General features: G+C 46.8%; 1 protein-coding gene across 1 annotated transcript; it reads right to left on the minus strand.

Annotated features, from left to right (window-relative positions):
- Positions 1 to 24,646: 24,646 nt before the first annotated feature.
- Positions 24,647 to 119,103, minus strand: tspan33b (tetraspanin 33b). Its single transcript, XM_070888650.1, has 8 exons — positions 119,008 to 119,103; positions 90,073 to 90,130; positions 86,532 to 86,659; positions 64,915 to 64,989; positions 54,284 to 54,379; positions 38,163 to 38,291; positions 34,155 to 34,316; positions 24,647 to 24,883 (listed from the first exon to the last, which is right to left on the minus strand). The coding sequence occupies exons 1-8, from the start codon at positions 119,101 to 119,103 to the stop codon at positions 24,818 to 24,820; spliced, it is 810 nt and encodes a 269-aa protein (XP_070744751.1). The 3' UTR covers positions 24,647 to 24,817.
- Between the last annotated feature and the right edge of the window lie 2,793 nt (positions 119,104 to 121,896).

Consider the following 121,896-nt stretch of genomic DNA (forward strand, 5'->3'; position numbering starts at 1 on the left):
ATGGTGGTTTCTTGCTTATCGATTGACATGTTGTACACTGACTAACGATGTACTCTATGGGCAAGAACCTCCACTTTTGTGCTTATCACCCAAAAATGGGCATTATTTCCAGCGTGGGCATTAAAAAAGGGTTTTCAGATCACCAGCTTCTCACCCATTCTCAAAGCACCTAGTCTCCATTTTTGAAAATGGGCGTTACCGTGAGCGATATTAAATGGGCGGTAGCGTTAAATTTTTTTGACTTTCTGCCGTAAAGTGTGGCCGTCCTTAGCAACGACATGGCAATGCTCGATTCCCTTGATTCAGGAGGTCAAGGGTCATCATGACATGCACAGAAGAGGAGACAGAGAGAGGAAGCTGAGAGGGACTGAAGGCATGGCTGGGTGTGGTGTGGCTGCTTTGGGAGGAAGGAGGCAGACTTTAGAGCTTCACAGCAAGTAGGCAGACAAAAATTAGCTGTTACCAGCCATATATTTGCCCGAATTTGGCCTATAATGGGGAGAGAGGAGGAGGCATCACAGCACGCTGTGGAGACTGACGCTGGAGAGAGCAGTGAGGTGGGAGAGGAGCACATTGGAGGCTGCAAAAGAGCCAGGAGGTTCTCGGGCGAGGCAAATGCCTCGCTCCTGCAGGAGGTCGAGTTACGCTGGAGTGATTTGACACAGGGAGGGCGTGGGAAGCCCACCCCAAAGGCCTACCAGAGGATATGGACCGAGATAGCAGAGGTGGTCTCGTCGGTGACCAACGAGGTTCTTGAGGACAACCAATGCCGCAAACGATGGAACGACCTTGTGGGATTCGCAGGATTAAGTATTACATTGATTTACATGTATTTATATAATTTGATTTGTAACTGTCATGAGTGACTATCTTCAGAAATGAGGTCTTGTACTTTTACCGAGAATGTTTTACTCAAAGCCTGCGGTCACAGTGTACGTCTTTAAGTAAATAATGATCAGTTACATCATAATCATGATTACATCTGTCGGTTATGTGTTGTATCAGTCTCTGTGACAGTACCTAGCAATGATATCACGCAATGATCTCATGCCATGTCGTCCTGTCACCTTTTACCGAAGAAGCTATCGACGATGAGATCCGTACAGAGGCGAGCGGGTGGGGAGGCCATCACTCCCAGCGACATCACTGACATGGAGGAGTGGCTGCTCGCACTTGTGGGGAAGCACACCTGTACAGCCACAGATACATCTGCAGACCCTGAAGTATGCCACGTGAGTAAAGCTTACACCATTGCGTGATGTAAAGTCAATAGATGCCACACCCACTCATATCCGAACAATCATATCTGATAGATGATTTCTAAAATTGTCCTAGAAATAATAATGGCCTAATGAAAATCATTGGAATGCAAATGTGCTGATGGTCATGAAATGTGATGTCTGCAATTATTTTGAGAGCGGTGGTGCTTTTGTCGTGCAAATGTTGTGTGTCGTGTTGAACTCACCTTGTGACCCTAGCACCCCCTTCTTCTCTAATAACCTCATTTGTGTTTTGCAGCTCAGCCAGCAGCACGGCCCCAGGCAACACCATAGAGGTCAGAAAGTGGGGGTGCGGGGCCCGACTCTCCGGACGATCCTACATCTGCTGAGGAGCTCCGATTCTCGCCCGTCAATCCGCTGGGTCTGTTCTCCACGGATGAGAGCGCGGACTTTGAGCAACCTGCATCGCCACGCTCCAGAAGTCATTCCACCCCAAGGCCATCTAATGGTCCTCTGGTCATTCCCGCCTCCACTCTTGAGGTGCCGGCCCCAAGCACCTCACCACAGGGCACCCCATTTGTCCCCAGGACGGCGCGGAGGCCTCGTGGACGCGGCACGTCTGGTCCACGAGCGCCACATGACAGCGGGGAGATGGTACAGTTGTCCAGGAGGACTGTAGACATTGGTGACCAGCTCATCCAAGCATTGGGGGGCATATCCCGACAGCTGGCCACCATGACTGAGTATGTTCCGCGGATGGCGGAGGCCCTGGATGCGATAGCCAGGAACTCTGCTGGCACAGACCTCCCAGTGGTCCCAGAGCGCGGCACTCCACCCCTAGGTTCCGCACCACCACTGCGAACGACAGATGAGAGCAAGGACCAAGATCCTGCTTCTGCATCAGAGAATGTTTCCCCCTCGGCACCCCCTGCTCCCGTACCCGTGCAACCACCGCATCTGCCTTCATCCCCCCAATGAGGCACCACCTGAGGAGGTCCTGGGCCAGGCGCCGTGGACTGAGGAGGGGAAGGGATAGAGGTGGGGAGAATAAGGTGAGGGGGAGAAGGAAAGTGAGGTACATGTCCGCAGATGATGGCTGTGTTATATCTCCATCTGGATGTATGCAATTTGTTGTAATGTCTGGGGGGAGGGGACCACGCTCCTGCTTTGCCTTTGTATTCTGTGTTGCTGGACATGTCGAACATTTGATTGATGTCAATGGTGGAAAAAGTGGGGTGTGGGCGGGGGTTGGGTGTTATTGCCTGTGATACTTATGATTTCAGACCAATGTTGGTATAAAATTTTTGTTATTGAACATAACCTTGTTGCGCATTGTCTCAGATAGCTGCACCATTACACACTGGTGATTCCTTAACATGAAAGGGTTAAATACAATTTACCATCAATCAATGTAAACTTTAACTGGCACCAAGGTGATGGGCACCATTGATGTCTGAGCTGCACACACACAGCAGTGTGTCAGCGTTGTCACTCACATCAACGCTCTTTCAGGCAAATCATTCAGATATCCCTCCTCTCGTAAGAATCTTGCAACTATGTAGCCACCATGAGCCCTTGCCTGAGGTCTGGAGGGGGTCATGGGCATGGTTGTATAGCCAGCCTGATTGTCTGGCCCTAGGTCAGCATCCAGCCCCTCGTCATCCTCTTCCTCTCTCTCCTGAGGTGGAGCATCAGACCCTTCTGCCAATTGACCCCTCCTGATAGCCAGGTTGTGCAGCATCGAGCACATGACCACGAATTTACCTACTTGCTCAAGGTTGTATTGTAGCTCCCCTCCTGAGTGGTCAAGACATCTGAAGCGCTGCTTAAGCACAGTTATTGTTTGGTGGCCCCATTGCATTGAAAGTATAATAGCGATTGATCAGAAGCAATGATTTCCTCACTAAAATAGACTTAGAGTAAACCCCCAATAGTCCAGAGTCTGAAAATATGTCTGTTGAGATGTTCACTTCACCTGAGAAGAACTCCAGAGTCAAGGCAAACTCCCCCGAAGTTGAGGCAGTCTTTTGAATGAAGTGACCTGCGATTTAAAAAATGTCGGCCACACCGCTGGCGTTCGTTCAGAACAGTTCCACTTTTTCTGGGTGTTTTTTTGGGCGAGCGATATTCTGGGCGATACGTGTGCGAGGTGGTGAAAGTGACGCTGGGCGATCTGGCCATTAGTTTCGCCAAATGTGCTGTGTGCAACAAAAAAAAATGGGCAGGCGGCATTATTGAATCTCGGCGTTAATTCCGTGTGGAAAGTAACTCTGGGCAATATTATGGGCGTTGATTTTGCCCATTCTGATGATTTCGCCCCAAAAAAGTGGGCAGGCGGTAATATTTTTTCCCGGCGTTAAGCACATGGGGAAAGTAACGCTCGGCGATAAGTTTCCTAAAAATGCCCGTCAGTTTCAATTTTGTGCCAATATGGGTGATATATGGGCATTATACATCATTTCAGTGGTAAAATGGGCATTAAGTGGGTGTTAAGCATGCAAAAAAAGTGGAGGTTCTAGCCCCAAATCTTTATCTAGATCTGGCCACCATAAATAACTGCATGCAAAACTCTTGGTCAAGTACATTCCCAGGTGAAGGTCATGAAGATCTAATTATTTGGACCTGAATTTATTTGTAATAACTATTCTTGCACCCCACATGATACAATCTTTATCCACTGATAATTCATTCCTACGAATGAAGTATGGATGAATATCTTTCTCTGATACCTGGTTTGGCCAGCCATTTGCGATGTAATCATATACCTTTAACATAACTGGGTCATGTTTGGTTGCTCTACCAATCTCTTCAGCTGTGACTGGCAGCTCATCAATGTACGAAAAATAGAACACTTCTTCCCTATCGGGTGTAACTTGTGATGCGGATGGCAACCTAGACATAGCATCAGCATTACTGTGATCAGCTGATCGTCTGTTCTCAATATCATATGTAAATGCTGACAAAATCAAAGCTCGTCAGTGTATTCGGGCTGCAGCTAATGTTGGAACTGGGGACTTTGGATGGAGGATTGCTGTCAGGGGCCTATGGTCCGTAAAGATGGTAAACTTACGACCATACAAGTATTTGTGGAACTTCTTGACCCCAAAAATTAATGCCAAAGCTTCCCCTTCGATTTGCGCATAATTATGCTCACTAGCACTGAGTGTGCATGAAGCAAAAGCAATTGGTCTCTCCTCCCCAGTATGTAGTACATGAGAGATCACTGCCCCAACTCCATACAGAGAGGCATCACATGCTAGCTTGATTTCCTTAGATACGTCATGGTGAACTAACATGGTGCTCTCTACCAATTGGCTTTTACATTCCTTGAATGCTGCGTTGCATTCTTCTGACCACTTCCAATGGACCTGTTTTTTCAACAGCTCATTCAGTGGATGTAACACTGTCGCCAAATTTGGTAGGAACTTCCCATAATAGTTCAAAAGACCCAAAAATGATCGAAGTTCAGTAACATTCTTGGGAGTGGGTGCATTTCTGATTGCATCCAGCTTTCCCATGGTTGGATGTAAACCATCTTTGTTTACTCTGTGCCCTAAGTACTCCACTGAGTTTTGAAATAACTCACACTTGTGAACAGTCACTTGTACTCTGTGCTTCTCTAGCCGTTTGAGCACTTCATTCAATACCTTATTATGGATTTGCCTGTTTGGTGCTGAAATGAGTATGTAATCTAAATAACATACTACCCCTTCAATACCTTGCAAAATCTGGTTCACCACCCCGGGGGCGGAAGACACCCCCAATGGTAGCCTATTAAATTGATATAGATCTCGATGAATATTTATAGTCAAGCATGATTTGGACTCCTCATCTAGTTCAAGTTGTAAGTAAGCATTTGTCAGATCTAACTTTGAGAAGATCTGACCACCTATCAGCATTGTGAACAAATCTTCTACATTTGGCATTGTATTGGGGAGATTACACTCTAGAATCTGGTTTACAATTAATTTATAATCACAACACAATCTTACCTTACCATCTGACTTAGGTACAACAACAACGGGTGTAGCCCAATTACATAGATCTATCTTAGAGATAATGTTCTCGGACTCTAGTTTTTTGAGTTCTTCCTCAACTCTCTTTGTCATGTATCTTACATGGCCATTGTTGGTACTATATCAAGGTGTGCCACCAAAGGACTCGTAGGTTACCTGCACAGGTGTGCCTGGCCTAGTATAAAAGGCAGGCCACCAGCTGTGATCCTCACTCTGAAGTTAACTAATAAAGGACTAAGGTCACTACAGTTCAAGTGCAAAACACTGTCATTGTTAGAGTATCTAAGGACACAACAGCTGGCGACGAGAATACGAACATTCACACGAAAATGGCTACCCTTGGTACATTGCAGCAGTTCACCGATGGTGATGATTGGGACACCTTTGAGGAGAGGCTAGAATACTTTTTTACAGCAAACAGCCTGGCACGAGACGACCCTCTGGATTGTTGCTGGTGATGGACCAACGTTGCTCGGCAGAAGGTGGATGGAGAAGATCCAGTGGAAGTGGGAAGATTTCACCCCTCCAGCGATCGAAGCCCTCTGCGCTCAGAGGCAAAGCAAGCCCTAACCTGAGGATGGACACGGCACCGATGAGCTGACCAGCATTGCACCTGAGACACAGACCGCTCAGCACGACTGCATGGAGATGATCCAGCTGAGATGACCCGAACGCACCTTCCAGGCTCAAGTGACGGGACTCAGGAGGGAGAAAAACGGATCCAGCAGCGACTTCTCAACTGCGGAGGCAGAACTTGGGGAGAAGAGGATCACCGCGGCCGACATCGTGGACGAAGAAAAGATGGCGCCTGAACCACAAGGCGACGTGCTGCAGGGAAAGATGGCTGCAACCAGGCCACGAGGTGCAGCGCTGATGGAGCAACACGTGGCACCAAGCGGAGAAGCGGATTGGGGTAAAGAAAGCAAGGCCCTCTTAAAGGAGGCCTGCAACCCACTACAATTAAAGGGACAGTTGCACACAATTAAGCAATGTAACAAGAATTGTAAGTTAAGACTAGATTTGTAACAGGTTATGTAAAGTGTGTAACTGACCATGAAAAATGTTTAACTGATAATCGGAATTGTATACATGCAACCAGCGAGATAAGTCGTGCAATTATGTACAATGTGTAATTAATTATTTGAACTGTGCATATGCAACCAGCGAGGAAAAGTCACGTGATCGTGTTCGGACCCCTAGAGTGTCCATCATAAGCAAGGAAAAGCTGTGCGATGCAGGATTCCCACTGCACGCAGCCAATGCAGCGGGCAGACACCTGTCGGGTGCACACAGGTCCAACAGGCTACCCAATGCTGTAACCTGCGTCCCGGGGACCAGAGTCAGGCACCACAAAGTGTGGCCACAAGCAGCCAACACACACACGAGCTGCGAGGGAAGTGACTTTAGCAGGGCAAAGGCTCCGGTAGTGATACCATGCCCTGGGTCGGCTCCATCTCTCAGGCAACCGATGGCACCAACGGCCACAAGCCTGAAGGAGCAGACTGCACCAAGGCCAAACCCCTAGATGTAGGGTCACCCACCAATGTTTCCCCAGAGGAAACAAGCACCAGCCAGGATCACAAACCAAGCAACGCTCAGGCCAGCGAGTCAGCAGTTCGCTGTGCACTGCTAGATGACAGCTCCTCAGAGAGCAGCTGGGACCCAGGGCGTAAGGACATGGGAGGTCACAGACATCTGTGAACCTACCTGCCGTTAGGGACCATGGCAACAGCCCCGAGAGCAGGCTATGCGAGCCAACCGGCTTCCCACTGCCAGCACCGGGCACTGAACCGTCACCAGACTGCAGGGACACCACCCAGCAGCTCGGGAACTAGCCATCCTTACGCACTGGTCACCGCATCGACAAGGCACCTAAAGCTCTTGTCACACCACGCAACCACAAAAAAAAAGAAATGCAAAACCCATTTACATGAACTTGTAGGTACATGAATGCCAGGAACCCCTGCCACACCAACATGAGAAGAGGGGAGAATGGAGTGGTCAGGAACACACACACACACACAAACAGCAACCACCAGCAACTACTGCACCAATGACCCACCCAAGGTTGAGCCGGCCCACCAGAGGTCTATCAGACAGAACCCATATAGAGCTAAGCCCAGAGCATAGTTAATGCTGAGGCGATTTGCACTGAGGGTTCATGGGGGAGTGATGTCATGTATCTTCCATGGCTACTGTTGGCACTATATCAAGGTGTGCCACCAGAGGGCACAGCAGTGGGAGACTCATAGGTTACCTGTACAGGTGTGCCTGGCCTAGTATAAAAGGCAGGCCACCAGGTGTGATCCTCACTCTGGAGTTAACTAATAAAGGACTAAGGTCAGTACAGTTCAAGTACAAAACACTGCCTCGTGGAGTCATTGTTAGAGCATCTAAGGACACAACACTCTCCTTGAGTTTTTAAAAATTCATTCACGGGATGTGGGCGTCGCTGGCAAGGCCAGCATTTATTGCCCATTCCTAATTGCCCTTGAGAAGATTGTGGTGAGCCACCTTCTTGAACCGCTGCAGTCCGTGTGGGAATGGTACTCCCACAGTGCTATTAGGGAGGGAGTTCCAGGATTTTGACCCAGCGACGATGAAGAAACGGTGCTATGCTTCCAAATCAGGATAGTGTGTGACTTGGAGGGGAACTTGCAGGTGGTGATGTTCCCATGCTCCTGCTGCCTTTGTCCTTCTAGGTGGTAGAGGTGGTGCCATAGAAGCCTTGGCGAGTTGCTGCAGTGCATCTTGTAGATGATACACTCTGCAGCCACAGTGTGCCGGTGGTGGAAGGAGTGAATGTTTAAGATGGTGGATGTGGTGCCAATCAAGCGGGCTGCTTTGTCCTGGATGGTGTCGAGCTTCTTGAGTGTTGTTGGAGCTGCACTCATCCAGGCAAGTGGAGAGTATTCCATCACACTCCTGACTTGTGCCTTGTAGATGATGGAAGGCTTTGGGAAGTCAGGAGGTGAGACACTCTAACCTGACAAAAAAATAGAAAAATGCTTTGTTGTTTCTACCTTATGGGTAAACTGGTACAAGTAAATAGTAAAAGGATAGTGAGGTGGGATGGGGCCGATTAGGGAACAAAAAGGAAACCTATGCACGGAGGCTGAGGTACTAAATGAGCACTTTTCATCTGTCTTCACCTAGGAAGAGGATGCCATATACATAGTGAAGGAGGAGGTAATGGAGACACTTGATTGGATAAAAATTGATAAAGAGGTATTCGAAAGGCTGTCTGTACTTAAAGTAGATACGTCACCAGGACTGGATGGGCTGCATCCTAGGATACTGAGGGAAGTTAAGGAGGAAATTGTGGTGATATGGGGGAACTGGAGAATTGCAAATGTTACATCATTGTTCAAAAAAGGGTATGAAGGTAAATCCAACACCTACAGGCCAGTCAGTTTAACCTCGGTAGTGGGGAAGCTGTTAGAAACAGTAATCAGGGACAAAATTAACAGTCACTTGGAGAGGTGTGGATTAATTAAGGAAATCCTGTACGGGTTTGTTGAAAACAAATCATGTTTAACCAACCTGATCGAGGTTTTTGATGAGGTAACAAAGAGGGTTGATGAGGGTTAGCATTCGTCACAAAATAGATGAGCTGACGGCACAAATAGATAGAAATGGATGTGATCTGAAAACCATTACAGAGGTTGCAAGGTGACCAGGACTGGGAACTAAATATTCAGGGGTATTTGACAATTCGGAAAGTCAGACAGAAAGGGAAAGGAGGTGGGATAGTACTGTTAGTAAAGGATGAAATCAATGCATTAGTGAGAAACGATATTGGCTCAGATCAAGATGTTGAATCAGATTGGGTGGAGATAAGGAATAATAAGGGGGAAAAGTCGCTGGTGGGTGTAGTCTATAGGCCCCCTAACAGTAGCTACACCGTTGGACAGAGTATAAATGAAATAAATAATGGAGGCTTGTAAAAAAGGAACGGCAATAATCATGGCCGATTTTAACCTTCATATTGATTGGACAAAGCAAATTGGCCAGTGTAACCTTGAGGATGAGTTCATAGAGTGTATCTGGGATAGTTTCCTTGAATAGCACGTTGGGGAACCAACCAGGGAGAAGGCTATCTTAGATCTGGTACTATGTAATGAGCCAGGATTAATAAATGATCTCCTAGTAAAGGATCCTCTAGGAATGAGTGACCATAACATGGTTGAACTTCAAATTCAGTTGGAGGGTGAGAAAGTTGGATCTCAAATCAATGTCCTAAGTTTAAATAAAGGAGACTACAAAGGTATGCGTTATGTATGCAACACCTTGTAACCAGCATTCTACCGCCACCAGAGGGTGCATCTGTTGGAGTCCCAAGGGATCCCAGCATCCCTTGGGAGCACTGCATATAAGCAGGTCTCCCATACTGTGCCGGCACTCTGGAGTCAGAATAAAGAGACTAAGGTTACATTTACTCAAGTTTACAGTACTCAGTCACATTGTTTTATTTGAGACATAACAACTGGCGATGAGTAATAGATAACGAACCATCACGTGAAAATAATTGTTGGTATCCTGGAGAAATTCTCAGAAGGCGATGATTGGGAAGCCTTCATGGAGCGACTCAACCAATAGTTCGTGGCCAACTAGCTGGAAGGGAATGAGAACACTGCCAAACGAAGGGCGATCCTCCTCACTGTCTGCGGGGCAACAACCTATGGCCTCATGAAGAATCTTCTTGCTCAGGTGAAACCAACAACCAAATCATATGAAGAACTGTGTACGCTGGTCCGGGAGCACCTAAATCCGAAGAAGAGTGTTCTGATGGCAAGGTATCGATTTGATACATGTCAACGGTCTGAAGGCCAGGAAGTGGCGATCTATGTCGCCGAACTAAGGTGCCTTGCAGGACATTGCAATTCAGTGGATTCCTGGAGCAAATACTAAGAGACTTTTTTGTGTTTGACATTGGCCATGAGGTTATTCTTCGCAAACTATTGACTGTTGAAACACCGAACCTGAGCAAAGCCATAACGATAGCCCAGGCATTTATGTCCACCAGCGATAACACCAAACTAATTTCGCAGCATAAAGATGCCTCGGCAAGTACTGTACACAAAGTAACACCGTTTTCAGGCAGGAATGCATATGGCAGAACGTACACGCCTGCAGCTGCACGACCTCAGATGACTCAGTCCGCCATCAAGTGTGAATGCGAGGCAATTAACACCTTGTTGGCGCTGCGGAGGTGATCATTGAGCCCATCAATGCCGCTTCAAACACAATGCGTGCAAAGGCTGTGGAACAATGGGATACCTCCAGTGAATGTGCAGATGAGCTGCAAACCCTGCAAACTACCACGTTGCAGAGGAAGACCGATCCATGGCAGATCAAACTGAACTAGAGACTCGAACCGAGGAGGCAGAAGTGTACGGGGTACACACCTTCACCACAAAATGTCCACCGATCACGTTAAAAGTTGAACTGAACAGAATCCCAGTATCCATGGAATTGGACACGGGTGTGAGTCAGTCTATCATGAGCAAAAAGGCCTTCGAGAGGCTGTGGTGCAACAAGACACAAAGGCCCAAGCTGAGCCCTATTCATATCAAGCTGAGAACTTACACTAAAGAGCTGATCCCTGTAATTGGCAGTGCAGCAGTAAAAGTCTCCTATGATGGAGCGGTGCATGAACTACCACTATGGATTGTACCAGGAGATGGCCCCACACTGTTCGGCAGAAGCTGGCTGGGAAAAATCCGCTGGAACTGGGACGACATCCGAGCGCTTTCGTCTGTCGATGACGCCTCGTGTGCCCAGGTTTTGAGCAAGTTCCCGTCATTGTTTGAGCCAGGCATCGGAAATTTCTCTGGGGCAAAGGTGCAGATCCACTTGGTTCCCGGTACACGACCCATCCACCACAAGGCACGTGTGGTGCCATACATGATGCGAGAGAAGTGGAAATTGAGCTGGACAGGCTGCAACAAGAAGGCATCATCGCGCTGGTTGAGTTCAACGAGTGAGACAGTCCGATTATTCTGGACGATGGCACGGTCAGAATTTGTGGGGACTATAAAGTAACGATTAACCATTTTTCGCTGCAGGACCAGTACCTGCTACCCAAAGCAGACGACCTATTTGCGACGCTGGCAGGAAGGAAGACATTCACCAAGTTGGACCTGGTGGAATCTTTGAAAGGCCTCACCTGCATCAACACGCACAAAGGTCTGTTCATCTACAATAGATGCCCCCGCAGCTATTTTTCAAATGAACATGGAGAGTCTGCTAAAGTCGGTTCTGCACACCGTGGTTTTCCAGGACGACATATTGATCACAGGTCGCGACACCATCGAACACTTGCCGAACCTGGAAGAGGTTCTAAGTCGGCTAGATTATGTGGGACTCAGGTTGAATCGCTCGAAGTGTGTTTTCCTGGCGCCAGAGGTCGAGTTCTTAGGGAGAAGAATCGCGGCAGACGGCATCAGACCCACTGACGCCAAGACGGAGGCCATCAAGAACGCACCGAGACCACAGAACGTGACGGAGCTGCGGTCGTTCCTGGGACTCCTCAATTATTTTGGTGATTTCCTACCTGGGTTAAGCACCTTGCTAGAACCTCTACACATGTTGCTACACAAGGGAGATGACTGGGTATGGGGGAAATCACACGAGACTGCTTTTGAGAGAGCCAGAAATCTGCTATGTTCCAACAAGCTTATTCTGTATGACCCATGTAAACGTTTAGTGCTAGCTTTGTACGGGGTCGGGTGTGTGTTACAACAAGCAAACGAATCGGGAACATTGCAACCGGTCGCTTATGCGTCCGGGAGTTTGTCCAAGGCCGAAAGGGCCTACAGCATGATTGGAAAAGAAGCTCTGGCATGCATTTACGGGGTGAAAAAAATGCACCAGTATCTGTTTGGGCTTAAGTTTGAGTTAGAAACTGACCATAAGCCGCTCATATCGCTATTCTCAGAGAGCAAAGGTATTAATACCAATGCCTCTGCTCGCATCCAAAAATGGGCGCTCACGCTGTCTGCATATAACTATGTAATTCGCCACAGGCCAGGCACAGAGAACTGCGCTGATGCTCTGTCGCCTACCATTACCCACCACCGGATTGGAAATGGCACAGCCTGCAGACTTGCTCTTTGTGATGGATGCATTTGAAAACAAAAAGTCACCCGTTACGACCTGGCAGATCAGGACCTGGACCAGCCAGGATCCTTTACTGTCCCTTGTAAAAAACTGTGTCCTCCATGGGAGCTGGTCCAGCGTCCCAGCAGAGATGCATGAAGAGATCAAGCCATTCCAGCGGCGCAAAGACGGACTGTCTTTTGTGGGGTAATCATGTGGTTTTGCCTAACAAAGGCAGGGAAATGTTCATACACGACCTACACAGTACCCACCCAGGCATAGTATTGATGAAAGCTATAGCCAGGTCCCATGTGTGGGGCTCGGCAGCGACTCAGATTTGGAGTCTTGCGTGCGCCAATGCAACACTTGCTCTCAACTGAGCAATGCACCCAGAGAGGCACCACTAAGTTTGTGGTCATGGCCCTCCAAACTGTGGTCTAGGATCCACATTGACTTTGCTGGCCTGTTTCCAGGCAAAATGTTTTTGGTTGTTGTGGATGCTTATTCAAATTGGATTGTGTGTGTAATAATGTCTGTAAGCACGTCCACTGCCACCATCGGAAGCCTACGAGCCATGTTTGCCACGCACGGCCTGCCTGATGTCCTTGTCAGCGACAATGGGCCGTGCTTCACCAGCGCTGAATTCAAGGAATTCATGACCCGCAATGGGATCAAGCACATTACATCTGCCCCGTTCAAGCCCGCATCTAACGGCCAGGCAGAACGGGCAGTCCAAACCATCAGGCAAAGCTTGAAACATGTGTCTGAAGGCTCCGTGCAGACCTGCCTGTCCCGAGTCCTGCTCAGCAAACGCACAAGATCCCACTCGCTCACTGGGGTTCCCCCTGCCGAACTGCTCATGAAAAGGGCACTCAAAACAAGGCTCTCTCTAGTCCATCCTGATCTCCATGATCATGTTAAGGGCAGGCGGCATCAACAAAGCATGTACCATGATCGTGCAAACTTGTCACGCGATATTGAAGTCAATGACTCTGTATTTGTACTGAACTATGGACATGGTCCCAAATGGCTTGCTGGCACTGTCGTAGCCAAAGAAGGGAGTAGGGTGTTTGAGGTCAAACTTGCAAATGGACTAACTTGCAGAAAGCATTTGGACCAAACCAAACTGCGATTCACAGACAGCCACGAGCAATCTGAAGAGGTTAATGGATATGATGTAATTGGCACACGGAGACATGGCTCCAGGGTGACCAAGGCTGGGAACTCAACATCCAGGGGTATTCAACATTTAGGAAGGAAAGACAGAAAGGAAAAGGAGGTGGGGTGGTGTTGCTAGTTAAAGAGGAAATTAATGCACTAGTAAGGAAGGACATTAGCCTGGATGATGTGGAATCGGTACGGGTGGAGCTACGGAATACCAAAGGGCAGAAAACGCTAGTGGGAGTTGTGTACAGACCACCAAACAGTAGTAGTGAGGTTGGGGACAGCATCAAACAAGACATTAGGGATGCGTGTAATAAGGGTACAGCAGTTATCATGGGCGACTTTAATCTACATATTGATTGGGCTAACCAAACTGGTAGCAATGCGGTGGAGGAGGATTACCTGGAGTGTATTAGGGATAGTTTTCTAGACCAATATGTTGAGGAACCAATTAGAGGGCTGGCCATCCTAGACTGGGTGATGTGTAATAAGAAAGGACTAATTAACAATCTTGTTGTGCAAGGCCCCTTGGGGAAGAGTGACCATAATATGGTCGAATTCTTTATTAAGATGGAGAGTGACACAGTTAATTCAGAGACTCGGGTCCTAAACTTAAGGAAAGGTAACTTTGATGGTATGAGCCGTGAATTGGCTAGAATAGACCGGCGAGTGATACTTAAAGGATTGACTGTGGATAAGGCAATGACAAACATTTAAAAATCACATGGATGAACTTCAGCAATTGTACATCCCTGTCTGAAGTAAAAATAAAACGGTGAAGGTGGCTCAATCGTGGCTAACAAGGAAAATTAAGGGTAGTGTTAAATCCAACGAAGAGGCATATAAATTGGCCAGAAAAAGCAGCAAACCTGAGGACTGAGATAATTTTGTAATACAGCAGAGGAGGACAAAAGGTTTAATTAGGAGGGGGAAAATAGAGTATGAGAGGAAGCTTGCAGGGAACATAAAAACTGACTGCAAATCTTCTAATGATATGTGAAGAGAAAAAGATTAGTGAAGACAAACGTATGTCCCTTGCAGTCAGATTCAGGTGAATTTATAATGGGGAACAAAGAAATGGCGGACCAGTTAAACAAATACTTTGGTTCTGTCTTCACGAAGGAAGACACAAATGACCTTCCAGAAATACTAGAGGACCGAGGGTCTAGTGAGAAGGAGGAACTGAAGGATATCCTTATAAAGCGGGAAATTGTGTTAGGGAAATTGATGGGATTGAAGGCCGATAAATCCCCAGTGCCTGATAGTCTGCATCCCAGAGTAGTTAAGGAAGTAGCTCTAGAAATCGTGGCCGCATTGGTGATCATTTTCCAACAGACTATCAACTCTGAATCAATTCCTATGGACTGGAGGGTAGCAAATGTAACACCACTTTTTAAGAAAGGAGGGAGAGAGAAAATGGGTAATTATAGACCGCTTAGCCTGACATCAGTAGTGGGGAAAATGTTGGAATCAATTATTAAAGATGAAATAGCAGCACATTTGAAAAGCAGTGACGGGATCGGTCCAAGTCAGCATGGATTTATGAAAGGGAAATCCTGCTTGACAAATCTTCTAGAATTTTTTGAGGATGTAACTGGTAGAGTGGACAGGGAGAACCAGTGGATGTGGTGTATTTGGACTTTCAAAAGGCTTTTGGCAAGGTCCCACACAAGAGATTGGTGTGCAAAATCAAAGCACATGGTATTGGGGGTAATGTACTGATGTGGATAGAGAACTGGTTGGCAGACAGGAAGCAGAGAGTCGGGATAAACGGGTCCTTTTCAGAATGGCAGGCAGTGACTAGCGGGGTGCCGCAGGGCTCAGTGCTGGGACCCCAGCTCTTTACAATATACATTAATGATTTGGATGAAGGAATTGAGTGTAATATCTCCAAGTTTGCAGATAACACTAAGCTGGGTGGCGGTGTGAGCTGTGAGGAGGACGCTAAAAGGCTTCAGGGTGACTTGAACAGGTTAGGTGAGTGGACAAACACGTGGCAGCTGCAGTATAATGTGGGTAAATATGAGGTAATCCACTTTGGTGGCAAAAACACGAAGGCAGAATATTATCTGAATGGTGACAGATTAGGGAAAGGAGAGGTGCAACGAGACCTGGGTGTCATGGTACATCAGTCATTGAAAGTTGGCATGCAGGTACAGCAGGCGGTGAAGAAGGCAAATGGTATGTTGGCCTTCATAGTTAGGGGATTTGTGATAAGGAGCAGGGAGGTCTTACTGCAGTTGTACAGAGCCTTCGTGAGGCTTCACCTGGAATATTGGGTTCAGTTTTGGTTTCCTAATCTGAGGAAGGACGTTCTTGCTATTGAGAGAGTGCAGCGAAGGTTCACCAGACTGATTCCCGCCATGGCAGAACTGACATATGAGGAGAAACTGGATCGACTGGGCCTGTATTCATTGGAGTTTAGAAGGATGAGAGGGCATCTCATCGAAACATATAAAATTCTGACGGGACTGGACAGGTTAGATGCGGGAAGAATGTTCCCGATGTTGGGGAAGTCCAGAACCATGGGACATAGTCTAAGGATAAGGGGTAAGTCATTTAGGACTGAGATGAGGAGAAACTTCTTCACTCAGAGTTGTTAACTTGTGGAATTCCCTACCGCAGAGAGTTGTTGATGCCAATTCATTGGATATATTCAAGAGAGAGTTAGATATGGCCATTACGGCTAAATGGATCAAGGAGTATGGCGAGAAAGCAGGAAAGGGGTACTGAGGTGAATGATCAGCCATGATCTTATTGAATGGTGGTGCAGGCTCGAAGGGCCGAATGGCCTACTCCTGCACCTATTTTCTATGTTTCTATGTTTCTACCGCCAACTTCGACCCTCCGTTACACAGACAAGTGGCAACTGACATCACGGTTGACCACGAAGCTGAACTCATCATCCCCAGCAGCCCAGTAAGGCCAGCTGTGCAGCAGCCCAGCGAAGGCCCAACCAACTCACCTGCACCTGTGTTTGTACCGAGACGATCGACTAGGGAGCGGAAAGCCCCAGATCGTCTCACCCTGTAAATAAGTGTACTATGACTTTTGGGGGGGGGCGGGGGGGGGGAGTGATGTTATGTATGCAACACCTTGTAACCAGCATTCTACCGCCACTAGAGGGCGCATCTGTTGGAGTCCCAAGGGATCCCAGCATCCCTTGGGAGCACTGCATATAAGCAGATCTCCCATGCTGTGCCGGCACTCTGGAGTCAGAATAGAGACTAAGGTCACACTTACTCAAGTCTACAGTACTCAGTCACATCACTTTATTTGAGACATAACAGTATGAAGACAGAGTTGGCTAAAATGGACTGGGAAAATAGATTAAATTATGGGGTGGTTGATGAGCAGTGTCAGACATTTAAGGAGATATTTCATAACTCAAAACAAAAATATATCCCAATGAGAAGGAAAGAATGTAAGAGAAGGGATAACCATCTGTGGCTAACTAAGGAAATAAGGGAGGGTATCAAATTGAAAACAAGGGCATACAATGTGGCCAAGACTAGTGGGAGGCCAGAGGATTGGGAAACTTTTAAAAGCCAGCAAAGAACGACTAAAAAAATCATAGAGAGGGAAGATAGATTATGAAAGTAAACTAGCATGAAATATAAAAACAGATAGTAAGAGTTTCTACAGGTACATAAAAAGGAAAAGAGTGGCTAAAGTAAATGTTGGTCCCCTAGAGGATGAGACTGGGGAATTAATAATGGAGAACAGGGAAATGGCAGAGACATTGAACAAATATTTTGTATCAGTCTTCACGGTAGAACACATTAAAAACATCCCAATAGTGGATAATCAAGGGGAGGGAGGAACGTAATACAATCACTATCACTAAAGAACTAGTACACGGTAAAATAATGGGACTAAAGGTGGACCTGATGGCTTATATCCCAGGGTCTTAATGGAAGTGGCTACAGAGATAGTGGATGCATTGGTTGTAATCTAGCAAAATTCCCTGGATTCTGGGGCGGTCCCAGCAGATTGGAAAACTGCCAATATAACGCCCCTATTTAAAAAAGGAGGCAGACAAAAAGCAGGAAACTATAGACCAGTTAGCCTAACATCTGTCATTGGAAAAATGCTGCAGTCCATGATTAAGGAAACAGTAGCGGGACATTTAGAAAACCATAATTCGACCAAGCAGAGTCAGCATGGTTTTATGAAAGTGAAATCATATTTGACAAATTTGCTGGAGTTCTTTGAGGATGTAACGAGCAGGGTGGATAAAGGGGGAACCAGTGGATGTGGTGTATTTGGATATCCAGAAGGCATTCAATAAGGTGCCACATAAATGGTTACTGCATAAGATAAAAGTTCACAGGGTTGGGAGTAATATATTAGCATGGATAGAGGATTGGCTAACTAACAGAAAACACGAGCATCGGGATAAATGGGTCATTTTTTGGTTGGCAAACAGTAACTAGTGAGGTGCCGCCGAATCGGTGCTGGGGTCTCAACTATTTACAATCTATATTAATGACTTGGATGAAGGGACCTGTTGTGTATGTATAACTTAAGTATATACCCTGTACACTCAATGTACAGTTACATAAGACTACTGGATGTATCTTCACACTGTATACACTATGCCTGTCCCACCAGAGGGTGCAACTGGTGGAGACCTAGGGGTCACCTGTACTCTACAGGTAACCAGGTATAAAAGGGAGCTCACCATACAGTACCCTCATTCAGGAGCTGCAATAAATGGACTAAGGTCACCACTGTTCAAGTACAATACCTTACCTTGTGGAGTCATTACTAGAATGCTTGCAGATACAATAGGACCGAGTGTAATGTAGCCAAGTTTGCTGATGATACAAAAATGGGTGCGAAAGGCAATTGTGAGGAGGGTTGTACATCTGTGGAATTCTCTGCCCCAGAGAGCTATGGAGGCCGGGTCATTGAATATATTTAAGGTGAAGATAGACAGATTTTTGAGCGATAAGGGAATAAAGGGTTATGGTGAGTGGGCGGGGAAGTGGTGCTGAGTCCATAATCAGATCAGCCATGATCTTATTAAATGGCGGAGTAGGCTCGAGGGGCCAGGTGGCCTACTCCTACTCCTGTTCCTTATGTTCTTATATGAAATGGTGGTGGTGAACTATTGTTTTTTGGACTGGAGGAAGTTATCCAGTGGTGTTCCCCAGTGATCAGTTCTAGGACCACTGCTTTTCTTGATATATATTAATGACTTGGATGTGGGTGTACAGAGCACAATTTCAAAATTTGCGGATGACACAAAACTTAAAAGTGTAGTGAACAGTGAGGAGGGTAGTGATAGTCTTCAAGAGGACATAGACAGGCTGGTGAAATGGGCGGACATGTGGCAAATAAAATGCAACGTAGCAAAATGCTAAGTGGTACATTTTGGTAGAAAGAATGAGAGGAAATATAAACTAAAGGGTTCAATGCTAAAAGGGGTGCATGAACAGAGGGATGTATGTGTACTAATCATTGAAGGTGGAAGAACAGGTTGAGAAAGCAGTTGAAAAAGTTTACAGGATCCTGGGCTTCACGAATAGGGGTATAGAGTACAAAAGCAAGGAAGTTATGATGAACCTGTATAAAACACTGGTTCGGCCTCAACTGGGGTATTGTGTCCCATTCTGGGCACCGCACTTTAGGAAGGATGTGAAGGCCTTAGAGAGGGTGCAGAAAAGATTTACGAGAATGATTTCAGGAATGAGGGACTTCAGTTACGTTGATGAACTGGAGAAGCTGGGGTTGTTATCCTTGGAGCAGTGAAGATTGAGAGGAGATTTGATCGAGGTTTTCAAAATCATGAAGGGTCTGGAGTGGGTAGAAACTGTTCCCATTGACAGTAGGGTCGAGAAGCAGAAGACAAGGTGATTGGCAAAAGAACCAAGGGTAATGTAAGAAAACTCAATCTTAACTTTCAAAAGGGCGTTGGGCAAGTATCTGAAGGAAAAAAAGTTGCAGACCTACGGTGAAAGAGCAGAGGAATGGGACTAGCTGAGATTCAGCACGGGCTTATTGGGCCAAATAGCCGTCTTCTGTGCTGTAACCATTCTATGATTCTATGACGAATCCAGTGGTCTTACAGTAGCATGTTACTCTAGTGCAGAGGGGTGGAAACAATCATTGCAAATTTGCACCATGCAGTTAAAAAATATTGTTTACACGGAACTTCTCTTCTCCATGGAACAGTTTTTCTTTTGTCAGTGATACAGTCCCTGAGTGTTAAATCAATGTCCATGAATTTGGAGTCACCAAGGGTAAAGCTGATACTTCTTCAAAGCTCATGATCACCACCTACTGGTCACCCAACGTGCCTGCGACATCAGCTATGTGTCAGCATTGATCAGACGCACCAATTGATGAAAAGCTGCTGCTGTTTTTTTTTGTGTTCTGGGAAGACAACTGGAATCATTTTTCAAAACACTGGTAAAAATCCTGAGGATCCCATGTAATAGCAACGGAATTTGACTTATTCAGTAATTCAGTGAGAAGCTTTGAGTTCCTCAAGTTGCCTAAACTTGAACACACTAGCAATCAAATATTGCCAGGCAACCAGTGGAGGTGACTAAATGAACGACAATAAATGAATAAATGTTTATTAAATCATTTGGTGAAACATTATTGCAGTTTTGTTTTAATACTGAATATTTTTAATATCGTGCAACAGTAACATATAATATAAATAATAATAAACAACAATTGATATCACCACGTATAAAAAAAAAATTCCTAATAATTCCAGAACTCAAATTCTTGCTTTTAGCCCTTTGAGGGCTGCAGTTTTTGCATTAAATGAGCTAGTTTATTCCGTTTTGTCACTTAAGGAATGTTTCTGTCATAAAAATCTTCAGGAAATCATTTTGGCAAAGAAAACATACTAAATTATTTTCAAAATAGCAATGTAGTTTTGAAAACTCAAATGTAAAAAAAAAATCTGTGTTTAAATGTTTGAAGTTAAGGGATTTCTAAGGCGTCTGACCTGCTTTAAGTCCCAGTACCTCAGTAAGAGATTAACATGCTCTGATGGTGTGGCTTCTCACAAGAAGTTGGTAATTATATATTGCTAATGTTGACCTACTTTTCCTCTCTGTGTTCGCCCTCTGTAACGGACCACCGGTGGAGGTGGTAAGTATGGGTTGGCCATGGACATTTAAGAAGGGACCTGATCAGTTCTTGAGAGAGGAGGGAGTGGCGGTATTTTGGGGGTTGGGTGTGTGTTCGTTACTTGAGTTCGCTGAGTGATTCATCATTGGTAGCCATGGACTGTGTTTGATTACCATGTAGCGTTGGAAAGGAATTTCTCAGTTTTTCTTTGCTGCCTGTTGAACGCCCCAGGAATGATCACTGCTACCAGTTGTGGGGAATGCCCGAGGCTGTGGTCTTTCCCTGCCTTGCTTTTCATCTGGGATATTGCTGAATGTCATTTATGTCTCCACTCGACCTCCCTCTAATCTGTTGGCCCCCTCGGGTCAGGTATTGTGTGAGGTATCTGCTCCATGGTTAATCTTATGGGCCGAAATTTGCGGTTGGAGGCATACCTCCGGAGTACGCCTCCGACCCTAAAAAAAATACAAAAGTACCTGCTGGCTCCCGGGCTCCGGAGTCCCGGACCTGCGAGCGTATGTCTGCGAAAGGACCCACGTGATCCCAGGAATGCAGCTAGTTCGCAGGCACGGAGGGCAGGTCAACCAATTAGAAAGGGGGATTCCTCATAAGCTTATGAGAAATTGCCAAATAACTCTAATAAAAATAAATATTCCTATGTTAAAAATGAATTAAAAGTTCCTGTAATTAAACATTTAAAATAAAAAAATAATTTTTTGAAAAATAATTTGCAACATTTTAATCTGGGCCAAAATTTACATAAACCATGTTTTTGTATGTTGTAATCATTTTAAAAATTTTAATTTAGCATTGATTTTAACCCTTACCCTGGTAAAAGCAGGTTCTACACCTGCTTTACCAGGCGTAAGGTTTCCGTGGGCATTCGTAAGTCCCGGGTTTTCATACATGCACAGCACATGCGGAAACCCAGAACTTGCGGGGCCATTCTGAGGGCTTACAATGGCGTACGTGGTCATCGGGTCAGCAAAATACAGGCCTACAGCTTCTATCTCACTCTCCCATTCAGCTGCAGGAACCTCAGGGGCAGAAATCCATCTTTGGCGCAGAATGGGCACTATCACATTGGCCGCATGTTATATGCCCCACCTGATATACAGCCACGTGTAGAACTGCACCCTGGTACAAGTCAATATTCTCAGGAGAGGAAACTGGGGAAGGTGGGGAAGGAGTTAGAAGTAATGTGGGGGAGGTAACTAAGACACAAGCCTTTACTGCGGGACAAACGGGCTTATTGGAAAAGAAACTTATTTTTTCAGACAAAGCAACAAATTTAGTTACAAACAGCAAGAGATCTATTTGGAAAAAAACCACCATTTGTTTTCTATCGTTAATAAATGTCCCAATGATATCTGACTTGGCTCGCTCCACAGATAATACTAGGGAGAAATCATTCCTTCTTTAAAATGAAACTTCTCAGTAAGATAAAATAAAGAGATAGCTGTGGCAGAGATGGGGGTTAAAAAAAACACATGAAAGCTGGAAATCTGAAATTGCAGAAACTGCTGGAGATGCACAGCGGGTCGCTTGTTGAAGGGACATTCCCGAAACATTACCCTACCTCTCTCTTTCAGATTCTGATCAACCTTCGGTGCATTTCCAGCATTTTCTGTGGATAATTAGATGCTGGTTTCCTGTTTGAATTATCTAGAGCTAATGATCTGCTGGGTACCTGCACAAATCCACACCTTCCCAGTATTGATATGTGATTTGAGTTGAATTGAAGAAAGACTTTATATAGTACCTTTCGCAACCTCGGGACACCCCAAACCGCTTTACACCCAATGAAGTACTTTTTGAAGTGTAGTCACTGTTGTAATGTAGGAAAGACGGCAGCCAATTTGTGTACAGCAAGCTCCCACAGCAATGTGATAATGACCAGATAAACTGTTTTAGTGATATTGATTGAGAGATAAATATTGGCCAGGACAACGGGGAGAACTCCTCTGCTCTTCCTCAAAATAGTGCAGTGGGATCATTTACACCCAACTGCGAGAGCAGACGGGACCTCAATTTAACATCTCATCTGAAAGACGGCATCTCAGGCAGTCAGTGCTCCTTCAGCACTACACTGGAGTGTCAGCCTCTCCACTCACATATCTTCACGGACTGCAGTGCGAGTGCATAGATTGAGCACTATGTAATGTAGGAAATGCAGCGTCCAATTTGCATACGAGGTCTCACAAACAGCAATGTGATAATGATCAGGAAATCTGTTTTTAGTGGTGTTGGTTGAAGGAGAAATGTCATCCTGGAGAACTCCCCTGTTCTTCTTCAATAATAGTGCCATGGGTTCTTTTACGTCCACCTGAGAGAGGAGAAGGGGCCTCGGTTTAACATCTCATTTAAGAGATGGCACCCCTGACAGTGCAGTGCTCCCTCAGTACAGCACTGGGAGTGCCAGCCTGAAATGTGTGCTTAAGTCCCTGGTGGGGGTCTTGAACCTACCACCTCCTGACTTGGAGACGGGAGTGCTACCCACTGAGCAACAGCTGACGTTACCTGATCTCGGATAGGCAGCTAGAATTGTGCTCAGCATCTTTGAACTAGGGTGGAAAACAAAATCATCTCGAGCACCCGTTACCCCCAGGCCTCGCCCTTCCCCATCCACTGGAAAGTGCACAGGGCCGAAATGACGCTTCCATAAGGCCTGTTACTGCCGGAAATCAACGGCCACGCTGCGGAGTGGAATGGTCGCCATTTTGCAAATTGCCGTCCTGCGGTATCCGGGCGGTGACTCGCTCCCCCCGCTACTGCTCTGCTGCCGATCCATCCTAAGTGCATCATCAGAGCCCGCACCGCCGATGTGTCCCCCCCGAACGCAACATTTCACACAGAAAATCTTGTTCCCACTGCTCGGTGACACCGACAACTTTTTCTGTCAGTGCACTGTGCTTGGAGTGCTTGTAAAATGGCGGTGCGGCTGCCATTAAAGGAGAGGTCTTACTGCCGAGGCCGCCATCTTATTTTTTTTTGTTGGCCAACTGCCACGTCGGGCCGACAATTATGCCCCCCCCCCCCCCCCGGGTTTGGCCGAGCCACCAACAGGCATTCTGGCATCCCCTCTTGGTGGCCCAGTAGACCAAACTTAAAGAATCGCAGCGGCTCTCCCCTTTAAGTGAAGGGGAGAGATGCGGTGATGCGCCAGCATGATGACATCATCAGTGCTACACTAATGAGTGACAGCGACAGACACTCCGCCCACCCCCCCCACTTCCCGAACTTCCGTTCACCGCTGCACTTCCGCCCCCATTGTGACCGACTTCCGCTCCGCTTGGGGAAAAAGCCAAAGAGCAGAATTTCGAGCAAAAGAGGCCACCACATCTACCGCTGCGGTAAAAACAGTCGAAACACGTTGGGTGCGCCGCGTTTTCGTCAGGGGGCAGTTTCGGCCCCCCAGGTGAGGGCAGGGAGCAGAGGTCAGGGGTCAAACAGCCGGCTGCCATTCACTGTACAAGCAATGCAAGAACTGATGGCACTGTACAACAGCGCAGTCAATGCAAGAGAGGGGGATAGGAGAAAGGAGGAAAGGGTCAAAAATTGGAATAACACCAAAAAAGCTGAAATGAGAGAAGTGTGTACACGTTGCATGCCTCCCTGTGTTATAGAGGTGCAAACCTCTTTGCTATGTGGTGTTGCTATTGTAGTGCTTTGAAGGTAGCATTTTCCTATTCCGTATCTTTATGAAGAGGAACAGGTGAATTGCACTCTAGATCTAGACAGAAATATTCTGGTAAATATATTTGGCGTTTACGAATGCTTTTGTTGGAAATGCTGAAATTATTCTCGCATTTTCATGAGCTCACGGAGGCACACGAGATGAATTAATCCTTTGCCTGCAAGGTGACTGATTAAACAATGACTGAGGGGCAGGGAATGGGAGTGTTGACTGAGGACTGAGCTGAGAGCAGTGGTCCTTGTGACCCTTGGTATCTCTCACACAGTAGAGCTCTGCACTGATCAAATTTGAGCCCGGAAGGTGAAAGGTCAGGAGACTGGTGATCTGCCATTTTGGATTCCTTCACCTCAGTTAATTGCAATTTATATTTAAAAAAAAAGAACAGTGTTGGGAGTTGTTGTAGGTTTGTCTTTCACACAAAAAGTCTTGAATGTTTGTTCATCCCATTTTGCTTCTTTGTTTCTTGGCTTCTCGGTGAATCCCACTGCCTTTGGTTTGTTCCCTGTTGCCAAGGCTCCCTTCATTTATATTGACTTAATCTCCTCTTTGATCTGTCCAATCAGGATCCGAGAAAGTACAATTCCTCCAATCTGTAATGACAGATCAGAGAGAAATATTCAATTTCCTGAAGAAACAATATCAGCAACTGTGCTGCTTCATCCATTAAACTCCCGCCTTCTGTGTGCATGTGTTATTGTAATTCAGGGTGCTGGTCTTAGGCTTGTGAATGCACTTTTAGGGTAAATGTAGATGTCCTCACTGAAACGTACCAACCATTCATTAACTGCACTTGCAGCCATCACACTAACCTCTGCTGACCTTGTCAAGTCATTGAACCTTGCCCTGTATTGGGGAGGGAGTTTCCTGGGGGTTCGGGAATTTCCTGAGGATTCAAGAAATTCCAGGGGGTTTGGGAATGTCCTGGTTATTCAGCAAGTTTCCTGGGGGTTCGGGAGTTTACTGATGGTTCGGGAGTTTCCCGGGGGCTCAGGAGTTTCCCGGGAATTCAGGAGTTTCCTGGGGGTTCGATAGTTTACTGGGAGTTTTGGAGTTTATTGGGGATTTTAGAGTTTCCTTGGAGTTTGGGAATGGCCACTCACTGACCTTCTCCACTTCCTCCCAGATGGTTCTACCTGCTGTATTAACAGGTCTTTTGCTACCCACTCCCATTATTCCCAACTCTGTGTCCAGTCTCAGTAAGAATATTTATATCATTCTCTGAGACGAATGCCGCTTATGCCTGTACAACCCATATCTTCACTGTCATGTATCGGTTCTGCTTTAAGAGTTTTAAGTGCTGCAGCTGCGTCTTCAGAGTACATCTCTGCCACCTAGTTCTAACCACACCCTCCCTCCCCCAACCTCCCAGGTGCAGTACATGAATTTTTGGCGAGATTTGGACCTTTGTTCTGCCCAGAAATATTCTAATGAGATAACTCTGCAATTTCTGGCAGGGATCAGCATTGGGGGGTCATAGGGTGGCGGGGGTCAGCATTAGGATTCTAGGGGTGGTGGGGTCAGCACTGGGGTTGTAACGCAGGCTGTGTCAGCCTTGAGGTCATAGGGCTGCCAAGGTCAGCATTGGGGCTATAGGCAAGGCGGGAGTCACGTGTTTACAAGTGCACAGTCAGCCAAGAAGCAACATTATTGACGCCTCTACTATAATTTATAGCATTAGTTAGAGAAACATAGAAACATAGAAAATAGGAGCAGTAGTAGGCCATTTAGCCCTTCGAGTCTGCACCGCCATTCAATATGATCATGGCTGATCCTCATCTCAACATCATATTCCTGCTTTTTCTCCATATCCCTTGATGCCTTTTTTTTTCTAGAAATCTATCTATCTCCCTCTTATAAATATTTAGTGACTTGGCCTCTACAGTCTTCTGTGTTAGAGAATTCCACAAGTTCACCACCCTCTGAATGAAAAAATTTCTCCTCATCTCGGTCCTAAATTTCCTACCCCGTATCCTGAGACAGTGTCCCCTTGTTCTAGACTTCCCAGCCTAACCCTAACCCTACTCCTAACCCTAAACATCCTCATCGCATCCGGAGAGAAGTCCTCTTCATGCTGGGAGTATAAGCGTGAGACTTGTGCACAGTTCAGACAGAGAAATGAGTGAGCAAGGACCTCCTTCCAACAGAGATTATTAACACACTAAAACTCATTTCTTCAAGCAGGCAAACCCAAATGTTGTAGAATCATAGAACAGTACAGCGCAGAAGGAGGCCATTTGGCCCAGCAAGTCTGCGCCTGCTCTTTTGAAGAACAATCCAGTTAGTCCCACTCCCCGCTCTGTCCCCTTGTCCCTACAATTTTTTTCTCCTTCAAGTATTTATCCAATTCCCTTTTGAAGGCTACTATTGAATCTATTCATCACCCCATCAGACAGTGCATTCCAAATCCTAACCACTCGATGTATAATAACGTTTTTCCTCTGGTTCTTTTGCCAATCACCTTGAATCTGTGCCCTCTGGTTTTCGACCCTTCGGCCACTGGAAACAGTTTCTTTTCATTTACATTATCTAAATCCTTCATGATTTTGAACACCGCGGTCAAATCTCCTCTTAGTCTTCACTGCTCCAAGGAGAACAGCCCCAGTTTCTCCAGTCTACCCCCATAACTGTAATCCCCCATCCCTGGAACCATTCTAGTAGATCTCATCAGTACTCTCTCCAAAGCCTTCACGTCCTTCCTAAATTGTGGTGCCCAGAATTGAACACAATACTCCAGCTTTATATAGGTTTAGCATAATTTCCAGGCTTTTGTACTCTATGCCTCTATTTATAAAGCACAGGATCCCATCGGCTTTATTCACTACTTTGTTAATCTGTCCTGCCACCTTCAAAAATTTATGCAGAAGCAACTCCTATTGTCTCTGTTTTTGCATCCCTTTTAAAATTGTACCATTTAGCTTGTATTGTCTCTCATCATTCTTCCCACCAAAATGTATCACCTCACACTTCTATGCATTGAATTTCATCAGCAATGTGTTCGCCCATTCCACCAGCCCGTCTATATCTTCTTGAAATATATTACTATCTTGTAAATGGCTGCAGAGACTCTTCATGGAGTGCTTTCATTTTTACTCCTTAGTGAGCATAGGGTTTAACTGAAGATAGATGACATGAATTAACGTTAGAATGCATTTAGATACATTTAGTTGACAGAAAAATACACACAGGCACGTGCACAGACAGATATGTAGAGACAAGAATGATACAAAGATCCACAGATACACACAGACACAGGCAGACAGATACATATAGACACAAATAGAGATACACAGACACAGGCAGACAACTCACCAAGGCTTCATCAGCAGCACTTCCCAAACCCGCGCCCTCTACCACCGAGAAGGACAAGGGCAGCAAGCACATGGGAACACCACCACTTACAAGTTCCTCTCCAAGTGACACACCATCCTGATTTGGAAGCATATCGCCGTTCCTTCATCGTCGCTGGGTCAAAGTCCTGGAACTCCCTCCCTAACAGCACTGTGGGAGTACCATCACCACTTGGACTGTGGTCACTCAGACCAACAGATACACACAGACACATACAGACACAGACACAGGCAGACAGATACACACAGACACAAATGGAGAGATACACAGACACAAGCGGAGAGATACATACAGACACAGGCAGACAGATAAATACAGACACAGGCAGCCAGGTACACACATACACAGGCAGACATATAAATACAGACACAGGCAGGCAGATACATACAGACAGGCAGGCAGATACACACAGACACAGGCAGACAGATACACACAGACAAAGGGAGACAGATACACACAGACACAGGCAGGCAGATACAAACAGACACATACATACAGACACAGGCGGGCAGATACATACAGACACAGGCAGGCAGATATATACAGATACATACAGACCCAAATGAAGAGATACACAGACACAAGCGGAGAGATTCATACAGACACAGACTGACAGATACACACAGACTCGGAGAGAGATACACACAGACACAGGCAGGCAGATACACACAGACACAGGCAGGCAGATACATACAGTCACAGGCAGACAGATACACACAGACACAGGCGGACAGATCCACACACACACACACAAACAGACAGATAGACACATGCACAGGCAGGCAGATACATACAGACACAGGCAGGCATAGACACACAGATACACACAGACACAAATGGAGATACACACAGACACAGACTGACAGATACACACCACACACACACAAGCAGACAGATAGACACAGACACAGACAGGCAGATACATACAGACACAGGCAAACAGGTACACACAGACACAGGCAGACAGATCCACACACAGACACAGGCCGACAGATCCACACACAGACACAGGCAGACAGCTAGATACAGGCAGGCAGATACATACAGACACAGGCAGGCATAGACACACAGACACACAGATACATACAGACAGAAATGGAGATACACACAGACACAGACCGACAGATACACACAGACACAGGGAGAGAGATGCACACAGACACAGGCAGGTAGATACATACAGTCACAGGCAGACAGATACACAAAGACACAGGCAGACAGATCCACACACACACACAAGCAGACAGATAGACACAGACAGGCAGATACATACAGACACAGGCAAACAGGTACACACAGACACAGGCAGACAGATCCACACACAGACACAGGCAGACAGATCCACACACAGGCAGACAGATACATACAGACACAGGCAGACAGATACATACGGACACAGGCAGACAGATACATGCAGGCACAGGCAGACAGATACATACAGACACAGGCAGACAGATACATACAGACACAGGCAGACATATACATACAGCCACAGGCAGACAGGTAAATACAGCCACAGGCAGACAGGTACACACAGCCACAGGCAGACAGGTACACAGACACAAGCAGGCAGATAAATACAGACACAGGCAGGCAGATACATACAGACAGGCAGGCAGGCAGATACACACAGACACAGGCAGACAAATAGACACAGGCAGACATATACATACAGACACAGGCAGACAGATACATACAGACACGGGCAGACAGATACATATAGACACAGGCAGACAGATCCACACAGACACAGGCAGACAGATACATACAGGCACAGGCAGACAGATACATACAGACACAGGCAGACATATACATACAGCCACAGGCAGACAGGTAAATACAGCCACAGGCAGACAGGTACACACAGCCACAGGCAGACAGGTACACAGACACAAGCAGGCAGATAAATACAGACACAGGCAGGCAGATACATACAGACAGGCAGGCAGGCAGATACACACAGACACAGGCAGACAAATAGACACAGGCAGACATATACATACAGACACAGGCAGACAGATACATACAGACACAGGCAGACAGATACATATAGACACAGGCAGACAGATCCACACAGACACAGGCAGACAGATACATACAGGCACAGGCAGACAGATACATACAGACACAGGCAGACATATACATACAGCCACAGGCAGACAGGTACACATAGACGCAGGCAGACAGATACATACAGACACAGGCAGACAGAGCCACACACATACACAGGCAGACAGATACACACAGACACAGGCAGACAGGTAGATACAGACAAAGGGAGACATATAAATACAGACACAGCAGACAGGTACACACAGGCAGGCAGATACACACAGACACAGGCAAACAGGTACACAAAGACACAGGCAGACAGATCCACACACAGACACAGGCAGACAGATCCACACACAGACACAGGCAGACAGATACATACAGGCACAGGCAGACAGATACATACAGGCACAGGCAGACATATAAATACAGACACAGCAGACAGGTACACACAGACACAGGCAGGCAGATAGACACAGACACAGGCAGACAGAAACATACAGACACAGGGAAACATATAAATACAGACACAGGCAGAAAGGTACACACAGACACAAGCAGGCAGATAAATATAGACACAGGCAGTCAGATACGTACAGACAGGCAGGCAGATACACACAGACACAGGCAGACATATACATACAGACACAGGCAGAGAGATACATACGGACACAGGCAGACAGATGCATGCAGGCACAGGCAGACAGATACATACAGACACAGGCAGACATACACATACAGCCACAGGCAGACATGTACATACAGCCACAGGCAGATAAATACACACAGACACAGGCAGACAGGTACACACAGACACAAGCAGGCAGATAAATACAGACACAGGCAGGCAAATACAGACAGACAGGCAGGCAGATACACACAGACACAGGCAGACAGATAGACACAGGCAGACAGATACATACAGACACAGGCAGACAGATCCACACAGACACAGGCAGACATATACATACAGCCACAGGCATACAGGTACACATAGACACAGGCAGACAGGTACATACAGACACAGACAAACAGGTACACACAGACACAGGCAGACAGATACACACAGACACAGGCAGACAGATAGATACAGACAAAGGGAGACATATAAATACAGACACAGCAGACAGGTACACACAGACACAGGCAGGCAGATATACACAGACACAGGCAGACAGAAACATACAGACACAGGGAAACATATAAATACAGACACAGGCAGACAGGTACACACAGACACAAGCAGGCAGATAAATACAGACACAGGCAGTCAGATATGTACAGACAGACAGGCAGATACACACATACACAGGCAGACATATACATACAGACACAGGCAGAGAGATACATATGGACACAGGCAGACAGATGCATGCAGGCACAGGCAGACAGATACATACAGACACAGGCAGACATATACATACAGCCACAGGCAGACATGTACATACAGCCACAGGCAGATAGATACACACAGACACAGGCAGACAGGTACACACAGACACAAGCAGGCAGATAAATACAGACACAGGCAGGCAGATACATACAGACAGGCAGGCAGATACACACAGACACAGGCAGACAGATAGACACAGGCAGACATATACATACAGACACAGGCAGACAGATCCACACAGACACAGGCAGACAGATACATACAGGCACAGGCAGACAGATACATACAGACACAGGCAGACATATACATACAGCCACAGGCATACAGGTACACATAGACACAGGCAGACAGATACATACAGACACAGGCAAACAGGTACACACAGACACAGGCAGACAGACACAGGCAGACAGATAGATACAGACAAAGGGAGACATATAAATACAGACACAGCAGACAGGTACACACAGACACAGGCAGGCAGATACACACAGACACAGGCTAACAGGTACACACAGACACAGGCAGACAGATCCACACACAGGCACAGGCAGACAGATCCACACACAGACACAGGCAGAAAGATCCACACACAGACACAGGCAGACAGATACATACAGGCACAGGCAGACAGATACATACAGGCACAGGCAGACATATAAATACAGACACAGCAGACAGGTACACACAGACACAGGCAGGCAGATATACACAGACACAGGCAGACAGATACATACAGATACAGGCAGACAGAAACATACAGGCACAGGCAAACATATAAATACAGACACAGGCAGACAGGTACACACAGACACAAGCAGGCAGATAAATACAGACACAGGCAGGCAGATACGTACAGACAGGCAGGCAGATACACACAGACACAGGCAGACATATACATACAGACACAGGCAGACAGATACACAGACACAGGCAGACATATACATACAGGCACAGGCAGACATATACATACAGGCACAGGCAGACATATACATACAGACACAGCAGACAGGTACACACAGACACAGACAGGCAGATACACACAGACACAGGCAGACAGATACACACAGACGCAGGGAGACAGATACATACAGACACAGGCAGACAGATGCACACAGACACAGGCGGACAGATACACACAGACAAAGGGAGACAGATACACACAGACACAGGTGCGCAGATACATACAGACACAGGCAGGCAGATACATACAGACACAGGCGGGCAGATATATACAGACACAGGCGGGCAGATACATACAGATACATGCAGACACAAATGGAGAGATACACAGACACAAGCGGAGAGATACACACAGACACAGGCAGACAGATACACACAGGCACAGGCAGGCAGATACATACAGACACAGGCAGACAGATACTTACAGACACAGCCAGACAGATAAATACAGATAGATACTTACAGTCACAGGCAGACAGATACACACAGACACAGGCAGACATATACACACAGAGACAGGCAGACAGATACACACAGACACAGGCAGACAGATACTTACAGACACAGGCAGATAGATAAATACAGACAGATACATACAGTCACAGGCAGCCAGATACTCACAGACACAAGCAGACAGATACAGTCACAGGCAGACAGATACACACAGACACAAGTAGGCAGATACATACAGACACAGGCAGACAGATACACACAGACACAGGCAGACAGATACACACAGACACAGGCAGACAGATACACACAGATACAGGCAGGCAGATACACACAGACACAGGCAGACAGATACACACAGACAGACAGATACATATAGATCATCATCATAGGCAGTCCCTTGGAATCGAGGAAGACTGGCTTCCACTCTTAGCATGAGTTCTTAGGTGTCTGTACAGTCCAATACGAGAACCACAGTCTCTGTCACAAGTGAGACTGATAGTCGTTGAGGGAAGAGGTGGGTAGACTGGTTTGCCGCAGGCTCTTTCCGCTGCCTGCGCTTGATTTCTGCATGCTCTCAGCGACGAGACTCGAGGTGCTCAGTCCCCTCCTGGATGCACTTCCTCCACTTAGGGCGGTCTTTGGCCAGGGGCTCCCAGGTGTCAGTGGGGATGTTGCACTTTATCAGGGAGGCTTTGAGGGTGTCCTTGTAATGTTTCTGCTGCCCACCTTTGGCTCGTTTGCCGTGAAGGAGTTCTGAGTAGAGCGCTTGCTTTGGGAGTCTTATGTCTGGCATGCGAACTATGTGGTCTGCTCAGTAGAGCTGATCAAGTGTGGTCAGTGCTTCGATGCTGGGGAGGTTGGCCTCATCGAGGATGCTAATGTTTGTGCGTCTGTCCTCCCAGGGGATTTGTAGGATCTTGCGGAGACATCATTGGTGGTATTCCTCCAGCGACTTGAGGTGTCTACTGTACACGGTCCATGTTTCTGAGCCATATAGGAGGGCGGGTATTACTACAGCCCTGTAGACCATGAGCTTGGTGACAGTTTTGAGGGCTTGGTCTTCAAATACTCTTTTCCTCAGGCGGCCGAAGGCTGCACTGGCACACTGGAGGCAGTTTTGGATCTCGTCGTCAATACCTGCTCTTGTTGATAGGAGGCTCCTGTGATAAGGGAAGTGGTCCACGTTGTCCAGGGCCGCGTCGTGGATCTTGATGACTGGGGGGGGGCAGTGCTGTGCAGCGAGGACAGGCTGGTGGAGGACCTTTGTCTTACTGATGTTTAGCGTAAGGCACATGCTTTCGTACGCCTCAGTAAATACGTCGACTAGGTCCTGGAGTTCAACCTCTGTATGTGCGTAGACGCAGGCATTGTCCGCGTACTGTAGCTCGACGACAGAGTTTAGGGTGGTCTTGGACCTGGCCTGGAGACGGCGAAGGTTGAACAGGTTCCCACTGTTTCTGTAGTTTAGTTCCACTCCAGCGGGGAGCTTGTCGACTGTGAGGTGGAGCATGGCAGCGAAGAAGATTGAGAAGAGGGTTGGGGCGATGACATACAGATACAGTCAGACAGATAGACACAGACACAGGCAGACAGATACACACAGACGCATACACCTATATATGGGTGGATTGAACCATACCAAGGGTACCTACCTGTGGCAGCGCCATCCCAAGGACAACGCCCCCCACCAACAGCAGATGACTCTCTATCCAGATCGCTGCTTTGTCAGCACAGCCCACAGGGTGCAGGAATTGTGAGGCATCCAGTTGAGTTAGTGCTTGCTTCCCAAAACCGCACATTGTGTTGATCACCGACTGGTGGCAGAGGGGGAGGAGGAGGAATAAATAAAGCATCAAATGATGAATGAGACAGACATTTCCATAGTGGCGTGCTTGTGGGCCGTGACAGGTGGGCTGGAGGGCGGGTCTGAATTCCGGCAGTTGCTACTAACCAGCCTCCCTGAACAGGTAAAGGCTGGAGCTGGCTTTAGGGAAATGGTATTCACATTCATACTTCAGTTCATGAGTTATTTTTTGGGGTGAATTGTCATGGCAAAGACCATTAGAACAGGAGAATTAAACTCTTTTCTATTTCAGGTACCTAATACCCATATCAAGCACTCCCAAGTCAAGTACAGGGTGGTTATTGCAAAGTTAAGGCTTTTACTCTGCTCCTAAAATATACCTGAGTCCTAACCACAGATGAACAGCCCCACCTGCCAAAGTGTGACACGATTCTGCCCTTTCAAACGAAGAGCACTGTCGATGGTTTTGGTCTGTCGCTGGTGGTGACAATGGAAGTGGTAGGAGCAAACACCAGGTTATAAATTACAAGTCTCACAACAATAAATTCTTTGTTCAACATTAAAATGTACTGGCTTGTGTGTTTTTTATTTCCTTCATAGATTGGTATGGTATCATGTATTGCTTCAAGCAGGCTAAGTAATAGTTTGGGACACAGTATACAAGTAATTTGAGCCATGACATGTGGGAAGTTCCTTGGAAGGAACTGTTGACTTTGGATCTGTGGGGCTAAAAATTCGGGGGTTTAGCGCCACCCATTACTGCCAGATTCCAGGAAAGAAATGGTGGCCGCCTCACTATCGCCCGCTGCCAGCGGGTCCTGCGCGGCCGCCATTCTCAGGTCAGCAGTGCTGCCGTTGCCTGCGCTCGCCGAAAGCTTTGTAATGAGTGAGAGCGTGACACCGATCGGCATGCGATGCCGAGTTGCTACCCGCTCATCCAGTGTAAATTTTGCCGCTTCTATTGCCGCCCTCTCTAAAGCACGCCCCTGTGTGCAGCCGCTAAAAGCAATTTAGCAGCATTAACGGCCATGAGGAGACCGGCAGGACTTGGCAGATTGTTTGTGAAGATGGAGGCTGACAAGTGGAAAACACTTCAGATGGACGCCGGAACTTCAAACCCCCTCCTTTGCCAAGTTTCTTCTTTTATACTTTCATTTTCTGTCCAATGGTGGGGGGGGGTTGCATTTTCTGGTGACTTTCCGGGAGACCTACAGTGTTTGTGGGTCAGTAAATCAATGGGTGAAACTGAACAGCTGCACAAAACTGCAAATCCCTCGGCAGGTTCCCAGCAAATAAAACTATTACGTAAAGAGCATCAGATTGCCTGGAACTCCATTGCAACATTTGAAGATCATCTCTAATAAGATCCCTTTTATCTTTATGATCGCATCACTAGGCGTCACCCCCTAGCAAATCTGGACTCAATTGCTTAAGATTATAAGGAATTATAATTAATTTATTCAAAATTCCATAACCAATTATGTATCAAATAATAATTTTGTGTTGAGTATGCAAGACACACTCAAAGCTGGTATGATTAATATACATTTAAACACTTTCAAGAGTAACCATTGGAGAAAGATTAGTGTTGCAGAGAACGCTGATGCATTTATTTCATGAACTATTAAAAAATCAGCAATCATCGGGTGGCAGGTAATATTTTTGCAGCAAGCAGGGCAACTGTTCCATATATGGCCCATAGGTTCGCTCCTTTTTCCCCATTCCCCTTCAGTGCGAGCGGGAGACAGATGCTTAGCGCTGCAAAGAGCACGTTACACCACAAATTCTCCGCACTGCTGATGTTAATTAGTAGGCAGCACCAAAATATCGGTGTTGCCTGCGCGCTCGCTCGCTCGGCGAGTGACCATTAGCCTTGACCAGCGCTGTTACCATCAGGTTTCCGACCTACCGGAATTTCCAGCCCATGGATGAGAATTTTAAAATCGAGGCACTGCTTAACTGGGAGCCAATGTCGGTCAGCGAGCACAGGGATGACGGGTGAATGGGACTTGGTACAAGTTAGGATATAGGCAGCAGAGTTTTGGATGACCTCAAGTTTACGTAGGGTAGAATGTGGGAGGCCAGCCAGGAGTGCATTGGAAAAGTCATGTGTACATGTAACAAAGGCATGGATGAGGGTCTCAGCAGCAGATGAGCTGAGACAGGGTCGGAGTCGAACAACGTTCCAGAATAGGAAACAGGTGGTCTTAGTGATGGCACGGATATGTGGCTGGAAGCTCATTCCGGGGTCAAATATGACACCAAGTTGTGAACAGTCGGGTTCAGCCTCAGACAGTTGTCAGGAGTCGGTGGCTAGGGAATGGAATTTGTGGCAGGGACAGAAGACAATGGTTTTGGTTTTCCCAATATTGAATTGGAGGAAATCTCTGCTCATTCTGTACTGGATGACGGACAAGCAATCTGACAATTTAGAGACCGTGGAGGGGTCGAGAGAAGTGGTGATGAGGTAGAGCTGGGTGTCATCAGCGTACATGTAGAAACTGATGCCGTGTTTCCGGATGATATCGCCGAGGGGCAACATGTAGATGAGAAATAGGATGAGGGCCAAGGATAGATCCTTGGGGGACACCAGAGGTAACGATGTGGGGGCAGGAAGAGAAGCCATTGCAGGTGATTCTCTGGCTATGATTAGATAGATAAGAATGGAACCAGGCAAGTGCAGTCCCACCCAGCTGGACGATGGTGGAGAGGCATTGGAGAAGGATAGAGTCAACCGTGTCAAAGGCTGCAGGCAGGTCGAGAAGGACAAGGAGGGATAGTTTACCTTTGTCACAGTCACATAAGATGTCCTTTGTGCCTTTGATAAGAGCCATTTCGGTTCTGTGGCAGGGGCAGAAACCTGATTGGAGAGATTCAAACATGGAGTTCCAGGAAAGTTTTGGGAGGTGACAACACATTCCAGGACTTTGGAGAAGAAAGGGAGATTGGAGATTGGAGATTGGACAGTAGTTTGCAAGGACGGAGGGATTAAGTCTTGGTTTTTGAGGAGAGGGGTGATGACGGCAGATTTGAAGGAGGGGGATAGTACCTGAGGAGAGAGGGACAGTACCCGAGGAGAGAGAACCGTTAAAAGTCTCAGCTAACATGGGAGCCAGGAAAGGAAGTTGGGTGGTCAGCAGTTAAGTGGGAATAGGGTCGAGGAAGCAGGAAGTTGGTCTCATGGACAAGATGAACTCGGATAGAAACTGGAGAAAATGCGAGTTCAGAGCTAGGGCAGGGCAGGGGGGAACCTTTGGAGGAAATTTGGCCCATGAGCTAGGGAAAGGGAGGGAAGTGGTAGAGGCAACTGATCGGATGGTCTCAATCTTAGTGACAAGGAAGTCCATGAGTTCTTCACGCTTGTTGTTGGAGGTGAGGGTGGAGGAGATAGAGGAGAATGGTTTAAGAAGACGGTTTGCAGTAGAGAAAAGAAGCTAGAGGTTATCTTTGCTTTCCAGAATGATCCTGGAATAATTACCATTCAGAATGGAGAGTGCAGCCAGGGCTATATTAACATCAGTGTTAGGGTTGCACGGCTATTTACAGGCAGCATTCCAGGGAGCTACAATTGCCCAGCACGGCTGATTTAAGGAGAGCTAAAACAAATCAGGACTCCCTGTCCTGACCATTATTCAGTGACTCTGTGTATATGCGGACACTGGGCGATAACAGGATCTATCTCCCTGCTGACGCACACCCTCTAAGTTCCCATAATGAACGATGACTACTCAGCTGAGGCACTGGAGGGCTATCAGCACCAAAGGATTCGAACCCCCAGCAACACTCGTTGCCCCAAGAAGGGGTTAAAAGTTGGTAAAAGATCACAAACAAGCTATAGTTTTCTCAAACAGCTTACCTCGCCGGGTATCAGCGTACAGCAGGAGTAAGGCACACCACAACGCTCAGGGCTGGGATTGGTTGGGGTACAGTTGAAATACATGTTCTTCGACCAATCTTTGTAGTTAGTCCAACCACAGCACTGAAACTACATGAAGGGAAAGGAAAAAAGGTTTTACAGGGTATGCATTACATCAAGATCCTCATTATGACAATTAGAAAACTCTTTTATATATATATATATATATATGTGTATAATAACAGTGGTTTTGTGAGGTATACATTACATTAAGATCGTTACTAACACACTCACAAAAACCCTTGTTTATATAACAGACTACTATTCCCGCCCAGAATGGAGATGCTTGGGTAATTCCCCCGTCAATCGCTGCTGTGAGTGAATGGATTGATTTTACACACATAATTTGTATTGTGTGACCATCCGCCACTCACTGCATGTTGCTGGAGAAATCACCCTGCTTTTATCGGGAGACTTTGCTGTAGTTTTGGTCATGAGTTCTGTTTGCTGTGTCTTGTAGAGACTCTTTTTAAATAGGCTGCATAGACTGACACCATTATTCCTGGCCAGAATGGAGATGATTCGATCAATCATGCCTCGAGACCAGACTGTTGATTGATTTTACCACGTAATTTGTATTTTGTAGCTATCCTCCACTCGTTTGCTGTTTGCTCAGTAAATAGACTCTTTTCTGTAAGTCCCGCCCCACCTCCAACTCATTGGCTGATACAGTGGTGTCAAAACGGGGAAAGGAGCCTGCGAGATGGTAGAACCTTGTAGCACTGGCTAAAGAGCAATACAGTGGCCAGCCACTGAAAAGCCCTCTCGATGCAGATGCACGTGACTCAGAAGAGATACTGGTGAGAAAATGGGAGAGAAAACACTTCACTGGGGGAATTAATCTCCTTTTAAAGAAAAAAGTCACCTTATCTAGCTGGTCCCATCATGTGTAGTAGTATTTTTAAGTTGTGCAACTATGATGAAGATTTATAGTACTGGGCTTCACCAAGGTTGTAAAGAGTAGCACTGCCCTACCTCTGAACTCGCATCGTTCTCCAGTTTCTCTCTGATCTCTCCTTATGCCCTCTCCACGTTCATCTTGTCCATGAGACCCACTTCCTGCTCCCTTGACCATAGTCCCACTAAACTGCTGACCACACAACTTCCTTTTCTGGCTGCCATGTTCGCTAATATTGTTCACAGTTCTTTCTCCTCAGGTACTGTCCCTCTTTCCTTCAAAACTGCCGTCATCATTCCTCTCCTCAAAAAAACAACTCTTGACCCCCTCCGTCCTTGCAAACTACCACTCCATCTCCAACCTCCCTTTCCTCTCCAAAGTCCTAGAATGTGTTATTGCCTCACAAATTCAAACCCATCTTTCCCGGAATTCCATGTTTGAATCCCTTCAATCAGGGTCCACCCCGCCATAGTACTGAAACGGCTCTCATCAAAGTCAAAAGTTATATAATTTGTGACTTTGGCAAAGGTAAACTTATTCTTCTTGACTTGTCTGCAGCCTTTGACACAGTTGACCATTCTGTCCTTCTCTGGTGCCTCTCCACTGACGTCCAGCTGGGTGGGACTGCACTCGCCTGGTTCTATTCTTATCTATCTAATCGTAGCCAGAGAATCACCTGCAATGGCTTCTCTTCCCGCCCCCGCATCGTTACCTCTGGCCCCCTATCCTTGGCCCCCTCCTATTTCTCACCTACATGCTGCCCCTCGGCAACATGATCCAAAAACACAGCGTCAGTTTCCACATGACAACACCCAGCTCTATCTCATCACCACTTCTCGCGACCCCTCCATTGTCTCTAAATTGTCAGACTGCTTGTCCAACATCCAGTGCTGGATGAGCAGAAATTTCCTCCAAATAAATATTAGGAAGATCGAAGCTATCGTCTTCGGTCCTCGTCACAAACTTCCTTCCCTAGCCACCGACTCCATCCCTTTCCCTAACATCTGTCTGAGGCTGAACCAGACTATTCACAACCTTGGTGTCATATTTGATGCTGAAGAAATGAGCTTCTGACTTCATATCCGAGCCATAACTACGTCCTCCTATTTCCACCTCCATAACATCGCTCGTCTCCACCCTTGCCTCCACTCATCTGCTGCTGAAACCCTCATCCATGCCTTTGTTACCTCTAGACTTAACTATTCCAAGGCACACCTGGCTGGCCTCCCACGTTCTACCCTCCGTGAACTTGAGGTCATTCAAAATTCGGCTGCCGGTGTTCTAACCCGCACCAAGTCCCATTCACCCTTCCGCCCTGTGCTTGCTGGTCTGCATTGGCCCCAGGTTAAGCAACACCTCGATTTTAAAATTCTCATCCTTGTTTTCAAATCTCTTCATGGCCTTGCCCCTCCCTATCTCTGTAATCTCCTCCAGCCCCACAACCCCCCGAGATAGCTGCTCTCCTCTAATTCTGGCCTCTTGAGCATCTAGTTTTAATCACTCAACCATTAGTGGCCATGCCTACAGTTATCAGGCCCCTAAGCTGTGGAATTCTCTCCGTAAATTAAGGACCAAAAAGGAGAGCTACACATAGAGACAGAGGGTATGGCTGAGGTGCTAAATGATTATTTTGCATCTGTCTTCACCAAGGAAGAAGATGCTGACCTAGAGATAGTGAAGAAGGAGGTAGAGGAGATACTGGATCGGATAAAAATTTATAAAATCGAGGTACTAGAAAGGCTGGCTATACTTAAAGTAGCCAAGTCACCAGGACCGGATGAATGCATCCTGAGATGCTGAGGGAAGTAAAGGAAGAAATCACGGAGGTACTGGCCTTAATCTTCCAATTCTCCATAGAAACGGGGATGGTGCCAGAGGACTGGAGAATTGCAAATGTTACACCCTTGTTCAAAAAAGGGTGTAAAGATAAACCCAGCAACTATAGGCCAGTCAGTTTAACCTCAGTAGTGGCAAAACGGGCTGGATTTTTGGCTTTGAAATTTTGAGGCGGTAATGGCGGTGGGGCGGTACTGATACCGCCTGGAAAAAGTTTGCGCCCTCATCTGCAAAATTCGGCAAAAAATGAGGTTCCATGATCGGGGCGCAAAATCAGGCATTACACAATGTTGAAAATCATGACGTTAAAAAAGTTTCATTGATTTAAGGAAGTTCATTGCTGCTCAGTGCCCTGCAACATAACATTGTATATTGTATGGTTAATTTGGTGGGGGGCGTTTTTGTTACTTTTTTGCAGTAAAACTTATAATTCATCCTTTGATATTAGTGTCTTATGTATCATTCCAACGGTCACCAGAGATGTGCCTTTATGGGGGCACATAGCGTGTCCAGTATTAACTCCATCCCTCAGTTTCCTCCATTTAGGAGAACTGGTCCATTATGAGCTGGCAACATGGGCTCTTGGCCCAGCTGCATCTCCACGCTGTCTCTCTCATTGGATGGTGTATCTATCCAATGGGGGCCTCGCCAGGCTCCTCTTCGTCGTCCTCCTCCTCCTGAGGTGGGCCTGCAATCCTCACTGGCAATGCCTGGCCCCTCATGATGGCCAAGTTGTGCAACATGCAGCACACAGCAATGAATTCGGATACCTATTGAGGGGAGTACTGAAGGCTGCCTCCAGAGCGGTCCAGGCATCAGTCTGCCTATAGGCGATGGCATATCTTTTTAGAAGCGCAGCTTTCTCACACACTGCTCCTCAGAGAGCTGGAGGTATGAGCGTTGGTGCCTGTAAGTCCTCGTCCCCAGACTTCTTCGACCTCTCCTCATCCGTGGGCTGACATGGCCAAGAGCTCTTCTTCCAGCTTGACGCCACCTGGCAATAGCATGGAGCATGATACGTTGTTGAACTAGCAATGCCCCCATTAAATTCTCTCACTGAATTTGTAAGGGCACTGTAATGGCAGATAAAAGTGCCGTTTGCAAGTCGGAGCTTCAGGCAGCGTGATGTGTGCAACCGTTGCAGTTAATGTGACCTGCGATATAGGAGCCTCATTCCTCCATTTAAATACGCTGCCAATACTGCCTGCTGCACCCTGGGATGACTGGTTTTTCAGACCTTTCCTGGGGCGGGTATTAAATGAAGCACTGGGGACGAATTTTGCATCCAGGGCGGTAGCGGAGCTTTGCAGGACGATTGACATCATGATCTCAGTGAAACTAGAAGACGGGGCGGTAAGTTTTTGTGCCACCGCAAACCATGAGCCAAATTTGTCAGCCAGGCGGTAAAAGCTGGACGCCTGACATTACGCCGAGAAATACCATTTACCGCCCCTCCGGGGCGCAAACTGGGATGCAACCGAGCCGAAAATCCAGCCCTTAGAAACAATAATCAGAGACAAAATTAACAGTCACTTGGACAAGTATGGATTAATTAAGGAAAGCCAGCATGGATTTGTTACAGGCAAATCTTATTTAACCAACTTGATTGAGTTTTTTGATGAGGTATCAGAGAGGGCTGATGAGGGCAATGCGGTTGACGTGATGTACATGGACTTCCAAACAGCATTTGATAAACATAGAAACATAGAAACATAGAAAATAGGTGCAGGAGTAGGCCATTCGGCCCTTCTAGCCTGCACCGCCATTCAATGAGTTCATGGCTGAACATTCAACTTCAGTACCCCATTCCTGCTTTCTCGCCATACCCCTTGATTCCCCTAATAGTAAGGACCTCATCTAACTCCTTTTTGAATATATTTAGTGAATTGGCCTCAACAACTTTCTGTGGTAGAGAATTCCACAGGTTCACCACTCTCTGGGTGAAGAAGTTCCTCCGCATCTCGGTCCTAAATGGCTTACCCCTTATCCTTAGACTGTGACCTCTGGTTCTGGACTTCCCCAACATTGGGAACATTCTTCCTGCATCTAACCTGTCTAACCCCGTCAGAATTTTAAATGTTTCTATGAGGTCCCCTCTCATTCTTCTGAACTCCAGTGAATACAAGCCCAGTTGATCCAGTCTTTCTTGATAGGTCAGTCCCGCCATCCCGGGAATCAGTCTGGTGAACCTTCGCTGCACTCCCTCAATAGCAAGAATGTCCTTCCTCAGGTTAGGAGACCAAAACTGTACACAATACTCCAGGTGTGGCCTCACCAATGCCCTGTACAACTGTAGCAACACCTCCCTGCCCCTGTACTCAAATCCCCTTGCTATGAAGGCCAACATGCCATTTGCTTTCTTAACCGCCTGCTGCACCTGCATGCCAACCTTCAATGACTGATGTACCACGACACCCAGGTCTCTTTGCACCTCCCCTTTTCCTAATCTGTCACCATTCAGATAATAGTCTGTCTCTCTGTTTTTACCACCAAAGTGGATAACCTCACATTTATCCACATTATACTTCATCTGCCATGCATTTGCCCACTCACCTAACCTATCCAAGTCACTCTGCAGCCTCACAGCATCCTCCTCGCAGCTCACACTGCCACCCAACTTAGTGTCATCCGCAAATTTGGAGATACTACATTTAATCCCCTCATCTAAATCATTAATGTACAGTGTAAACAGCTGGGGCCCCAGCACAGAACCTTGCGGTACCCCACTAGTCACTGCCTGCCATTCTGAAAAGTACCCATTTACTCCTACTCTTTGCTTCCTGTCTGACAACCAGTTCTCAATCCATGTCAGCACACTACCCCCAATCCCATGTGCTCTAACTTTGCACATCAATCTCTTGTGTGGGACCTTGTCGAACGCCTTCTGAAAGTCCAAATATACCACATCAACTGGTTCTCCCTTGTCCACTCTACTGGAAACATCCTCAAAAAATTCCAGAAGATTTGTCAAGCATGATTTCTCTTTCACAAATCCATGCTGACTTGGACCTATCATGTCACCTCTTTCCAAATGCACTGCTATGACATCCTTAATAATTGGTTCCATCATTTTACCCACTACCGATGTCAGGCTGACCGGTCTATAATTCCCTGTTTTCTCTCTCCCTCCTTTTTTAAAAAGTGGGGTTACATTGGCTACCCTCCACTCTATAGGAACTGATCCAGAGTCAATGGAATGTTGGAAAATGACTGTCAATGCATCCACTATTTCCAAGGCCACCTCCTTAAGTACTCTGGGATGCAGTCCATCAGGCCCTGGGGATTTATCGGCCTTCAATCCCATCAATTTCCCCAACACAATTTCCCGGCTAATAAGGATTTCCCTTAGTTCCTCCTTCTTACTAGACCCCCCGACCCCTTTTATAACCGGAAGGTTGTTTGTGTCCTCCTTCGTGAATACCGAACCAAAGTACTTGTTCAATTGGTCCGCCATTTCTTTGTTCCCCGTTATGACTTCCCCTGATTCTGACTGCAGGGGCCCTACGTTTGTCTTTACTAACCTTTTTCTCTTTACATATCTATAGAAAGTACCTCCCTTCCCATTGGCCCTTCCCTTCTTCCTGATCGACCCACTCCCTCCCGATCAGTCGCCTCCTAATTGGGCCCCTCCCTCAAAATTGAATGTCTCCCTCTCTCCCAATCATCCCTGTGCTTCTCGATCGCTCTCCCAAGGCCTACCTGAGGGCCTGTTCAGCGACGCAGCAGTCTGCCAGCAAAGTTGAAGCCCATGGAATAAAAGGGACAGCGGCAGCATGGATAAGAAATTGGCGAAATGACAGGAAACAGAGAGTAGTGGTGAACGGTTGTTTTTTGGACTGGAGGAAGGTCTACAGTGGTGTCCCCCAGGGGTCGGTTCTAGGACCACCGCTTTCCTTGATATATATTAATGACTTGGATGTGGGTGTACTGAGCACTATTTCAAAATTTGCAGATGGTACAAAACTTGGAAGTAAAGTGACCAGTGATGAGGACTTCAAGAGGGCATAGACAGGCTGGTGGAATGGGCGGACATGTAGCAAATAAAATTTAACACAGAAAAATGTGAAGTGATACATTTTGGTTGAAAGAATGAGAGGAAATATAAACTAAAGGGTACAATCCTAAAGGGTGTGCATGAACAGAAAGACCTAGAGTTATATGTGCACAAATCGTTGAAGGTGGCAGGGCAGGTTCAGAAAGCAGCTAAAAATGTTTACGGGATCCTGGGCTTCATGAATAGAAGTATAGAGTACAAAAGCAAGGAAGTTATGATGAACTTTTATAAAACACTGGTTTGGCCTCAACTGGAGTATTGTGTCCATTTCTGGGCACCACACTTTAGGAAGGATGTGAAGGCCTTCGAGAGGGTGCAGAAAAGATTTATAAGAATGGTTCCAGGGATGAGGGACTTCGGTTATGTGGATAGACTGGAGAAACTGGGGCTGTTCTCTTGAGCAGAGAAGATTGAGAGGAGATTTGATCGAGGTGTTCAAAATCATGAGGGGTCTGGACAGAATAGATAAAGAGAAAATGTTCCCATTGGCAGAGGCATCGAGAACCAGAGGACACAGATTTAAGGTGATTGGCAAAAGAACCAAAGGCAACATAAGAAAAAAAGTTTTTACCTGAATGGTTAAAGTCTGGAATGTACTGCGTGAAAGGGTGGTGGAGGCAGACTGAATCACGGCTTTCAAAAGAAAAAAATTGGCAGGGCTACGGGGAAAGGGCGGGGGAGTGGGACTAGCTGAGGTGCTCTTGCAGAGAGCCGGCATAGGCTCGACGGGCCGAATGGCTGGAGTCATTTGGGAATTTTTTTTTTTTAAACTCTCCGCCCCGCTTTCATCCTTTAAGATGCTCCTTAAAACCTACCTCTTTGGTCAGCTGCCCTAATTTCTCCTTTGAAGCGCATTGGGACGGTTTAATACGTTAAAGGCGCTATATAAATACGAGTTGTTGTTGTTGGTGTAAGGGAAAACAAGACAAAAACAGAAGTACTGATCTAGTGGTACCAAGTTGGACTTTGAAAGCCTGACGATTGTAGCAGGAAGGGAAGGTGAAATGTTCCACAGTTTTAAGGCTATTTCCTCTATATATTCATACAAGGTGGAACAGTTTTAGAATTAATGGAGATGAATTTGGACTATTTTCAACTACAGGCTCATTCAAGTGGCTAGCAACTGGAAATCATCACCAATAAATCAATCAGGGGAACGGTCTGGAAAAGATGTAACAAAAACCAAAATGTACAAAACATCAGTGGCACTATCTCTCTCTGAATATAGTTAGTGCTTCTCTATCTCTCACTCACTGAATATAGTTAGTGCCACACTCTCTCTCTCCCTCTTTGAATATAGTTAGTGCCTGTCCATCTCTCTCTCTCTCAATATAGTTGGTGCCTCTCTGTCTCTCTCTCTCTGAATATAGTTAGTGCCACTCTCTCTCTCTCTCGCTCTGAATATGTTTCAGCTATAGGAGTACTGTGAGCAGTTCTGGGCACCACAACTTAGGAAGGATATATTGGCCTTGGAGGGAGTGCAGCTTAGGTTTACCAGAATGATACCTGGATTTCAAGGGTTAAGTTACAAGGCGATTTTACACAGATTAGGGTTGTATTCCCTAGAATTTAGAAGGTTGAGGGATGATCTCATCGAAGTTTTCAAGATATTAGGGGGAACAGATGGGGTAGAAAGAGAGAAACTATTTCCGCTGGTTGGGGATTCTAGGACTAGGGGGCATACTGACTCGTTTGCTGATGATACAAAGATGGGAGGAAACGCAATATGTGAGGAGGACACAAAAAATCTGCAAAAGGACATAGAATTATAAAAACATAGAAATTAGGTGCAGGAGCAGGCCATTCGGCCCTTCGAGCCTGCACCACCATTCAATAAGATCATGGCTGATCATTCACCTCAGTACCCCTTTCCTGCTTTCTCTCCATACCCCTTGATCCCTTTGGCCATAAGGGCCATATCTAACTCCCTTTTGAATATATCTAACAAACTGGCCTCAACAACTTTCTGCGGTAGAGAATTCCACAGGTTAACCACTCTGAGTGAAGACGTTTCTCCTCATCACAGTCCCAAATGGCTTATCACTTATTCTTAGACTGTGACCCCTGGTTCTGGAACTCCCCAGCAACGGGAACATTCTTCCTGCATCTAACCTGTCCAATCCTGTCAGAATTTTATATGTTTCTATGAGATCCCCTCTCATTCTTCTAAACTCCAGTGGATACAAGCCCAGTTGATCCAGTCTCTCCACGTATGTCAGTCCTGCCACCCCGGGAATCAGTCTGGTGAACCTTCGCTGTACTCCCTCCATAGCAAGAACATCCTTCCTCAGATTAGGAGACCAAAACTGAACACAATATTCCAGGTGTGGCCTCACCAAGGCTCTGTACAACTATAGTAAGACCTCCCTGCTCCTACACTCAAATCCTCTCGCTATGAAGGCCAACGTGCCATTTGCCTTCTTCACCGCCTGCTGTACCTGAACGCCAACTTTCAATGACTGATGTACCATGACACCCAGGTCTCGTTGCACCTCCCCTTTTCCTAATCTGTCACCATTCAGATAATATTCTGTCTTCCTGTTTTTGCCACCAAAGTGGATAACCTCACATTTATCCACATTATACTGCATCTGCCATGTATTTTCCCACTCACCTAACCTGTCCAAGTCACCTTGTAGTCTCTTGGCATCCTCCTCACAGCTCACACCACCACCCAGCTTAGTGTCATCTGCAAACTTGGAGATATTACATTCAATTCCTTCATCTAAATCATTGATGTATATTGTAAATAGCTGGGTCCCAGCACTGAACCCAGTGGCACCCCATTGGTAGGCTAAGTGAGTGGGCAAAAATTTGGCAGATGGAGTATAATGTTAGAAAGTGTGAGGTCATGCACTTTCGCAGAAAATATCAAAGAGCAAGTTATTATTTAAATGGAGAAAGATTGCAAAGTGCCGCAGTACAGCGGGACCTGGGGGTACTTGTGCATGAAACACAAAAGGATAGTATGCAGGTACAGCAAGTGATCAGGAAGGCGAATGGAATCTTGGCCTTTATTGCAAAGGGGATGGAGTATAAAAGCAGGGAAGTCTTGCTACAGCTTTACAGGGTATTGGTGAGGCCACACCTGGAATACTGCGTGCAGTTTTGGTTTCCATATTTACGAAAGGATATACTTGCTTTGGAGGCAGTTCAGAGAAGGTTCACTAGGTTGATTCCGGAGGTGAGGGGGTTGACTTATGAGGAAAGGTTGAGTAGGTTGGGCCTCTACTCATTGGAATTCAAAAGAATGAGAGGTGATCTTATTGAAACGTATAAGAATGTGAGGGGGCTTGACAAGGTGGATGCAGAGAGGATGTTCCACTAATGGGGGAGACTAGAACTAGAGGGCATAATCTTAGAATAAGAGGCCCATTTAAAACTGAGATGAGGAGAAATTTCTTCTCTCAGAGGGTTGTAAATCTGTGAAATTCGCTGCATCAGAGAGCTGGGGAAGCTGGGACATTGAATAAATTTAAGACAGAAATAGACTGTTTATTATTCGATAAGGGGATAAGGGGTTATAGGGAGCGGGCAGGGAGGTGGAGCTGAGTCCATGATCAGATCAGCGATGATCATATTAAATGGCGAAGCAGGCTCGAGGGATCGTATGGCCTACTCCTGTTCCTATTTCTTATGTTCATAGTCTAAAAATTAGAGCCAGACCTTTCAGCAGTGAAATTAGGAAACACTTCTACACACAAAGGGGAAGAAATTTGGTATAGCCCCCTTTGGGGCGTTAAAACTTTAAAAGTTGAAGAATTAGCGCCAGGCGGTAATCATTGTCGACTCCCGCGAACTTCATTGTTAGCGCTCCAAGAGGGAAGTGCAGCACTAAATCAAGTGCTACACTCCTAACTAAGGGTACTAATCTCTGAGAGTGGGGCACTACCGGAAAAGCGATATAGAAAGTCATGCGCAGTCCAAACGGCACTCTTTAATCACACAGGCTGCTTCCATCTCTTAAAGGGAAGGGCCAATCACGCTGTATAACCTCATAGTCATCAGTGGTGTTTTTCAACACGACCTGGGTGACTGCCATTGCAGCTCCCATCATTTTCAGAAAGTGCAGCTGGTACACTCATAATAAAGGATGAAACTGAGTACTGTGTACAATGAGCAAGTGAGACCTTAGCTCCTTCAATAAGGCTCCAAAGTGTAGGTACCTCATGGGTGGCCTGCTTATATACCGTGCTCCAAAGAGATGCTGGGATCCCTTGGGACTCCAACAAGTAGGCCCTCTGGTGGTAGAGTAATACAGGTTACAAGGGGTTAGAATACATAACATCACTCCCCCGTGAAGTCAATAGCACACTTATTTACAAAGTAAGATGATCTGGGGCTTTTCGCTCCCTTGTCGATTGTCTCAGTACAAATGCGGGTGTGGGTGAGTTGGTTAGTTCTTCACTGGGCTGTTGGGGATGGTGAGTTCAGCTTTGTGGACAACCATGATGTCAGTTGTCACTTGTGTGTGTGTTGGAGGATCAAAGTTGGTGGTGTCTTCTTCGGGTTGTTCATAGCTGTTGGTGAACCGCAATTTGATTTGGTCCAAATGTTTTCTGTACGTTTGTCCATTGGCCAATTTGACCTGAAACACCCTATTCCCCTCTTTGGCTGTGACCGTGCCAGCGAGCCATTTGGGACCATGTCCATAATTGAGCACAAACACAGGATCATTGATCTCAATATTACGTGACAAATTTGCGCGGTCATGGTACATACTTTTTTGATGCCGCTTGCCCTCCATGTGATCATGGAGATCAGGGTGGACAAGAGAGAGCCTTGTTTTGAGCACCCTTTTCATGAGCAGCTCGGCTGGGGGAACCCTGGTGAGTGAGTGGGGTCTGGTGTGGTAGCTGAGCAGCACTCGGGACAACCGGTCTGCAGGGAGCCTTCCGACACACGTTTCAAGCTTTGCTTGATGGTCTGAACTGCCCGTTCCGCCTGGCCGTTGGGTGCAGGCTTGAACGGGGCAGATGTGATGTGTTTGATCCCATTGCGGGTCATGAATTCCTTGAATTCAGCACTGGTGAAGCAATGCCCATTGTCGCTGACTAGGACATTAGGCAGGCCGTGAGTGGCAAACATGGCTCGTAGGCTTTCAATTGTGGCTGTGGATGTGCTTAAAAACATTATCGCACATTCAATCCATTTTGAGTAAGCATCCACGGCAACCAAAAACATTTTGCCTAGAAATGGACTCACGTAGTCCGCGTGGATCCTCGACCATGGTTTGGAGGGCCACGAACACAAACTTAGTGGTGCCTCTCTGGGTGCAAAGCTCAGCTGAGAGCAAGTGTTGCATTGGCGCACGCATGACTCTAAATCTGAGTCGATGCTGGGCCACCGCACATGGGATCTGGCTATGGCTTTCATCATTACTATACCTGGGTGGGTGCTGTGCAGTTCACATATGAACGTATCTCTGCCTTTCTTGGGCAAGACCACGCGATTGCCCCACAATAGACAGTCCACCTGCAGGGACATTTCGTCTTTACACCTGTGGAACGCTTAATTACCTCCTCCATCTCCACTGGGACGCTGGACCAACTCCCATGGAGGACACAGTTTTTTTACCAAGGACAGTAAAGGATCCTGGCTGGTCCAGGTCCTGATCTGGCGGGCCGTAACGGGGGACTTTTCATTTTCGAATGCCTCCATGACCATGAGCAAATCCGCTGGCTGTACCATTTCCACCCCGGTGGTGGGCAATGGCAGCCGACAGCGAGCATCTGCGCAGTTCTCTATGCGCAGTCTGTGGCGGGTTACATAGTTGTACGCCGACAGCGTGAGCGCCCATCTTTGGATGCGGGCAGAGGCATTGGTGTTAATCCCTTTGCTCTCAGAGAACAGCGATATGAGCGGCTTGTGGTCTGTTTCAAGCTCAAACTTGAGGCCAAATGAGGACTGGTGCATTTTTTTTACCCCGTAAACGCACGCCAGAGCCTCTTTTTCAATCATGCTGTAGGCCCTTTCGACCTTGGACAAACTCCTGGATGCGTAGGCGACTGGTTGCAAAATCCCCGATTCGTTAGCCTGTTGTAACACACATCAGACCCTGTATGACGACGCATTGCAAGCTAGCACTAATCTTTTACAAGGGTTATACAGGACAAGCAGTTTGTTTGAACACAACAGATTTCTGACTTTCTTAAAAGCAGCATCTTGTGAATTTCCCCCAGACCCAGTCGTTTCCCTTGTGCAGTAGGGCATGTAGGGGTTCTAGCAGGGTGCTTAACCCAGGTAGGAAATTACCAAAATAGTTAAGGAGTCCCAGGAATGACCGCAGCTCCGTCACGTTGTGTGGTCTCGGCACGTTCTTGATGGCCTCCGTCTTGGCGTCGGTGGATCTGATGCCGTCTGCCGCGATTCTTCTTCCCAAGAACTCTGCGTCCTGCGCCAGGAAAACACACTTCGAGCGTTTCAACCTGAGTCCCACGCGATCCAATCGACTAAGAATCTCTTCCAGATTCTTCAAGTGCTCAATGGTGTCCCGACCTGTAACCAGTATGTCGTCCTGGAAAACCAGGGTGCGAGAAACCGACTTTAGCAGGGTCTCCATGTTCCATTGGAAGATTGCCGCGGCCGACTGAATCCCGAACGGGTACCTGTTATAGATGAATAGACCTTTGTGTGTGTTGATGCAGGTGAGGCCTTTCGAAGACACCTCCAGCGCCTGCGACATGTAGGCCGAGGTCAGGTCCAGCTTGGTGAACGTCTTCCCTCCAGCCAGGGTCGCAAATAGGTCATCTGCCTTGGGTAGCGGGTACTGGTCCTGTAGCGAAAAACAGTTAATGGTTACTTTATAGTCCCCACAAATTCTAACCGTACCGTCCTCTTTAAGTACCGGGACAATTGGACTCGCCCACTCGTTGAATTCCACCGGCGTGATGATGCCTTCTCGCTGCAGACTGTCCAGCTCAATTTCCACTTTCTCATGCATCATGTACGGTACCGCCCGTGCCTTGTGGTGGATGGGTCGCGTACCGGGAACCAAATGGATCTGCACTTTCGCCCCCGAGAAGCTTCCAATGCCTGGCTCGAACAACGATGGGAACTTGTTCAGAACCTGGGTACATGAAGCGTCGTCGACGGACGAAAGCGCTCGGATGTCGTCCCAGTTCCAGCAAATTTTTCCCAGCCAGCTTCTGCCAAACAACGTGGGGCCATCCCCTGGCACAATCCACAGCGGGAGTTCGTGTACTGCTGTATCATAGGAGACTTTGACTTCTGCACTGCCAATTACAGGGATTAGTTCCTTGGTGTAAGTCCTTAGTTTGGAATGAATGGGGCTGAGCTTGGGCCTGTGTACCTTTTTGCCCCACAGCCTGTCGAAGGACTTTTTACTCATTATGGACTGACTCGCGCCCGTGTCCAGTTCCATCGATACTGGAATTCCGTTCAGTTCAACTTTCAACATTATTGGTGGACATTTCGTAGTGAATGTGTGTACCCTATACACTTCTGCCTCCTTGGTACGAGTCTCCAATTCAATGTGACCAACAGTGGATCGATTTTCCTCTGCAACGTGGTGGTTTGCAGGGTTTGCAGGGTTTGCAGCTCGCCTGCACATTCGCTGGAGGTGTCCCATTGTTCTGCAACCGTTGCACGCAAAGTGCTTGAAGCGGCATTGATGGGGCCGATGATCACCTCCACAGCGCCAACAGGGTGTTAACTGCCTCGCATTAACGATTGATGGCGAACTCTGGGTCATCTGAGGTCGGGCAGCAACAGCCGGCGTGAATGTTCTGCCATGTATATTTCTGCTCGAAACCGACGTTACTTTATGCACAGTACTGGCCGAAATTTCTTTACTCTTCAAAATCTGTTTGGTGTTGTCGCTGGTGGACATAAATGCGTGGGCTATCGTTAAGGTTTTACTTAGATTCAGAGTTTCAACAGTCAACAGTTTGCGAAGGATTACCTCAAGGCCAATGCCCAGTACAAAAAAGTCTCTAAGCATTTGTTCTAGGAATCCCTCAAATTCACAATGTCCTGCAAGGTGCCTTAGTTCGGCAACATAGCTCGCCACTTCCTGGCCCTCCGACCATTGACATGTGGGGAACCGATATCTCGCCATCAAAACGCTTTCCTTAGGATTTAGGTGCTCCCGGACCAGCGTACACAATTCTTCACAGGATTTCTTTGTTGGTTTTGCTGGAGCTAGGAGATTCTTCATGAGTCCATTGGTTGTTGCCCCACAAACAGTTAGAAGGATCGCCCTTCATTTGGCAGCGTTCTCATCCCCTTCCAGCCACAAAGTATTGGTCGAGTCTCTCCACAAAGGCCTCCCAATCATCCCCCTCTGAGAACTTCTTTGCATTTTCGCGCGGTTGTTCGATACCTCGTCGCCAATTGGTACGCTCATAATAAAGGATGAAACTGAGTACTGTGTACGATGAGCAAGTGTGAGCTTAGCTCCTTTAATAAGACTCCAGAGTGCAGGTACCTCGTGGGTGGCCTGCTTATATACCGTGCTCCCAAGGGATGCTGGGATCCCTTGGGACTCCAACAGATAGGCCCTCTGGTGCAAGTGTAATACAGGTTACAAGGGGTTAAATACATAACAGCAGTATTTGACGATGTTTGAATAAAAGGCGTAATAAATGTTGCGCAGGCAGAAGACTGGTGTAAGTAATAAACGGTGCGATCACTGAAAGCGCCTTTTTTGCGATGTTCAAGCAACATGGAAGCATTCCCTTTAATTACCACTCTTGTACTGTACTTGCGAGTGCACAAAGCCTCCTCTTACTGGCGTTGTTGGCGCGATGCACTAAAGCAGAGGGCGAAAGGCAATTTGGCACCGGAGCCATTAATGGGGCATTGCACATGCAATGACGTCACCATGTGAGAGGCGCTAGAGGCCTAGGTGCTAACAGTTAACGCGAGCGCTAATTCGCCACTGAAGGTCGTGTGTGGCGTTGGATTTGCCACGGCCGGGCGCCCCGGCCAGGCACTAACAGGAGGTGCTAACCTACCGAATTTCCAGCCCAAAGAGTGGTAGAGGTTTGGAACTCTCTTCCGCAAATGGCAATTGATGCTAGATCAATTGTTAATTTTAAATCGGAGGTTGATAGCTATTTGTTAACCACAGGTATTAAAGGTATACGGAGTTAGGTCATAGATCAACCATGATCTCATTGAATGGCGGAACAGGCTCGAGGGGCTCAATGGCCTCCTCCTGTTCCTAGGTTCCTATGTATATAGTTAGTGCCACTCTCTCTTTCTGAATATCGTTAGTGCCATTGTCGCTCTCTGAATATAGTACATTACCTCTCCCTGAATATAGTCGATCAGGTTCTGCAGGTCAATATCATCTCTGTAATGGACAATAGCTTTCTTGATGAATTTGTTCACCGTGTCTTTAGCCTAAGAAGAGAAGACAAGAACAAAATGATTCGTGTCAGAGATTATAATAAAATAATATACTAACATTTTACATAAAAGTCTTTGGGCTCAATTTTCCCCAATGCCGTTTTTTGGCGTACTGCAAGAGTTACACCCATTTATTTGGGCCCCGACTACTCCAAAAAAAACAAGCAAGTTTCCCCGTTCTATTTTTTGAATTTGGCACCACGCAGCCTGTCCTTTAGCTTCGGGGGGTGGAGCCTCACAACTGCATCGATAAAACGATACCGCCACTTCTGCACATGCGTGGAAAAACAAAAACATTCAGCCATTTTTAAAGAGCCAGTTGTGTGTGAGAACTTTAATTCTCATTGGAAAAATTGGAGCTGCAATACAAGATGCAATGTGGCTCTAGGACCAAGAATTTCTCACAGAAGTGGAGGCACTGGTTACTGTAATTGAGGCCAGATGACACGAGCTGGACACCAGCAGAGGTCACATAAAAGTTTCACCAAAAGCAATGAAGAAACGCTGGAACCAACTTGCTGAAGATTACTGTGCAATGGTGACCACCCTGAGGTCCGGAGGCCAGTGCAAAAAGAAGTGGCAGGACCTTGGTCAAGTAGTTAGTGTCAGTAATATTTTCACTTATTCACTGGAATTGCAATTGTAAATGTGATGATCTCAGCAGAAAGACACACTCTCTAAAAAGTTACATTTTCATCTTTGCAGAGGAAGGTGGCACACATCAAAAGAGAAAGAATTCGAACAGGAGGAGGCCCGGCAAATCTGCACCCACTGACACCCGTGGAAGAGAGGGTCGCTGCTTTGATGGGTCCTGCCTGGAGAAAAGCGACCACCACTGCACAAGCTGGGCCTACACTCAAGGGAGAGGGTAAGTCCTGTAAATTCCAGTCTGGCTTTGCTAAATGTTAAGTACCACGCGGGCTAGCTATCCTTCGGTTCATGGGGATGTCTCCCATCAGCTACGCTTTGGTCGATGCAATGTGCTATCATTCATCGTGGTCCTTCAAATCAGCCTGCTGCCTGCGCTGTGTGAGCCTACTCATGCCATCCTGCCCCCTCCTCTGCTGCTAACCATTTGTCTGTTCTGTTATATTTTGCAGAACGTGAGGCCAATACTGACAAGGCTAAAGCCGATGCAGAAGATTCAGACGCAGACGAGCCTGAAGGGGAGAACATCTTCCAATCCCACCTTCCAGACCAAGAGCATGGGGGTGAGGGTGAGGATGAGGTGATGGATGAAGCCCCTACTGTTGTACTCACTCTGGTGGAGGTGTAGATACTGCCCATTGAGGTGCCAGCCTCTTTCCTGAGTGGTACAAGTGTTGGTGGGACATTCCAGTGGGGTGCAGCGAGGCACACCCAGGGCCCACCGTCTGAGGTTGCGGGTCCCAGTGGGGTGCAGCGAGGCACACCCAGGGCCCCACCGCCAACGCTGCGGGTCCCAGTGGGATGCAGCAAGCCACACCCAGGGTGAGGAGGGGAAGGAGAGCTCGACAGCGCTCTCCTGAGGTGCAGGATCTAACAGATGTGGTTCAGATGATGGCAATGAGTGGGGAGAGCATTGACCTTAAGCAATCACTCCTGAACACCATCGGTGGGGTGGGTGATGAGGTATCAGGACTGTCGGGAGAAGTAACAACACTCTCACAAGAAATAGGAACACTGTCCGGGAACATGAGGGAGGGAATGTGGGAATGTCGCAGGCAGCTGATGGGCTGTCAGTGAACATAAGGGAGGGAATGTTGCAGTTAGTTGAAACACTGTCAGTGGACATGAGAGAGGGAATGTCACAGGTAGCTAATACACTGTCGGCGAACACGAGGGAGGGAATGATGGAAGTAGTGGAGACACTGTCAGGACACATGAGGGAGGGAATGTCGGAGTTAGCTGCTGCAATAAGGAAACAAGGCCAGACCCCGCACCCATTGACAGAATCAATTGCCACTCCCACTCCAATCCTCAGACCAGCCTCTGAAGAGGCCCAAGCCGGGCCTTCCACATTACCGCCTGCCTCTCCACCCCATCAAGAAATGCGCATTACCCGAGATGTTTGAAAGAATAAGCTTGGTACCAACCCGAGAAACACTGCGCACCGTCTGCAGGCAGGGGTGGAGTCAACAAGGCCAAGCGCAGTGGGCAGTCTTAAAATAAGGTGGAGCCTTTCTTTGCTGCTGTTGTTGTTGTTATTATTATTGTTGTTACTGTTGTAACTGTTCTCAAATTAAAAGTTTTTTGTAAGTTATGTAAATTTACAAGATTAAAAGTTTTTAAGTGATCTTAGAGTTTGTAAGTGATCTTAACTGAAAACTTTAAAGTTTGATACAAGAATATTTTTATTAAAGTTAAGTACAAACAAGTGTTTGTTAAACTTTTGAATAAAATATATTTTAAATTATAACTGAATCATTTCCATTATTTGTTCCATTAACACAACACTGTTGTGTATCTGTAAAGCATGCACTCCCATGTTCCACCACCAGGGAGCGCATCCCCTGAAGTCCCAAGGGATCCCAACATCCCCTGGGAGCACTGTATATAAGCCAGCCCCTAAGGCCTGTTACTCACTCTGGGGTGTTTTAATAAAGACTGAGGTCACTGTTACTTTAACCTTCCTGTGTGCAGTCTCATCTGTGTTAGGAACACAATAACTGGCGACGAGAATACGAATCCAACGCAAAGATGCAGCAAACTGTGGGCATTCTGGAGAAGTTCTTGGAGTGTGAGGACTGGGAAGCCTATGTCGAACGGCTAGACCAGTACTTTGTAGCCAACGAGCTGGACGGAGAAGGAAGTGCTGCAAAAAGGAGAGCGGTCCTCCTCACAGTCTGCGGGGCACCATGAAGAATCTTCTGGCTCCGGTGAAACCCACAGATAAGTCGTATGAGGAGCTGTGTACATTGATTCGGGAGCATCTTAACCTGAGGGAGAGCGTGCTGATGGCGAGGTATCGGTTCTACACGTGCCAGCGATCTGAAGGTCAGGAAGTGGCGAGCTAAGGCGACTTGCAGGACAATGTGAGTTTGATGGCTACCTGGAGCAAATGCTCAGAGACTTTTTTGTACTGGGCATTGGACACGAAACCATCCTACGAAAACTTTTGACTGTAGAGACACCGACCCTCAATAAGGCCATTGCGATAGCACAGGCGTTTATGTCCACTAGTGATAACACCAAACAAATCTCTCAGCACACAAGTGCGAGCAATGTTCATAAATTAACTGGAACTGTGTTTGCGAACAGAAATGTACAGGGCAGAAACAACGAGTCTGCAACTGCCAGCAGGCCTCAGGTGACCCAGATGACTCAGAGTCCGCAACAAAGGATGAATGCAAGGCAATTTACACCTTGTTGGCGTTATGGAGGCTTTCATTCAGCCTATTCATGCCGCTTCAAAGGGTATGTTTGCAAGAGCTGTGGAACAATGGGGCACCTCCAACAAGCTTGCAGATGAGCTGCAAGCTCTGCAAAACCTGCTAACCACCATGTGGCAGAGGAAGATCGGTCCATGGTGGATCAAAGCAATTTCGAGCCTCAGAGAGAGGAGGCTGATGCTGAAGTACACGGGGTGCACACATTTTCGACGAAATGTCCATCTATAATGCTAAATGTAAAATTGAATGACTTACCCGTAGCCGTGGAACTGGACACTGGCGCTAGCCAATCCATCATGAGTAAAAAGATGTTTGAGAGACTATGGTGCAACAAGGCACTCAGACCAGCCCTGAGCCCCATCCACACGAGACTGAGAACATACACCATAGAGCTCATCACTGTCCTGGGCAGCGCCATGGTCAAGGTCACCTATGAGGGCACGGTGCACGAACTGCCACTCTGGATTGTCCCGGGCGATGGCCCCACACTGCTTAGAAGGAGATGGCTGGGCAAAATCTGTTGGAACTGGGATGACATCCGAGTGCTATCACATGTCGATGAGGCCTCATTCACCCAGGTTCTAAACAAATTTCCTTCCCTTTTTGAGCCAGGCATTGGAAACTTTTCCGGGGCGAAGGTGCGGATCCACTTGGTCCCAGAGGCACGACCCATTCACCACAAGGCGCAAGTGGAGGGAGAGAGTGGAAATCGAGCTGGACAGGCTGCAACACGAGGGCATCATCTCCCCAGTGGAATTCAGCGAGTGGGTCAGCCCGATTGTTCCAGTACTCAAAACTGTTGGCACGGTCAGGATTTGCGGCGATTATAAAGTAATTATTAATCGTTTCTCGCTACAGGACCAATACCCGCTACCTAAGGCAGACGACCTATTTGCGACGCTGGCAGGAGGCAAGAGGTTCACCAAGCTCGACCTGACTTCGGCCTACATGACGCAGGAGCTGGAAGAGTCTTCGAAGGGCCTCACCTGCATCAACACGCACAAGGGACTGTTCATCTACAACAGATGCCCGTTTGGAATTCGGTCAGCTGCAGCGATCTTCCAGAGAAACATGGAGAGCCTAATCAAGTCGGTACCACGCATGGTGGTTTTTCAGGACGACATACTGGTCACGGGTCGGGACACCGTCGAGCACTGACAAAACCTGGAGGAGATCCTCCACGACTGGATCGCGTAGGGCTGCGGCTGAAGAGGTTGAAATGCATCTTCATGGCAACAGAAGTGGAGTTTTTGGGGAGAAAGATCGCGGTGGACGGCATTCGGCCCACAGACGCCAAGACAGAGGCTATCAGGAACGCGCCCAGGCCACAGAACGTCACAGAGCTGCGGTCGTTCCTGGGACTCCTCAACTATTTTGGTAACTTCCTACCGGGGTTAAGCACCCTCTTAGAGCCCCTACATGTGTTATTGCGTAAAATGAGAACTGGGTATGGGGGAAAAAACAAGTAATTGCTTTTGAGAAAGTCAGAAACATTTTATGCTCTAACAAGCTGCTTGTATTGTATAACCCATGTAAAAGACTTGTGCTAGCACGTGATGCGTCGTCGTACGGAGTCGGGTGTGTATTACAACAAGCTAACGTTGCGGGGAAGTTGCAACCTGTCGCCTATGCCTCCAGGAGCTTGTCTAAGGCCGAGAGGGCCTACAGCATGATTGAGAAAGAGGCATTAGCGTGTGTGTTCGGGGTAAAGAAAAAGCATCAGTACCTGTTTGGCCTCAAATTTGAGCTGGAAACCGATCACAAGCCCCTCATATCCCTGTTCACTGAAAACAAGAGGATAAATACTAATGCCTCAGCCCGCATACAAAGGTGGGCACTCGCGCTATCAGTGTATAACTATACCATCCGCCACAGGCCAGGCACCGAGAACTGTGCGGATGCTCTCAGTCGGCTACCATTGCCCACCACGGGGGTGGAAATGGCGCAGCCTGCAAACTTGTTGATGGTGGCGCAGCCCGCAGACTTGTTGATGGTCATGAAAATGTTTGAAAATGATAAATCACCTGTCACGGCTCGCCTGATTAGGACTTGGACCAGCCAAGAACCTCTGCTGTCCCTAGTAAAAAAACTATGTACTGTATGGGAGCTGGGCCAGCATCCCCGTTGAAATGTAAGAACTAATCAAGCTGTTCCAGCAGGCGAAAGGACGAGCTGTCCATTCAGGCAGACTGCCTGTTGTGGGGTAACCGCGTAGTGCTACCCAAAAAGGGCAGGGAGCACACACCCGGGTATAGTAATGATGAAAGCGATAGCCAGATCCCACGTGTGGTGGCCCGGTATCAACACTGACTTAGAGTCCTGTGTACGGCAATGCAGTGTGTGTGCTCAATTGAGCAACGCGCCCAGAGAGGCACCACTAAGTTTGTGGTCCTGGCCCTCCAGACCATGGTCGAGGATCCATGTCGACTATGCGGGCCCGTTTCTCGGTAAAATGTTTCTGGTGGTGGTGGATGCTTTTTCAAAATGGATTGAATGTGAAATAATATCGGGAAGCACCGCCACCACCACCATTGAAAGCCTGAGGGCCATGTTTGCCACCCACGGCCTGCCTGACATACTGGTCAGTGACAACGGGCCATGTTTCACCAATGCCAAATTTAACGAATTCATAACCCGCAATGGGATCAAACAGGTCACCTCGGCCCAATTTAAACCAGCCTCCAATGGGCAGGCAGAGCGGGCACTACAAACAATCAAACAGAGCCTGAAACGAGTCACAGAAGACTCACTCCAAACCCGCCTGTCCCGAGTACTGCTCAGATACCGCACAAGACTCCACTCGCTCATAGGGGTGCCCCCAGCTGAGCTACTCATGAAAAGGACACTTAAAACCAGACTCTCGCTGGTTCACTCCAACCTGCATGATCAGGTAGAGCAGGCAGCAGCAACAAAATGTAAACGATGGTCGCGCCACTGTGTCACGGGAAATTGATCTGAATGACCCTGTGCATGTGCTAAACTATGGACATGGTCGCAAGTGGATCGTGGGCATGGTGATAGCTAAAGAAGGGAGTAGGGTGTTTGTAGTCAAACTAGACAATGGACAAATTTGCAGAAAGCACCTGGACCAAACGAGGCTGCGGTTCACAGACTGCCCTGAACAACCCACAGCAGACACCACCTTTTTCGAGCTCACAACACACACCCAAAGGATCAACGACACCAACCCGGACCAGGAAATCGAACCCATCATGCCCAACAGCCCAGCAAGGCCAGGCTCACCCAGCTGCCCTGCAGGGCCAACAACACGCCAGCCCAGCGAGGGCACAGCCAACACACCAGAACAGACATTTGTACCGAGGCGGTCCACCAGGGAAAGAAAGGGTCCTGACCACCTCACCTTGTAAATAGTTTTCACTTTGACTTTGGTGGGCGAGTGATGTTGTGTATCTGTAAAGCATGCACTCCCATGTTCTGCCACCAGGGAGCGCATCCCCTGAAGTCCCAAGGGATTCCAGCACTGTATATAAGCCGGCCCCTAAGGCCTGTTACTCACTCTGGAGTGTTTTAATAAAGACTGAGGTCACTGTTACTCTAACCTCCCTGTGTGCAGTCTCATCTGTGTTAGGAACACAATAAACACAACATTACGGAACAGGTCCAAACAATAAACATGGTCCATTTGGAATAGTTGCCGCTGAGCCTTCAGGCAGCAAAGCGTTCACGGATGAGCTGCTGGCACAAGGCTCGAGCAATCGTTAAAGGGACACGACGGCCCGCCCTCCTCCGCCGTCGTGCTCCGGGTTCAGGTAGTTGCATGGCTTCCTCGTCCTCCTCCTCATCATCTGAATCTTCCTCCTCATCATCAGCCACTCTCACCTCAGGTGGGTCTTCTACTACCAGCTGCTGCTGCCTCATGATGGCTAAGTTGTACAGCTTGCAACAGACAACAGTGAACTAACTGACAATCTCAGGGGAATATTGCAAGTAGTCTCTGGAATGGTCTAGGCATCGGAAATGCTGGTTCAAGATGCCAATAGTCCTCTCTATTATGCTGTGCGACATGTTGTATTCCCAGTCAGCTTCCGTCTGGGTTACGTGTAGGGGCATCATGAGCCAGGTGGCGAGGCCGTACTCTTTGTCCCCCAGCAGTCAGCTCTGCCCTTCTGGCTGCTACTGAAACATGGCAGATATAGCGCTCTCGCATAGGATGAACGCATCATGGGTGCTCCCAGGGTATCTTGCATCAAGTGACATGATGCGATGCATGTCGTCACACGAGCTGCACGTTCACGGAGTGGAAGCCTTTTCTGTTCCTGTACATCTCGGAATCCTCCAAAGCTGTTCGCATGGCGATGTGGGTACAATCAATGCAGCCCTGTACCTTTGGGGAAGCCAGCAATCCTGGAGAAGCCCACAGCCCTTTCCCGCATTGCCTGGGCGGTCATGGGGAACTTTAAGTAGTCATTCCTCCGGATATATAGTACAGCAGTCACTTGCCGAATGCAGATATATGTTGCATGTTGAGAAATGGTGCACACATCCCCAGTTGTGGCCTGGAATGATCCAGATGCATAGAATGAAAGTGCAACTGTAACCTGCACATCAACTGACAAAGCAGTCCTCCTGACGCTACTGGGCTGCAGGTCTGCTTTTACTAACTCACAGATCTCGGTTACAACTTCTTTGCGGAAACGCAGCCTTCTCACACAGCCTGCATCACTCAGGCGCAGGTCTGAACGCCTGTCTCGATATACCCGACGTGGGTAAGGCCTCCTGCCCATCATCCTACGTACTCTGTGGTTCCTCATGCGATGACGTCGAATCAATCGTCTCCTCCACAGCACCGTCATGCAGAAGGCTTGCACGAGGTATGACATTGTCAGTATTGCCCCCATGATTAAATTGTACCTTTGCAAGAAGCTCAAAACAGCAGGACCAAGCTTCTTTGTTGTCTCTTTCCCCAAGGTCGAAGCCCTAGTATGGACCACACCCAGATCTGGGCATGCGCAATAGGCTTGCTTAGAATAGGACCCCCCCCACCTCCCGCCTTCATTTGATGCTGCTGCTGCATGGTGTAAGGGTCTATATCCCTTCAGTTCAGCCTCCACATACCCCCAACACCCTCCTCTGAACCCCCCCCACCACCCCCGTCCACTCCCCCCCCGCTTCTTTTGAAGCCGAGCCCCTGTGTCCGGCCGACTGACGCTCCGACCCTCAAGCCCAGTTTGGGGATGTTTGATGTTGGCGTGGCACTTCGAAAAAAAATCAAAAATTAAAGAATAGCATTAGACTTCCATTTTCTGCGTTTTAAGTTTGAAAAAAACTAAGCTTCATAATGCATGATGTGTTCTTGGCTCCCTCCAAAACTTTGCCTACAAACAATGGCGTCTTTCTGCGCCGAGTTTTTGATGGTTTTTCTTATGTGCCCAGAAGGTTTTTTGGGAGTGGTGACATACGCCGTCCTAGGAGAAATGTAAGTTGGCCAAACTTGCGTAAACCTGAAAAAACTGGCACAGACATCAGGTTACGCCCCCATGACGCAAAAAAAAACAACCTAAAAAAATCGTAACTGAGTTACGCTGGCACATAATTTTTGGGGAATGTTGGATATTTTAATTTAGGCCAAAAATCAGGCCCCCCCCCCCCCCCCAAAAAAAAACGCCGCAAATCACTGGGGAAAATTGAGCCCTTTGTATTAAAAACCGAATCGGCAAAAAAAGGTACTGGTATTGGAAGTTCTGGGTAGGTGTGTCTTTGAATCTAGAAGCAGCAACACTCAGTGGGCAGAACTCTCACCTCTGAGTCAGAATGTTGTTGGTTCAAGTCCCACTCCAAGACTTGAGGGCATTATCTAGGCCAACACTCCAGTGCAGTACTGAGAGCGCGCTGCACTGTCGGAGGTGCCCTCTTTTATATGAGACGTTAAACTGAGGCCTCATCCGCCCACTCAGGTGGATGTAAAAGATGTCATGACACTATTTTGAAGAGCAGGGGAGTTCCAGAGAAACATCAATGTGCAATGGTACAGCACATTTAATCTTTCCCCTCCCTCCTCTCCTCCCCTCATCACCCAGTTCAATATTTTTAGTCATTATATATCTCCTGAGGGGCATCAGGAGAGCCCCCCTGCTCTTCTTAGAACAACGCTGTTGGATCTTTTGTGTCCGCTTGGACCACCAGAACAAGCAGACAATGATTTAATGTCTCATCAAAAAAATGACGCATCCGACAATATAGCACTGCCTCAGTACTACACTGCCTCAGTACTACACTGGAGTATGTGCTTAAGTCCTGAAGTGCGCCTTGAATCTTCTGACTCAGTGGTAAGAGTTCAATGTTATGAGCCAGAGGGAAAATAAAACATCTCGGAACTAGGTCCGCATAAAATCAAAGCTTTCCTTAATTGCTGCTTGGTCTGATCAGAATATCTTTACATAGATTAGAATTACATAGAATGTACAGCACAGAAACAGACCATTTGACCCAACTGGTCTATGCTGGTGTTTCTGTTCCACACGAGCCTCCTCCCATTCTACTTCACCTAACCCTATCAACATATCCTTTTATTCCTTTCTCCCTTGTAATTATCTAGTTTCCCCTTAAAAGCATCTATACTATTTGTCTCAACTGCAACAATTTGGTAGCACGTACCACATTCTCACAGTTCTCTGGATAAAGAAGTTTCTCCTGAATTCCCTATTGGATTTATCAGTGACTATCTTATATTTATAACCCCTAGTTTTAGACTCCCCCACAAGTTGAAACAGCTTCTCCATGTCTACCCCATAAAACCCCTTCATAATTTTGAAGACCTCCATTAGGTCAGCCCGAGCCTTCTCTATTGTAGAAAAAAGAGCCGCAGCCTGTTCAGTCTTTCATCAGTTTATAGAACCAATGAGGAGGGCCACACAATTTTTGTTAAAAGCTCAAAGTCAGATATGAAAAAAACATATCTGAGACGTAAATGAGACGTCTTCATCAGATGTGGGCAGGGGCGGAATGGCTCCAGTGATTGGGCACAAGAATCTTTGGGAATCTCACGGAAAGAGGGAAGGTATATAATCCAGTGCAATGAAACCATTCATGGGGCACTCTGGGAATCTCTTGACTTTCTATATAGTGAGTGGGGTGCACCACTTTCATGTTCCAGGAGGGAACTTTCAACCCAGCACCGTGTATCCACCTTAGAGTTACCTTATCAGAGTAGACGAATCCCAGGACTCCAACCGCCAACTGTACCAAGAAGAGGACCGTCAGGCTCAGCGAAAACTGTGAAGAAAAAAATATTCACAAACCACCTTGTAACATGTTTATAACAAAGCAGTACTGACTATTCACTGTCCTCATACACCAGCATTTTCACAGCTTCTGAACATTCTTGTGCAGAACTGGGTCAGTAAATCATGCCACATGCAATGAATTAGACAATTGTGGGATTTTAAATGGACACTCATTATAGGGCAGTATTGGTGTTGTGGCTCAGAAGTGGGTACCCTTCATCACATATTGTAACAACGACCTAAAATCTTGCCTTTTTGCTTGGCGGGGTGTGGTTAGCACATGAAGGCAGGGAAGAGACCATGGCTATTGATCCCTAAAATATGCTTGTTGGGATTATTGTCAAAATCAAAGCTTCACCATGCATTATGTATGCACAATAATTCTAATCAGCATTGTTGGTGGTGAAGAGGTTCGTTGTACCAGCATAGCGCTCAATTTACACACTCCCTCTGCAGTCCGTGAAGAAACATGACTGGAGGGACTGGCACTTTACAAAGCAGAAATGATAGAAATGTTCTATCACATTTAGGAAGGGATAAGGAGGGCTTTTGGAGTACACGATCAAGGGACTCTGGGGTCAGGGAGCATGGCGGAGGTGAGGCAGGGTGCTGTGCTTCACCTGCGATGGAGTCGATCTTCTCCGCCCCCACCCCTTTCATGGGCGGGGGATGCAGGGGGATAATAAGGGTTCATTGGAATATTTGTACCACATCTTGAAATGTTGATGTTTACTTGCTGGCCTTCTTATTGTTGAATTATTTTCTTTTGTGGTACATTATATTAAAAAATGATTCCGGCCTCCCACCCAAAAAGAAATACTGGGATCTGGGACTGGATGTTGCATTACCCTAATTATAAGGAGCAGGGGTGTCAAACGGGCGGGCCAGATTCGATCCGTTAAGCAATGAATAAAAGTATAAATGAACCTTAGGCGGGACTGGCTATTGGGGAAAGTTCCCTGGTGCCCGGAAACCTTGACAGCTGAACATGATACACTCTTAACTTTCTGAAAGACGATCTTTCCTGTGGCCCGGAGGCCATTTCTCTCCCCTGTACTTCGTGTCACGCGCTGTTGTGCTCCGTCAGTCCCCCTCGTCCCTCTCTGATCCTCCAATCACAGCTTCGCCTTTTACCTGTTCTTCCCGGCCGTTGGCGCTTTTTCGATTTGGGTTTGAGCGCTCGGCTCACGCCTGTTCCTCGCTGCCCGGCCGCCATCGTCCCACCCTGCAGCCCAGCCTCACAGTTACTAAGAAGGGGCACGAAAGAAGATCTGGCCCATCGCACGTCAACCCCCGGCACCCTGCCCTCCGTGGCCCTCCTTCATCATCTCTGTTCCAGGGTCCCTTGACCTTGTACTCCAAAAGCTCTCCTCGTGTCTTTCTAAATACTGTTTTAAGTTAGATATAGCTGAGAGGATTGGGGAAAAAATGGATTCCACCACATTCAGTGGAAAGTGTGCTGGGCTGTTGGAAAGACTGGAGCTGACGGATTCTCTCTGCTCAGTATCTGAGCAAATGGCGGGGCACGGAAATGGAGAAGTCCAGCTTCAAACCCCGCATTAAAAGGAGCAACAACAACAAAACAGGAAAGCTGAAGAGCTGAGAAAAACAATCAAATGACCTTTGTGTAAAGGACTTGGAAGAGAAGGTGATGAAAGCTAGCTTCCTCCTCTCCGAGACAAAATCCACAGGCCACGTACTAAGAACTAGGAAATGAAAATCTGAGAGAGCGAATACTCACTGTGGTGAAACTAGCTCCAGTGAAGGCCAATGGATGAAGATAGCCTGGTGGAATCACATGACATGGGGCTTGGTGACTTGTTATTGTCAGAAGCCCTTTGCCAGCATGGCGATGGTTAGATGTAACCAGCGCTACACCTGGATCTACCTGTTCATGTGCCAAAATCCTAAAGTCGATATCCCTGATGTCTTTTCCTATAAGGGAAGAAGGGAGTGAATCGAGCTGAGGCCAGAAGAAGGTTCCTTCAATTACTATTTTGTTAGCCTCATGTTGTGACTCATCCACACGAGGTTTAAAAAAAGCATAGAAAGGTCAGCCAAATAAACCTTGAAAAAAGCTAACAAGGAGATACTTTATTTGAACTGTAATGGTTACAGGGTAAAGCATGCAGATTGCCATGGGAAAGAAGGGATCCTTTTATTCTTCCTTGCAGTTTATCTCCCCAATGTGGAAGGTCCAGAAATAATGCTTATGTGCAGCAGAGAACATTATGTGTTTGTGGTTTATAGCTAATAATCACCAAGACAGTGAGTTGTGACTGTATAACAGGATGCCAGCAAACTGAAGTCAAACAAGTCAAGTTGCATTCCTGACCATGAAGGTAGGTGGCTCAGTCTCAGACACATTCTGACTTTGTGGCCTTTTTATTAGGGCTCATCCTCATATTCAACAGATTTTATAGGGCGATATAATGGAAGCATTTAAAATGATGAAAGATGAGGCAGACTAAATAAAAGCAGACTGTTTCCAGTGGTAGAGGGGTCAAGAACACGGGGCCATAGATACAAGATTAAATGAAAGAGCTAGAGAACAGGGAGCAAGAGAAACTTCTTGAGAGTTGTTAGGCAGTGTTACTTTCAGGGTTAGTGGCTGAGTCAAAGGCCTGGAGTTTCTCCTCGGTTATGCTTAGTTTTTTGGCGCAATTTGCCTGAAATTGGCCAAACCAGTGGAAAAGATCACAGAATTTTTAGTGCAAATTACGGTCAGCACAACTCAAGTTTCTGCGATCTTTTGTCCGGGTTTAAAAGTAGCACGATGGAAGCCGGCCACACCCCCAAAACTGGCCGTGTCACCCAGATCGACATCACCACTGAGTTTCCACCAATTGTGCTCATTTGCAGACCTTTGAAGAAGCTTTAAACATTAAGGGCTAGAAATTCATCAAAAACCGTTACCACCGGTTTTTTGGGATCGAGTCTTTTTTAACCACTGGAATACCACCATGACGGAATGCCGCTAGTTTGGTCAAAAGTTGACCAGCGGTAGTGGTATTTTCATTCTTGCACAACTCGGGTTTTTGGCGCCGAAAATAAATGGTTCTTCTGCGCATGCGCAATTTCCCCCCCCCCCCCCGATTTTTGTTTTCCCCGCGCCTCTGGTCAGGGTTTACCCGTGCATGTGCAGAGCACCCAGCAGTCATCCATTTTAGAGAGAGAGAGAGATAATAGGAGATAATCGGAGAGGAGAGACAGATATTCGAATAGGAGATATAGGAGAGAGAGACAATAGGAGAGAGTGATAATGGGAGAAAAATGCAGCACCCAGAAGTAGCGAGGCAGAGGACACGAAAATTCAGCCTGGATGCCTAGAGGCACTGTTGGCAGCAGTGGAGCCAGATGGGGACAATTGTTTCGGGGTGGACGAGCAAAACCCGTCCCGGCTGTCGGCAGAAGAATATGGACTGCAACTCCTCAGCAGATGACATCCACCGGGGCTCTCAGCAATGCAGGAAGAGGTGGAATGACCTTTGCGTGTCCGCGAGAGTAATATTTTTATTCATGCACTCCTTGATTACTTACAATGTAAATTCGACACGTTACATAAGAACATAATAGGAGCGGAATTAGGCCATTTGGCCCATCGAGCCTGCTCCGCCATTCAATAAGATCATGGCTGATCTGATCATGGAATCATTTCCACTTCCCTGCCCACTCCCCATAACCCTTTACTCCCTCAATGCTCAAAAATCTGTCTAGCTCCACCTTAAATATATTCAAAGGCCCAGCCTCCACTCCTCTATGGGGGAGAGAATTCCATAGATTTACAGCCCTCAGAGAAGAAATTCCTCCTCATCTCAGTTTTAAATGGATTGCCCCTTATTCTGAGACTATGTACCCTAGTTTTAGTTTCCCTTATGAGTGGAAATAACCTTTCTGCATCCACCTTGTCCAGCCCCCTCAATATCCTATATGTTTTGATAAGATCACCAATGTGTATAGGCCCAACCTACTCAACCTATCTTCATAAGTCAACCCCCTCATCTCCGGAATCAACCTAGTGAACCTTCTCTGAACAGCCTCCAATGCAAGTATATCCTTCCTTAAAAAGGGAGATCAAAACTGTACGCAGTACTCCAGGTGTGGCCTCACCAATACCCTGTACAGTTGTAGCAGGACTTCTTGCTTTTATACTCTATCCCCCTTGCAATAAAGGCCAACATTCCATTTGCTTTCCTGATCACTTGCTGTTCCTGTATACTAACTTTTTGTGTTTCATGCACAAGGACACCCAGGTCCCGCTGTACTGCAGCACTTTGCAATTTTTCTCCTTTTAAATTGTAATTTGCTTTTCTATTTTTACTGCCAAAGTGGATAACCTCACATTTTCCCACATTATACTCCATCTGCCAGATTTTTGCCCACTCACTTAGCCTGTCTATATCTCTTTGCAGATTTTTTGTGTCCTCCTCACAGTTTGCTTTCCCACCTATCTTTGTATCATCAGCAAACTTGGCTACATTACACTTGGTCCCTTCATCCAAGTCATTAATATAGATTGTAAATAGGTGAGGATCTAGCACCAATCCCTGCGGCACCCCACTAGTCACTGTTTGCCAACTGAAAATGACCCATTTATCCCGACTCCCTGTTTTCTGTTAGTTAGCCAATCCTCTATCCATGCTAATATATTACCCCCAACCCCGTGAACTTTTATCTTGTGCAGTAACCTTTTATGTGGCACCTTATCGAATGCCTTCTGGAAATCCAAATACACCACATCCACTGGTTCCCCCTTATCCACCCTGCTCGTTACATCCTCAAAGAACTCCAGCAAATTTGTCAAACATGATTTCCCTTTCATAATACTATGCGGACTCTGCTTGATTGAATCATGCTTTTCCAAATGTCCCGCTACTGCTTCCTTAATAATGGACTCTAGCATTTTCCCACGGCAGATGTTAGGCTAACTGGTCTATAGTTTCCTGCTTTTTGTCTGACTCCTTTTTTTAAATAGGGTTGTTACATTTGTGGTTTTCCAATCTGCTGGGACCGCCCCAGAATCCAGAGAATTTTGCTAGAGTACAACCAATGCATCCACTATCTCTGCAGCCACTTCTTTTAAGACCCTAGAATGTAAGCCATCAGGTCCAGGGGACTTGTCCGCCTTTAGTCCCATTATTTTACCAAGTACTATTTCATTAGTGATAGTGATTGTATTAAGTTTCTCCCTCCCTATAGCCCCTTGATTATCCACGATTGGGATTATTTTTAGTGTCTTCTGCCATGAAGTCTGATACAAAATATTGGTTCAACGTATCTGCCATTTCCCTGTTCTCCATTATTAATTCCACAGTCTCATCCTCTAGAGGACCAACATTTACTTTAGCCACTCTTTTCCTTTTTATGTACCTGTAGAAACCCTTACTATCTTTTTATATTTCGTGCCAATTTACTATCATAATCTATCTTTTCTCTCTTTATGTTGCTGTAGGTAGGCTTAGTGTTGCACCTTATTTGCCATGAATGATCTTTACACATTATAAAGATGGCTATCTGAGATCTTAAAAGATGTTTCTGTACTTCAATGTTTTCCACATGAACCACGTGCAGCTTAATGGGGCATTAAACAAATAACTGTATTAAATGCACACAGTATGTTATAAGTGCTTTGATGGCTATCTGTGTGTACCACAAGAGCAGAAGGGCAATTCGGTTAAGCATTGCTATTCTCATTTTTGCAGAAGAAACTGGCTCATAATTGAAGTGAGCAGTGACGCACAGGGAGTGGTCCACCCAACATCCAGCCCTCAGAGGTGGAGAAACATGTGGCAGCCCTGGTGGGTGCCCACAACAGATTGACTACCCATGCAGGTGCTGATCCTATGACTCCAACTGAGGGTAAGTCCTGCAAAAATCCCTGGGCTGCGTTGAGGTGCAGTTTTGGTCACCTTACTTAAGGAAGGATAGACTAGCTTTGGAGGGGTTACAGAGACGATTCACTAGGCTGATTCCGGAGATGAGGGGGTTACCTTGTGATGACAGACTGAGTGGACTGGGTCTTTACTCGTTGGAGTTCAGAAGGATGAGGGGTGATCTTATAGAAACATTTAAAATAATGAAAGGGATAGACAAGATAGAGGCAGAGAGGTTGTTTCCACTGGTCGGGCAGACTAGAACTAGGGGGCATAGCCTCAAAATACGGGGGAGCCAATTTAAAACCGAGTTGAGAAGAAATTTCTTCTCCCAGAGGGTTGTGAATCTGTGGAATTCTCTGCCCAAGGAAGCAGTTGAGGCTAGCTCATTGAATGTATTCAAGTCACAGATAGATAGATTTTTAACCAATAAGGGAATTAAGGGTTACGGGGAGCGGGCGGGTAAGTGGAGCTGAGTCCACGGCCAGATCAGCCATGATCTTGTTGAATGGCGGAGCAGGCTCGAGGGGCTAGATGGCCTACTCCTGTTCCTAATTCTTATGTTCTTATGTAATTTAATGTCATGTAGTGTCTGTGGACTCAGGTTCGGGTAATTTCATGTAGTGTCTCGCGACGACATATAATGCAATAGTGGTGGTCCTCCAAATAGGCCTGCGCTACGTGACCATATTCATGTCACCCTGCCCCTTCCCCTGCTGCTAACCACTCGTATGTTGTTTTCTATTTCCAGATGAGTAGTCGCTTGCACCGCATCCCACCATGAAAGCTCCACTTCCAGGTCATACTTTCGTGTTTGGGTCAACGAGGAGGATGAGGAGGAAGAGCAAGAGGCGATGAGGGGCACCCAGAGGACCCTATGGAGGAAACAACTATTGCGGGGGGGGAGTCGTTGTTAGTGTCAGTGGGGATGGAGGGGAACGTGGAGGAGAAGTTGTGAGTGGAGGAGGAGGTGGGGGATGGAGGAGTTGGACGTGTCAACGCCTATTTTAGCTGTGGCCACAACTCCCTCAGAGGGATCCACATTTCAAGGAATCCCCACCTCCAAGACAGCGGGACCAAGTGGTGTGCAGCAACGCACCCCAAGGGTAGAACCCCGATGCCGCCTCTACGGAAGTTGAGTCGGCAAAGCCGGTCTGCTGAGAGACAGGCAGGTGCACACCTGGACATGGTGGGACTGTCAATGGAGAGCGTCGAACTAGGTCGAGAGCTCCTCCAGGCCCCGAGTGGAACTTGCGGCAACATCGCCGCACAATCTGCCAGACAAACTGTGGACATGTCGCAGATGGTTGCTGTGATCCGGGAAAGTACTGAAGCGGTCAATGCCCTGCGGCAAATGATGGTCTCGACATTTGGCACTGCAGCCCCCAGTATCATACTACCCAGACTGACAGCACTTGTGAGTGGGCAGGCAGAACAGAAGCTGGGCCTTCCATATCCCGAGCTTCTCCAGGGGATCCCCATAATCATCATCATAGGCAGTCCCTCGGAATCGAGGAAGACTTGCTTCCACTCTTAGCATGAGTTCTTAGGTGGCTGTACAGTCCAATACGAGAACCACAGTCTCTGTTACAGGTTGGACAGACAGTGGTTGAGGGAAAGGGTGGGCGGGGAGCCTGGTTTGCCGCACACTCCTTCTGCTGTCTGCGCTTGATTTCTGCATGCTCTCGGCGACGATACTCGAGGAGCTCAGCGCCCTCCCGGATGCACTTCCTCCACTTAGGGCGGTCTTTGGCCAGGGCCTTCCAGGTGTCAGTGGGGATGTTGCACTTTATCAGGGAGGCTTTGAGGATGTCCTTGCAACGTTTCCTCAGCCCGCCTTTGACTCATTTGCCGTAGATGAGTTCCAAATAGAGTGCTTGCTTTGGGAGTCTCGTGTCTGGCATGTGAACTATGTGGCCTGCCCAGCGGAGCTGATCAAGTGTGGTCAGTGCTTCAATGTTGGGTATGTTGACCTGCACGAGGACGCTAATGTTGGTGCGTCTGTCCTCCCAGGGGATTTGTAGGATCTTGCGGAGAAATCGTTAGTGGTATTTCTCCAGCGACTTGAGGTGTCTACTGTACATGGTCCACGTCTCTGAGCCATACAGGAGGGCGGGTATTACTACGGCCCTGTAGACCATGAGCTTGGTGACAGTTTTGAGGGCCTGGTCTTCAAAAACTCTTTTCCTCAGGCGGCCGAAGGCTGCACTGGCGCACTGGAGGCGGTGTTGGAACTCGTCGTCAATGTCTGCTCTTGTTGATAGGAGGCTCCCGAGATAAGGGAAGTGGTCCACGTTGTCCAGGGCCGTGCCGTGGATCTTGATGTTTGGGGGGCAGTGCTGTGCAACGAGGACAGGCTGGTGGAGGACCTCTGTCTTACTGATGTTTAGCATAAGGCCCATGCTTTCATACGCCTTGGTAAATACGTCGACTATGTCCTGGAGTTCAGCCTCTGTGTGTGCACAGACGCAGGCCTTGTCTGCGTACTGTAGCTCGACGACAGAGGTTGGGGTGGTCTCGGACCTGGCCTGGAGACGGCGAAGGTTGAACAGGTTCCCACTGGTTTTGTAGTTTAGTTCCACTCCAGCGGGGAGTTGTTGACTGTGAGGTGGAGTATGGCAGCGAGGAAGATTGAGAAGAGAGTTGGGGTCGATGACGCAGCCCTGTTTGACCCCGGTCCGGACATGGATTGGGTCTGTGTTGGATCCGTTGGTAAGGATTACAGCCTGCATGTCATTGTGGAGCAGGCGGAGGATGGTGACGTACTTTTGGGGAATCCGAAATGGAGGAGGACGCTCCATAGACCCTCGCGGTTGACAGTGTCAAAGGCCTTTGTAAGGTCGAAGAAGGCCATGTATAAAGGCTGGCGCTGCTCCCTGCATTTTTTCTGCAGTTGTCACGCTGCAAATATCATGTCCGTTGTGCCCTGGAGGGGACGAAATCCGCACTGCGACTCTGGGAGGAGCTCCTCGGCCATGGGAAGAAGACGGTTGAGGAGGACTCTAGCGACAACTTTCCCAGTGGTTGATAGCAGGGAGATTCCTCTGTAGTTTCTGCAGTCGGACTTGTCCCCTTTTTTAAAGATGGTCACGATCACTGCATCTCTAAGATCTCCCGGCATGCTCTCCTCCCTCCAGATGAGAGAGATGAGATCGTGTATTCGCGCCAGCAGTGCCTCTCCGCCATACTTCAGTGCCTCAGCAGGGATTCCATCCGCTCCCGTAGCCTTGTTATTTTTTAGCTGTCTTATGGCTTTTTTCTACCTCGTGCAGTGTTGGGGTCTCACTGAGGTGGTGGCGGGTAGCATGCTGCGGAATGAAGTCGAGAACACTCGAGTCAAAGGCAGAGTCTCAACTGACGAGATCTTCGAAGTGCTCCTTCCAGCGGGCCCTGACTGCCTCAGTGTCCTTGATGAGTGTTTCCCCGTTCTTGGCCAGCAGCGGGGTGGGGCCTTGGGTGTTTGGACCGTAGGTAGCCTTGACTGCGTTGAAGAATCCTCGCACATCATGGCTGTCGGCTGTCAGCAGTGCCTGGTCTCCAGTCGTCTTGGACCCCCTTGCCACTGGACCAAGACCTCGCTCAGCTAAGCCCGTGTGGTAGCCGGTGTTCGACGATCACCCCACGTTAAAAGAAATCACGCACTGGCATCTTCCACTCCTCTAACATGAAGTTCGGGACCTGGAACGTCAGGACCCTCATGGACAACCCCAACAGTGACAGGCCGGAACGCCGCAGCGTCATAGTTGCCCGGGGACTTAGAAGCTTTGATATCGACATCGCCGCCTTAGGTGAGACCCGGCGGGCAGGGGAAGGCCAGCTCAAGGAACAAGGTGGAGGTTACACCTTCTTCTGGAAAGGGAAACCAGAGGCAGAACGCCGCCTCCACGGAGTCGGCTTCGCCATCAAAAACGAGCTGGTCGACCACCTCAAAGACTCCCCCTGCGGGACTAACGAACGCCTCATGACGCTTCGACTCACCCTATCCCGGAACTAGTGCACCACAGTCATCAGTGCTTATGCCCCGACACTCGATGCAACAGATGAGGCCAAAGAGGGTTTTTACTCCAACCGCGAAAAATCCCTGACCTGCGTCCCCGCGGGCGACAAACTGATCCTCCTCGGCGACTTCAACGCCAGGGTCGGCAGGGACACTGGGGAGGCGTGATTGGCAGAGAGGGGGTAGAGAAAGCCAACCCCAGCGGTACCTTACTCCTGACAAAATGTCTAGAGCATGAACTTGTCCACACATAGCGTCGCCATCGTCTATCCCCCGACAACAGCAGCGCTCTGGATGCCTTGCTGCACAACTTCCTGGTCCCAATGCGGTGGCGGGAGGAAGAAAGGGGGGGGGGTTAAAGTCTGGGGCGGGGGGGGGGGGTGGGGAAGAGGTGGCTGCAGTTAAAATAGGTGCCCGGTGGGGGGTGGGGAGTGTTGTTGTTGTGTTATATAGTTATTGTTCTTTCACAAAAAATGATCAAATTTACAAATTATTTGAAGAGATGTGGCCCTTACGGCTAAAGGGATCGGGGGTATGGAGAGAAAGCAGGAAAGGGGTACTGAGGTGAATGATCAGCCATGATCTTATTGAATGGTGGTGCAGGCTCGAAGGGCCAAATGGCCTACTCCTGCACCTATTTTCTATGTTTCTATGTAAATTATTTATTTGTTGTCAAAGTTTCAAAAATTTAACGGGGCAGAAATCTCGGCCTCCCCGGGTCCGTACGGAGCGTGTATGGACCCGGGAAGGCATTGTAAAAGCCAGTTTTTGGCGTACAATCCGATCTGTCAAGCTCTGGCTTGGCGGATACTCCATATCCCCACAGCCAGGACATTCGCATGGGCCAGATTGCGGTATTTGCCCATCTCTTGCCCAGCGAATGTCCTGAAAACTCTTGTGCCTAGTAAAAGCAGGCGCATAGCCTACTTTTATTAGTGTAAAAGTTTTAAAACATACAAAACCATAGTAAAATAAAATTAACAAAACACATTTTAATGTTAAAAACCCTGCCCACTAAGGGAAGTTTATTTAAAACCTTAAAAAAATCGGAAAAATATATATTTTTCTAAGACATTTATTAACTTTAATTTAAATTAATCTTAAATATGTGATGTATTTTATCTATGTTTTTTATTTGTGTTTGAGTTTTGGGTGGGGGGGGGATGTTTCTCAATCATAATAATGAGAGCACCTACTTACGGAGTTCCCATTATTATGAATGAAAAAATACTATACCTTGATTGGCTGCCCAGTGCCATGTGACTCCAGCTCCAGCATACATCCGTCCAGATGTGCACGCACTCTGATACACAGGAAGAGGAGGCCTCAGGACCGGGAAAGCTGCTGGGTGCAGCAGGAAAAATTAGGTTGCATCTTTTTTTACCATTTTCTGTCGAGCGGAGCAGAGCAGAGGACTGGGATTTCAGGGCCAACATTTTTTATAAATCGTTTTGTTCAACTTAACCAATCTAGTATAGTGTCTCACTTTTAAAATAAGAGGAGTAATAGTCAACATGGTGAGATAGAATGGGCAGGCAAAGGTGAAACGTAACTCTCAAAGCATTGATTTATGAGCTGCGGATGTAAGAGATTTACAGTGACAAAAGCTCCACGAGGTCTCCCCTGTGGGGTGGTGGCTGGGTCCATCGCCAGGCTCCTCCCCCTCCCCTCTCCCCTCAGGTGGTCCTGCAGTCCCCAGTGGCAATTCCTGTCCCCTCATGATAGCTAAGTTGTGTAGCATGCAGCACACCACAATGAACTCAGCGACCTGCTGAGGGTGGTATTGCAGGCTGCCTCCAGAGTGGTCCAGGCATCGGAAGCGCTGCTTGAGCACCCCAATTGTCTTTTTGACGATATTGCGTCTGGCTATGTGGCTGTCATTGTAGCGATGCTCGGCTTCAGTCTGAGGGTTCCGGAGGGGGGTCATGAGCCAGGTGGCAAGGTCGTAACCTTTGTCCCCCAGCTGATGCTTAAACAGGTCAGAGACAGTGCTCTCACGCAAGATGAAAACATCATGGATGCTACCTGGAAACTGGGCATTGACTGCCATGATGCACTGTGTATGGTCGCAGACGACCTGTACGTTCAGGGAGTGGAATCCCTCTCGGTTTCGGTAAACTTCTAGATTGCTCGCAGGGCGATGTGCGTACAGTCAATGGCACCCTGAACCTTGAGGAAGCCAGCAATTCGTGCAAAACCCACAGCCCTCTCATTCTGTGCCTCCCAGGTCATTGGGAAGTTTATCAAGTCCATCCTGCATGCTTACCTGGCGAATACAGTGATGTGTAGCATGCTGCGAGATGCAGCATATGTTCCCAGCTGATGCCATAAAGGAGCCGGAGGCATAGAAGACAAGTGCCGCAGTACCTTCACCACGACGGGCAGTGCAGTCCTGTTGGTGCTGGTAGGCTGCAGGTCTGCCTTTATGAGCTGGCATATCTCTGTGACCACCTCTTTTCGAAAGCGCAGTCTTCTAACACACTGTGCCTCAGACAGGTGCAGGCATGAGCGTTTCTCCCTGAAAAGTCATTGGGGGTAAGGCCTCCTCCTCATAAGTCTGCGAGCTCTTTTAGGCTCATGAATGCCTTTGAATAAACCTTCCAGCTCTATTCTGCATAGAATAAGTAGCCAGCATTATTGGCAGAGATATTATAGACCCCATTCTTTTAAATGTCCTCAGATGTCCTCCAATGTGCTCAAATAGCCTTAAAATCAAACTCTGAACTCTCAAAGCTCACTGTGTAAAACTCAGCCTTCTCTCAAAATCCTTTCATGCATTGAACTTCAGCTCCATTGTTACCGCTGGGTCCGAGCATTATTTTAGGCTGGTGGTAAAAATGGTGGTATTGACGAATTTACCGCTGGCGGTATTTTTTGGCGGGATTTTGGCTTTGAACACAGATTGGCGTCATAAAAACGGTGAAAAAATAGGGCCGGCGTTATTTTTTACCGCCAGTGGATAATCACTGATGAATTTACCGCCGGTGGTATTTCGGCGGTAAATTATTAAATTGGCGGTATTTCAGTGGTAAATAATTTTTCGGCGGTAAAATGGGCGGAAAACTGATGAATTTTCAGCCCAAAGCTTTTTTTTTAGATGCAAGGATACTGCACCAAGTTACCATCTCAAATATATCAAGGAATTTTTGTTGAAGCAAATTTTAAAAATAACTACGTTCTAAAATGCAGTCCAATTGCGTTGGTTCATGGCAGATTTTACGTTCGCCGATATGCAAATGAGTTTGAGCAACAACTCAAATAAAAAAGTACTTCACAAAATTAGCATAATTTTGGGCGCAATTTGCGCCTGGATCGCCGGCTGGCCCAAAGTGGAAACTCTACCCCTGTGGTTCTGTAGTAACAGGTGGCTCTCGTGCCTTTATCCAAAACAGGCCTCAACCCAGTAATTTGTTCCAAATGTTGTTGCAATGTTTCAGGCTAAGAGGTGGCAATAAATACAATGTAAATATTTCCAGTGAAGTAACTTTTGCTGAATGTGGCCAAGTGCCAGGATATCGGATCAGTCCCACCATAGAAAATGAGTTTGACGCCCCTTGGGGTAGGGACTTAATAACAATTTGAACACATAGAAAGAAAGTGCTTCTCTCTTTTCCTGCTTGTTGCCATTTTCAGACGTGTCATAAAAACAGTCAAATAATCCAGGGACCCCAGCCCCCCCATCAAACACATTATACTTGACAATTTATAATATGTGAAGTGGATAGAAAAATATTTGCATTTATCATGCCTCTTGTTTCACGTATTATTTCAAAATGTAGTGTCTGTTGTTGCCTGGGCAAACTCAGCAGCCATTTGCACACAGCAAGATCCAACAGCAATGCGATGAATTACTAACCACACTTTGAGTGGTGGTGCTTGAGGGAGAAATGATGGATATGATATCAGGAAAATTCCCTGTTCTTGAATAGTCCCATGTGATCTTCAATGTCTACTCCATAATTTAAACCAGCAGAACAGAATTCCAAAGGAGGATACCACTGACAAGGCAGCACTGCTTCTGTACTGCACTAAAGTGTCAGCCTAGATTATGCACTTAAAGCCCAGAATGGGTTTGAACCCACAACCTTGCAGACACACAGGTGAAAGTGCAATGAACTGCTGCAAGCTGACAACCTTTCTATGAAGCACAAAGATTAGTTGCTATTATAATGTTGCTGAATTAGAACGCATATGTTCTCATAAGAACATAACAATTAGGAACAGGAGTAGGCCATCTAGCCCCTCGAGCCTGCTCCGCCATTCAAAAAGATCATGGCTGATCTGGCCGTGGACTCAGCTCCACTTACCCGCCCGCTCCCCATAACCCTTAATTCCCTTATTGGTTAAAAATCTATCTATCTGTGACTTGAATACATTCAATGAGCTAGCCTCAACTGCTTCCTTGGGCAGAGAATTCCACAGATTCACAACCCTCTGGGAGAAGAAATTCCTTCTCAACTCGGTTTTAAATTGGTTCCCCTGTATTTTGAGGCCATGCCCCCTAGTTCTAGTCTCCATGGCCAATGGAAACAACCTCTCTGCCTCTATCTTGTCTATCCCTTTCATTATTTTAAATGTTTCTATAAGATCACCCCTCATCCTTCTGAACTCCAACGAGTAAAGACCCAGTCTACTCAATCTATCATCATAAGGTAACCCCCTCATCTCCGGAATCAGCCTAGTGAATCGTCTCTGTACCCCCTCCAAAGCTAGTATATCCTTCCTTAAGTAAGGTGACCAAAACTGCACGCAGTACTCCAGGTGCGGCCTTACCAATACCCTGTACAGTTGCAGCAGGACCTCCCTGCTTTTGTACTCCATCCCTCTCGCAATGAAGGCCAACATTCCATTCGCCTTCCTGATTACCTGCTGCACCTGCAAACTAACCTTTTGGGATCCATGTACAAGGACCCCCAGGTCCCTCTGCACCGCAGCATGTTGTAATTTCTCCCCATTCAAATAATATTCCCTTTTACTGTTTTTTTTTCCAAGGTGGATGACCTCACATTTTCTGACATTGTATTCCATCTGCCAAACCTTAGCCCATTCGCTTAACCTATCTAAATCTCTTTGCAGCCTCTCTGTGTCCTCTACACAACCCGCTTTCCCACTAATCTTTGTGTCATCTGCAAATTTTGTTACACTTCATAAGAAACAACAAAGCAGCTCTCCCAAAGGACTAGGCAGTGGACCAGGAAGATCCTAGGATCAATCTACAGTCTATGCTGAGTTACCTGATCTCACCCAGGCTAATGTGCTGCAACTATCTTCAACACCTTGGGCTAGGGAGGGGGAAAAATTAGAACAGTGGAAATCTGGAACTCTATCCCTCAAAAAGCAGTTGAGGCTGGGGGTCAATTGATAATTTAAAAAATGAGATTGATAAATTTTTGTTAGGTAAAGGTATGAAGAGATAGGGAACCAAGGCGGGTAAATGCAGTTGAGATACAGATCAGCCATGATCTAATTGAAAGGTAGAACAGGCTCGAGGGGCTGAATGGTCTATTCCTGTTCCTATCAGCAAGGGTTACTGCTCCTAATCGCTATCCAGTAATCCCGATCTTCAAAGCCCATTTGTGTGGACAGGATTGGACTCTGATATACCACCCCCACATGCAAATGCTTTGTCAGTATTCATTATCTAGAATCTTGCATCAGAAACACGCACAAGTGAGGTTCTGAAAAGTGTCTGGAACCTATCGAATTATGCCTCAGCGCGAGTCAACTCCTTCAGGAGCAAAATATAGTGAATGGTATTGAAACAAAAGCAGAAAGTACAAAAAGGGGATAAAAAGTTTAGAATACTTAGAAGGTGGTGTGTTTTCCTGGGCCTGGGTAGCTGCAGATTAGGCAGGTCTGTAATCTCATGTTTTCAATGGAGCCTCTCCAACATGTCTACCACTGATGTCACACAGTGGTCTGTCACACAGTGGTCTGCCAGTGAAAAGGTCTAAAATGGTCATCATCATCATAGGCAGTCCCTCAGAATCGAGGAAGACTTGCTTCCACTCTTAACATGAGTCCAATACGAGAACCACAGTCTCTGTCACAGGTGGGACAGATAGTCATTGAGGGGAGGGGAGGAAGGAAATCTGATGTATTTACTGAGGCATATGAAAGCATGGGCCTTACGCTAAACATCAGTAAGACAAAGGTCCTCCACCAGCCTATCCTCACCGCACAGCACTGTCCCCCAGTCATCAAGATCCACAGCGCGGCCACAGTGTAGATTTCGTCCCCTACGGGGTACAACGGACATGATTTTTGCAGCGCGACAGCTACAGGAAAAATGCAGGGAACAGCACCAAGCCCTCGCTTACTCCCCCGAGGACATTGGTTCTGGTCCTGCCCAGGTGCAGACCGTCCGGTTTGTACTGGTCCCACCTCTCCGAGAACCGGTTCCAATGTCCCAGGAATTTGAATCCCTCCCTTTTGCACCACACCTCAAGCCACGTATTCATCTGAGCTATCCTGCGATTCCTACTCTGACTAGTACATGGTACTGGTAGCAATCCTGAGATTACTACTTTTGAGGTCCTACTTTTTAATCTTCCTGGTCCAGTGCCTAGTCCTTTGGGAGAGCTGCTTTGTTGTTTCTTATGAAGCTTAGCAAATATGAGTCGAGAACATCTGCATTCTAATTCAGCAACATTATAATAGCAACTAATCTTTGTGCTTTATAGAAAGGTTGTCAGCTTGCAGCAGTTCATTGCACTCTCACCTGCTTTTCTGCAAGGTTGTGGGAGGTGGCGGCAGAGGAGAGGCGAGAGTTCGAGGTGCGTGGAGAGGCCTATAAAGGCCCAGCGGCAGTGGGAGGCGGCGGTAGAGGAGAGGCGGGAGTTCGAGGTGCGTGGAGAGGCCTATAAAGGCCCAGCGGCAGTGGGAGGCGGCGGTAGAGGAGAGGCGGGAGTTCGAGGTGCATGGTGAGGCCGAGAAAGGCCCAGCGGCAGTGGGAGGCGGCGGTAGAGGAGAGGCCTATAAAGGCCCAGCGGCAGTGGGAGGCAGCGGTAGAGGAGAGGCCTATAAAGGCGTGGCTTGTGCAGCAGGGAGGGAAGGCAAAAAAGTAGAAAGAAATCGAAAGGTGACATCACAGCCAAGGGGATAAGTGATTGGCTAGTGATTGGTGAGTAGTTTTTCTTTTTCTTTTCTATATTAGTAAGTAACCTTTAGCATTGTTGTTGCCAAATTAAGTTTATCTAAGGGTTAAGTCATGGCAGGACAGCTCGGACACGTGTTATGCTTCTCCTGTACTATGTGGGAACTCAGGGACGCTCACTGGAGCTGCGGGTGGATTCACTCTGGAGCATCCACGATGCTGAGAATGACGTGAATAGCACGTGTAGCGAGTTGGTCTCACCGCAGGTAAAGCGTACACAGCCAGATAGAGAATGGGTGACCAACAGGAAGAGCAGTGCAAGGAAGGTAGTGCAGGGGTCCCCTGCGGTCATCCCCCTGCAAAACAGATACATCGCTTTGGGTACTGTTGAGGGGGATGACTCACCAGGGAAAGGCAGCAGCAGCCAAGTTCATGGCACCGTGGCTGGCTCTGCTGCACAGGAGGGCAGGAAATAGAGTGGGAGAGCGAGAGTGATAGGGGATTCAATTGTAAGGGGAATAGATAGGCGTTTCTGCGGCCGCAACCGAGACTCCAGGATGGTATGTTGCCTCCCTGGTGCAAGGGTCAAGGATGTCTCGGCAGGACATTCTGAAAAGGGAGGGTGAACAGCCAGTTGTCGTGGTGCACATAAGTACCAACGATACAGGTAAAAAAACGGGATGAGGTCCTACGAGATGAATTTAGGGAGCTAGGAGCTAAATTAAAAAGTGGACCTCAAAAGTAGTAATCTCAGGATTGCTACCAGTGCCATGTGCTAGTCAGAGTAGGAATCGCAGGATAGCCCAGATGAATACGTGGCTTGAGGAGTGGTGCAAAAGGGAAGGATTCAAATTCCTGGGACATTGGAACTGGTTCTGGGGGAGGTGGGATTAGTGCAAACCTGGGCAGGACCGGAACCAATGTCCAAGGGGGAGTGTTTGCTAGTGCTGTTGGGGAAGAGTTAAACTAACATGGCAGGGGGATGGCAACCTATGCAGGGAGATAGAGGGAAATAAAATAGAGGCAGAAGCAAAAGATAGAAAGGAGAATAGTAAAAGTGGAGGGCAGAGAAACCCAAGGAAAAAAACAAAAAGGGCCACATTACAGCAAAATTCTAAAGGGGCAAAGTGTGTTAAAAAGACAAGTCTGAAGGCTCTGTGCCTCAATGCGAGGAGTATTCGGAATAAGGTGGACAAATTAACTGCGCAGACAGCAGTTAACGGATATGATGTAATTGACATCACGGAGACATGGCTCCAGGGTGACCAAGGCTGGGAACTCAACATCCAGGGGTATTCAACATTTAGGAAAGGATAGGCAGAGAGGAAAAGGAGGCGGGGTGGCATTGCTGGTTAAAGAGGAAATTAATGCAATAGTAAGGAGTGACATTAGCCTGGATGATGTGGAATCGGTATGGGTGGAGCTGCGGAATACCAAAGGGCAGAAAACACTAGTGGGAGTTATGTACAGTCCACCAAACAGTAGTAGTGAGGTTGGGGACAGCATCAAACAAGAAATAAAGGATGTGTCCAATAAAGGTACAGCAGTTGTCATGGGCGACTTTAATCTACATATTGATTGGGCTAACCAAACTGGTAGCAATGTGGTGGAGGGGGATTTCCTGGAGTGTATTAGGGATGGTTTTCTAGACCAATATGTTGAGGAACCAACCAGAGAACTGGCCATCCTAGACTGGGTGATGTGTAATGAGAAGGGACTAATTAGCAATCTTGTTGTGTGAGGCCCCTTGGGGAAGAGTGACCATAATATAGTAGAATTCTTCATTAAGATGGAGAGTGACACAGTTAATTCAGAGCCTCGGGTCCTGAACTTAAGGAAAGATAACTTCGACGGTATGAGGCGTGATTTGGCTAGAATAGACTGGCAAAGGATACTTAAAGGGTTGACGGCAAACATTTAAAGATCACATGGATGAACTTCAGCAATTGTACATCCCTGTCTGGAGTAAAAATAAAACGGGGAAGGTGGCTCAACCGTGGCTAACAAGGGAAATTAAGGATAGTGTTAAAACCAAGGCAGAGGCATATAAATTGGCTAGAAAAAGTAACAAACCTGAGGACTGGGAGAAATTTAGAATTCAACAGAGGAGGACTAAGGATTTAATTAAGAGGGGGAAAATAGAGTACGAGAGGAAGCTTGCAGGGAACATAAAAACTGACTGCAAAAGCTTCTATAAATATGTGAAGAGAAAAAGATTAGTGAAGACAAATATAGGTCCCTTGCAGTCGGATTCAGGTGAATTTATAATGGGGAACAAAGAAATGGCAGACCAATTCAACAAATACTTCGGTTCTATCTTCACGAAGGAAGACACAAATAACCTTCTGAATGTATTAGGGGACAGTGGGTCTAATCCTTATTAGGCGGGAAATTGTGTTAGGGAAATTGATGGGATTGAAGGCCGATAAATCCCCGGGGCCTGATAGTCTGCATCCCAGAATACTTAAGGAAGTGGCCCTCGAAATAGTGGATGCATTGGTGATCATTTTCCAACAGTCTATCGACTCTGGATCAGTTCCTATGGACTGGAGGGTAGCTAATGTAACACCACTTTAAAAAAAAAAGAGGGAGAGAGAAAATGGGTAATTATAGACCGGTTAGCCTGACATCAGTTGTGGGGAAAATGTTGGAATCAATCTTTGAGGATGAAATATCAGTGCATTTGGAAAGCAGTGACAGGATCGGTCCAAGTCAGCATGGATTTATGAAAGGGAAATCATGCTTGACGAATCTTCTGGAATTTTTTGAGGATGTAACTAGCAGAGTGGACAAGGGGGAACCAGTGGATGTGGTGTATTTGGACTTTCAAAAGGCTTTTGACAAGGTCCCGCACAAGAGATTGGTGTGCAAAATCAAAGCACATGGTATTGGGGGTAATGTACTGACGTGGATAGAGAATTGGTTGACAGACAGGAAGCAGAGAGTTGGGATAAACGGGTCCTCTTCAGAATGCCAGGCAGTGACGAGTGGAGTGCCGCAGGGCTCAGTGCTGGGACCCCAGCTCTTTACAATATACATTAATAATTTAGATGAAGGAATTGAGTGTAATATATACAAGTTTGCAGATGACACTAAACTGGGTGGCGGTGTAAGCTGTGACGGGGACACTCAGAGGCTACAGGGTGACTTGGACAGGTTAGGTGAGTGGGCAAATGCATGGCAGATGCAGTATAATGTGGATAAATGTGAGGTTATCCATTTTGGGGCAAAAAGACAAAGGCAGAATATTATCTGAATGGCAGCAGATTAGAAAAAGGGAAGGTGCAACGAGACCTGGGTGTCATGGTTCATCAGTCATTGAAGGTTGGCATGCAGGTACAGCAGGCGGTGAAGAAGGCAAATGATGTGTTGGCCTTCATAGCAAGGGGATTTGAGTATAGGAGCAGGGAGGCCTTACTGCAGTTGTACAGGGCCTTAGTGAGGCCTCACCTGGAATATTGTGTTCAGTTTTGGTCTCCTAATCTGAGGAAGGACGTTCTTGCTATTGAGGGAGTGCAGTGAAGGTTCACCAGACTAATTCCAGGGATGGCTGGACTGTCATATGAGGAGAGACTGGATTAACTTGGCCTTTATTCATTGGAGTTTAGAAGGATGAGAGGGGATCTCATAGAAACGTATAAGATTCTGATGGGACAGGACAGGTTAGATGCGGGAAGAATGTTCCCGATGTTGGGGAAGTCCAGAACCAGGGGACATAGTCTTAGGATAAGGGGTAGGCCATTTAGGACTGAGATGAGGAGAAACTTCTTCACTCAGAGAGCTGTTAACCTGTGGAATTCACTGCCGCAGAGAGTTGTTGATGCCGGTTCGTTGGATATATTCAAGAGGGAGTTAGATATGGCCCTTACGGCTAAGGGGATCAAGGGGTATGGAGAGAAAGCAGGAAAGGGGTACTGAGGGAATGATCAGCCATGATCTTATTGAATGGCAGTACAGGCTCGAAGGGCCGAATGGCCTATTCCTGCACCTATTTTCTATGTTTCTATGTTATACATGACCTTCTTCGACCTTACAAAGGCCTTTGACACTGTCAACCGCGAGGGTCTATGGAGCGGCCTCCTCCATTTCGGATGCTCCCAAAAGTTCGTCACCATCCTCCACCTGCTCCACGACAACATGCAGGCCGTGATCCTTACCAATGGATCCATTACAGACCCAATCCACGTCCGGACCGGGGTCAAACATCGCCCTTCTCAATCTTCCTCGCTGCCATGCTCCATCTCACAGTCGACAAGCTCCCCGCTGGAGTGGAACCAGTGGGAACCTGTTCAACCTTCGCCGTCTCCAGGCCAGGTCCAAGGCCACCCCAACCTCTGTCGTCGAGCTACAGTACGCGGACAACACCTGCGTCTGCCCACATACATGATAAAATGGTGCAAACTATACAAATTACATAAATAAATGTGACTAACCATGACCCCAGGAAGGATGACAGGACAACGCACTTACAATGAAAAAGCCGCTCTGCTCCTTTTGAAATGTCTGCAGTTCGATTGCTTATTGATATACACATTTCAAACACGGCCGTGCTGCTTTAAACTCACCACTTGCAGTAGCACAATGTTTTCTCGCAGGGCCCCAATGCAGCCGCAGAAGGTGATTAAAAACATAATGGCTCCAACCACAATCATAATTATCGCAGGGTCAATTACAAAGGTATCCCGCACAGCGTCTGAAACAAAACCAAAGGGGCAATCATTCAGTGGACTCAATGGAGTAGATCTCTGAAAAACAGGTGATGATAAGTCGACAGACTGCTTTACATCTCTCCCCATTTTTATTTGCATTGACTTCAATAAAAATTGGGATTGATAGGAAGGAAACCTGCCCTCATTACCCCATCTGCCCTATATGTGACTCTAAATGACTCTTAACCAGCCTCTAAACTGGCCTAGCAAGCCACTGAGTTATATCAAGCCACACTGGGATGGACAATAAATGCCGGCCTAGCTATCGATGCCCATATGTCGAGAATTTATTTTTTTAAATGTGAAGATTTCCCATTATAACCAGAGGTTATTTTGCTCTATACTTCCCTGACTCTGTATTTATACAACCCCTCCCTCAGTACGTCTGTCGACAACCCCCACCAGAACGCCTGCCTGATCAACTTTACTGAAATCCTTTCTTTCTATTGCTGTAATTATGTCTTTCATCAGTATCTCCCCCTCCTTTCTCAATTCCTCTGACCTTTCTCAGGATCCTGCAGCCTGGAATATTTAGCTCACAACTCGGGTTGTAGCCAGTCTCTGTAATGGCCGCTACATCATACCTTTTAAGCTGAATTTGTGCTTCTAACTTACTTGTTTTACTTCTTATGCTACATGTATGTGGACAGAACTCTTATTCGGGTAACTAACCCCATCATGCCCAAATGTCCTGATGGTCTTTTTCTCACACTTTCAGTAGTCGGGGAATCAAAAAGCCTGGAATCATTTAAGAAGTAGTTGGATGCCGTGACATTGGGACTGTAGCCGTTTCTATATGGATGTAATCCAATTTCAAGGGTCAGATGTCAAACCTATACCCCGCAATCCCATCTAATATAAAAATCAAAATGTAAAATCATTGGCCAATTCTTCTCTACTTAATGGGATTTTTTTTTATTCGTTCATGGGATGTGGGCATCACTGACAAGGCCAGCATTCACTGCCCATCCCTAATTGCCCTCGAGAAGGTGTTGGTGAGTCACCTTCTTGAAGCGCTGTTCTTTGGTACAACCGAGTGGCTTGCTCGGAGTCAACAGTCAATCACATTGCTGTGGGTCTGGAATCACATGTAGGCCAGACCGGGTAAGGGCGGCAGATTTCCTTCCCTGAAGGACATTAGTGAACCAGATAGGTTTTTAAGAGGACGCGCTTATTTGTACTGTGAAAATGGCTGCCATGCTCCACACTTTGTCTATGATTGGTCCCCTTGGAGGATAAGCCACACCCTGAAGTTTTACTGGAATGTGTAACTGGAACCGCCCATCCCAAGGTCTCACTGACTTTGCAAATTGTAACTCGATCCACTTTGACATCCTGATACGACAGAGGACAGAGCTCCCCAGAAGACAGCAAGGGCCAGCCAAAGTGCCTTATCCCAGTCCAAATGTATGCCTCCCCCAGCCGAAGTGCCTTACTCCAGTCCAAGTACATGGGGCAGGCATTGCGTACGGATTGTTAACAGGTTTATTGAGTATGAAGTGAATCGTGATAGTGTTGTGACTTCTGGATATCATCCACTCCAACAATGTCCCTTGTAGGGGGTTGGAAGAACGTGATCCTTCTTTCCCCCTGCCCCTCACCCATGTCTCTCACTCTCCACCCCCCCCACCCGTGTCTCTCACTCTCTCCCCAATCTCTCTCTTCACCCCCCCCCCCCAGCCTCTCTCTCCCCAGCCTCTCACTCTCTCCCCTCAGCCTTTCTCTCTCTCGCCCCCACCACCAGCCTCTCTCGCCCCCCAGCCTCTCTCTCTCTCGCTGCCCCCACCCCCAGCCTCTCTCTCTCCCCCTAGCCTCTCACTATCTCCCCAGCCTTTCTCTCTCTCGACCCCCCCCCCAGCCTCTCTTTCTCGCCCTTCCCCCCCCCCCCCCACCCCCCACTCTCACAGACTCTCTCTCGCTATCGGGTCCACGCCATCCACTCTCTCGGGTCCAGGACCGCCGCTATCAGCAAGGGAGCGAGTCGGTGAAGGGGCAAGTCAGGGCCTAGCGAGTCCTGGCGGGTGGAGGAAGAGAGTCGTCGAGGGAGCGAGTCAAGGCCTAGCGAGTCCTGGAAGGGGGAGAAGAGAGTCGCTGGTGGAGAGTCGGGGCATAGCAAGGGCAAATCCTCAGGGAATCAGCGGCAGGAGAGTCGAGGCCACAGCGCAGTCTCGGTCCTGAGGTCCTGCTTCTAGGCACCAAGTGGAGGGAATGATTCGGGGATGGGGGCGGAGCTTGTCGCGTGTCGGTCAAAAAAAAATGCAGGGGGCGGGGCTGGATGGACGGCTGTCTGTCAAAAAAGTACAGTACAAATGGTTACTTCGTTTTTAAGACAATCCGATAGTTTCATGGTCACCATCACTGAGACAAGCTTTTTATTCCAGATTTATTTAATTAACTGAATTTAAATTCCCAGCTGCCGTGGTGGGACTTGAACTCACACCTCCAGATCATTAGACCTGGTCTCTGGATTACTAGTAAAGTAACATAACCACGACCGTACCCCATGGAGGTGCTTTTCATATATTTATGGTGCTTGTGAGGCGTGGATCTTTGAAACTTATCAAGACCTGCTTTCGCTGGGAAACAGAGTTAACCAATATAACTGATGTTCACAGAGGAGATAATTTCCTTGCATCTACAATGAATATGGAACTGCTTTCACCCATCTTCACCGGTGTAGTATGTGCTCAGCTATGTGCAAAGCTGCTATTTTGGACCTTCATTGGAGAGGTGCTCTGTATATGTTTAGAATGTACACAGAACTACTGTAATAAAAGCAGAAAATGTTGGAAATACTCAGCATCTGTGGAGAGAGAAACAGAGTGAATGTTTCAGGTCGATGACCTTTCATTAGAACTGAAAAAAGTTAGAGCTGTGACAGATTTTAAGCAAGTACTGGGGTGGAGAAAGTTCAAAGAGAAGGTCTGTGATAAGGTGGAAGGCAGGAGAGATTACATGACAAAAGGGATGATGAAAGGAGATGGTAATGGGGCAAAGAAAGAAAAAAAGATGGGTCGAGAAGAGGTATAAATGGGAATAGCAGAATCATTGGAACTTTAATTTACCGCTCCACTTCCAATCTGACCTCTCTGTCCTCAGTCTCCTACACTGTTCCAATGAAGCTCAATGTAAACTCGAGGAACAGCTCCTCATCTTTCAATGAGGCACTTTACAGCCTTCCAGATTCAACATTATGTTCAACAGTTTCAGGTCATAACCACTGGCCCCCATTTTTTGGATGCCAGCTGTTGATGATTCTGCATGTTGAATCCAGGGGTTCCCACAAAGTTTAGGAGTTATAGCTATTTGGAAATCCCAAGTTGCCCAATGCAGGGCTTTGACGATTCCCTGAACCTTTTATTCATGTAACAGAATGAAGGGAAAGCTTCTCACCCACCTGTGGCTTTCTGAACCTTGGCGTATACTCCTATGGCAACAATCACCAGTGAGATGATCTGCAAGGAAAGAAAATAAATAGAGAACTGTCTGAACATCAAAGGTTAACATATCAGTGACCTCTGCTCACTTATCCAGAAGCATTGCAAACACTTATTAAAACAGTAGGATTTTTATTGCAGCATTCAAATGATATCAGTGAAAGGCATGGCAGGAGATAGTTGCATTGTGCCAAGTGCTTTAAAGTACAGGTACTTAATCAATATACCATATGACAGATAGCATTGTAGAGAGATTCACACTGGAATGGCTTCATAGCCATAGATATTTGAGTGCGTTCTGCAGCTCTATGCCAAAGCCTAACCTTGATATCCTGTAGCACATACTACAAAGTGAATCTTTCCATAATAACTCCAAATCCTTCCAGCATTTGCTGCTGCTCCATGTAACTCTCGCAAAAGAACGGAGACATCTAAAGAATTTCCCCAATGTTATTCTGAACAAACCAATCCATATTATAGCGCAGTTCCACAGACACTGATTGCTCTGTGTAATCTATAGCACAGAAGGAGGCCATTTGGCCCGTTATGCCTGTGCCGGCTCTTTGAAAGAGCTATTCAATTGATCCCACTTCCCTGCTCTTTTCCCATCGTCCTGCAAATGTTTCCCCTTCAAGTATTTATCTAATTCCCATTTGAAAGTTATTATTGAATCTGCTTCCACTGCCCTTTCAGGCAGCACATTCCAGAACAACAACTCGCTGCGTAAAGAAACTTCTCATCTTGCCTCTAGTTCTTTTGCCAATTACCTTAAATCTATGTCCTCTGGTTACCGACCCTTCTGCCACCAGAAGCAGTTTCTCCTTATTTACTCTGTAGTATATGCAAGCACTCTAATAATGACTCCACGAGGTAAAGTTATTGTACTTGAACTGTAGTGACCTTAGTCCGTTTATTGCAGCTCCTTGAGCCCGGACACAGCTCCCTTTTATATTTGACAGATACTCCGTATCCCCACAGCCAAGTGAGGGGATCTCATAGAAACATATAAAATTCTGGCGGGATTGGACAGGTTAGATGCAGGAAGAATGTTCCCGATGTTGGGGGCGTCCAGACCAGGGATCACAGTTTAAGGATAAGGGGTAAGCCATTTAGGACCGAGATGAGGAGAAACTTCTTCACTCAGAAAGCTGTTAACCTGTGGAATTCTCTTCCGCAGAGAGTTGTTGAGGCCAGTTCATTGGATATATTCAAGAGGGAGTTAGATATGGCCCTTACGGCTAAAGGGATCAAGGTGTATGGAGAGAAAGCAGGGAAGGGGTACTGAGGTGAATGACCAGCCATGATCTTATTGAATGGTGGTGCAGGCTCGAAGGGCCGAATGGTCTGCTCCTGCACCTATTTTCTATGTTTCTATGTACACCTCTTCCAGGGGCTGAGCCGCTTCATAGACTCTCTCTTCGTCTTCATCAGCGCTGGAGCCCGGGTGATCGGCCAACTCTTCAGTGATTCAGTGAGTAAAATTTCTTCTACACATTCACTGGAGATGACCTTCAGTGTTACAGCCTTTGCAAGTATAGTCTTTGTATCGGCACTGGTGGGCCCTGTGATTTCCTCCACAGCGCCAGCATGGGGCTAGCCGGTTGGCCCCATGTGGCAGACTCAAGGTTGCGGGACGCGGGGCAGCAGCCTTTCCTCTGAAAGACGCCATTCGGTTCACTGTAATCATCAGGTTAGAGTCCTGGGGGTGAGTCATCATCCTCTTAAAAGTCACAGGCCAAATTCATGAATGCCTGGCTCACTTTGATTGCCTTCTGCAGGGTGACCCGTAGTGTCCGCAGAGAGCAGTTTATGGAGGAGGCCCTCGTGGCCGATTCCAATAACGAAGATGTCCCTTAGTGCTTCGGTGAGGTTGCCAAAAATCACACGGTGCAGCCAATCTTCTCAGGTATGCAGCATATTTTGCAATTTCTTGGCCTTCGGGCCGCCAGCGGATGTGGAACCGGTGTCTGGCTGTAAGGATGCTCTCTTTAGGTTTGAGCTGTTCTTGTATTATAATTACGAGCTTCGCGTAAGTTTTGGCTGACGTCTTCACTGGAGCTAGCAGGTCCTTGACGAGGCCATAGATGGTGGGTCCACAACTGCTGAGCAAGATAGTTTTCCACTTACCAGCCAGCGAGGTCGGTGTGTCTCCAGCCAGGTCGTTTGCAATGAAAAAGTATTCGAGCCTTTCCACAAAGGCATCCCAATCTTCTCCCAGCGAATTGTTGGAAGTTGCTTAGGTTAGACATGTTGTGCATGGAAATTCGTAATCTCGTCGCCAGTTGTAGTATATGTAAGCACTCTAATAATGACTCCACGAGGTAAGGGTATTGTACTTGAACTGTAGTGGCCTTAGTCCGTTTATTGCAGCTCCTTGAGTCCGGACACAATGAGGTGAGCTCCCTTTTATACTTAGTTACCTGAAGTGTGCAGGTGACCATTAGGTCTCCACCAGTAGCACTCTCTGGTGGTACAGGTATGGTGTATACAGTATGAAGGTACATTAAGTGGTCTAGTGTTACTGTACATACATTAAACATACATAACATTATCAAAACCCTTCATGATTTTGAACACCTCTACTAAATCTCCCCTTAACCTTCTCTGCTCTAAGGAGAACAAACCCATTTTCTCCAGTCTCCCCGTAAGTGAAGTCCCACAACCCTGGTACCATTCTAGTAAATAAAAACAGAAAATGTTGGAAATACTCAGCAGGTCAGGCAGCATCTGTGGAGAGATAAACAGAGTTCATGTCTCAGGTCGATGACCCTTTGTCAGAACCATTCTGGTAAATCTCCTCTGCACGCTCTCTAAGGCCTTGAAACCTTCCGGAAGTGTGGTGGCCAGAAGTGGACACAATAATCCAGATGGGGTTTAACCAGTGACTTATAAAGGTTTATACTCTATCCCTCTGTTTATGAAGCCAAAGATTCAGTCTGATTTTTAACAGCCTTCTCAACTTGTCTTTTCTGTTCTCCAGTCTTTTCTCAAAGTTCATCCCCCTTACACTTGAGATCAATATTGTTACTGCTCTTTGTACCTTCTCCGCTGCCTGTACATCTTTTATGTAGTATGGTGACCATAACTCAACACAATGCTCCAAGTGTGGTCTTACAAGTACATTATAAAATCTTACCATAATTTCTGTAGGCTTGTATTCTACTGATCTGATTATACATCCCAGAATTCTATTATCTCTTCAAATTGCTTTGTTAAATTATCTAGATATTGAAAATGATGCGTCTATGACTCCCAGACCCACTTCTACATTCACCTCTGTTGGATTACGACATTCATCTGTTTTTCAAACTATTTTTCTATCCGCCCCTCCTGAGGATGCTGACTCTTGGTACATGAGCACTGGCAGCCCTCCCTTACCTCGCCTAAGTGCATGTTCTGATCCTAAACAGTGAATGTTGGCAGGCTAGTCAGCAGTGTAGAGCATCACAGCTGAGCCTGATTCTGTCCTAAACTGATGTCCACACACGTGCACTTTCCAGGGCAATTCACTTGGGCTTCTCATGCACCACCTGGTGGAGGACCCAAGAGCAACAATAGGAGAGCTTGGAAACAGGTTGATTCCCCACCCTCTTGGGTAGTAAATGACAATGTTATGGGAAGACCCAAGGGGGGAGGGGGAAACACATTCAAAAGGGGTGGGGTACTGTACATTTTCTGAAGAATTAAGAGTGGGAAGTGTTACATTACTGCTTAATGACTTCTCCAAAGATAGCAACAATAACTTGCATTTGTATAGTGCCTTTCACATTGAAAATGTCCCAAGGTGCTTCACAGAGACGCAATGAAAAGAAATGGATGGCCAAAGAAGGAGCTATTAGTACGGATAACAGAAGGTTAGTCAAAGAGTTTAAAGGACGGACTTCAAGGAGCAGAGGGAGATGAGGAGGCAGAGGGTTTTCGAGAGGAATTCCAGAGCATGGGGTCTTGGCCGCTGAAGGTACAGCTACCAATGGTATGGCAAAGGAGGATACACAAGAGGCTTGTCAGAGGAATGCAGAGTTCCTGAAGGGTTGTAGTGCCAGAAGAGGTTACTGATAGGGAGGGGCAAGGTCATGAAGGGATTTAAACACAAAGATGAACATTTTAAATTTGAGGCATTGGTACGGGAGAGACTAATTAAGTCAGTGAGCACAGGATGGGTGGGAGAGCGGGACTTGGTGCGGGATAGGAAACAGGCAGCATCATTTTGGATGAGCTTAAGTTTCCAAAAGTTGGAGGAGCGGTGGCCACCCAGGTGAGTATTGGATTAGTCGAGTTTGGGGGTGACAGTGGCATGGATGAGGGTTTCAGCAGTGTGGGTGCAGAGATAGGCTGAGGTGAAGGGGTGGGGAGGAGCAATGTTGTGGAAGTAGATATTTGTGATGGAGAGGATACGTGGTCAAAAACTCATCTCAGGGTTGAATAAAACACCGATCTTGCTAACAATCTGGTTCATCTCGAGACGGTGGCCGGAAAGGGGGTTGGAATCGGTGGCAAAGTTACAGGTTTGTGGTAAAAGCTGAAGAAAAATGGGAATAAGAACTTTGCTATAAAGTAAGATTGGATTTTGAGCGAGAGTTACAAGGTTTTCAACTGACTTCCTTTGTATAGTTTTATGTATTAAAAACATTGTAAAGTACTGAACGACACTGAACTCTAAGGATACTTCTTTGTCTTTTTCGCTTGCTGGGTTTCATAACAAAAGAACATAAGAATTAGGAACAGGAGTAGGCCATCTAGCCCCTCGAGCCTGCTCCGCCATTCAACAAGATCATGACTGATCTAGCCGTGGACTCAGCTCCACTTACCCGCCTGCTCCCCATAACCCTTAATTCCCTTATTGGTTAAAAATCTATCTATCTGTGACTTGAATACATTCAATGAGCTAGCCTCAACTGCTTCCTTGGGCAGAGAATTCCACAGATTCACAACCCTCTGGGAGAAGAAATTCCTTCTCAACTCGGTTTTAAATTGGCTCCCCCGTATTTTGAGGCTGTGCCCCCTAGTTCTAGTCTCCCCGACCAGTGGAAACAACCTCTCTGCCTCTATCTTGTCTATCCCTTTCATGATTTTAAATGTTTCTATAAGATCACCCCTCATCCTTCTGAACTCCAACGAGTAAAGACCCAGTCTACTCAATCTATCATCATAAGGTAACCCCCTCATCTCCGGAATCAGCCTAGTGAATCGTCTCTGTACCCCTATTCCTAACTCAAGACTGAGCTCCCTAGAATACTATACCACGAAGGCATCTCTGAGCAGTATCTACAGAGGTTCTGCTTTCCTTGAATAACCAGATACTCCCTGCTCTGAAATACTATAGATGCTCATGCACTGTCCAGTCCCTGGAGATGTGTATCCCTTACACCACATGCTGCTGTTTTTCCAAAGTACTTCAAATTTAAAGGGAAATGGGAACCGTTCAGAGATTACATCACAAGATTGGAACTGGGTTCCTACAGCAGAATTACATCTCGTTAGGTGTCACTAATGAACACAGTCTATTATTTTTGGTGGGAGGCATGGTCATTGAGTTCCCAACCCTCCTATCTCGAGCGCTGCCTCCAGCAGGGAGATAAGAGATAAACTTCCCAACACAATGCGCTTCTCCCTGGCTTGAGACATCACCCGCAGAGAGCCGGGACCTTGTGTAGTGCAGTCGGGAAGGGGCTGGAGAGCCAGGCATTGGGAGGACTCGGAAAATTGAGTGTCGCCCATCCCATCTCAGCAATCGAAAGGAGTCTTGGTGTGACTCACAGGGTGAACTTACTGCTGTGTTTGTGGGACTTGTACAGCCAACTACCGCTAAAGCAACGTTATTATAGAGCTCTTACACATGTTTAGTGTAAGGCCCATGCTTTCGTAAACCTCGGTGAAGGTGTTGACGGTGGCTTGGAGCTGGGCCTCTGAGTGTGCACAGAAGCAAGCATTGTCCGCATACTGTAGTTCGATGACAGAGGATGGGACAACCTTGAATGTAGCCTGAAGGCGGCGAAGGTTGAACAGGTTCCCATTGGTTCTATAGTTTAGTACCACTCTAGCGGGGAGCTTGTTGAGAGTGAGATGGAGTTTTGCAGCAAGGAAGATCAAGAAAAGCGTTGGTGTGATGACACAGCCCCGTTTGACCCCAGTTCGGACGTGGATTGGGTCTGTGGTGGATCCGTTGGTCAAGATCACTAAACATCCGTAAGACAAAGGTCCTCCACCAACTTGACCCCGCCACACAGCACCGCCCCCCAGTCATAAAAATCTACGGCGCGGCCTTGGACAACGTGGACCATTTTCCATACCTTGGGAGCCTACTATCAGCAAGGGCAGACGATGAGGTCCAACACCGCCTCCAGTGTGCCAGCGCAGTCTTTGGTCGCCTGAGGAAGAGAGTGTTTGAAGACTAGGACCTCAAATCTGACACCAAGCTTATGGTCTGCAGGGCAGTAGTGATACCCGCCCCCCGATATGACTCAGAGACGTGGACCATATACAGCGGACATCTCAACGTGCTGGAGAAGTACCACCAACGCTGCCCCCACAAGATCCTGCAAATCCACTGGGAGGATAGACGCACCAACATCAGTGTTCTCGCTCAGGCCAACATCCCCAACATCGGAGCATTGACCACGCTCGACTAGCTCTGTTGGGAGGGCCACATTGTCCGCATGCCCAACATGAGACTCCCTAAGCAAGTGTTCTACTCGTAACTCCTACACGGTAAGCGAGCCCCAGGTGGGCAGAGGAAACGTTTCAAGGACACCCTCAAAGCCTCCTTGATAAAGTGCAACATCCCCACCGGCACCTGAAATGGAGGATGAGCATCCGGGAGGGCGCTGAGCACCTCAAGTCTCGTCACCGAGAGCATGCAGAAATCAAGTGCAGACAGCGGAAAGAGCGTGCAGCAAACCAGACTCCCCACCCACCCTTTCCTTCAACCATTGTCTGCCCCACCTGTGACAGAGACTGTAATTCTCACATTGGACTGTACAGCTACCTGAGAACTCACTTTTAGAGCGGAAGCAAGTCTTCCTCAATTTCGAGGGACTGCCTATGATGATGATGATGATTACAGAGCTGTAATCAGAGGCAAGAGCTGGAATGCGGATTAAATCACCAAAATTCAGACCTCAGGCTCTGCTCTGGAAACTCTCTTCTTGGGATAGGTTGGCAGCTGTCAGCTTTCGGACCGGTCAATCTGTTTTTTGCGAGCACGTCTTAGAATTGTCTAAAATGTGAATCAGACACCAACATGGTCACCCCTTGATGTGTTACCCTGATATGTCCTGGTGGTTCTCTCTGTGATATCCTGATATTCCCCTGGTGTCACTCAGAGATCTGATAAGGGTGTATTCTCAGTTTCCCCGCAAAACCACGAGCACAGGTACTAATCTACAGGGGAGCCAACCTTTATAAGGTAAACGCAATAACGTTTGTAGAAGTCACGCAATCAGATGTCACTTTATCAGGAATTACATGGTTGAATGTCACATGGTCAGACCTCCAGGAATGACACCAACCAGAGTTGTAGGATACACAGATAAATAGAGCAGGACAGTCAGATAGAAGGGGCCCACAAGTTGGCAGTGGGCTACCAGTCAGGCAACCACCTCAGTCATTTATATTCTCTGCTGAGTTGTAAGATGGACTGGAATCTAGTGAAATCATAAAAGAAAGGCTGAATACAGAACATGTGTACAACAAAAGACTTGCATTTCTCTAGCATCTTTCATGACCTCAGGACGTCCCAAAGCACCAATGGAGTACTTTTGAAGTGTAGTATAATGTAGGATTACAGCCATTAAGGTTAAGAATTATAAAAGCAACTGGCCAGAATCTGCATTATTTATGCATTGTAATAATAAAATACCAGAAACTGTGAGTAGAACTAGGGGGCACAGCCTCAAAATATAGGGGAGCCAATTTAAAACCGAGTTGAGAAGGAATTTCTTCTCCCAGAGGGTTGTGAATCTGTGGAATTCTCTGCCCAAGGAAGCAGTTGAGGCTAGCTCATTGAATGTATTCAAGTCACAGATAGATAGATTTTTAACCAATAAGGGAATTAAGGGTTATGGGGAGCGGGCGGGTAAGTGGAGCTGAGTCCACGGCCAGATCAGCCATGATCTTGTTGAATGGCGGAGCAGGCTCGAGGAGCTAGATGGCCTACTCCTGTTCCTAATTCTTATGTTCTTATGTTCTTATGTTCTTATATGTTTATCTGAGCAGTGTGGCTCAAGGTGTCAGCTGTGGCTCAGTTGGTAGCACTCTCACCTCTAGCTCAGAAGGTTGTGGGTTCATGTCCCACTCCAGAGACTCCAGCACAAAAATCTACGCTGACACACCAGTGCAGTACGGAGGGAGTGCTGCACTGCTGGAGATGCTGTCTTTCGGATAAGATGTTAAACAGAAGCCCTGTCTGGACGTAAAAGATCCCATGGCACTATTTCAAAGAAGAGCAGGGAAGTTATCCCCTGGTGTCCTGGCTAATATTTATCCCTCAACCAACATCACTAAAACAGATTATCTGGTCATGATCACATTGCTTTAGTGGGAGCTTGCTGTGCACAAATTGGCTGTTGCATTTCCCACATTACAACAGTGACTACACTTCAAAAAGCATTTCATTGGCTGTAAAGCGCTTTGTGGCATCCGGTGGTCGTGAAAGACGCTATATAAATGCAACTCTTTCTCTCTGTCATAATTTTGACCCAGTCAATGCTGTGTTTGAGAGTACGTGTTACAACGAAGGGGCTGAATGTGACAGAGAGTTGCGGGTTATGTAGCTGTCACTGACTGATCAAAATCAAAATAGTTTGATGTGTGGTCAGTTGGGCTAAATTGAGCTAGCTCCCTTTACTACAACAACAACTTTTATTTATATAGCACCTTTAAAGTAGTGAAACGTCCCAAGGCGCTTCTCAGGAGTATTATGAGATTTTAAAAATTGACACCGAGTTGCATAAGTAGAATTTAGCACAGGTGACCAAAAGCTTGGGCAAAGAGGTATGTTTTAAGGAGCGTCTTGAAGAAGGAAAGACGGGTAGAGAGGCGGAGAGGTTTAGGGAGGGAATTCCAGAGCTTGGGGCCGAAGCAACAGAAGGCACGGCCACCAACGGTTGAGCGATTATAATCAGAGATGCTCAATAGGGCAGAATTAGAAGAGCGCCGATATCTCGGGGGTCATGGGGCTGGAGGAGATTTGAAAACATGGATGAGACTTAATTAATTGCGGTTATCATAAAATTATTTAACCCTTTGTAACCTGCATGACACCTGACCACCAGAGGGCCCACCTGTTGGGAGTCCCAAAGGATCCCAGCATCCCTTGGGAGCACAGTATATAAGCAGGCCACCCACGAGGTACCTGCACTCTGGAATCTTATTAAAGGAGCTAAGGTCACACTTGCTCATTGTACACAGTACTCAGTCTCACCCTTTATTATGAGTGTTTCAATTGGCGACGAGGTAATGAACAACCGCACGAAAATGCAAAGAACAGTCGGCATCCTGGAGAAGTTCTCAGAAGGGGATGATTGGGAGGGCTTCGTGGAGAGACTCGACCGATACTTCGTGGCCAACGAGCTGGAAGGGGACGAGAACGCTACCAAACGAAGGGTGATCCTCCTAACTGTCTGTGGGGCAACAACCTGTGGCCTCATGAAGAATCTCCTGGCCCCGGAAAACCCAACAGAGAAATCCTTTGAAGAATTGTGTACGCTGCTCCGAGAGCACCTAAATCCTAAGGAAAGCGTTTTGATGGTGAGATATCCGTTCTACACGTGATCGGAGGGCTAGGAAGTGGCTAGCTACGATGCCGAACCTAGGCGCCTCGCAGGACATTATGAGTTTGAGGGATTCCTAGAACAAATGCTCAGAGACTTTTTTGGACTGGGCATTGGACATGAGACAATCCTTCGCAAACTGTTGACTGTAGAAACTCTGAATCTAAGTAAGGCCATAACGATAGCCCAGACATTTATGTCCACCAGCGACAACACCAAGCAGATTTCGCAGAATAAAGACGTTTTCGGCCAGTACTGTACATAAAGTAACGTCGGTCTCGAGCAGAAATGTACATGACAGAATGTACACGTCGGCTGCTGCTGCCTGACCTCAGATAACCCAGAGTCCGCCATCAATTGTTAATGCGAGGCAGTTAACACCCTGTTGGCGCTGCGGAGGTGATCATCGGCCCCATCAATGCCGTTTCAAGCACTTTGCGTGCAATGGTTGCAGAACAATGGGACACCTCCAGCGAATGTGCAGGTGAGCTGCAAACCTTGCAAACCACCACGTTGCAGAGGAAGATCGATCCACTGTGGATCAGACTGAATTGGAGACTCGTACTGAGGAGACAGAGGTGTACGGGGTACACACATTCACTACGAAATGTCCACTAATAATGTTGAAAGTTGAACTGAACGGCGTTCCAGTATCTATGGAGCTGGACACAGGGGCAAGTCAGTCCATAATGAGTAAAACATCCTTCGACAGGCTGTGGGGCAAAAAGGTGCACAGGCCCAAGCTCAGCCCCATTCACACCAAACTAAGGACTTACACCAAGGAACTAATCCCTGTAATTGACAGTGGAGAAGTTAAAGTCTCCTATAATGGAGGAGTACACGAGCTCCTGCTGTGGATTGTGCCAGGGAACAATTGTTTGGCAGAAGCTGGCTGGGAAAAATCCGCTGGAACTGGGACGACATCCAAGCGCTTTCATCCGTCGACGATGCTTCATGTATCCAGGTTCTGAGCAAGTTCCCATCGCTGTTCGAGCCAGGCATCGGAAGCTTCTCGGGGGCGAAAGTGCAGATCCATTTTGTTCCTGATACACGACCCATCCATCACAAGGCTTGGGCGGTACCATACGTGATGTGTGAAAAAGTAGAAATTGAGCTGGACAGGCTGCAACATAAAGGCATTATCGCGCCGGTGGAATTCAACGTACTGGGTCAGTCCGATTGTCCCGGTACTTAAGGAGGACGGCACGGTTAGAATTTGTGGGGACTATAAAATAACAATTAACCATTTTTCACTGCAGGACCAGTACCCGCTACCCAAGGCAGACGGCCTATTTGCGACCCTGGCTGGAGGAAAGACATTCACCAAGCTGGACCTGACCTCGGCCTACATGACGCAGGAGCTGGAGGAATCTTCGAAAGGCCTCACCTGCATCAACACGCACAAAGGTCTGTTTATCTACAACCGGTGCCCGTTCGGGATTTAGTCGGCCGCGGCGATCTTCCAGCAGAACATGGAGACCCTGCTAAAGTCGGTTCCTTGCACAGTGATTTTCCAGGACGACATATTGGTTACAGGTCGGGACACCATGGAGCACTTGAAGAATCTGGAAGAGGTTCTTAGTCGGTTGGATCGCGTGGGGCTCAGGTTGAAACGCTTGAAGTGTGTTTTCCTGGCACAGGACGTTGAGTTCTTGGGAAGGAGAATCGCAGCAGACGGCATCAGACCCACTGACGCCAAGACGGAGGCCATCAAGAACGCGCCGAGACCACAGAACATGACGGAGCTGCGGTCGTTCCTGGGATTCCTTAAGTATTTCGGTAATTTCCTACCTGGGTTAAGCACCCTACCAGAACCCCTACATGCGCTACTGCACAAGGGAGACGACTGGGTATGGCGGAATTCACAAGAGGCTTTAAGAAAGCCAGAAATCTGTTGTGTTCTAACAAACTGCTTGTCCTGTACAACCCTTGTAAATGATTAGTGCTAGCTTGCGATACGTCGTCATACAGGGTCTGATGTGTGTTACAACAGGCTAATGAATTGGGGATTTTGCAACCAGTCGCTTTTGCGTCCAGGGGTTTGTCCAAGGCCGAAAGAGCCTACAGCATGATTGAAAAAGAGGCTCTGGCGTGCGTCTATGGGGTAATAAAAATGCACCAGTACTTATTTGGCCTCAAGTTTGAGCTTGAAACTGACCACAAGCCGCTCATATTGCTGTTCTCTGAGAGCAAAGGGATTAATACTAATGCCTCTGCCCGCATCCAAAGATGGGCGCTCACGCTGTTGGCATACAACTATGTAACCCGCCACAGACTGGGATTAGAGAACTGCGCAGATGCTCTCAGTCGGTTGCCACTGCCCACCACCGGGGTGGAAATGGCACAACCAGCGAACTTGCTCATGGTCATGGAGGCATTCGAGAACGAGAAGTCCCCTGTTACGGCCCGCCAGATCAGGACCTGGACCAGCCAGGATCCTTTACTGTCCTTGGTAAAAAAACTGTGTCCTCCATGGGAGCTGGTCCGGTGTCCAATGGAGATGGAGGAGGTAATTAAGCCGTTCCACAGACGCAAAGACAATTGTCTATTGTGGGGCAATCGTGTGGTCTTGCCCAAGAAAGGCAGAGATACGTTCATATGTGAACTGCACAGCACCCACCCAGGCATAGTAATGATGAAAGCCATAGCCAGATCCCATGTGCGGTGGCCTAGCATCGACTCAGATTTAGAGTCATGCGTGCGTCAATGCAACACTTGCTCTCAGCTGAGCAATGCACCCAGAGAGGCACTGCTAAGTTTGTGGTCGTGGCCCTCAAAACTGTGGTCGAGAATCCATGTTGACTATGCGCACCCATTTCTAGGCAAAATGTTTTTGGTTGTCGTGGACGCTTACTCAAATTGGATTGAATGTGCAATAATGTCTGTAAGCACGTTTACGGCCACCACTGAAAGCCTACAAGATATGTTTGCCACGCACGGCTTGCCTGATGTCCTAGTCAGCAACAATGAGCTGTGATTCATCAGTGCTGAATTCAAGGAATTCATGACCTGTAACGGGATCAAACACGTCACATCTACCCCGTTCAAGCTCGCATCCAGGCAAAATGGGCAGTTCAGACCATCAAGCAAAGCTTGAAACGTGTGTCAGAAAGCTCCCTGCAGACCCGGTTGTCCCGAGTGCTGCTCAGCTACTGCACCAGACCCCACTCACTCACCGGGGTTCCCCCAGCCGAGCTGCCTATGAAAAGGGCGCCAAAACAAGGCTCTCTCTTGTCCACCCTGATCTCCATGATCACGTGGAGGGCAAGCGGCATCAAAGTATGTACCATGACCGTGCAAATTTGTCACACGATATTGAGATCAATGATCCTGTGTTTGTGCTCAATTATGGACATGATCCCAAGTGGCTCGCTGGCACGGTCACAGCCAAAGAGGGGAATAGGGTATTTCAGGTCAAATTGGCCAATGGACAAACGCACAGGAAACATTTGGACCAAATCAAATTACGGTTCACCAACAACTACGAACAACCCGAGGAGGACACCACCAACTTTGACCCTCCAACACACACACAAGTGGCAACTGACATCATGGTTGACCACGAAACCGAACTCATCATCCCCAGCAGCCCGGCAAGGCCGGCTGCCCAACAGCCCAGTGAAGAACTGACCAACTCACCCACAGCCGCATTTGTACCGAGACGATCGACAAGGGAGCGTAAAGCCCCAGATCGTCTCACCTTGTAAATAAGTGTACTGTTGACTTCACGGGGGAGTGATGTTATGTATTTAACCCTTTGTAACCTGCATGACACCTGACCACCAGAGGGCCCACCTGTTAGAGTCCCAAGGGATTCCAGCATCCCCTGGGAGCACAGTATATAAGCAGGTCATCCACGAGGTACCTGCACTCTGGAATCTTATTAAAGGAGCTAAGGTCACACTTGCTCATTGTACACAGTACTCAGTCTCACCCTTTATTATGTATCAAGATGTTAAACAGAAGCCCCGTCTGGACGTAAAAGATCCCATGGCACTATTTCATTCAAAGAAGAGCAGGGAAGTTATCCCCTGGTGTCCTGGCTAATATTTATCCCTCAACCAACATCACTAAAACAGATTATCTGCTCATTATCACATTGCTGTTTGTGGGAGCTTGCTGTGTGCAAATTGGCTGTCGCTGTTGTAATTTCCCACATTACAACAGTGACTACACTTCAAAAAGTACTTCATTGGCTGTAAAGTGCTTTGGGGCATCCGGTGGTCGTGAAAGGCAACTCTTTCTTTCTGTCATAATTTTGACCCAGTCAATGCTGTGTTTGAGAGTACGTGTTACAACGAAGGGGCTGAATGTGACAGAGAGTTGCGGGTTATGTAGCTGTCACTGGCTGATCAAAATCAAAATAGTTTGATGTGTGGTCAGTTGGGCTAAATTGGGTTAGTTCCCTTTACAACAACAACTTTTATTTATATAGCACCTTTAAAGTAGTGAAACATCCCAAGGCGCTTCACAGGAGTATTATGAGATTTTAAAAATTGACACCGAGTTGCATAAGTAGAATTTAGCACAGGTGACCAAAAGCTTGGGCAAAGAGGTATGTTTTAAGGAGCATCTTGAAGGAGGAAAGACAGGTAGAGAGGCGGAGAGGTTTAGGCAGGGAATTCCAGAGCTTGGGGCCTAAGCAACAGAAGGCGCGGCCACCAACGGTTGAGCGATTATAATCAGAGATGCTCAATAGGGCAGAATTAGAGGAGCGCCGATATCTCGGGGGTTGTGGGGCTGGAGGAGATTTGAAAACATGGATGAGACTTTTGAAATCGAGGTGTTGCTTAACCGGAAGCCAATGTAGGTCAGTGAGCACAGGGGTGATGGGTGAACGGGACTTGATGCGAGTTAGCTGTTTAACTTGGATAATTACTTGTGGTTATCATAAAATCGAATGAATGGGGGAAACTGGACAATCTGAAAGTTTTGATACATCAATAAACACAGTCTCATAATCATGGAGCCTGCTTACTGTTTTTAATAGTGGCTCATAGGTTATATAAATGATGCATGAAGTGCTGCGTAAATAGTAATGAACACAGTACGGGCAGTGTTTGCAAAATCATCACTCAGTCTTAGTCATTCAGCTCGGAATGCAAATCAGCCACTATCAGGCACAAAAAGAATGAGATTAACTCAGATGAGACACTTTCATACTCCAATTAACATGGCACAAAAACAAAACACACAATAGTCCAACAACAACCGTGAGCGGTGTTCAGTTTTAAAAATGACTTCCCTCGTTCTCCTGCCGTTTACTCTTGCTGAGGTGCAACCTCACCCATGCGGACAGTGTGTAGGTGTGAGCGTACATCGTCAGCAGGCTATTCTTCGTGGAAGGCATCACAGTAGACCCCATCATATCATAGGCAGTCACTCGAAATCGAGGAAGACTTGCTTCCACTCTAAAAGTGAGTTCTCAGGTGACTGTACAGTCCAATTCGGGAATTACAGTCTCTGTCACAGATGGGACAGACAGTGGTTGAAGGAAAGGGTGGGTGGGACTGGTTTGCCACACGCTCCTTCCACTGTCTGCGCTTGTTTTCTGCATGCTCTTGACGACGAGACTCGAGATGCTCAGTGCCCTCCCGGATGCTCTTCCTCCACTTAGGACGGTCTTTGGCCAGGGACTCCCAGGTGTCGGTGGGGATGTTGCACTTTATCAAGGAGGCTTTGTGGGTGTCCTTGAAACGTTTCCTCTGTCCACCTGGGGCTCGCTTGCTGTGTAGGAGTTCCGAGTAGAGCGCTTGCTTTGGGAGTCTTCTGTTGGGCATGCAGACAATGTGGCCCGCCCAATGGAGCTGTTGAGTGTGGTCAGTGCTTCGATGCTGGGGATGTTGGCCTGATCGAGAACACTGACATTGGTGCGTCTGTCCTCCCAGTGGATTTGCAGGATCTTGCGGAGACATCGTTGGGTAGTATTTCTCCAGCGATTTGAGGTGTCTACTGTATATGTCCACATCTCTGAGCCATACAGGAGGGCCCAACCTGGTGGCCACCTGACGCACACGCACGCATATATATTCCAGCAGGGGTCACTGGAATAGTATTCAGGTGCAGCAACTCTGGGTAATTTCCCACACCACTTCCTTAGCCCAGGGATATAATAAAATTACTACCAAGAAAATGACTGCTCCTGCACAGTTCTTTCTGAAAGAGAACCTATTTCTGGCATTCCAATCTGGGTTGTGTAATATTGGAAAAAATGTAGTGTCCAGTGTGTTATAAGGCAGCGAATGATTGAGCAAACCATCTGGCATGCTCATACTTTGTGATATGACAAATTGTGCATGATATAGAGGAATATCTTAGCTTTTATTAGTTATAAATCTTAATTGAGAAGGTAAAGGGAGATACAAAGAAAAAAACTGCTGAAAATCTGAACTAAAGGCCCTGCAAATATATGGTAGGTTCATATTGTTAAGTATGGAAGAACTCCACAAGACTGTACTGTGAGCTAAAACTAATGTGACCTTAGTCTCTTTAATACAACTCCAGAGTGCCTAAGCAGCATGGCAGACAACCTTTTATACTCCCTTGCAGGAGGTGTGTAGGTGACCCTTGGGCCTCCAACAGTTGCGCCCTCTGGTGGCAAATATTACACCGTTACAATATTTACATACATAACATCACTCCCCCCAAAGTCTTTGATACAAATTATTTACAAGTTGAGACGATCCGGGGTCCTACGCTTCCCGGTTGATCGTCTGAGTTCAAACTCTGGCATAGGTGAGTTGGTCGGACCATTGCTGCACTGTGGCGCGGCTGGTCTGACAGGACTGTTGGGAACGGTGGGTTCATCCTCTTGATTGACAGCGAGGTTGATTGCTGGTTGGGTGTGTGTTGGTGGATCGATGATGGTGATTTCCTCTTCAGGTTGTTCCTGGTTGTTGGTGAACTGCTGTTTGGTCTGATCCAAATGCTTTCTGCACGTTTGTCCGTTCAATAGTTTGACTATAAACACTCTATTCCCCTCCTTGGCCAAGACAGTGGCAGCGACCCATTTAGGACAATTAATTAAGGACAAACACAGGGTCGTTAACATCAATGTCATGCGATACGGCCGTGCGATCGTGGTACATGTTTTGCCGGTGACGCCGGGTTTCCACATGATCATTTAGATCCGGGTGGACTAGGGAGAGCCTGGTTTTGCGTGCTCTCTTCATTAACAATTCTGCAGGGGGAACCCCAGTGAGCGAGTGGGGTCGCGTCCGGTAGCTGAGCAGAACCCGAGATAAACAGGTCTGCAGGGAGCCTTCCATCACGTGTTTCAAGCTCTGCTTGATAGTTTGGACTGCCCGTTCCGCTTGACTGTTGGATGCGGGCTTAAACGGGGCAGACCTGACATGCTTGAAGCCATTGCGGGTCATAAACCCGTTGAACTCCGAGCTGGTGAAACACGGTCCATTGTCACTGACAAGGACGTCAGGCAAGTCATGGGTGGTGAACATAGCCCGGAGGCTTTCAATGGTGGCAGTGGATGTGCTGGATGACATGATTACGCATTCAATCCATTTAGAGTAAGCATCCACTACAACTAAAAACACCTTTCCGAGAAAGGGCCCAGCAAAATCTATGTGGATCCTGGACCACGGTTTGGAAGGCCATGACCACAGACTCAGTGGAGCCTCCCTTGGTGCATTGCTCAATTGTGAGCACGTGTTGCACTGGTGTACGCATGACTCTAAGTCCGAGTCAATGCTGGGCCACCAAACATGCAACCTGGTAAGTCTGAAGGATGGGCCATTTCCACCACGGTAGTGGACAATGGTAGCTGACTGAGGGCATCAGCACAGTTCTCCGTGCCTGGTCTGTGACAGATAATATAGTCATAGAAGAACAATGTTAGTGCCCATCTTTGGATACAGGACGAAGCATTGGTGTTTATACCTTTGCTTTCTGAAAACAGCAAAATGAGCGGTTTGTGGTCTGTTTCATGCTCAAACCGAAGTCCAAATAGGTATTGGTGCATTTTCTTAACCCCATATGCACATGCTAACGCCTCTTTCTCGACCATACTGTAGGCTCTTTCAGCCTTAGACAGACTTCAAGACGCGTATGCAACCGGTTGAAGTTTGCCCGATACATTGGTTTGCTGTAACACACAGCCGCCCCGTACGAAGATGCATCACACGCTAGCACTAATCATTTACACGTGTCATACAGTACAATTAACTTATTAGAACAAAATAGGTTTCCGGCCTTCTTGAAGGCTGTCTCTTGAGATTTATCCCAAACCCAGTCGTCACCCTTACGTAGCAACATGTGCAACGGTTCCAGCAAAGTGCTTAACCCGGGTAGAAAGTTACCAAAATAGTTGAGGAGTCCCAGGATCGAACGCAGCTCCGTCACATACTGGGGTCTGGGTGCATTCTTGATGGCCTCTGTCTTTGAGTCCGTGGGTCTGATGCCGTCTGCCGCAATCTTTCTCCCCAAGAATTCGACTTCTGGTGCCAGGAAAACACACTTGGAGCGTTTCAGCCTGAGTCCCACTCTGTCTAGTCGACTTAGAACCTCTTCCAGGTTGTGCAGGTATTCGGTGGTGTCACGACAGGTGATCAGGATGTTGTCTTGAAACACTATGGTGCGCGGAACTGATTTCAGCAGACTCTCCATGTTCCTCTGGAAGATGGCAGCAGCCGAAATAATCCCAAAAGGGCACCTGTGGTATATAAACAGTCCTTTGTGCGTGTTGATGCACATCAATCTTTTCGAAGATTCAGCCAGCTCCTGTGTCATGTAGGTGGAGGTTAGGTCCAACTTGGTGAACAACTTCCCCCCCGCTAACATTGCAAACAGGTCATCGCCTTGGGTAGCGGGTACTGGTCTTGTAACGAGACTTGGTTGATCGTTACCTTGTAGTCTCTACAGATTCTGAAAGTGCCATTGCTTTTCAACACCGGAACAATCGGGCTGGCCTACTCGTTGAACTCGACTGGCGATATGATTCCCTTTCGTTGAAGTCTGTCCAGTTCAATCTCGACTTTCTCCCTCATCATATATGGAACTGCTTGAGCCTTGTGATGAACGGGCCGTGCATCGGGACTTAGATGGATCTGCACCTTGGCGCCTGTGAAGTTGCCGATGCCTGGTTCAAATAGCGACGGAAACTTGCTCAGCACTTGGGCGCACGAGGCATCCTCCACTGAAGATAGTGCTTTGATGTCGTCCCAGTTCCATCGAATCTTTCCCAGCCAGCTTCTGCCGAATAGCATTGGGCCATCGCCTGGTACAATCCACAGTGATAAATCATGCACAGCTCCATTGTACGATACCTTAACTGCCGCACTGCCAATGACTGGTATGAGCTCTTTGGTGTAGGTACACAGCTTTGTCTGAATCGGGCTCAGTTTGGGCCTTTGTGCCTTGTTGCCCCACAGTTTCTCAAAAGTCTTCTGGCTCATAATTGACTGACTCGCCCCCGTGTCCAACTCCACTGATACCGGAATACCGTTCAATTTGACTTTCAGCATGATAGGAGCGGTCTTGGTGGTGAAGGTGTGTACCCCATACACTTCTTCCTCGGGTTGAGTTGCCTCTCTTGTTTGTTCTGCGTGATCCGCGCCGGATCAATCATCCTCTGCCGACTCTGCCACGTGGTGAGTCGCAGTGCTCTTGCACATTTGCTGGAGGTGCCCCATTGTTTCGCAACCTTTGCACACGTAGTGCTTGAATCGACATTGATGGGCTCGATGATTACACCCGCAGCGCCAACATGGTGCAAATGGATTTGCACTCACACCCAATGGCGGACTCTGAGTCATCCTAGGTCTTGCAGCTGCAGACATATAGGCCCTGCCATATGCAGTTCTGCCTGCTAGCGACATTATTTGATGCATAGTACTTGTTGATACTGGGAAGATATGTGTCTGGTATTATCGCTCGTGGATAGAAAGATAAAAAATAGGTGCAGGAGTAGGCCATTCGGCCCTTCAAGCCTGCACCACCATTCAACATAATCATGGCTGATCATTCAACTTTAGTACCCCATTCCTGCTTTCTCTCCATACCCCTTGATCCCTTTAGCCGTAAGGGCCACATCTAACTCCCTTTTGAATATATCTAATGAACTGGCCTCAACAACTTTCTGTGGTAGAGAATTCCACAGGTTCACAATTCTCTGAGTGAAGAAGTTTCTCCTCATCTCGGTCCTAAATGGCTTACTCCTTATCCTTAGACTGTGGCCCCTGGTTCTGGACTTCCCCAACATCGGAAACATTCTTCCTGCATCCAACCTGTCCAATCCTGTCAGAATTTTATATGTTTCTATGAGATCCCCTCGCAATTCTTCTAAATTCCAGTGAATACAGACCCAGTCGATCCAGTCTTTCTTCATGTGTCAGTCCTGCCATCCCGGGAATCAGTCTGGTGAACCTTCGCTGCACTCCCTCAACAACAAGAATGTCCTTCCTCAGATTAGGAGACCAAAACTGTACACAATGTTCAAGGTGTGGCCTCACCAAGGCCCTGTACAACTGCAGTAAGACCTCCCTGCTTCTATACTCAAATCCTCTCACTATGAATGCCTGGACTATCGTGATGGCCTTGCTCAGATCTAGAGATTCGGCAGACAGCAGCTTACGAAGAATGACCGCAAGGCGTCTCAGGTTGGCGACATAACTCGCCACGTCCTGGCCCTTGGAGCGGTGGTGCATGTAGAAGCGATACCTGGCCATTAAGACGCTCTCCTTCGGCTTGAGGTGGTTCAGAACCAGCGTACATAACTCTGTATATGTCTTCTCTGCTGGTTTCTCTGGTGTTAGCAGATTCTTCAGGAGGCCGTATATTGTGGGCCCACACACAGTGAGGAGCCCTGCGCTTGATCGCTTTATCGTCCCCATTCAGCTCGTTGGCCATGAAGTACTGGTCGAGACGTTCAACGAAGGCTTCCCAATCATCACCCTCTACAAATCTCTCTAAAATACCAACGGCAGCCATGACCGCGTGAAAGTTTGTAATCTGTTACTCGTCGGCAATTGTTAAGTATTGAAGAACTCCACAAGACTGAGTACCGTGAGCTAAAACTGATGTGACCTTAGTCTCTTTAATACAACTCCAGAGTGCCTAAGCAGCATGGCAGACAACCTTTTATAGTCCCTTGCACGAGGTGTGCAGGTGACCCTTGGGTTTTAAACAGTTGTGCCCTCTGGTGGCATGTCTTGCACAGTTACAATGTTTACATAGATAACATATATCAGCATCAGAAAAGGCTACCGTTTCAGGTAGAGGCACTCTGTCACAACTCAAGCTGCCTTCTCTTTTCACTTAAGTAGGATTGCTGTGTATTTTTACTTCCAGCATTTTCTGTTTTTGTTCCGTGCAAAAGTGCTAAGCAACTCTTTTTTCCAAAAAGGAAAAAGAAGGAATGACAGCTAGAAGACTGCATGTCATTTTAATCACAATGGTTTGTGTTATATTGCAATTGTTCATTAAAGCACATAGGCATACAGTTATACCTTGCTGATTTAGTGTACAATATGTCTGGTTCAGCACCTATAGATGTAGAGCGATACTTCTAGACTCACCCAGGCTCCACTATACCAATGCTTTCCTGGCCAGCATCACATCCTCCCAGATGAAATATGTCCGAGACTTCTAAAAGAAGCACGGGGAGGAAATTGTGGAGGCTCTGACCATCATTTTTCAATCCTCCTTGACTGCAGGAGTTATGCCAGAGGATTGGAGAACTGCTAACATTGTACCATTGTTTAAAAAGGAAGGGATAAACCGAGCAATTACAGGCCAGTTAGTTTAACCTCGGTGGTATGCAAATTACTGGAATCAATTCTGAGGGACAGTATAAACCTTCATTTAGAAAGACACAAATTAATCAAGGACCGTCAGCCTGGATTTGTTAAGGGAAGGCCGTGTCTGACTAACTTGATTGAGTTCTTTGAGGAGGTAACAAGAAAGGTCAATGAGGGCAGTGCATTTGATGTAGTTTACATGGATTTTAGCAAGGCTTTTGACAAGGTCCCACATTGTAGGCTGATTAAAAAAAGTAAAAGTCCATGGGATCCAAGGGAGAGCGGCAAATTGGATCCAAAATTGGCAGGAAGCAAAGGGTAATGATTGAGGGGAGTTTTTGTGACTGAAAGGCAATTTCCAGTGGGGTTCCACAGGGCTCAGTACTCAGTCCCTTACTTTTTATAGTATATATTAACGGTTTAGACAAATGTAGGGTGCATGATAAAGAAATTTGCAGATGAACAAGAAAGCTGTAGACTGCAGGAAGATATCAATGAACTGGTCAGTTGGACAGAAAAGTGGTAAATGGAATTCAATCTGGAAAAGTGTGAGGTAATGCTTTTGGGGAGGGGCAACAAGGCAAGGGAATACACAATAATTGGGTGGATATTGAGAGGTGTGGAGGAACAAAGGAACCTTGAAGTATATAGCCACAGATCCTTAAAGGTAGCAGGAAAGGTCGATAAGGTAGTTAAAAGGGCATACTGAATGCTTTCCTTTATTAGCCGAGGCATAGAATACAAGAGCAGGGAAGTTATGCTAGAACTGTATACAGCACTAGTTAGGCCACAGCTTGAGTACTGTGTGCAGTTCTGGTCACCACATTACAGGAAGGATGACCTATTTCCCTTACCAGAGGGGTCAATAACCAGGGGGCATAAGTTTAAAGTAGATGGTAGAAGGATTAGAGGGTAGATGAGGAAATATTTCTTCACCCAGAGCAGGGTGGGAGTCTGGAACTCACTGCCTGAAAGGGTGGTAGAGGCAGAAACCCTCATCACATTTAAAAAGTATTTGGATGTGCACTTAAAGAACTGTAATCAACAGGCTACAGACCTACTGCTGGAAGGTGGGATTAGGCTGGGTAGCTATTTTTCGATCGGCACAGACACGGTGGGCCAATTGCCCTTCTACTGTGTTGTAATTTTTCTATGATTCTATCTCCCACCCTAGATAAACTTGAGCTCTTCCAAAACTCAGCTGCCCATATCCTGATTCGCATCAAGTCCTATTCATCCATCCACCCTGTGCTCGCTGACCTATATTTGCTCCTGGTCCGGCAACACCTCAATTTTAAAATTCTCATTCTTGTTTTCAAATCTCTCCATGGCCTCGCCCCTCCCTATTTCTGTAACGTCCTCCAGTCTTAAAAGCCTTTGAGATCTGCAACTCATCCAATTCTAGTCTCTTGCGTATCCCCAATTTTAATCGCTCAACCATTGGCGGCCGTACCTTCAGCTGCCTCGGCATTAAGATCTGGAAAGCCCTCCCTAAACCTCCCCGCCTCTCTACCTCTCTCCCCTCCTTAAAACCTAGCTCTTTAACCAAGCTTCTGGTCTCCTCTCCTCGTATCTCCTTATGTGCCTCAGTTTCAAATCTTATGTGCCTCAGTTTCAAATAGGGAATGGTTGAAGCGAATAGTATAGATGTATTTAAGGGGAGGTTAGACAAGCATATGAGGGAGAAGGGAATAGAGGATTATGCTGATAGATTTAGATGAGGAAAGACAGGAGGAGGCTCGAGTGGAGCATAAACACCGGCATCGACTGGTTAGGCCAAATGGCATGGACTGTGTCATATATCCTATGTGATCCATTTTTGATATTTTTTTTGATATCGCTCCTGTGAAACACCTTGGGACATTAAAGGCGCTATAGAAATGCAAGTTGTTGTATGCCTGGTTCAGTATCTATAGGTGTAGTGGGATATAAGGTGAGCCTTACATAGCATCTTAGAGGATTTGGGCTGTTTCATGGGAAGTGATATTGCTATCTACAGCTGTGAGTGTCTCTTCCAGTAACCTCTTTGAACACTGGATATTTGCAACCCATTCACGAAGACTTGAGAAATCCCCCACGAAAGTGCTTAACATCACGCAGGCCATTCTGGGAAACAACAGCCAATATTCATGCAGCTGGTATTAACCCATTATTCAGATGGACGGAATCGTGGGACACATGCAACATAAAGAACCAACACCTCATCACTGACCCAACAGAAAGGGTCCCTGGCTTCGCCCTCCCTCGAAGACAGTGGACAGCACTCAACTGAATCTGCACAGAGCACAGACGATGCGGCCTCCTGCTCCACAAGTGCAAGACGAGGGACGACCCGAAATGCGACTCTGGGCATGAGTCCCAGACCATGGAACACATCACATTAACCTGCCCACTAAATCTGTTGCGGGAGGCACCTCATTTTTCCACTCGGCATCTCAGGAGGCCATCGAATGGACAGCCAAACTAGACATTCCATTATAAGCTTTTCCCGTCATACGAAACAACAACAACAACAACCCTATTGTAAGCTCCTAAAGACGGGCCATGTCCCTCTTGTGCACTGCCTGGGTTATATGGGGAACAATGCTGTGTTTTGACACTTTCTACATGATAATATTTTCATTTACATGGCGCCTTTCATGTCTTAAAATGCTTCATAAATTGCTTTTTGAGCATCAGTGATTGTTATGTGAGCAAATATGGCAGCCATTCTGTGCTGGCAAAGTGAGCAATACCAGCTGCTCTGTTTTTGATGGAGGAAGGAATGTTAGACCGGACACTGTTAGATCGGCCGCTTCAAGTAGTGCCATAGAATCCTTAATGCCCACCAGAACAGATGTTCGAAGGACCGTATTTCTAAATGTCAGCTGTGAAGACTTGCAGATTGATCTGAACAGATTTCCCTCAATAGAAAAAGCAGGTTGAGATCTCAGAGGGGTTTCGCTTTAGAAAGAATGTGCAACAGCAACATAAACACACGGAACAGCAATTTTCTTAGAAGATAGATTATTCTTAATGCTGCTCATGGCTGTCCCTGGATCGTATTCACTTGTTTTCTGCTGTGCTTGTCGAAGTGTGAAATGATTCATCTGAGCTAAGATTGATCTTAATCCCTGCTGCTCGACTGTGTTTGTTTTCACTAATAAATGTTTGACTCCAGTGGGATTCAAGAGTGTGTGTGTGAAATAATCAATGGGGTAAGGGGGGAAATTGAAAACAACATGGCTATACTACCAGGTGTAACTGAGTTGTCAGCTCTATTTGCTCATTTCAATACGCAGCAATAACTTCAATGCAATGGCCTGTTGCTGGAGGACCCTGTCAGTGTCATTTTGGGATCTGAGCAACAAACATTCATACAACACTGGAGGGGAAGTTCCTCTGTGCATCACACACATATACCGATATACATAACATTTGTACATTGGCTTTGACAGTGGGATAAATGTAATGCAGATAGCGATTTCTTTTCTCCTAGAGACAGTGAGGACTGTCCTGCCTGACACAATGCCGAGATCTGGAACGTACCCTGAGGACTCAAACTCAGTTCCTGGTGGGCATGGGTCTATGGCACTAATTTGATGCCATTCGATGCATTTCTGTGGTGCCTTTCATGACCTCAGGATATTCCAAAGTGCTTTACAGCCAATGAAGTACTTTTGAGATGTAGTCACTGTTGTAATGTAGAAAACGTGGCGGCCAATTCGCGCACAGCAAACTCCTACAACAGCAATGAGATAATCACCAAATAATCTGTTTTAGTGATGTTGGCTGAGTAATAAATATTGGGCCAAGAAGAATTCTCCTGCTCTTCTTCAAAATAGTGCCATGGGATCTTTTACCTCCACTTGAGAGGGCAGATGAAGCCTCAGTTTAATATCTCATCCCAAGACAGATCCAATGACACTACTCAGAGGAGAGCAGAATGTTATCCTGGTGTCATAGCCAACAATTCTCCCTCAGCTGCCTATATCAAAAAATTATTACCTAGGTATTTATTTCATCATTATTTGTGGGATCTTGCAATGCGTAAAATGACTGCCATATTTGTCTACATAACAAAAACCAATCGACTTCAAAGTAACTCATTGTGTGTGAATGGTTTTAATATGTAGAAACATGATAAGGCACTATATAAATGCAATTCTTCCTTTTTCTTGGCAACCTTGGAGTGCATGATACACCACACCTTGTCTTCGGGAATTGAACTGATTTCAGACTCACTCTGAAAACACTAGCTCCTTCCTCAGATATGGTTCCACAGACAACCTCCCTCCCCTCTCAGTACTTTCCCCAAGTGGTTGTTTCCTTTGTATGAGCATAGACAATGAATGTCAGGAAGCATCACAAACTTGTCCTTATACAATGGTCACATGCATGCACACTTCCAGCAGGGTTCAATGGATAACGATCAGGAGTGGGATCATGGCCAATTTTCTCCTCCCACATGGTGAGTTCTTAATTTCAGCCATGCCTCGGAAGGGAAGGGAGACTGAGCTAAGAAGCTTTTCTACTCAAAGTAAAAATCAACAGGGAAGTCTGCTCCAGCTTCTCTCTCCTAGTGCTCAGAGCATCATTGGCAGCAAGCTGGGGGCAAGTCAAATTAAGGGTTTTGAGATGCTCCTAAGGAACACAATATGGTGCTTTTTAAACGCAATTCTTTTGTTTTGCAACTTTGGACTACATTACACTCTGCACTTGGGCCAAAGAGTGTTTGGGGAATGAAGAAGTAATAATGTATATGTGTGGGAGTATATATATATATATATATGTATACACATATCTTGCCTCCGCAAGATCCTGCAAATCCACTGGGAGGATAGACGCACCAACATCAGTGTTCTCGCTCAGGCCAACATCCCCAGCATCGAAGCGCTGACCACACTCGACCAGCTCTGTGGGCGGGCCACATTGTCCGCATGCCCGACACGAGACTCCCAAAGCAAGCGCTCTACTCGGAACTCCTACACGGCAAGCGAGCCCCAGATGGGCAGAGGAAATGCTTCAAGGATACCTTCAAAGCCTCCTTGATAAAATGTAACATCCCCACCGGCATCTGGGAAACCCTGGCCCAAGACTGCCCAAAGTGTAGAAAGAGCATCCGGGAGGGCGCTGAGCACCTATCGAGGCTTGTCGTCGAGAGCATGCAGAAAGCAAGCGTAAACAGCGGAAAGAGCGTGCGGAAAACCAGGCTTCCCACCCACCCTTTCCTTCAACCACTGTTTGCCCCGCCTGTTATAGAGACTGTAATTCCCGCATTGCCACCTGAGAACTCACTTTTAGTGTGGAAGCAAGTCTTCCTTGATTACGAGGGACTGCCTATGATGATGATGATGTATATTATGTAATACTTTTTTAAAAATCGTGCATCTAGCACATGTCCATCCTATGCTAAGCATCACAGTACAAGAATGAAGCTGGTATTTCTGACCTTGCTAAGGCAGCCTCTCCCTAAGGCCAGGAGCCAGGCATTTATGACCAGCTGCCATTCACCCTCTAATTGACTCTTAATGTGCAGATTTAGATCACTTCCCAACAGGGAGTGTCCGAGCTGTGGTATTAAAGAGACAGGCCAGATTAATATATATTACCAACTGTAATATATCCAAGTTTGCTGATGATAGGTGGGAATGTAAGTTGTGAGGAGGATGCAAAGAGACTTCAAGGGGATATAGACAGGCTAAGTGAGTGGGCAAGAACATGGCAAATGGAATATAATGTGGAGAAATGTGAAGTTATCCATTTTGGTAGGAAAAATAGTATTTTTTAAACAGTGAAAGATTGAGAAATGCTGGTGTTCCGGGGGACCTGGGTGTCCTTGTGCACGAATCACTGAAAGTTAACATGCAAGTACAACAAGCAATTAAGAAAGCAAGTGGTGTGTTGGCCTTAATTACAAGAGGATTTGAGTATAAGAGTAAAGATGTCTTACTGCAATTATATAGGGCCCTGGAGAGACTGTACAGTTTTGGTCTCCTTACCTAAGGAAGGATATACTTGCCATAGAGGGAGTGCAACGAAGATTCACCAGACTGATTCCTGGGATGGGGGGATTATCCTACGAGGAGAGATTGAGTAGACTAGGCCTATATTCTCTAGAGATTAGAAGAAGGTGAGGTGATCTCATTGAAATATACAAAATTCTTACAGGGCTTGACAGGGTAGATGCAGGGAGGATGTTTCCCCTGGCTGAGGCGTCTAGAACCAGGGGTCACAATCTCAGACTGAGGTGGCCATTTAGGACTGAAATGAGGAGAAATTTCTTCACTCAGAGGATGGTGAATCTCTGGAATTCACTACCCCAGAGGGCTGTGGAGGCTCAGTCGTTGAGTATATTCAAGGCAGAGATCGATAGATTTTTGAATATTAAGGGAATCAAGGGATACGGGAATAGTACAGGAAAGTGAAGTTGAGATAGAAGATCAGCCATGATCTTATTGAATGGCGGAGCAGGCTCCAGGGGCTAAATGGCCTACTCCTCCTAATTCTTCTGTTCTTATTAACCATCTTCAAAATGTCCCCGCCATGCTCCTGGTCCAGACTACTTGTAAGCAACATCATGGACGATCAGCTAGTTTTATAATTATAACTGTTGGGGAATATGGTAATATTTTTCCAGTACATCTTTTAAAGACACTTTCTGAAGGAAGTTAAATACAATATTGGCACAGTGAAAGGGTCATCGCAATTAGGCTCTTGATTATTCAATTGTCCAATCTGGAACTGATCCAAACAGAGCAGGACACTCCCAGCCTGGGATGAGTTAACTGATGAACCAGTGCTCTTAGAACTATACACCAATACGAGTGGTAAGATAATCTTGGGATGAACTCTGCAGAAAATGGATGCAACAATCAATAGAAATCTCAAGGACGCAACTCTACAACACACCTCTGCGGAGGGAGGGAGATGGGAGGTCACCACTTCAGGCATCAGTGCTGCCCCAGACCAGATAGAACATCCCCCTTCACCCAGCTATCTCATTCCCCCTAAAACCTCCCAGCTCCTACTATACCAATACACACAACTGACCTGACAGGCTCACTGTTTCAATGAACACTCCTGCAAATTCCCTGAAAGCAAAAAACACAGCTGCACCAACGCTGAACACCATTAATAATTATTTTTAAAATAAAATAGACACCTCAACAAATGATTCCGAATCATAGTCAAGTAATAATCAAAAGAAAATTAAAACACAACCTTAAACAATTCCCACTAGCTTCAATTAGAACTGATGGGCACAGTTACTGGGTGAAGAAGAGATTACAGAAGGTGCTAGCAAAAATTAAGCTTTAAACAAAATAAATTAAGCACTTGCATGCATTTTCTGGATAAACTAGCTGTAAATGTCAGATCAGCAAATACTTACCCAGAACAGGAAACTGAAGAAAAATAGATAATACTTAATCCAGGGGTTAATTAACGTAATATTTTCACTTCTGTTCAACCTTCTTCCAATATCCATTGTGGAAATTTAACCGCTGCTAAAAATATTTATATATCAGGACAGGGAATCAGAAGAGACTCCACCAAATGATAAGCGATAAAGAAAATGTCAGCAGACTTCTGGCTTGATGTTCCTTTGCAGTGTGTTTGTGCGTGCGTGTGTGAATGAGCCTGCCTGTTACTGAACACTGCGACTCACTCTGCCTCCAGTTGGTGCTGTAACATAAATAGACGCATTCTCTGATCAGCCAAATGCATGCAGCTCAGACATAACGCAAGCTGGAATACTGATTCAGCATCAGAGAGGGCACATTTGGCACGAGGGTACACAGAACCGGCTGCAATGCTGCTTTAAAAAAAAATGAATTACTGAACTCAATGGTTTTGATAAACAATGACCTATAGCTGTGCCCTTGACCTGTTCTTTTCTTCTGACCTTGAGAGTAAGGCTTTAGTATGATTTCATTCTTCTGTGTCAAATACACAGACACACATATTTTAAGCTATATAATATATATATATATATACATACACACACACACTTTAAGCCATATATTATTTATATATATATATATATATATACACACACACACACTTTAAACTATATACACTTTAAGCCATATATTGTATGTATGTATACACTTTAAGCTATATATACATACATACACCATATATATATATATACATATTTAAGACATATTATATATATATATATACACAAACACTTTAAGCAAAACAATCACTAAATACTAGGATATTATGCTGCTCACAAAAATGCTGAGTATCAGTTGAAATGCACTTTTCTGCCAATTTGTGCTAATTTCCAACAAATGTGCATAGTTTGCAAATTGCGATATTAATATCTGGCCACAGAGTTTTCATTGACTACCGTAGTTTAAGGTACAAACTGAGGGGGGCCCTTGCAAATGAATATTGCTATGCCATATACAAAAAGCTTCTGTTCGGGTTTCCATTTTACATCTTTGCAAGCGAGTAGCTTGGAGTTGCAGTTATTTAACTGCAAGCAGTGTAAAGTACCATATTGCACTGCAGTAGTTATAATGAATGCACCAACATAAAATGAGCAGAAAGATTCATGATAAGTATCACTTTTAATAGGATCTGCAGCCCGTTAAACTGTGCCCCCTATCATGTTTGACACATCACGCTTGTTTTTAGAGTGTCCATTTCTCGCTATTGTAGGTTCAGTGTGTTGCGTTTACTGATCGTGCACTTTTGAGCATGGGTGGCTGAATAGTAATCAGAAGCAGGAATGGTAGATGATTTCCCCCCCCCCCCCCATTCTAGGCAAGGGTTACAAAGCCATATAGAACAAGAAGGTCCCAGGTTCTGCCCTATATCAGTGTGCATTAGCTTATCTCAGCAGGAGGGGGAGGTGGAGGCAATATAATTGGCCTCAGCGCTCCCTCATTAATGAGGGGAATTAATCAGCCGTATTTCCCGCTCCTCATCACTACCCACTGACCCTTGCTGGAAACTACGTATGAGTGCATTTCAGATGAGGATAGGATTGGGCTCGATGTGTCATGCCACATATTATTAAATAGTCTACAACACTCGATATTAACTCCCCACAACAGGCAGAAGAGGATCATGGGGGAGTGGGGGGGTGGATAAAGACTTAAATATAGGGAACGCATCCCCAACACGGCGCTCACGTGCCCGCACCCTTTTTTTACGGTACTATCTACAAGATGCACTGCAACTCACCAAGGCTTCTTCGGCAGCACCTCCCAAACCTGCGACCTCTACCACCTAGGAGGACAAGGGCAGCAGGTACATAGGAACACCATCACCTTCAAGTATCACTCCAAGTCACACACCATCTTGACTTGGAAATATATCGGCATTCCTTCATTGTTGCTGGGTCAAAATCCTGGAACCCCCTCCCTAACAGCACCGTGGGAATACCTTCACCACGCGGACTGCAACAGACCAAGAAGGAAACTCACCACCTCTTTCTATATTACAGAAGTGACTACACTCCAAAAGTACTTCATTGGCTGTAAAGCGCTTTGAGATGTCCGGTGGTCGTGAAAGGTGCTATATAAATCCAAGTCTTTCTTTCTCAGGGGCAATTAGGGATGAGCAATAAATGCTGGCCGTGCCAGCGACGCCTATATTCCATAAATTAATTTTTTTTAAGTTCGGCAGGACCTCTGAGTCCCGGTTCTTCAGCTGTTTTCGGCCTTGCCCTCAACCTCCCCACAAATATTGGAGGCTAACTGTCTAGGCTCATATATGAAAAATAATCACTTGGACAAGAAATGGGAGGGCATCTGCTGCTCACTGAATGGTACCTCAGCATGAGCCAATGCCTTCTGGAGAGGAGTGATGACAAGCGGGGAGAAAACAAATTAACACGTTGTGCTATCAATGGATGTTTCTGGTACACCATGTAGTAGCAACGTTTACAGCTAAAAAGAGCCTCACATATTGTAGGAAGGTTAAAAAGGCTATTTCCTCTTCTAATTGCAACAGTGGATTTTGCTGAACAGGGCACTAAATTCATTGAGAATCTTTGACACGCAAGAGTGTTTCTTAATTGTTTTGCTCAAGATGTTTAAATACTTTCTGGGGACCTGGTTTGATAGAGCACATGCTTTGATACAGATTCACAATATTGTAACTAAAGGCAATGAGAGTCATATGCAGTTTGTTGAAGGGCCGATATTATAAACTGCAATGAATTTACTGTGTTGGTGCCATATTAAATATGTCCTTGCTCTTGCAGGGTTGTTAACATCACATGACACCTAAAGGGGAAAGGGGAAGTATATCGACTGATTTT

Source organism: Pristiophorus japonicus, chromosome 9, assembly GCF_044704955.1.
Source record: "Pristiophorus japonicus isolate sPriJap1 chromosome 9, sPriJap1.hap1, whole genome shotgun sequence".
In the NCBI taxonomy this organism is placed as follows: domain Eukaryota; kingdom Metazoa; phylum Chordata; class Chondrichthyes; family Pristiophoridae; genus Pristiophorus; species Pristiophorus japonicus.

Coding starts and splice junctions, on each gene's coding strand:
- tspan33b (XM_070888650.1), bottom strand. CDS start 119,103: ATGGATATTGGAAGAAGGTTGAACAGAAGTGAAAATATTACGTTAATT. Junction 90,131..119,007: donor TCTTCAGTTTCCTGTTCTGG/GTAAGTATTTGC, acceptor CTTTCCTTGCAG/ATCATCTCACTGGTGATTGT. Junction 24,884..34,154: donor TTGGGATGGCGCTGCCACAG/GTAGGTACCCTT, acceptor CTGTCATTACAG/ATTGGAGGAATTGTACTTTC.